The 135,738-nt window shown below is 50.2% G+C and overlaps 8 protein-coding genes, 2 long non-coding RNA genes and 1 pseudogene across 40 annotated transcripts; 6 read left to right on the top strand and 5 right to left on the bottom strand.

The window, feature by feature from the left end:
* The first annotated feature begins 10,479 nt into the window (after positions 1 to 10,479).
* ASGR2 (asialoglycoprotein receptor 2) lies at positions 10,480 to 25,943 on the top strand. Of its 4 annotated transcripts, none has more exons than XM_045375476.2 (9): positions 10,480 to 10,637; positions 10,948 to 11,067; positions 16,497 to 16,613; positions 16,827 to 16,922; positions 17,467 to 17,538; positions 19,071 to 19,157; positions 19,237 to 19,388; positions 25,070 to 25,176; positions 25,525 to 25,943. In XM_045375476.2, the coding sequence occupies exons 2-9, from the start codon at positions 11,001 to 11,003 to the stop codon at positions 25,688 to 25,690; spliced, it is 864 nt and encodes a 287-aa protein (XP_045231411.2). In that variant the 5' UTR covers positions 10,480 to 10,637; positions 10,948 to 11,000; the 3' UTR covers positions 25,691 to 25,943. The 4 variants fall into 4 exon arrangements, with proteins under 4 accessions (XP_045231411.2, XP_045231409.2, XP_073874525.1 ...); XM_045375474.2 differs by having other exon boundaries at positions 10,948 to 11,124; XM_074018424.1 differs by having other exon boundaries at positions 10,908 to 11,067.
* A 7,532-nt stretch (positions 25,944 to 33,475) lies between these two features.
* CLEC10A (C-type lectin domain containing 10A) lies at positions 33,476 to 50,773 on the top strand. 5 transcript variants are annotated; one of them, XM_074018425.1, is made up of 10 exons: positions 33,476 to 33,608; positions 44,580 to 44,761; positions 45,975 to 46,072; positions 46,729 to 46,845; positions 48,638 to 48,733; positions 48,821 to 48,892; positions 49,543 to 49,629; positions 49,724 to 49,878; positions 50,141 to 50,247; positions 50,386 to 50,767. In XM_074018425.1, exons 3-10 carry the CDS (start codon positions 46,012 to 46,014, stop codon positions 50,552 to 50,554), a joined length of 864 nt encoding a protein of 287 aa, XP_073874526.1. In that variant the 5' UTR covers positions 33,476 to 33,608; positions 44,580 to 44,761; positions 45,975 to 46,011; the 3' UTR covers positions 50,555 to 50,767. The 5 variants fall into 5 exon arrangements, with proteins under 5 accessions (XP_073874526.1, XP_073874527.1, XP_015293036.3 ...); XM_074018426.1 differs by lacking the exons at positions 33,476 to 33,608; positions 45,975 to 46,072 and adding an exon at positions 46,122 to 46,379 and having other exon boundaries at positions 44,530 to 44,761; positions 50,386 to 50,773; XM_015437550.4 differs by lacking the exon at positions 33,476 to 33,608 and having other exon boundaries at positions 44,530 to 44,761; positions 50,386 to 50,768.
* Positions 50,774 to 72,876: 22,103 nt separating this feature from the next.
* LOC123569386 (peptidyl-prolyl cis-trans isomerase FKBP3 pseudogene) lies at positions 72,877 to 73,839 on the top strand (annotated as a pseudogene).
* Positions 73,840 to 80,342: 6,503 nt separating this feature from the next.
* SLC16A11 (solute carrier family 16 member 11) lies at positions 80,343 to 82,638 on the top strand. Of its 4 annotated transcripts, none has more exons than XM_065532648.1 (5): positions 80,343 to 80,480; positions 80,743 to 80,950; positions 81,189 to 81,332; positions 81,496 to 82,263; positions 82,351 to 82,638. In XM_065532648.1, exons 2-5 carry the CDS (start codon positions 80,749 to 80,751, stop codon positions 82,578 to 82,580), a joined length of 1,344 nt encoding a protein of 447 aa, XP_065388720.1. In that variant the 5' UTR covers positions 80,343 to 80,480; positions 80,743 to 80,748; the 3' UTR covers positions 82,581 to 82,638. The 4 variants fall into 4 exon arrangements, with proteins under 4 accessions (XP_065388720.1, XP_045231414.2, XP_065388721.1 ...); XM_045375479.2 differs by having other exon boundaries at positions 80,343 to 80,485; XM_065532649.1 differs by having other exon boundaries at positions 80,343 to 80,499; positions 80,588 to 80,950.
* A 901-nt stretch (positions 82,639 to 83,539) lies between these two features.
* On the bottom strand, positions 83,540 to 87,834 carry SLC16A13 (solute carrier family 16 member 13). The gene is made up of 4 exons (XM_005582696.5): positions 87,160 to 87,834; positions 86,870 to 87,013; positions 85,212 to 85,949; positions 83,540 to 84,507 (listed from the first exon to the last, which is right to left on the bottom strand). The coding sequence occupies exons 1-4, from the start codon at positions 87,356 to 87,358 to the stop codon at positions 84,305 to 84,307; spliced, it is 1,284 nt and encodes a 427-aa protein (XP_005582753.3). The 5' UTR covers positions 87,359 to 87,834; the 3' UTR covers positions 83,540 to 84,304.
* A 1,107-nt stretch (positions 87,835 to 88,941) lies between these two features.
* Positions 88,942 to 100,685, bottom strand: BCL6B (BCL6B transcription repressor). 3 transcript variants are annotated; one of them, XM_045375484.3, is made up of 9 exons: positions 100,637 to 100,685; positions 99,885 to 100,075; positions 99,433 to 99,654; positions 98,989 to 99,336; positions 98,537 to 98,661; positions 97,109 to 97,273; positions 96,895 to 97,025; positions 96,643 to 96,780; positions 88,942 to 89,314 (listed from the first exon to the last, which is right to left on the bottom strand). In XM_045375484.3, exons 2-9 carry the CDS (start codon positions 100,061 to 100,063, stop codon positions 89,231 to 89,233), a joined length of 1,392 nt encoding a protein of 463 aa, XP_045231419.1. In that variant the 5' UTR covers positions 100,064 to 100,075; positions 100,637 to 100,685; the 3' UTR covers positions 88,942 to 89,230. The 3 variants fall into 3 exon arrangements, with proteins under 3 accessions (XP_045231419.1, XP_005582751.1, XP_045231420.1); XM_005582694.5 differs by lacking the exon at positions 88,942 to 89,314 and adding an exon at positions 94,104 to 96,223; XM_045375485.3 differs by lacking the exon at positions 88,942 to 89,314 and adding an exon at positions 94,104 to 94,258.
* Positions 100,686 to 104,072: 3,387 nt separating this feature from the next.
* On the top strand, positions 104,073 to 107,916 carry LOC141408750 (uncharacterized). Its single transcript, XR_012425193.1, has 3 exons — positions 104,073 to 104,359; positions 106,350 to 106,669; positions 107,720 to 107,916. It is a non-coding gene; the product is annotated as an uncharacterized lncRNA (long non-coding RNA).
* On the bottom strand, positions 106,218 to 108,941 carry BACC1 (BPTF associated chromatin complex component 1). Of its 10 annotated transcripts, none has more exons than XM_074018416.1 (6): positions 108,861 to 108,941; positions 108,461 to 108,677; positions 107,859 to 107,960; positions 107,047 to 107,237; positions 106,724 to 106,828; positions 106,218 to 106,481 (listed from the first exon to the last, which is right to left on the bottom strand). In XM_074018416.1, the coding sequence occupies exons 3-6, from the start codon at positions 107,930 to 107,932 to the stop codon at positions 106,417 to 106,419; spliced, it is 435 nt and encodes a 144-aa protein (XP_073874517.1). In that variant the 5' UTR covers positions 107,933 to 107,960; positions 108,461 to 108,677; positions 108,861 to 108,941; the 3' UTR covers positions 106,218 to 106,416. The 10 variants fall into 10 exon arrangements, with proteins under 10 accessions (XP_073874517.1, XP_073874519.1, XP_045231421.1 ...); XM_074018418.1 differs by having other exon boundaries at positions 106,218 to 106,477; XM_045375486.2 differs by having other exon boundaries at positions 108,583 to 108,677.
* Positions 108,942 to 109,205: 264 nt separating this feature from the next.
* Positions 109,206 to 111,095, bottom strand: RNASEK (ribonuclease K). Its single transcript, XM_065532646.1, has 3 exons — positions 110,971 to 111,095; positions 109,993 to 110,069; positions 109,206 to 109,595 (listed from the first exon to the last, which is right to left on the bottom strand). Exons 1-3 carry the CDS (start codon positions 111,046 to 111,048, stop codon positions 109,454 to 109,456), a joined length of 297 nt encoding a protein of 98 aa, XP_065388718.1. The 5' UTR covers positions 111,049 to 111,095; the 3' UTR covers positions 109,206 to 109,453.
* A 302-nt stretch (positions 111,096 to 111,397) lies between these two features.
* LOC102135865 (uncharacterized) lies at positions 111,398 to 132,661 on the top strand. Of its 6 annotated transcripts, none has more exons than XR_012425192.1 (5): positions 111,398 to 111,536; positions 113,554 to 113,634; positions 113,804 to 113,897; positions 129,293 to 129,414; positions 132,204 to 132,661. It is a non-coding gene; the product is annotated as an uncharacterized lncRNA (long non-coding RNA). The 6 variants fall into 6 exon arrangements; XR_012425190.1 differs by lacking the exon at positions 129,293 to 129,414 and adding an exon at positions 120,763 to 120,899; XR_012425191.1 differs by lacking the exons at positions 129,293 to 129,414; positions 132,204 to 132,661 and adding exons at positions 124,517 to 124,613; positions 124,813 to 125,813.
* ALOX12 (arachidonate 12-lipoxygenase, 12S type) lies at positions 112,956 to 127,077 on the bottom strand. Of its 5 annotated transcripts, XM_005582691.5 has the most exons (14): positions 126,835 to 127,077; positions 126,032 to 126,233; positions 124,787 to 124,868; positions 124,553 to 124,675; positions 124,334 to 124,437; positions 123,924 to 124,084; positions 122,907 to 123,050; positions 121,572 to 121,781; positions 117,953 to 118,039; positions 117,281 to 117,450; positions 116,713 to 116,834; positions 113,846 to 113,946; positions 113,567 to 113,737; positions 112,956 to 113,465 (listed from the first exon to the last, which is right to left on the bottom strand). In XM_005582691.5, the coding sequence occupies exons 1-14, from the start codon at positions 126,967 to 126,969 to the stop codon at positions 113,286 to 113,288; spliced, it is 1,992 nt and encodes a 663-aa protein (XP_005582748.3). In that variant the 5' UTR covers positions 126,970 to 127,077; the 3' UTR covers positions 112,956 to 113,285. The 5 variants fall into 5 exon arrangements, 4 of the variants coding, with proteins under 4 accessions (XP_005582748.3, XP_073874513.1, XP_073874514.1 ...); XR_012425186.1 differs by lacking the exon at positions 116,713 to 116,834; XM_074018412.1 differs by lacking the exons at positions 124,334 to 124,437; positions 126,835 to 127,077 and having other exon boundaries at positions 126,032 to 126,172.
* Positions 132,662 to 135,738: the final 3,077 nt, after the last annotated feature.

Raw genomic sequence — 135,738 nt, 5'->3', positions numbered from 1 at the left:
GCCAGGCTGGTCTCAAACTCCTGACCTCAGGTGATCCGCCCACCTCAACCTTCCAAAGTGTTGGGATTACAGGCGTGAGCCACGGCGCCCAGCCTGTTCTCTGGATTTATGTGGCAACATAGAGGAAGCTGGGACAGCGACTTGTCCTCTATGACGTGTTGCTCTTGTGGTTTGCAGCCAAGCTTGCAGCTCTTCTGCCTCCTTTAGGGCCAGTGTGCCCTGCTAAGGGGAGTCACAGTACTGCAGAGGCCTCAGCTGACTAGGGACCCGGCATCTGAGGCACTTCTTGCCGACCTCAATACCATTGAACCTGGCACTCCAAATAGCCCTGCCCCCCGCTCATGCCACCTGAACAGGGTAGGGATACTTGTGGCATTCCCTGGGGCTCCTTCTGCCTCCCTCCACACCAGAGTCCTGGGCTGCTCTGCCCTTCACTCACGCTTATCCACACCACACCTTGCAGAGATGCATCAGAGTTTGTGGCATGTGAGGGAAATCTTTTCTTAATTTCCAATAGTTATATGAATATTTTCTCTATTGAATTATTACTACTGTCACTTCAGTAGGGAACATACTGGGAAGTTGTGTGGAGAGAATGTATTAGTCAGGGTTCTCTAGAGGGACATACTAATAGGATAGATGTATATATGAAAGGGAGTTTATTAAGGAGCATTGACTCACACTAACACAAAGAGAAGTCCACAATAGGCTATCTGCAAGCTGAGGAGCAAGGAAGCCAGTCCGAGTCCCCAAATCTCCAAAGCAGGGAAGCCAACAGGGCAGCCTTCAGTCTTTGGCCGAAGGCCTGAAAGCCTCTGGCAAACCACTGGTCCAAGAGTCCAAAAGCTGAAGACATTGGAGTCCGATGTTCCAGGGGAGGAAGCGTCCAGCACGGGGGAAAGATGGAGGCCGGAAGACTCGGGCAGTTTAGTGCTTCCACGTTCCTCTGCCTGCATTATCCTAGCTGAGATGGGAGCTGATTACATGGTGCTCACCCGGGTTGAGGGCGGGCCTGCCTCTCCCAGTCCACTGACTCAGATGTTAATCTCCTTTGGCAACACCCTCACAGACACACCCAGAAACAATACTTTGCATCGTTCAATCCCAATCAAGTTGACACTCAATAGTAGCCATCACAGAGGAATACAGAGGCTCAGGTATTCATCCTGGACTGGACGCTTCCCTCCTTGTCTTCCTTCTGCCTGTCTGGCTGCACCTTCCCCTTCTCCTTTCCAGGTCCCTGTGGGTGTTTTTCAGGCTCTGTTCTAGACCCTTCTCTCTGCTTCCCTGGCTTTGATTGCCTTTGATGGTTCGCAGTCTCCAGCCCCCAAGTGTCTGATTCATCTGTGTCCAACTGCCTTCTAGCCAGCTCCACCCGAATGCACCACCAGCACAAGAAACCCATGTCCCAAACAAAACTCGGTGACTCCTTGTCCTGCTGGCAACCAGCCCTCCCACGGGCTCCTTGTGTGATGAGTGGCTTCACCAGCCACCTGCTTGTTTCAACCCGAAAACTGGCTCTCCCGAATTCCCCTCTCCTCTGCTTCCCGCAGCCGATGTTTACAATGGTTGCTGCTAAGTCTGTGCCTCTGCTGTAGTTGGGCTTCCTAGGGTTCTTGCTAACATCCTTTAGAATACAGGGATGGAGCTGAGTGCAGTGGCTCACACCTGTAATCCCAGAATTTTGGGGGCGGAGGCAGGTGGATCACCTGAGGTCAAGAGTTCTAGACCAGCCTGGCCAATGTGGTGAAACCCTCTCTCTACGAAAAATACAAAAATTAGCCAGGTGTGGTGGCAGGTGCCTGTAGCCCCAGCTACTTGGGAGGCTGAGGCAGGAGAATCGCTTGAATCTGGGAGGCGGAGGTTGCAGTCACCTGAGATCCTGCCACTGCACGCCAGCCTGGGCGACAGAGCGAGACTCCATCTCAAAAAAAAAAAAAAATAAATACGAAATAATAATAATACAAGGGCAGGAAAGTACAATTACTGGTCAGCTTTCCTCAGACTAGATCCCTCCCAGTGCCAGGTGACCACTGCACAAAGTGGAGAGGGGATTTATTAATAGTCTACTGCTTATTTCCTGAGATGAGGATTAGCTCTTATGCCACTGCTGTCTTCCAAATGCAGTTATATCAGCATCTTTAGTTGAAAAACAAAAATGAAGCATGCACATGACATGTCTATGTAAATGTTACGTCCTGCAGAACCTAGTACTCTACTGTGATAACATTCCTCTTCTTGCATAGTTTCTTTTGCTTTTACTGGAGATATGCCAGTTATTCTAATCTTGCAATGTTTTCCTTAGGACAGTTTTCTGTTTCTTAAAATAAAAACTCTAAAATAAGATTCTTCTTTCTCAGGAGGACTTCCGTTGTGGCATTCTTAGCCACAGTCAGTGTCTTGAGTGTTAACTTAATTCGAATTATTTGCTGTTATCCTAGCAGACTCACAACTCCTGGTTATTCCATCACGCCCACAGGAGAAGAGGGAAGGGCCAGTGCCCCTCTTCTGATTTTGAAACCGGCCCTATAGTTCCATAGACAGTTTTGGATAAACATGGAACTTGACCCTTCTGCTGCTAAAGCTTGAAACTCACATATATATATTATATACACATAATGTGTGCATATATGTGTATATATATGTGTATGTATATATACACACATAAATATATTTATTTATTTATTTTTTGAAATGGAGTCTTGCTCTGTTGCCCAGGCTGCAGTGGCGTGGCGTGACCTTGGCTCACTGCAACCTCCGCCTCCCGGGTTCAAGCGATTCTCCTGCCTCAGCCTCCTAAATAGCTGGGATTACAGGTGTCTGCCACCATGCCCGGCTAATTTTTGTATTTTTAGTAGAGACGGGGTTTCACCCTGTTGGTCAGGCTGGTCTTGAACTCCTGACCTCATGATCCACCCACCTTGGCCTCCCAAAGTGCTGGGATTACAGGCATGAGCCACCGCGCCCAAACGAAACTTATATTTGTTTGATCTGAGTTCCTTCCCCAGGAAAGTACCTTCAGTCCTCTCAAAAATGTAGAGGAGGTCAGGAGTTCAAGACCAGCCTGATCAACAAGGTAAAACCCCGTCTCTACTAAAAATACAAAAATTACCCAGGCATGGTGGCGGGCACCTGTAATCCCAGCTACTCAGGAGGCTGAGGCAGGAGAATTGCTTGAACCCAGGAGGCAGAGGTTGTGGTGAGCTGAGATCGCGCCACTGCACTCCAGCCTGGGTGACAGAGTGAGACTCCTTAAAAAAAAGTATGAAAGAACTGAAACTGACCAGATCATGCACCAAACACCTCTTTGCACCTCCCTAGTTCTTGTTTTCTTACACACTGTTAAATTTCTTCCCTGCTATATAACCCCTCGTTTTAGTCACTCCTGGAGAGGGATTTGAGAGAGTTCCCATTTCTTTGGCTGCAGCACCTGATTTAAAGCCTTCTTCCTTGGCACTACTCATTATCTCAGTGATGGGCTTTCTTTGTGCAGCACAAGCCACAGGACTTTGACTGAACTCCTGATGTTTCGCTAACAATTTTTTTTTTTTTTTTTTAGACCAAGTTTCGCTCTTCTTGCCCAAGCTGGAGTACAGTGGTGCAATCTTGGCTCACCGCAATCTCCTCCTCCAGGGTTCAAGTGATTCTCCTGGCTCAACTTCCTTAGTAGCTGGGATTATAGACACCCACCACCACACCCGGCTAATTTTGTAGTTTTAATAGAGACAGGGTTTCTCCCTGTTGGTCAGGCTGATCTTGAACACCCCACCTCAGGTGATCTGCCCACCTTGGCCTCCCAAAGTGCTGGGATTACAGGCGAGAGCCACCGTGCCCAGACCTTAAACCCATGTTCTTTATGGTGACTTGCATTTCCAAGGCCAGGTTCTGGAATTTCACCAGTTGGCATTATAAGAAAGAAAGTCAGCCTGTAGGCAAAAAATACAGAAAGAACTGACTAAGATTTTCTTTCCTAATAATGGAAAAGGCTTACACTGAGATGTTCTTCTATATGTATTGCTTTTGGATTATTTCCTCGCTTCCTGTGGTAATTCCTGACATGGGAGTAGGAGATAAATAGTCTGAGAACTGGAGTTTCTGACCGTTCTGTAGCCTACCTTCTCATACCATTGATCATTTGAGTCTTCAATTCTAGGTTGAAAAAAATTTTCCTTGGAAATTTGAAGGCATCATCCTGTTGTCTCTTCGTATTCAATGTAACAGCTGAAAAGTGAAATCCATTCTGATTCTTGTTTCTTTGTAGGTGATTTACTCCCACCCCTGGTAGTTTTTAGAGTTTTCTTTTTATCTCTGGTATTCTGAAATTTCGTGGTGACATGCTTTGGGTCATTTTTGAATGAATGTGCTTGGCTGGGCTATTACTAGAATACCTAAATCTGGAGACTTATCCTTTTTAATTCTAAGTACCATCCTTGTATTCTTTCTCTGATCTTTTTCTTCTTTTCTTCCTCTTATTTATCTTCTAGAGCTTCTATTAGTTGAATGCTGGCTCTTTAAACGTATTGTTTGTGTTATTTGCGGAGGTTTTATGGGGCTAATAAAAAAAGAACCCTTTCTTTTACTCTCAATTTGAAATCAATTGAGAACCAAGACACAGTAGACAGATGAGGGGATATCAAGATGTCAGCATAATTACTGATCAGCAACAAGGAGGATTTGACTTCAAACCTTAGATCAAAAAACCTTGTAATTAGTTAATCCAAGAATTAAGCAGATGTATCCACCCAGTCACAGGCAGAGGAGGGCAAAGCAGGTGCAGCTCTGTGCTGCCTGGCAGAGAGGAGAATACAAGGTGTGCTTCTTGTGGGCAGGAAGATACCAAAGGGAGCCCCCAAGGGGCGGAGCCAAGCATGCCAATCAGTCAGTTTCCTCCCCTGCGGAGGCGTGGGTTAAGAAGGGGAGTCTGGGCCCCGCGCGGTGGCTCTTGCCTGTAATCCCAGCACTTTGGGAGGCTGAGGCGGGTGGATCACCTGAGGTCAGGAGTTCGAGACTAGCCTGGCCAACATGGTGAAACCCCATCTCTGCTAAAAATACAAAAATTAGCTGGGTGTGGTGGTGAGTGCCTGTAATCCCAGCTACTCGGGAGGCTGAGGCAGGAGAATCACTTGAACCCGGGAGGCGGAGGTTGCAGTGAGCCAAGATTGTGCCACTGCACTCCAGCCTGGGCAACAAGGAGACTCTGTCTCAAAAAAAAAAAAAAAAAAAAAAAAAAAAAAAAAAAAAAAAAGAAATAAAAGAAAAGAAAGAAAGAAAGGGCGTCTGGACATTGTCTAGTTTGCCTAGTGGGAAATACATTCAGTAGCATGAGACCAGAGAAAAAATAATTTCTCCCAATTTAACTGTTTTATCATTAAAACAAACAAAAAAAACCCTCTATGTCTTTTTTTTTTTCCTGGAAGATTTTCTAAGTTTTATATTTCAGAGCGTCTATTAAATTTTTTGGAGTTAACAATATGCATATTTTTCTATTTTCAAAAGGTCTTTTTTTTCTGAACAAGTAGAACTTACAGGAAATTCTGGCTTATCAACAAAGTGAATTCAGGAAAGCCAACAGAAAAACAGATAAAGGATATGAAAAGGCAGTGCATGCAAGAGGAAACCCAAATGATTAATAAATCGATGAAGAAATGTTCAAACTCACTGTTAGCCAGAAATGCAAAATAAAAGAACAAGGATATGGCATCAGCTTGGCAACAATTGGGATGTTAATAATATCAAGCGACAAAGCCAAAAAGAGAATCCTCATATACTGCTGGTGGGAGTGTGAACTGGCAGAGCCATTCTGGAAAACAGTCTGGCAGTCCTGAGTGGAGTTAGGTATGGCAATACTCTGTGACTGAGCAATGCCATTCTGGGATATAGTTTCCTTCCTCCCTCCCTTCCTTCCCTCCCTCCCTCCTCCCTTCCTTCTTTCCTTCCTTCCTTCCTTCCTTCCTTCCTTCCTTCCTTCCTTCCTTCCTTCCCTCCCTCCCTCCTCCCTTCCCCTTCCCCTTCTCCTTCCTTCCATCCCTCCCTCCTCCCTTCCCCTTCCCCTTCTCCTTCCTTCCTCCCTCCCTTCCTTCCCTCCCTCCTCCCTTCCCCTTCCTTCCTTCCTCCCTTCCTTCCCTCCCTCCTCCCTTCCCCTTCCTTCCTTCCTCCCTTCCTTCCCTCCCTCCTCCCTTCCCCTTCTCCTCCCTTCCTACCTTCCTTCCCTCCCTCCTCCCTTACCCTTCCCCTTCTCCCTCCTTCCTTCCTTCCTTCCCTCCCTCCTCTCTTCCCCTTCCCCTTCTCCTTCCTTCCTCCCTCCCTTCCTTCCCTCCCTCCTCTCTTCCCTCCCTCCTCCCTTCCCCTTCTCCTTCCTTCCTTCCTTCCTCCCTCCCTTCCTTCCCTCCCTCCTACCTTCCCCTTCCCCTTCCTTCCTTCCTTCCTTCCTTCCTCCCTCCCTCCCTTCCTTCCCTCCCTCCTCTCTTCCCCTTCCCCTTCCTCTTCTCCTTCCTTCCTTCCTTCCCCTTCCCCTTTTCTTTCCTTCCTTCCTTCCTCCCTCCCTTCCTTCCCTCCCTCCTCCCTTCCCCTTCCCCTTCTCCTTCCTTCCTTCCTTCCCTCCTTCCCTCCCTCCTCCCTTCCCCTTCCCCTTCTCCTTTTCCTTCCTTCCTTCCTTCCTTCCTTCCTTCCTTCCTTCCTTCCTCCCTCCCTCCCTCCCTCCCTCCCTCTTTCCCTCTCTCCCTTACTCCTTTCCTTCCTCTTTTCTTTTCTTTTTTCTTTCATTCCTTTTTTTTTTTTTTTTTTTTGAGAAAGGGTCTGGCTGTTGCCCAGACTGGATTCTGTGGTGTGGTCATGGTTCACTGCAGCCTTGAACTCCTGGCCTCAAGTGATCCTCCCAACTCCAGCTTCCCAAAGTGTTGGGATTACAGGTGTGAGCTGCCACACCTGGCCTGGATACAGTTTCAAGAGAAATTCTCACCTAGGTCCACAGGGGAACAGGATGAGGATATCAGTCATCATGTTAATTGTGAGAGTTAGTTGTTGGCAACAACCTGGGTTCATTATTAGGGGAAATAAACTGTGATAGATACACACCATTGAATACTGTGCAGCAATTCATAGCAACAAACCAGATATACAAATAGCAATGTAACAATACATTGTAACAAATAGCAATACAAATAGCTCTTAAAAATTTATTGTTGAGTGAGAAAGATCAGAAACAAATGAGATATATGAAAGTTCCATTAATGTAAATACAGAATAGATAGACATGCAAACTCCATCACGTATTTTATAAGGGTACCTACACATTTAGTAATACGTATTGTTTCAGCTATCTACCGATGCATAATAAACCACCCCAAAACTCCAGTGGCTTAAACCAAACTGTTTTTTCTTAAGATTCTCTGGGTCAGAAATTTGGGCAGGGCTAGGCTGGGCGGTCCACGGGGTATTGGCTGGAGTGAAACACTTAGTTACAATCAGCTGGTGACTGGGCTGCACTGGAAACTCCCAGAAGGCTTTGCTTACGTCTGGGGCCTCAGTGCTCCTCTGTGTGGCCTTTTTCTCTCTCCATGTGCTGTCTTATCCCCCAGGACTCTCTCTGGCAGGATGGCTGGACTTCTCATAGCATGGTGGCTGACTTCCAAGATTGAAAACTGAAGCTACCAGGTTTCTTGAGGTCTAGGCCCAGAACCGGCAGAGTGTCATTTCTAGTGCTTTCTGTTGGTCAAGGCAAGTCACACGGCCAGCCCAGACTCAAGGGGAGGGGAAACAGACTCTACCCCTGGATGGGTGGTGTGACTTGCACCTGTGGTGAGGGGAGAAATTGATGGGCACCATCTTTGGGGACTGTCACACAGGGCACTCAGCCTTCTGGCTGCCTATAGAGGGTACAGAGTATAGAACTGGTGAGGGGAAATAGGATGGGGGCTAGGGAGGAATGAAACCGGACAAAGGTTTAGCTCAGACCCCTGAGGAAGACCTACTGTCAAGAAGTAAGGAATATGACCAATCTAACCTTTGTGTCTGAGGTATGAAGAAACCCCAAATCAAAATCAACCAAGTAAGACCAGGCACGGTGGCTCACGCCTATAATCCCAACACTTTGGGAGTCCGAGATGGGTGGATCACATGAGGTCAGGAATTCAAGACCAGCCTGGCCAACATGGTGAAAATACAAAAAATTAGCCGGGCATGGTGGTGCATGCTTGTAATCCCAGCTACTCAGGGGGCTGAAGCAGGAGAATCACTTGATCCCGGGAGATGGAGGTTGCAGTGACCTGAGATCACACCGTTGTATTCCAGCCTAGGTGACAAGAGTGAAACTCTGTCTCAAAAAAAAAAAAAAAAAAAAAAAACAAATAAAATAGGATTCCATAACCCAAAACAGAAAACCCCTCCAACAACAAAGTAAGAAGACCATATGGAAACTTTAGAAATAGTCCAAGTACATGTTAACTTCTAAGTTAAAATGATTTTCAAATAGGGAGAAAGAGAAGGACACAGAGGACGAGTCTGGCTTTCTCTGTCCCTTCCCTCCCTGTAGTGCCGTGAGTGGGGGTGTAAGTGACAAGCCCTGAAATGTGGAATCGGTTCAGTCAAGAGGGGCGGCCAATGAGAATGGCCCCATCCCTGGTTGACAGGTGGCAAAGCTTGACATGTAGTAGACAATCCATCGGTTAAGCTCTTACCTGTATCTGAAGACTAAATCCACATACCCCTCAAGATGGGGGCTTCACAGCACTGTTGTTCAAACTTTGAGTTGTGACCCATTAATGAATTGGAAAACTCAACAGAAGGCAAGTAGTAAGGTACACGTTGCCATATCAAACTTTAGTGTCAACCGTGCATTTCCAAATGCATTATTTTATTCACTCATTCAGTAGATACTTGTTAAGCAGCTGCTATGTGGCAGGCACTGGGGATCCAGGAGAAAGTAACACACACAAATGTGCATGTGTGTGTGGGTGCTTGTGTGTGTACGTTCTGGATCGTAGCATGAAACTCGTCTCTCACTGTGGGTTGCAGTTGAAGGGCTGCCACTGCCTGGTGGCTGGGTGGGAATGTCAGGGTACTGGGGTGTGGCTACTTCCTATGTGGGTCAGAAAGTTCCAAGAACAGAAAAGGCCTCTGTTTGAATTCCTTTTCGGCACCTGGGGACACATGGGCAGCTTCATAAGAGAAACCCTGCCTGTAGCCAGCAGCCCAAGTTTGGTGAGGGTCAGAATATCATGCACAAAAACTGTGTTTTCTTTCCCGAGCTATTGTTAGCACAAGTGCAGACAGTTAGTGAATCACGCTCCTTGGTTCATGGAAGCCAGTCTTCCTCGTAGGACCATGAAGACTCTCCTTTTTTTTTCTTTTCTTCTTTCTTTTTTTTTTTCTTTCTTTTCTTTTTTTTTGTTTTTTTTTTGAGGTGGAGTTTCTTGTTGCGCAGGCTGGAGTGCAGTGGCGTGATCTCGGCTCACTGCAACCTCCACCTCCCAGGTTCAATCGATTCTCCTGCCTCAGCTTCCTGAGTAGCTGGGATTACAGGCACCCGCCATCACGCCCAGCTAATTTTTGTATTTTAGTAGAGACAGGGGTTTCACCATGTTGGCTAGGATGGTCTCAAACTCCTGACCTCAGGTGATCCACCCGTCTCGGCCTCCCAAAATGCTGGGATTACAGGTGTGAGCCACCGTGCCCGGCCAGAGCTTTTGTTATATGTTATTTTCCCCTCTTTACTCCATTTTGCTTTCCCAGTTTCTCTACTCACCTGGGCCTCCACCTAGAGCAAGTTGCCTCGTCTCTCCGAGGCTCCGCTTCCTCCCTGTGCAATGGGAATAGCAGAAGTCCTGCCTCGTAGCAGGTGTTGTGCTGTGATAAATGAGGAAACACCTTGGAGAATTTAGGGCAGTGGCTGGGCCTAAGGACAGTGTCTGTGTTGCCTGGGCCGGGGCGGGGTCTGGGCCGGGCGGGGTTCTCTGAGGTTGGATTCCTCCTGCAAGGAGAGCTGTTTTTCTGCAAAGCCCCTTCCTCCTCCTGCTGCAGTTTCTGGATTTGAGGGACTTTACTCCCCAGGAGAGTGAAGCAAGTAGGGCCAGAGCTGAGAGTCCGGGGGCTGAGCCCACAGGAAGCTGGGGTCTGTGGCTCAGCCGCCGGATTGGGCAAGAGTAGAGAACCGGTCCCTCTGATCCTGGTCAGGGATATTTGGAGACACCCACAGTTCTGGGAAATTCAGAGGCAGGAAGTGAAAGGGGGAGGAAGAGAGGGAAACGGCAAACTGCACCCCAGCCGCTCCTGGCCTGGCACCCCTTCCAAATGGTGCAATGAATGGGGTGAGTGGCATGTGGAGTTGAGGGCAGCCCAAGGGATGCCCCGTCTCTGGGAATAAGAACAGAGATGGCCCCGTCCCCTGCCCCCACCCCACCAATGAATTACAGCTCTGTTTCCTCTTCTGTTTACTGTCCAAAGTCCCAGGCCAGGAGGTGCCAGGTTAGAACTTGGACACTCAGACCCTCTGGTGCAGGCCTTGCCTGGACCAGCTCCTCCTCCACTCGCCTCTCCTCTATGAGCTCCACCTGCCCCAGTTCTCCTGGCTTTAACCCCTCCTTGGCCAAGGCCGAGATTGCCTGCGGGAGCTGGGTGTCCGAGCTCCACACCTCTCACAGGTGACTGAGGCTGGGGAGGCAACTGGGACGAGGATGTTTGGGAACAAGGAGGCCTTGGTTCAGGGATGGGGAGGACCCCGTGGGAAACTGTGGGGTGGTCTGGTCCATGAGCGTGGAGAGGGGTCTCCTGGCCAGGTAAAGGCCCAAGAGGTCTCCTGAGAAGGGACAGGACCCAGTGGGATTTCAAACCTCAGTCCAAACCCCCTGCCAACCTCAGATCCAACGCAGGCCACCACCCCGACCCCCTCTGACCCTGCATCCACCCCGTAGTCAGCCTCCGCGTGAATCTGCACCTCTGCCCCCGCCCCAGCCCTCAGAGCAACCTCAGCCCAGCCCAGCTCCAGCTCCAGTCCGGGCCCCATCATGGCCAAGGACTTTCAAGATATCCAGCAGCTGAGCTCGGAGGAAAATGACCATCCCTTCCACCGAGGTGAGGGGCCAGGGCCTCGCGGGCTGAATCTCAGGAGAGGAAATCCATCTTTGAAAGGCAAGTGTGCAGTGTCTGTGGCTTCGCTCCCCTCCGTCTCAGCTCGCGATCGCTTTGTCTCTTTGAGGTGTCTGCCGCACCCACTCTGTGAACAGGGACTGAGGAGGGCCGGGCACCCCCGCTTGTCCCCTCACCTCACCTTCCTGTCTACCCCAGGACCTCAGGAAAGGCATGTGCCCAGAGGTGTGGGGAGATCTGGACAATAACTTCCTGCCCTTCTCCCAACCCAAGAACACGTGTGCCCCGTGTGTGCATGTGCATGTATGTGCATATGAGGAATGCAGATTCAGCTGGGACTCGTGTGTGTGTGACTGTTGTGTGTGTGAGTGTGTGTATGCGCGTGAGAGCATGCATATGTTGTGTGATGTGAGCATGTGTATGTTGTGTATGTGAGTGTGTGTATGTTGTGTGTGAGAGCGTGTGTGTTGTGTGTGTATGTTGTGTATGTTGTGCGTGTATGTTGTGTGTATGTTGTGTGAGTGCATGTATGTTGTGTGTGTGTTGTGTGTGTGTTGTGTGTGTATGTTGTGTGAGTGTGTGTGTATGTTGTGCATATGAGTGTGTGCATGTTTGTGTGTGTGTGAGTGTATGTGTGCACGTGTATGTAGAGGTGGGGTGAGTTGGGGTGGGTGGGGGACATGAACACAGAGAGATCCTGGATAGGGAGATCCTCCCCCTATCTCCCAAGACCCTTCCCTGGATCCTTCTCTAATAAATCTTGACTGAAGGATCCAAGTTTTTTGGAAATTTGTTTTTTAGAGACAGGAGTGTAGTGGCAGGATCATAGCTCATTGCAACCTCGAACTCCTAGGCTCAAGCCATCCTCCCACCTCAGCCTCCCACGTAGTTAGGGCTTATAGGTGTGCACTGCTGTGCCCGGCAAATTAAAAAATTTTTTTGAGAGATGGGGTCTTGCTATGTTGCCCAGGCTGGTGGGAAAAGATTTTAAGGCGAGAGAGATCTGAGCAATTCTAGGCAGCAGGGCAAGAGCCAGGGATGGAGGAGTGTCAGGTGTGTGGGTGCTGGTGGTGGAGCCGGGTTCCATGGAGGCAGGGGGGCAGGGGGGCAGGGGCTTGGAGCTTAGGAAGGGGATTGGTTAGTTGGGCTGGGAGGAGGGACTCCTCCTTCCTGAGGCTGGCTAGCCGAGGGAGGGCTGGTGCTGGGCAGGGCAAGGCATGGCACAGGAGGGACAAGTGGGCCCTCCGGGGAGCACTCAGGAACACCCGTAGCGTCTCCTCTCCCTGTAGTAGGCTGGCTGGACTTCTCAACAGGCGGTGGCCCCACAGGCAGAGGCCCTGTCTGCCTCACTCTCCTCTGCAACTCCAGTGCCCACACGGCGCGCGGCACATAGTGAACACTCAGAAAGAATATTGAATGCTGCTGAATCTTCTGAGGGTGAGAGAATTTAGAGTTTGAGCAGGAGGCTTGGAGAGAGGCCAGGATTTCTGAAATTAATGGGAGAGCGAGCTCACTTGAATGGACTGAGGGACACCAGTGAGGGGCCGTCTGAAGGGATGCAACCAAGTCACTGCGTTTCTCTCCAGCCGCCTGGGTGGTGGGGGCTGGGGCAGTGTCATCATGTGAGCTGACACTGATCGGTGGCTCGCCAGGGCGCATCTTCCACTCCTCCCAGCACTTGATTTTTTTCTGTTACCCCTTTTTCTTTTAAAGACTTCAATTATACATGTAGGAATGGTCCCGCAGCTCACCCATGCTCTATTTTTTTATTATTTTTTTCTCCCAGTGTTTCGTTTTATAGAGTTATAGATGTTCTTCAAGTTAACTAAATTTTCCCCTTCCCCTTCCCTTCCCGCTGCCCCTCCCCTCCCCCTACCCCTTTTCCCCTCTTCTCCCCTTCCCTCCCCTCCTCTCCTCTCCTTTGCGTTTTCTTCCTTCCCTCCTCTCTCTCTCTCTCTCTCTCTCTCTCTCTCTCTCTCTCTCATCTCACTCTGTTGCCCAGGCTAGAGTGCAGCTGCTCGATCACAACTCACTGTGGCCTCGACTCCTGGGCTCAAACGATCCTTGCACTTCAGCCTCCCATGTAGCATGTGGGTTTCATGTGCCACCACACCTGGCTAATTGAAAAATTTTTTTTGTAGAGACGGTTTCGCCACATAAAGGGATTTTGCCATGCTGCCCAGACTAGTCTTGAACTCCTGGGCTCAACTGATCCCCCCGCCTCGACCTCCCAAAGTGCTGGGATTACAGATGTGATCCACAGTGCCTGGCCCTAAATTTTTCTTACGCATTTCTCATCTTCCATTATTTCTGTCCAGTGTGTTTTTTCTTTTCTTTTTTTTTTTTTTTTTTGAGATGGAGTCTCGTTCTGTCACCAGGCTGGAGTACAGTGGCGTGATCTCGGCTCACTGCAAGCTCCGCCTCCCGGGTTCACGCCATTCTTCTGCCTCAGCCTCCCGAGTAGCTGGGACTACAGGCACCCACCACCACGCCCGGCTAGTTTTTTGTATTTTTAGTAGAGACAGGGTTTCACCGTGTTAGCCAGGATGGTCTCGATCTCCTGACCTTGGGATTCGCCTGCCTTGGCCTCCCAAAGTGCTGGAATTCCAGGCGTGAGCCACCGCGCCCGGCCAGTGTGTGTTTTCATTTCAGACATTGTAGTTTTCATCTCTAGAAATTCACCTGGGGACTTTTAAATATCCTCCACAATTCTTCTTAATTTTTTGAACATAATGGGGTATGGCTATAATACCTGTTTTACCATCCTTGTCTGCTAATTCTAGCATCCGTGTCAGTTCTGGATCTCTTTTGAAATTTACGAACATCCTCCTTATGCCTTGTGTTTTCCGGTTTCATTGTATGCCTTGAAATCTTTTATTGACTATCCAACATTGTCAATTTCACCTTGTTGGGTGCTGGATATTTGTGTATTCCTCTAAATGTTCTTGGGCTTTGTTCTGGGATGCGGTTAAGTAACTTAGAGTTAGTTTGATCGTCTAAACTCTTGTTTTGGTCTCCTCAGACTCTCAGCTCCGTCTCCTCAACATGGGGAGTCTCTTGGGCTCTGCCTGAATTCCCTTTCCTGGCCTGTAACCTGCAGACTCTCTCCAAGCAATAAGCTGGGGTGATCGGAGGGCTCATCTCGTTCGCTTCTTATCCCTCAGGGATCTTTACTCCTCCTTGCCTGATATCCAGAGTCTTGAAAGCTGTCATGTTCTATAGTTGTCTGTTTTTGTTTTGATTGTCTCTGGGGAGAGAAGAAATCTTCCCATCTTGGGCAGACCCCGTCTGTTAAGTTCAAACTTGCCTAAGAAGCACGTTACATATATATATATATATATATATATTTTTTTTTTTTTTGAGATGGAGTCTCGCTCTGTCGCCCAGGCTGGGATGCAACGGCCGGATCTCAGCTCACTGCAAGCTCCGCCTCCCGGGTTCACGCCATTCTCCTGCCTCAGCCTCCCAAGTAGCTGGGACTACAGGCGCCCGCCACCTCGCTCGGCTAGTTTTTTGTATTTTTTAGTAGAGACGGGGTTTCACTGCATTAGCCAGGATGGTCTCGATCTCCTGACCTCGTGATCTGCCCGTCTTGGCCTCCCAAAGTGGGATTACAGGCTTGAGCCACCGCGCCCAGCCCATGTTACGTATTTTAACTCATCTAATTATCCGAGCAATCCAATTGGGTAGCTAGGACTGTGATCTCCATTTTACACATGAGACAGTGGAAGCACGGAGAAACTGAATGCTCGTGCGTGATCTCAGAGCTACCTGGAGGCACAGCTGGGCTGCCTGTGGGCATTCCAGTTTCAGCGTGGATGTACAGACACGTTGCTGGGCTGACCCAGCGTTACCCAGGGAGTTGGTAAGTCTGACTGGGAAGCAGGACAGGACCCTCTGAGTGGAGGGTGCTGAAAACAACAGTCAGGGACTCATCCGTGGAGGGTCAGCTTGGTGGGGAACACCGTGGTCCCGGGGCGCTTCTGGATGGAGAGGAATGCGAAGGCCTCGGAGGAAGCGATGGCGGCAGTGAGAGGGCGGGTGGGGCTGTGCTCAGAGCGGGAGTGGGCAGTGGAGGTGTCAGAGGCCTCCCTGGGTCGAATGGGGTCCTGAGTGTGGCTGCAGTCGGGGGAAGGTAGAAGTCACTGGTGTGCAAAAGATGAAGAGTTATGGAGAGTCACTTACAGGGGCAGTGTCTGACTCAGGACAGTGGCAGGAAGTGACCTGGGGAGGAAGATCTGGGCCCCTGCCTGAGCCTCCCCAGGCTGTGGTCGTGCTGGGTGAGGGATGATAAGAATGAGAAGACAGGGAAGTCCACAGAGTCAGGGTCCAAGGCCAAGAAGGTGTTCTGTTTGCAGGTGGATGCTGCAAAGATGGGAGCTCAGGGCTGGGACAACTGGCGCTGCTCTGGGCCTGGAGGCAGCAGAGGGGGAGCCCAGCTCTGTGTGCAGGAAGACGTGGGTGTGTGAGTGTACGTGATGGGTGTGTCAGAAGGTGTTGGTGTGTGTATGTGTGTGGGAGGGTGTATGAATGTGTGCATTAGCATGTGCGTGCACATGTGAGAGTGGGTACAGCAGAGCATGGTCGTGAGTGTGTGCAAATGTGTGTTTTTGAGTGACGTGAGCAATGTGTGAGAGTGTGTGAGTGTGTGAGAGTTTGTGAGGGCATGTGAATGTATGTGTCAGTGCTGTCAGGGTGCAGATGGATCAAGGGGCGGGAGGGCTACCTGTGAGATGACCTCAGGCTGAGGGGAGCAAATTTAGTGTGGAATGAGCTTTCTAGGGGAGCGAGGGCGGAGGGCGCTGGGGAGGAGGCCTTGTGTGGTGGGGGATGAGGACAACAGGTGGGACCTGGAGGGTTGTGCTTGGAGAGTGGGCTATAGTGGAATGACCCAGACTTAAGGATCTCAATGGAATTTTGGAAGGGGAAGGATTGTTCCAGTATGGATTTTAGGAATAACACAGGGCCCAGCTGCTGGAGTCTCCAATCTGAGGGGACAGGGGCCTTAGAAGAGCTGAGACTAAGGTCCGAGATGATCTGGAGGCCTCTGCCACTGGCTGGATGGGAGGAAAACCATTCACAGGTCCCCCGTCTCAGGATGTGTGCCTAGGCAGGGCCGGGTCTGTCCCCCAGCCCCCTCTGTGTCTCCTGGTCCCCTAGCTCCAGGATCCGGGCTTTGCACACAGCTGATGTGAATATCCTGAGTCGTGTGCATGGGTGTGTGTGCACCAGGGTAGCTGCGTGTGTATATTTGTACATGGTAATATGGGTGCAAATGTGTAATGCTCAAATGCTGGGGTCAAAGCCTGCGATGACTCCCCCACGGCCCCAACCAATCCCTCCATCCAGGTTATGCCTCCTCAGGCTTCAGCACCCTGCCTTTACCCTCTGGCTCCTATGCCCCTCTCCCACAGGGCCACCTCCTGCCCAGCCCCTGGCACAGCGTCTCTGCTCCATGGTCCGCTTCAGTCTGCTTGCCCTGAGCTTCAACATCCTGCTGCTCGTGGCCATCTGTGTGATCGGGTCCCAAAGTAAGGGTCACAGGGGCCAGCAGGGATGGGCAAGGGGTGGGGAAAGAGACACGGGCAGTGGCGGGCAGTGACGGGGTGACGGGAGGGGAAGGGATGGAGGCGGGACGGAGCACAAGCTGGGGCAAATGCGGGGCCATTGAGGGGCCGGTCACACAGACGGTGATGGGGACACAGCCCCTCCACCTCATCCTGTCCCCACTGCCTCCTGACAAGGTGCACAGCTGCAAGCAGAGATGCGGAGCCTGAAGGAAGCTTTCAGCAACTTCTCCTCGAGCACGCTGATGGAGGTCCATGCTCTCGGCACCCACGGTGAGGCGCTGGATGGCTGGGCTCTCGTTTATCCACACAGGTTTGCTGGGCTCAATGCTGAGTCTGCAACAGGGCTTTGTGGGGGTGCAGGCTGGGCAAGGCGTCCAGGAGCCCTGGGGGATATATAGGAGGGAGGCAGGTGGGGACGGAGGAGGCTCGTGCCAGGTGGAGAGGTTGGATCTGCTACACCCGGAGGCGAGGAAGTCACCATGTCTTGGGCCTGTGAGCAAATCGAGTGTGGCAGGAGCCCATCGGAGCGGGAGGCCGATAAGGGTGGCCAGAGAGGTGGGGAGGGGCCGGGCCACGCAGGCGAGCCGTGCTGACAGAGCGAGGCTTTATTTTGAGAAAACGGGGACCGATTGGAGGGATTGAAGCAGGAGAGTGGCCTGAGCCACTGTGGCAGTGCAGGGAGCCTGGGTGGGGTCAAGGAGGCCAGCAGGTGGACGCCTGCAACGCCCAGGACAAGGCACTGGCCCCCTGGTGCCCCAGCAGCATGAAGATGGAGGGAGGCTCAGCACGGAAACAGCTGGCTTTCGGCTTTCAGGAGGCAGCGTGGGTGACAAGATCACATCCCTAGGAGACAAGTTGGAGAAACAGCAGCAGGACCTGAAAGCAGGTCAGAGAGCCTCCGGGGTGTCTGCGCATGTGCGTGCATGTGTATGTGTGTGGTGTGTGTGTAGTGTGCACATATGTGTGTGTGCGTGTGTGCGCCTGTAAGTGTGTGTATCTGTCTCTCTCCGTATGTGTGGTGTGGTATGTCATGGATCTGTGTGTGGTGTGTAGTGTGGTGTATATGTGTGTGTTGTGTGTGTACGTGTGTGGTGGTGTGTGTGATGGGTCTGTGTGTGATATGTAGTGTGTATATATGTGTGTGTATGTGTGTGGTGGTGTGTGTGATGGGTCTGTGTGTGGTGTGTAGTGTGGTGTATATGTGTGTGTGTTGTGTGTACATGTGTGGTGTTGTGTGTGATGGGTCTGTGTGTGGTATGGTGTATGTGTGTATATATGTGATGTGTGATTGTCACTTGGTGTGTTTGTGTGTGTGATGGGTCTGCGTGTGGTGTGGTGTATGTGTGTATTTGTGTGTGTCTGTATATGTGTGTGTGATGGGTCTGTGTGTTGTAGTATCTGTAGTGTGTGTGTGGCGTATCTCTATGTGGGGGTGTGTGTTGGTATGGTGTGTCTGTGTGCGTGTGGTGTGTGGTGTGGTATATATGTGTATGTATGTATGTGGTCTGGGTGGCATGTCTGAGTGTGTGTGTGACGGGTCTGTGTGTGTGGTCTATGTGTGGTATACATGTCTGTAGTATGTGGGTGTGTTTGTGGTATGGTGTGTGGTGTGGTCTATGTGTCTGGTGTGTGTGTGTGTATGTGGTCTGTGTGGTATACATGTCTGGTGTATGTGTGGTATGGTGTGTGGTGTGGTGTGTGTGTGTGATGTGTTTAGTGTGGTCTATGTGTTGTGTTGTGTGTGTGGTGTGTGTGGTGTGGTCTGTGCATGGTATACATGTCTGTGGTGTGTGTTTGTATGGTATGGTGTGTGGTGTGGTCTATGTCTGTGGTATGTGTGTGGTGTGTGTGGTGTGGTCTATGTGTGGTATACATCTGTGGTGTGTGTGTGGTGTGGTGTGTGGTGTGGTCTATGTGTCTGTGGTATGTGTATGGTGTGGTCTATATGTGGTATACATGTCTGTGGTGTGTGTGTATGGTATGGTGTGTGGTGTGATCTGTCTGTGGTATGTGTATATGTGTGTGGTGTGGTGTGGTCTATGCATAGTATACATGTTTGTGGGGTGGGTGTGTGTGGTGTGGTCTATGTGTGTGTGGTATGAGTGTGCATGTGTGTGGTGTAGTGTATGGTGTGGTCTATACGTGGTGTACGTGTCTGTGGCGTGTGTTTGTGGGGTATGGTGTGTGGTGTGGTCTATGTGTCTGTAGTGTATGTGTGTGTGTGGTGTAGTGTGTGGTGTGTGGTGTGGTCTATGTGTGGTATGTGTCTGTGGTGTGTGTGTGTGTGTGGTATGCTGTGTGGTGTGGTCTATGCATGGTGTACGTGTCTGTGGGTGTATGTACTTCCCCAGCCACAGGCTGGAGCCTGGCAGGTGGGGACTGTGCCTGCCGGCCACACTTTCAGCCTATCTGTCCTAGATCATGACATCCTGCTCCTCCATCTGAAGCACTTCCCCGTGGACCTGCGCTTCGTGGCCTGCCAGATGGAGCTCCTCCACAGCAACGGTAGGGGTGGGGCCGTCTCCAGGCCCAGTGTGCCTGCCCCTCCGGCTGGATCTCATCCCCCTGCCCCCTGCCCCCTCAGGCTCCGAAAGGACCTGCTGCCCTGTCAACTGGGTGGAGCACCAAGGCAGCTGCTACTGGTTCTCTCGCTCCGGGAAGGCCTGGGCCGAGGCGGAGAAGTACTGCCAGCTGGAGAACTCACACCTGGTGGTCATCAACTCCTGGGAGGAGCAGGTGAGGCCACGCTTCCCACAGGCAGGAGGAAGCCCTTGGAAGGCAGGCTCTGGGAGGCTGGATCAGGCTTATTTTATCCTTTTTTTTTTTTTTTTTTGAGATGGAGTCTCACTCTGTCACCCAAACTGGAGTGCAGTGGTGCGATCTTGGCTCACTGCAACCTCTGCCTCCTGGATTCACACCATTCTTCTGCCTCAGCCTCCCAAGTAGCTGGGACTACAGGCGCCCGCCACCACACCCAGCTAATTTTTTGTATTTTTAGTAGAGACGGGGTTTCACCGTGTTAGCCAGGCTGGTCTCAATCTCCTGACCTCGTGATCCGTCCACCTTGGCCTCCCAAAGTGCTGGGATTACAGGCGTGAGCCACCGCGCCCGGCCTGTCCTTTGAATCTGAAAAAAGAGTCCAGAAGCAGAAGGAGAATTGTGGTGGAGCTCTGGCAGGTTCAGTGAAACAGCCATTGAATCTTTTTTTTTTTTTTTTAAATATGTTCAGCTTTCTGATCTAAAGCAGCCGTCGATTTTAAGAGGTGGGAGTTTGCAGCCTGGAGCTTGACAAAGAGACAGGAGCCAGGCAACCAGGTGATGTGGAGCAGGTCAGGAGACAGAATGTGAGACAGGATGACCGAAGGGGCCAGGACAGGGCGGAGAACACAGGGAAGGCAGTAAGAGTCCCTTCTTGCTATGCTGGCCTTCGGAGTGCTGGTCACGTGGATGAAGGGAACCCAGCAGGCAGGAACCCCGTGACTCACCTGCAGAGGGTGACCGGTTCCCTCCAAGGTGCTCTGTCTCCCCTTCCCATGGCTGCTGCCAGACAGCAAAGTTCCTGGAGAAGAATCAGCCCATTAGAATAGACAGGACAGTTTTGGAAAAGGAGGGTAATAATGGTAACATTTACTGAGCACTTACTATGTGCTTTCATCCTTTCACTTCTTCAAATGCCACCATCCCAGGGCACAGGCGCTCATATTTCTCCCAGTATGAGGGAAGGGAGGATGTCAGCACTAAAGGGACAGAGACGTTAAGTAACTTGTCACACAGCTAGCGAGAGATGGGGCCACAATTGAGACCCACACAGCTTCTTTAGCCAGTGTTTTCAACTGCTACGTGCTGCCTTGGTACTGTGGGGTCTATGAGGGCCTTGTTCTGTATGAACTTGGAAGTTTTTTTTTGAGACGGAGTTTCACTCTTGTTGCCCGGGCTGGAGTGCAATGGCGCCATCTCAGCTCATTGCAACCTCCGCCTCCTGGGTTTAAGTGATACTCCTGCCTCAGCCTCCTGAGTAGCTGGGATTACAGGTTCATGCCACCGTGCCCAGCTAATTTTTGTATGTTTAGTAGAGACAGGGTTTCACCATTTTGGCCAGGCTGGTCTTGAACTCCTGACCTCAAGTGATCGGCCCACCTGAGTCTCCTAAAGTGCTGGGATTCCAGGCGTGAGCTACTGTGCTTGGCGTGAACTTGGAAGTATTTTAATGCCACAGTAGTTAAGCCATGTGATACAGGGGCCAGAATATATGTATTGTTTGCATGACATCAGGCTCTGTTAGTGCTTCACAGCATAGAGTGAGTACAAACATATTTTGCTTTACTGGTCAGGTTGAACTTGCCAGCATTTAATCAGGTTTGACCTATAAAAATGTCAGTTTCATGCAGTTCAACCTAAGATCTCAGTGCTCTGTGATTTGGCACACAGTAAGCTCATGGTCACTACAACTTCGTGGCGGATGATGCTTTCGTCATTATGAAGCCACCATGTGGCCTACTTAATGCTTTTTGCCTTGAATTTATCTGATATATAAATACCACAGTCCTTGATTTTTTTTCACTTGCACTTGCTTGCTGTATCTCTGTCCATCCTTTCGTTTCTTACCTTTTCGAATCTCTGTTTTAAATTAATGATTCTCAGTCTTGACTGTACATTGTAATTTCTTCAAGAGTTAAAAAAAATATCGACTCCTGGATCTCGCCCTTAAAAATGCTGATTTAGGCCGGGTGCAGTGGATCACGCCTGTAATCCCAGCACTTTGGGAGGCCGAGGCAGGCGGATCATGAAGTCAGGAGTTCGAGACCAGCTTGGCCAAAATGATGAAACCCCGTCTCTACTAAATATACAAAAATTAGCTGGGCATGGTGGTGGGTGCCTGTAATCCCAGCTACTTGGGAGGCTGAGGCAGGAGAATCACTTGAACCCGGGAGGCAGAGGTTGCAGTGAGCTGAGATTGCGCCATTATACTCCAGCCCGGGCGACAGTGTGAGACTCAGACTCAAAAAAAAAAAAAAAAAAAAAAGCTGATTTAAATTAATCTTGGCTTCATCCTGGATCATTCCCTGAAGGGTACCATGGGGCAGCTAAGCTTAAGGTATTTCTCCTGTATAGGTTTTTTTGTTCTGTTTGTTTTTGAGACAAGATCTGGCTCTGTTGCCCAGGTTGGAGTGCAGTGACATGATCTCAGCTCACTGTAACCTGTGCCTCCCAGGCTCAAGGGATTCTCCCACCTCAGCCTCCTGAGTAGCTGGGACTGCAGGTGCACACCACCACACCTGGGTAGTTATTTGTATTTTTAGTGGAGACGGTGTTTCGCCATGTTGCCCAGGCTGGTTTTGAACCCCTGGCCTCAAGCGATTCGCCTGCCTGGGCCTCCCAAAGTGTTGGGATTACAGGTGTCTGAGCCACTGTAATCCAAAAACTGTGCCTGGCAGGTTTTGTTTTTGATGTTTAAAATCTAATAAGTACCTTTTCTTTCAATAGGTGAATGTCTCATTTATATTTTAATAGCTATGTTTAATTCTAGTCCTTTCTTTTTTCTGCTTTACATGCTTTTTAATTTCTTACAATTGCTGTGTGAGAGGTGTTCTTTTTGTTTTCTCCTTTATGGTATTTTGGAAGCTATGTAGTTTATTTAGAGTTATTCCAGTGATTGCTTGTATAACTTTAATAGGCTGAAAATTATTGGCTTTGAAAACTAAAAGTTTGTATAACTTCCATAGGAAAGGTGAGGAGACCAGGACACCTCTTATTCCCATGTGTCTGTGTCTTTCCTTTCCTAGGTTGCTTAAGTGTTTTATCTGAAAAAAATTTCTTTTTTTTTTTTTTTTTTTTTTGAGACTGAGTCTTGCTCTCTCGCCCAGGCTGGAGTGCAATGGTGCAATCTTGGCTTACTGCAACCTCCGCCTCCCAGGTTCAAGCAGTTCTCCTGCCTCAGCCTCCCAAGTAGCTGGGGTTACAGGCATGCGCCGACACACCTGGCTAATTTTGTATTTTTAGTAGAAATGGGTTTTCTCCATGTTGGTCAGACTGGTCTCAATTCCCGACCTCAGGTGATTCACCTGCCTCTGCCTCCCAAAGTGCTGGGATTACAGGCGTGAGCCACCATGCCTGGGCTTTTTTATTTTTTAATGTAGCTCAAACTTTTCAGTTCCTTTCCTTATCATGTTCTCTCTCTCTCTCTTTTTTTTTTTTGATATCTTCTTTCATGTTTTATGTCATTCTTTTTTTTTCTTTGAGATGGAGTCTCGCTCTGTTGCCCAGGCTGGAGTGCAGTGGCCAGATCTCAGCTCACTGCAAGCTCCGCCTCCCGGGTTTACACCATTCTCCTGCCTCAGCCTCCCGAGTAGCTGGGACTACAGGCGCCCGCCACCGCGCCCGGCTAGTTTTTTGTATTTTTTAGTAGAGGCGGGATTTCACCGTGTTAGCCAGGATGGTCTCGATCTCCTGACCTCGTGATCCGCCCGTCTCGGCCTCCCAAAGTGCTGGGATTACAGGCTTGAGCCACCACGCCCGGCCTTATGTCATTGTTTTTAAAATTTTTCGAGTATGTAAAGAAACTGTTCTCCAACATCCCCTCATATTCTGAAACAAGGCTTCTTTTCAAAGTCTATTTTTCACCTCTCTTTTTGATATCACAATTCTTTTTTCCTCTACCTCATCTTCCTCTTTCTTTTTGGGGGCATAAGTTTCGTGTTGATTTTCTCTGTTACTTTTATGAATGGGCACAATGCTTTCTTTCCTATGGTTCACCCAGGAAAAGGGGAATGAATTATCCTGGACCGTCTTCTCTGATCATCTGGCACGATCTGATTCCTTCTCTCAGTCTTTAACACAGAGGGACGAGTGCTGCTAATTTGTAATCTCTGCTCAGTTGTTCCGTTACTTTTTTTTTTTGAGATGGAGTCTCGCTCTGTCACCAGGCTGGAGTGCAGTGACACCATCTCCGCTCACTGCAAGCTCCGCCTCCCGGATTCACGCCATTCTCCTGCCTCAGCCTCCCGAGTAGCTGGGACTACAGGCGCCCGCCACCTCGCCCGGATAATTTTTTGTATTTTTAGTAGAGATGGGGTTTCACCGTGTTAACCAGGATGGTCTCGATCTCCTGACCTCATGATCCGCCCGCCTCGGCCTCCCAAAGTGCTGGGATTCCAGGCGTGAGCCACCGTGTCAGGCCAGTTGTTCCGTTGCTGGTGGTGATGGGAGGGAGGGCTGGCAGCAGGTAGCAGCACATAGTGTGTCTCCAGGCACTTTCTCTCCAACTCCGTTGAGTCCTCTGAATTTGGGGAGCAGCCTCACCTGCCTCAGGACTGCCCCTTCACGCATGGGACACTGTCCTGTTTGTGGGATTCCAGGATTTAGGGATGCCACAGTTTCTGGTGCTCAATCAGATGAGTGAATAACTGCAACCTTAGTTGTTTTTCTAGAGGGTGGGAGTAGAATTAGGCAATTGTCCTTCCAATACTACTGGGGCCCCTTCACAGGCTGTCAGAGGGAATTGTTAACTGTGCACATTGCTCAACGGATCCATCCCTCCGCTTCCTCCACAAAATCAGGTGACCACACCTTCCCCTCCTACCCTACTGAACCGCAGGACTTAGGTCCCCAGGAACAGCTGTATGTGTAAGAGAAAGCCAGTTGGAGGGGCTGCCATGCTGGGAGTGTGGGTGTGTGTGAGTCCCGGGGAGCTGTCTGCAGGCTCGAAGGCCACGTTCACCCAAGCCCCTGTCAACTGGCTGACTGGGCTGCTTCCTCACACCCCAGGCGTCTCCCTATTTTCCCCCATTGTCAGACTCCGTGTAGCTAGATCATAATGGGGTCTGAGCTTAGAAGCTCCTGGGCCTGACACATCTCATAGAAGCTACCATAGAAGTGAGAGCTGCCAGGGGCCGAGGTACTTGAGAGGCGAGTGAAGCTGAGCTCTTTAGTGGGTCTGGGGTCTGGGGGGCAGTAAGAGCAGGGACCAGGTCGGGATCCCAGGAGTTCGAAGCTGTGGGCAGAAGACAGGGAGAGAACTGGAGCTTGGGTAGAGCCATAAGCCGGGAATGAAGGGGGACACTGGGCCAGGGCTGTGAACAGGGGACGGTGGCCACTAACTCAGGTACAGGATTGGCTCTCTGTCTCTGCAACTCCCTGCAAAGTGTGGTCACTGCAGTGCCCATCTTAGAGGGCTTCGAAGGATTAAATGAGATCGTCTTTGCACAGACAGCACAACGTCTAGCCCAGCAAATGTGCACTGAACAATAGCTAGAGTGACAGAAGGAAAAGCTAGGAAGCAGCCTTGTTGGGAGCTGATGCTTCAGCCTGGGGGCAGATCAGGCTGGGGAAGGCTGAGGGGGGGCCACAGTTCCATGCCTGCGTGGAGGGAGGATAAAGGCCGAAGAGACTGTAAACATCCTTCTTGCCTGTGTTTCCAGAAATTCATTGTACAACACACGAACCCCTTCAATACCTGGATAGGTCTCACGGACAGTGATGGCTCCTGGAAATGGGTGGACGGCACAGACTATAGGCACAACTACAAGTAAGTGGCTTCTTCCCTCATCTCCTTGTTAGATTTCTCTGGGGACAGCCCCCTTGGCCTTTTATGCCAAGCCACCCTGACTCATCCCTCAGGTACCAAATTCCCCAGTCCTCTCCTCCCCAGACTCCCAACCCCTCCAAAGCTGCGCTTTTCTGGGCTGGGGGTGAGGGTTGCTGGGACTGGGGATAGGAAGCATCTTTCTCTGCGGTTGGGTTCTCCTCAGACTGGGTCGCAGAGCACACCCCAGCTTCACTCTCAGCCTTCAAGGAGAATGGTCGTGAAGAGGATGATGGGTAAGTCGCTTTCTTACCACTGTGGCAGAGTCTGAGTTTTCTCTTGCCTCCTTAGGAACTGGGCTGTCACTCAGCCAGATGATTGGCACGGGCATGAGCTGGGCGGAAGTGAAGACTGTGTTGAAGTCCGGCCGGATGGCCGCTGGAACGATGATTTCTGCCTGCAGGTGCACCGCTGGGTGTGTGAGAAGAGGCGGAATGCCACCGGCGAGGCAGCCTGACCCCAGCACACCTCTGTCTAACCCATACCCCACACCTGCCCAGCTCTGGCTTCTCTGTTGAGGATTTTGAGGAAAGGAAGAAACATTAAGACAGGGGTATGGGGAAGAGCTGAGTAAAGAGAGAAAGGAGGTAGTTTAAGAGTCCCTGACCCTGGAGGGCTGAGATCCCACCTCCTTCTGTAATTCATTGTAATTATTATAATTGTCAGCCTCTTCAATGGAGTAGGAAAGAAGAAACAAATGCTTGAATCTCTTTGTGGCCTGGTTATTGGGAACTGAGAAACACAGCATGCAAAGAGGAGGGAGAGGGGAGAGTATGGAAGAGGCAAGGTGTGCGTCCCAGACAGCTGCCCCTTGGTCCCTAATCCCGAGGGACATTGGTCAGGGAAACGGGAAAGGGGCTTGGAACAGATGGGCTTAGTGGCTGGCACCGGTGGGAAAGGGGTCAGCTGGGCTGTGGCTGGAGGGTCCGCCTGGCTCCCAGGGCTCCCAAAGGAAGCATCTTTCTCTGCCGTTGGGTTCTCCCCAGACTGGGTCGCAGGGCACACCCCAGCTCCACTCTCAGCCTTCAAGGAAGATGGTCATGAAGAGGAGGATGGGTAAGTCGCTTTCTTACCACCACAGCTCTCTCTTTTTTTCCCCAAGCAGATCTAGACATATCTCCAACACAGGGTGTCCCCAACAGTCTCCACAGTGGACAAAATTCCCGCTCCAAGAACATTCTGAAACTGACCTTAAAAAGATTGTTCATCCTTTATTAATTAATTAATTATGGAGTCTTGCTCTGTTGCCCAGACTGGAATGCAGTGGTGCGGTCGCCGCTCACTGCAACCTCCACCTCCCGGGTTCAGGTGATTGTTCTGCCTCAGCCTCCCTAGTAGCTGGGATTACAGGCGTGCGCCACCATGCCCAGCTAATTTTTGTATTTTTAGTAGAAACAGGGTTTCGCTATGTTGGCCAGGCTGATCTCGAACTCCTGACCTCAGGTGATCTGCCCGCCTCTGCCTCCCAAAGTGCTGAGATTACAGGCATGAGCCACCGGGCCTGGCCCCATATTTTTTAATTTTTAAATTATAGAAGTAATACATTCTATTAGTAAAAAATGTTTTAAATCACACACACACACACACACACACACACACACACACACACACGAGTGTCCTCTCAGTCCTCCCTCATCTCCCCAGAGTCAGCTCTTTCCTATGTCCCCTGCCAGAGCCCTTCCTGTGTGCATGAGTAGATGCAATATTATGTCACTACATAGTGCCTGTTGCGCTTCGCAGTGTCTGGTGGACATTAATCTAATCTATGCCATTACCTGGCAGGTTTTACCTCCTTGGATTTAGCAGCTGTAGAGAATTCCAAGTAGGGATGTAGGATACATTATGTCATCATTCCCTGCGGGGGCAAGTAGTTACCACTTTTGTTTCTTTGTTTTCACATAGAATGTTTCCAAGTAATTTTTTGCTCATAACCTTGTGATAGGTCAAGTTTTCAGTTGCAACATTTTCTAGGATTGCCCCTTCAAAATGTACAGGATTGGGATTAAATTTAAAAAATCGTAGGCCGGGTGTGGTGGCTCATGCCTGTAATCCCAGCACTTTGGGAGGCGGAGGCGGGCGGATCATGAGGTCAGAAGATCAAGACCACGGTGAAACCCCGTCTCTACTAAAAATACAAAAAATTAGCCTGGCATGGTGGCAGGCGCCTGCAGTCCCAGCTACTCGGGAGGCTGAGGCAGCAGAATGGTGTGGACCCGGGAGGCGGAGCTTGCAGTGAGCCAAGATCGCGCCCCTTCACTCCAGCCTGGGCGACGGAGCGAGACTCTGCCTCAAAAAAAAAAAAAAAAAAAAAAATCGTAAAAATAGGCTGGGCGCAGTGGCTCACGCCTGTAATCTTAGCATTTTGAGAGGCTGAGGTGGTGGATCGCCTGAGCGCGTGCGCACACACACACACACACACACACACACCCCAGCTGGAGGTGGTGGTTCATGCCTGCAGTCCCAGCTGCTTGGGAGGCTGAGATGGGGGGATAGTTTGAGCCCGGGAAATTGAAGTTGCAGTGAGATATGACTGCGCCACTACACTGCAGCCTGGGTAAGAGAGCGAGATCCTTTCTCAAAAAATAAATTATGGAAGTAATAAAACTCTAAAGTTTTCTAGGACTAGAATTTTTATAGAAAATTAGAAGTTTTATAAAATCTATAAAACTATAAGTATAAAGTCTGTAAGACTAGAAGTTTTATAGGGCTATAGGTTACTTGACCTGCCCCCTTTAGCTCCTCTTACTGCCTGGAGAAACTGCTTTCAGTGGTTCTAGCTGTTTCTTTAGTACTGACATCTGCAGTTCTAAGTAAGACACACGAACTGATATTTCATCTTTGTATCAATTGTAGACATTATTTAGTCGCCATCATGTAAACGAGGTAAAATCTTCCCAGGTAGTCTACAGTTTGTATTTAAATACTACTTTAAAATTTGTATCAGTTGTATCTGTGTCAATATTGTTACTGCTGAATCAACTACTATAATCTGATTACATTTCCTTTCTTGCACAACTCTCCTTTCTTCTGAAATTTATCAGTGTTCCATTTAAAAAATTTGCCTCATATTCTTTGAACTTATTGCTGAGTCTTCCTGAACTATAAAAAGCTTCACAATATGATTTTTCCAGATGTGCAAACCAGTCATATAATCAGTATTTTAGTTGTATTTGATGTACTTTTTCCTAGAGCCAGAGAAGTGATTCCAAGTTTTATGGGGCCTGAGGTGTACACAATTTTGGGGAGCCCTCTGTAAGAACAATTACAAAATTATGCATATAAAATTAAGCATAAAAATTACCATTTATTTAAATTTAAACAATCACAAATTTCAAAAGCAGAAAGCTACCAGAAACATCACAGAATCTAGAAAATGCTATTTTATATATACATATATATAAATTGTGTATGTACATATACATATATATGTGTATAAACGCACACACATCTATACATATATTTTTGAGACAAAGTCTCGCTCTGTCGCCCAGGCTGGAGTGCAGTGGCATGATCATGGCTCTTCGCAGCCTCAAACACCTGGGCTCAAGTGATCCTTCCACTTCAGCCTCCCAAGTAGCTGGGACTATAGGTGCATCCCACCACGCCTGGCTAGTTTTTACATTTTTTTATAATGACAAGGTCTCACTAAACTGGGTTCAAGACCAGAAGGCCTTCTGGTTCAAGACCAGTTTGAGCCTCCTGGTCTCAAACTCCTGCGCTCAAGTGATCCACCTGCCTCAGCCTCCCAAAGTGCTGGGTTTCCAGGTGTTGTTACAGGTAGATAGGCATGAGCAGGCAGGAGGGGGCTTTCCCACCCACTAGGAATGTTGGGTGATGGTTCGGCAATGATCACATCGCCTCTCTAAAAGTGATAAATTGGTAGCTGGTGTCAGGGAGAGGCCATTTCCTGAGGGACAACACCTGTTGCACTGAAGTGTCGACTGAATGCAGATTCCAGGGAGAAGCAACTTCCCGGGCACCCACATTAAGAGACAAAATGAGCTGGGCGCGGTGGCTCACGCCTGTAATCCCAGCACTTTGGGAGGCCAAGGCAGGCGGATCACGAGGTTAGGAGTTCGAGACCAGCCTGGTCAATATGGGGAAAACCCCTGTCTCTACTAAAAATAAAAAAATTAGGCCGGGCGCGGTGGCTCACGCCTGTAATCCCAGGATTTTCGGAGGCTGAGGCAGGCGGATCACAAGGTCAGGAGATTGAGACCATCCTGGCTAACATGGTGAAATCCCGTCTTTACTAAAAATACAAAAATTAGCCAGGCGTGGTGGCGGGCGCCTGTAGTCCCAGCTACTCAGGAGGCTGAGGCAGGACAATGGCGTGAACCCGGGAGGCGGAGCTTGCAGTGAGCCAAGATCACACCACTGCACTCCAGCCTGGGCAACAGAGTGAGACTCCATCTCAAAAAAAAAAAAAAAAAAAAAAAAAAAAAATTTAGCCAGGTGTGGTGGGTGCCTGTAGTCCCAGCTACTCGGGAGTCTGAGGCAGGAGACTTGCTTGAACCTGGGAGGCGGAGGTTGCAGTGAGCTGAGATGGCACCACTGCACTCCAGCCTGGGCGACAGAGCGAGACTGTCTCAAAAAAAGAAAAAAAGGAAAATAAAAGAAACAAAATGGCAGAGTATGACCTTCTGGGGGCACGCCACTGGAAAAGGGAGGAAAGCCTCAGATGGGTGTATGTACAATTTCCTAGACTCGCTGCACATGCTCACCTCCCAAGGGTAAGGTGGGCAGCCAGCCTGTGGGAAGAATCATGGGAAAGGGGCCAGCCTGGAGTCCTCGGATCAAGGTTAAACGTCGAGCTTGTCCTTCAAGTAGCCTGCTTGGGTCTCTTCCAAATGTACTTTCCTTTCCTTTCTTTCTTGTTCTAGGGCCTTTTAAAATAAACTTCCACTCCTTCTCTGAAACTTGCCTTGGTCTCTCCTTCTGCCTTATGCCCCTCAGTCAAATTCTTTCTTCTGAGGAGGCAAGAAATGAGGTTGCTACAGACCTGTAAGGATCACCACCGGTAACTCGGATACTTTCCATAGGTGACAGTGTGAGCCACTGCGCCAGTCCTATAATATTTTAATAATTAATCTTTCAAAATTCCTGTAAAACGCATTTTTGCCTCTTTTTTTTCCTGCATACTCACTGTTTACTTCTGCATATTACAAAGTCGTTTGCTTTTTCTTTTCTTTTCTTTCTTTTCTTTTTTCCTTTTTTTTTTAAGACAGACTCTTACCCTGTTGCCCAGACTGGAGTGCAATGGTGTGATCTCGGCTCACTGCAACCTCTGCCTCCTGAGTTCAAGTGATTCTCCTGCCTCAGCTTCCTGAGTAGCTGGGATTACAGGCGCCCACTACCATGCCTGGCCAATTTTGTATTTTTAGTAGAGACAGAGTTTCACCATGTTGCCCAGGCTGGCCTCAAACTCCTCACCTCAGGTGATCTGCCTGCCTCGGCCTCCCAAAGTGCTGGGATTGCAGGCATGAGCCACGATGCCCGGCCTGGAATTGGCTTTTTTTTTTAGACAGGGAGTCTCGCTCTGTCGCCAGGCTTGAGTACAGTGGCACTCTCTCTGCTCACTGCAACCTCCGCCTCCCGGGTTCAAGCAATTTTCTGCCTCAGCCTCCTGAATAGCTGGGATTACAGGCACCCACCACCACACCCAGCTAATTTTTGTATTTTTAGTAGAGACGGGGTTTCACTATCTTGCCCAGGCTGGTCTTGAACTCCTGAGCTCGTGATCCACCTGCCTCGGCCTCCCAAAGTGCTGGGATTACAGGCGTGAGCCACCATGCCTGGCCATGGAATTGACTTTTTAAACTCAACGTAATTCCCCGGAGATTCTTACAAGTTGTTGCACGTGTCAATGGTTCGTTTCTTTCTGTTGCTGAGCGCTGTTCTGTGGTATCGATGGATGTGCCACAGTTCGTTTAGCCATTTACTCATTGAAGGACATCTGGGCTGTTTCCGGTCTTTGGCTGTTGCAAATACGGCTGCTGTGAATATTCACGTGAAGTTTTTGTGTGAACACACATTTTTATTTCTCTGAGAGAAATGCCCAAGAGTGCAATTTCTGGGTCATGTAGTGGGTGCATGTTTACTTTTAAAAGAAACTGCCAAACTGTTTTCACAGAGCGGTTGTACCATTTGATATTCCCACCAGCAATGTATAAATGATCCGGTGTGCCCACTTCCTCACCTGCATCTGGTTGTCAGTATTTGAAAGTTTTGGCTCTTTGGATAGATATAAAGCGATACGTTACTGTGGTTCTAATTTGCGTTTCTGTGGCAGCTAATGAGGTGGTACCTTCATTCATGTGCTTATTTTCCATCTGCATATCCTCTTTGGTAAAATGTCTCTTCATGTCTTCTGTCCATTTTCTTTTCTTTTCTTTTCTTTTTCTTTTTGGGAGAAAGTCTTGCTTTGTCACCCAGGCTGGAGTGCAGTGGTGCGATCTCAGCTACCACAACCTCCACCTCCCAGGGTCAAGTGATTCTCCTGCCTCAGCCTCCTGAGTAGCTGGGATTACAGGTGCCTGCCACCATGCCCGGCTCATTTTTGTATTTTAGTACAGACAGGGTTTTGCTATGTTGGCCAGGCTGGTCTTGAACTCCTGACCTCAGGTGATCCGCCTGCCTTGACCTCCCAAAGTGCTGGGATTACAGGAGTGAGTCACTGTGCCCAGCTTTCTGCCCATTTTCTAATTGAGATTGTTTGTTTTTTTACTGTCAAGTTTTGATAATTCATTATATATTCTAGGTACTAACCCTCTGTTGGATATGTGGTTTGCAAATATTTTCTCCAAGTCTGTAGCTTGTCATGTTATCCTCTTAACAAAAACCCATTTCCAAAAAGACTAATATGGTAAATAATATCTTGGCAAGCCCAATTAAGGAACCGAGAAAAGTGACATGACCACAAGAAATAGGGAGGTTAAATGACACTTTTCCTGTTTTTATAGAAATGTGGCTAGATTCCCAAAGCCAAGAGTGATTGCTGGTAAGTGGCCATTTAAAACAGAGATAAGCTGGATGCATCGAGGCAGGACTAATTAAGAGACGCAAGATAATCACCACCACTCTTCCCAGGCTATGAAAAGATGAATGGGGATTTAAGGAGATTGTTTCAAGGGAATTCATTTTTTTTAACTTTTGTTTGTTTTGTGAGACGGAGTCTTGCTCTGTCACCCAGGCTGGAGTACAGTAGCGTGATCTCAGCTCACTGCAACCTCCACCTCTCAAGTTCAAGTGATTCTCCTGCCTCAGTCTCCCAGGTAGCTGGGATTACAGGCACCCGCCATCACGCCTGGCTCCTTTTTGTGTTTTTAGTAGAGACAGGGTTTCACCATGTTGGCCTGGCTGATCTCAAACTCCTGACCTCAAGTGATCCACCCGCCTCAGCCTCCCAAAGTGCTGGGATTACAGGCGTGAGCCACTGTGCCGGGCTTCAAGGGAATTCTTCGATGTAGCCAGGGAATCAACAGTTTTTCCCTCCACAGGAAGGGGAATGCTTCTTTATACCTTTATCAGTGAGATAATAGAGTCCCAAGGGAACTGTTTGTAGAGATAGTGGTTGTCTCCCAGGGGATAAGACGAGCATCTCCCTACCAGGCCTGATGGTAGCCTTATAAGATGCAGACACCACTGGGACCACTGTGGAATGCTATCTGAGAGGGGCAAGAAGAGTTTTAGTGGAGGCTATGGCTGTGTCCTCAGGAGTTTTGTGGCAGTTGTGAAGGAAGAGACTCATCTCTGCTTCTTGACAGGAGAAGTCTGAAGGCAAATACCTGGGCTGGAGCCGCCCCGTCCACCAGTTGATCAGGCTACACTTGGTAGTCGGCAGCATAAGAACGTCAGAGAACCTGTGAGCCGAGGCAACTCCATGGATGTCAGGCTTGAGCCAACTAGGAAGGACCCTGCCCAAAAGGACTGCATGGCAGAGCGAGGCTGAAAGAGGTGGTGGGTGTACAGTTTTCATCTGGGCAGGAACTGGTGGTGAACGGCTGTGTCACAGAAGATCTGTCGGGGGCCTCTGGGCACCCCCGATAGACCTCATGAAAGGCCAGTGTTGGATGCTTGCTGTGAAGACCTCCTTGACTGCTACACTAGCACAGATGACAGGCCTGGTTTCCTTGCATTCTTCTCTCCCTTGCCCCAGCCCTTAAGGAGTACTGAGAAGAGGAAAAGAAAGAGAAAGGAGGAACAGAACAGCCCGAGACTCCAGTCCTGGCTTCTCTTGGGCAGTCCCCGAGATGATTCTTGTGAAAGCGATTCATTAGAAAGTGATCTTAGGAGAACCGGACAGGAGAACGGGGAAGCAGCAAGAGGAAGGGAAGGAAGGCAAGCGTGCCTGCCATAGAAGCTCGCTGTGAGAGGTGGGTTCTTGTGAAAGGAATTAATCAGGAAGTGCTTGAAGGCAAGTCTTGCCTTGGTGGTGGTGGTGGTGGTGGTGTAACTATGCCTCAATCCCGCTGGGGAGCATTGGAAACAGTGTAGGTCACATCTCAGAGCCGCCCCCATTAGGAACGGGGAGCTGTAGTGCTCGCACCTCAGGCAACAGTCACAGGCTGACATCGGTTCCGAGACTTCCTGCCTCTGTAGCTGCATGAGGGCGGCCCTCCGACAGACAGACAGCGGTGCTGAGTGTTAAGAATAAAATCAGCCGGGCACAGTGACTCACGCCTCTAATCCCAGCACTTTGGGAGGTCGAGGCAGGCAGATCACGAGGTCAGGAGATCGAGACCATCCTGGCTAACACGGTGAAACCCCGTCTCTACTGAAAATACAAAAATATTAGCCGGGCATGGTGGCAGGTGCCTGTAGTCCCAGCTACTCGGGAGGCTGAAGCAGGAGAATGGCGTGAACCCGGGAGGTGGAGCTTGCAGTGAACCGAGATCGTGCCACTGCACTCCAGCCTGGGCGACAGAGTGAGGCTCCGTCTCAAAAAAAAAAAAAAAAGTTTGCTTTAGTCTGGGCTGGATTTTTGAGACCTGAAATTAAAACTGTTTTCAATAGCTGAATGTATAGGAAGAAAAATCCAAAAAAAAGTCTATTGAATAACAATGAATGATATATTAGTACATGATGCCCTTTATCAGATTGGGGAACTTTCCTTCTATTCCTAGTGTACTAAGAGTATTTTAAAAAATCAAAAATGGGTATTGAATTTTGTCTAATGCCTTCTCTGCATGAGTTGATACAATTTTATGACTTTTCTTCTTAGATTGTTAATATGCTGGATTACATTATTGATTTCTGAATATTGAACCAGCCTTTCAGGCCTTAGATAAGCCCTACTTAATTATAGTGTATTATCCTTTTATGTATTGCTAGGTTCCAATTGCTAATATTTTGTTGAGACTTTTATGTCTATGTTCATGACAGATATTGGTCTGTAGTTTTCTTTTCTTTTATTACCTTTGTCTGCTTTCAGGATCAGAGCAAATGTGAGCCTAATCAAATGAGTTAGGAAGTGGTCCCTCTTCTATTTTCTGGAAGAGATTGCATAGAATTGGTGTTACTTCATCTTTAAATGTGTGGTAGAATTCGCTAGTTAAGCCATCTGGGCTGGTGATTTCTGTTTTGGAAGGTTTTAAACTATGGATTCAATTTCTTTCCTTTTTTTTTTTTTTTTTTGTGAGACAGTGCCTCTGTCACCTCGACTGGAGGTCAGTGGTGCAATGATGGCTCACTGCAGCCTCGACTTTCTGCAGTGAGTGTACAGCTGGTGGGTGTACAGCTGTGGTCACCTTCCCACCTCAGCCTCCAGAGTAGCTGGGCCCACAGGTGCACCCCGCCACACCTGGCTAATTTTTGTATTTTCTTTTTTTGTAGTGATGGAGTTTTGCCATGTTGCCCAGACTGGTCTCAAACTCCTGAGTTCAAGTGATCCTCCTGCCTGGGCCTCCCAAAGTGCTGGGATTACAGGTGTGAGCCATTGTGCCTGGCTAAAATCAATTTCTTTATAGTTCTAGAACTGTTCAGTTTATTTACTTATTTATTTATTTTTTATTTGAGATGGAGTCTAGCTCTGTTGCCCAGGCTGGAGTGCAGTGGCACAATCTCGGCTCACTGCAACCTCCGCCTCTCGGGTTCAAGCGATTCCCCTGCCTCAGCCTCCTGAGTTGCTGGGATTACAGGTGCCCACCACCATGCCCAGCTAATTTTTTTGTATTTTTAGTAGAGATGAGGTTTTACCATATTAGCCAGGATGGTCTCGATCTCCAGACCTTGTGATCCTCCCACCTTGCCCTCCCAAAGTGCTGGGATTACAGGCATGAGCCACCGTGCTCAGCCCTATTCAGTATATTTATTTAATCGTGGGTAAATTTTGGTAGTTAGTGGTTTTTGAGGCATTGTTCCATTTTGTTTAAACTATTGAAATTTTGTGCATAATCATAATGGTCCTTTATTATCCTTGTAATCTCTTCAGGGTCTGTAGTGAAATCCCCTTTTTTATTCTTGATAATAGTATTTTGTGGTGTCTGCTTTTTTCCCTCTTCATCAGTTTTGCTAGAGGTTTATCCATTGTATTGATTTTTCAAGTAACCAGATTTTGGTTTCATTGATTTTCTTTTTTTTTTTTTTTTTTTTTTTTTTGAGACGGAGTCTCGCTCTGTAGCCCAGGCTGGAGTGCAGTGGCCGGATCTCAGCTCACTGCAAGCTCCGCCTCCCGGGTTCACGCCATTCTCCGGCCTCAGCCTCCAGAGTAGCTGGGACTACAGGCGCCCGCCACCTCGCCCGGCTAGTTTTTTGTATTTCTTTAGTAGAGACGGGGTTTCACCGTGTTCGCCAGGATGGTCTCGATCTCCTGACCTCGTGATCCGCCCGTCTCGGCCTCCCAAAGTGCTGGGATTACAGGCTTGAGCCACCGCGCCCGGCGGTTTCATTGATTTTCTCTACCGTTTTTCTGTTTTCAGCTTCATTGATATCTGCTCTGATCTTTGCTATTTCCTTTCTTTTGCTTGTTTGGAGTTTGTTGTGTGTTTCTTTTTCTTTTTCTTTCTTTTTTTTTTTTTTTTGAGACGGAGTCTCACACTGTATTCTAGCCTGGGTGACTAAGTAAGACAGTCTCAGAAAAAAAAAAAAAATCGTTTCTTATTGGGCAACAGGTCCCTGAGGCTCTACTATTTTTTTTCCTATTTTTTTTTTCTCTCTCTGTTGCTCAGCTTGGGTAATGTCTATTGATATAGCCTCAAATTCACTGACTCCTTTGTTATTCCATTCTGCTCTAGGTTCAACCATTGAGTTTTTTGTTTCAATTATTGTACCTTTCAATTTCAACATTTTTATTTTTTAATTTTTAAAATTCTATTTATTTAATTTTTTTGAGACAGGGTCTTGCTATGTTGCACAGGCTAGAGTACAGTGGTGTGATCATGGCTCACTGCAGCCTTGACCTCCTGGCCTCAAGCAATACTCCCACTATAGCCTTCTCGATAGCTGGGACTACAGGTGCATGTCATCATGCCCAGCTAATTTTTAATTTTTTTTTTTTTTTGTAGAGACAGTCTCACTATGTTGCCCAGGCTGGTCTTGAACTCATGGGCTCAAGTGACTCTCCTGCCTTGGGCTCCAAAAGTGCTGGGATTACAGGCATGAGCCACTGCACCTGGACAGTTTTAATATTTTTATTTGGTTCTTCTTTGTAGTCTCCATTTCTTTACCAAGGCTTTCTATTTTAACATTTGTTTCAAGAGTGTTATCAATTGCTCACTCAAGCATTCTTATAATAACTGATTTAAAGTCTGTCAGAGAATTTCCACATCGTTGTCATCTTGGCATTGCCTTTTACCATCAGGTCAAACTTTTAGTTGTTCTTTATATATCAAATGATTTTGGATTGTATTCCGGACATTTTATTTTATTTTATTTTTCAGATAGAGTCTTGCCCTGTCACCCAGGCTGGAGTGCAATGGTGTGATCTTGGCTCATTGCAACCTTGATTATAGGCACATGCCACCATGCTCAGCTAATTTTTGTGTTTTTAGTAGAGATGAGGGTTTCACCATGCTGGCCAGGCTGGTCTTGAACTCCTGACCTCAGGTGATCCACCCACCTCAGCCTCTCAAAGTGCTGGGATTACAGGCATGAACCACTGGGCCCGGCCTATTCTGAACATTTTAAATGTTAAGTTATGATGTTCTAGGTCTTGTTTAAATTCTGTAGAGACTGTTGATATTTTTGTTTAGCAGGCAATTGACCTGGTTAGGTTGAGGCTGTATGTTCCAACACACCTCTGTAGGGTATGGTTCCAACGTCAGTTCAGTTCTAAAGCCTTTTGATATCTTATGTTCTCTTCTGTTTTTTTTTTTTTAGAACTCTTTAGGTCTGTCATGGCTGTGTGCCACTCAGTAGTTAGTGTGTGGCATAAGCTGTAGTTAATTCATTAGTTTAGATCTCAAAGTCTTCAGGATGCTAATTAGGATGAGATCCTTACAGGCACGGCTCAGTGGTCAGCCCTAGAGCTCATCAACAGCTTGATGGTGTAGCTTTCCCAAGCATACATATCTTCATGATCTCCCTGGTACCCTCTGGTTTCCTGCAGTTCTTCTTTTTGGCTCTACCGTGAGAAACTCAAAGGTCTAAATGGAGGAAGGGCACAGAGGAAAAACAAACAATAACAGTACAAAGGCATTCTCAGTTTATTAGAACTGCAGCTCCCTTAGACAGAGAGGAAGGTTCTTCTCCCTTAGAATTTTGGCCTCTGCTGGCCCTAGTTTTCCCACTGCTGCCATTGCTGCCATGAGATTGACCATGGACATGGGCACAAGAAAAGAAAGGGGGAGGCCGGGCGCGGTGGCTCACACCTGTAATCCCAATACTTTGGGAGGCCGAGGTGGGCGGATCACAAGGTCAGGAGATCCAGACCATCCTGGCCAACATGGTGAAACTCTGTCTCTACTAAAAATAGAAAAATTAGCCAGTGTGGTGGCGGGCGCCTGTAGTCCCAGCTACTCAGGAGGCTGAGGCAGGAGAATCGCTTGAACCTGGGAGGAGGGGGTTGCAGTGAGCCAAGACCCTGCCACTGCACTTGAGCCTGGACAGAGCAAGACTCTGTCTCAAAAAAAAAAAAAAAAAGAAAGAAAGAAAAAGAAAAGAAAGGGGTGGAAAAACCCCAAAGGAGATTTCTGTATTTCCTGTGAGTGTTAGGAGTTCCTCAGGCCAGGCCTAGAATGGGTTTCCTGGAGCTCCCTCTATCCATGCCTCAGTGTTCATTTCCAGAATTTTGGCCATGCTGAACTCAGGTTGGGGAACCATAGAAGAAAAAATGGTAAACTCGCTGCCAATTCAGTGGTACTTCAAATTCTGGTGTTTTTCTGCAACAGACATGTTACAATTCAGTTTTCAGTGTTTTCAATAAGCTGATGCATACGTTCTACCCACATTTTAGAGTTGTGTTCAATGGGAGAGAAAGGATGGAATGTGTTTCCGTCATTTTACCTGGAACTGGAAGCCCTCGATAAATGTTTAAAGCTCAAAATAATACATTTTCTATGATCAAAATGGAATTAAATATTAAATATATTAAATCAATAACAAAAAAGTGGAAAAAAATTCCAAATATTTTGGAATTAAACAATACACCTCTAAATCACCTGTGGATCAAAAAAGAAACCATAAGGTAAATTAGAAAATATTTTTGGCCAGGCGCGGTGGCTCACGCCTGTAATCCCAGCACTTTGGGAGGCCAAGGCGGGCAGATCACGAGGTCAGGAGATCGAGACCATCCTGGCTAACACGGTGAAACCCCGTCTCTACTAAAAATACAAAAAATTAGCCGGGCCTGGTGGCGGGCGCCTGTAGTCCCACCTACTTGGGAGGCTGAGGCAGGAGAATGGCGTAAACCCGGGAGGCGGAGCTTGCAGTGAGCAGAGGTCGTGCCACTGCACTCCAGCCTGGGCGACAGAGCAAGACTCCATCTCAAAAAAAAAAAAAAAAAAAGAAAATAAAATATTTTCAACTGAGTGAAAATGAGAAGATGCTACATCCAAACAGGGCTTAGATGAAATTGTACAACATTCAATGCTTAAACTAGAAAAAGAAAAAGGGTCAAAAATCAAAGAATCTGAGCTTTTACCTGAAGAGACCACGAAAAGATGTTTATATCCAACGTACAAAAATGAAGAAAATAAGAGCAGAAGTCAATGAAATAAACAAACAAACAAAAATAAGGAAAATTAATGATACCAGAAACTGTTTCTGAAAAGATCGATAAAATTGATAAAATTGATAGAAAAAAGTGTGAAGACATAAGTTGCCAGTGTTGGCCGGACACAGTGCTCATGCCTGTAATCTCAGCACTTTGGGAGGCCAAGGTGGGCAGATCACTTAAAGTTGGGAGTTTGAGACCAGCCTGGCCAACATAGTAAAACCCCATTTCTACTAAAAATACGAAAATTAGCTGGGCAGGGTGGCGCACGCCTGTAATCCCAGCTACTTGGAAGGCTGAGGCACAAGAATCTCTTGAATCTGGTAGGCAGAGGCTGCATGAACCGAGATCATGTCACTGCACTCCAGCCTGGGCAACAGAGTGAGACTCTGTCTCAAAAACAAAGAAACAAACCCCCAAATTGCCAGTGTTAGGAATTAAAGAAAATATAAATACATATCCTACATACATCAAAAGGATAATATGAACAAGTTTTTGCCAACAAATTTGCCCATAAATAGAATAAAATGGACAAATTACTTGAAAGATACACATTATCAAAACTAAAAACGCATTAGGAAATCTGAACACTTACCTGAATTCAAATAAATTCACAATTTAAAATCTTTCAACAAAGAAAATATCCAGTTTCAGATGACTTCTCTGATGAATTCTATCAACTATATAGGTAGAAATAGTTAATTAAATGGAGAAAAGTATTTTCAATAAGTGGTGCTGGAATAACTGTATATATATGAAAAAATATAATTCTTAATGATCATAGACACACATCAAAGCTGAAACTATAAAAATTATCAAAGAAAACACAGGCTGGGCATGATGGCTCACACCTGTAATCCCAGCACCTTGGGAGGCTGAGGTGGGAGGATTGCTTGAGGCCAGGAGTTTGAGACCAGGCTGGGTAACAATCGTGAGGTCTGTTCTCTACACAATAAAATATTTAACTGGTGTGGTGGTGCATGCCTGTAGTCCTATCTACTCAGGAGGCTGAGGTGGGAGAATCGCTTGAATCCAGGAGGGGCTGATTCTCTTAGATTTTTAAAGTAGACAATCATGTCATTTACCAATAATGACAGTTTTCTTTTGCTTTCAACCTTCACATGTTCCAATCACTTGTCTTTCTGTATGGTCTGGAAGAATCTCATGGAGAACTGGTGGCACGAGCGTGCTTTCTCTTGTTCCTAGCTTGAAAAAAAAATAAAAATAAAAAAAAAAAATTCCTGACCAGTAGAGGTTCTAGGAGAGGGTAAGAAATCACAGAAAATGTGGTGGAAGAGGGAAATGATTATTGTCAACTGTGAAAGGGGTCTCAGGAACAGAAGCGTTTAGGAAAAGACAAGAAGATTGCTTGCCAGGACCTGACAAAGAAATCCAAACTAAGACCACAACAGGCATTGGAAGGGAATTTCTGCAAGATTACCTTTGCAAGCAAGTTTTTATCAGTCAAAACCCAGTGCTTTTCTCACATGATTTTCATACGCACAAAAGGTCATGACATACTGCAAACATCAGGGATAGACTTGTTTTTCCTAGGGAGTCAGCAATTTATAGAAAATGCTCAATGTTTAATTTATTTTGGGGACTAGGAGAACTATTTTTTTCATGAAACCCGCAAGCAATTTATCGGCGAAGTTCTGTCTGCTCCACCTTCACCATATATCCAGAATCACAACACTTTTGACCACCTCATTTCTCACCTGGATATGACAGCAGCTTCTTACCTAGCCCCCCTTTTCCAGCTTGTTCTTCTTCATATCAAATTCATAACACAAAAGACACACTGTTACAGTTAACATATAGGTCAAGTTATGTCATTCCTCTGCTCCAACCCCTTCAAAGTCTGCATCTCTGACTCAGAGTAAAAACAAATCCTTAATAACAGCCAACAAGGCCCACATTTTCCCCCATCGCTTGTCTACTCTTCTCCTCCCTGACTCACTTCTCTATAAAATCTCTGGCAACTCTGTCAAATGGATGATCCTCATATGCACCAGACGTTCTCCTACCTCAGGGCCTTTACACCTGCTCTGCCCTCTCCCTGGATCACTCTTCCTGCCAGAGCCCCTTGTGACTTGCTTCTTTGCCTCCTTCAAACTTTGCTCAGATATTGCCTTCCCAGTGAGGCCTTTCTTGACACTCTGGTGTGGTTTGGATCTGTGTCCCTGCCCAAATCTCATCTTGAATTGTGATCCCCAGTGTTGGAGGTGGGGCCTGGTAGGAGGTAATTGGATTACGGGGTGGATTTCTCATGAATGGTTTAGCATCATCTCCTTGGTGCTGTTCTCATGACAGTGAGGGAGTTCTCGCGAGATCTGGTCATTTAAAATCTGATCCCCTGGCTTTCTCTTGCTCCTGTTCTTACCATGTGAGGCACCTGCTCCCCCTTCACCTTCCACCATAATCGTCAAGTTTCCTGAGTACTCCCCAGAAACTGAGCAGAGGCTTCCTGCACAGCCTGCAGAACTACGAGGCAATTAATCCCCTTTCCTTGATAAATTACCAAGTCTCAGGTATTTATTTAGAGCAATGTGAGAATGGCCCTATTCTTGAGGGACATTAAAAATTGACCCTATCTCATATCCCTGCTCTTTTCCCACAAAGCACTGTTGCCATGTGACATACGGGTATTTTACTCATTTATTTTGTTGATTGGTCACCCACTAGAAGGCACACTCTATGAAGGCAGGCCGTGTTTGTCTGCTCACTTTTAAACTCCTGAACTCTGCCTCTTAGGAAGGAAAGTGCTTGGCGTACCATAGACTCTCAATAAGTACTCAAATGGATGAATACATACATGTAAGAGTGAATGGACATGTGTTTATTGCAGCACTGTTTACAATAGTAAAGACTTGGAACCAACTCAAATGCCCATCAATGATAGCCTGGATAAGGAAATTGTGGCACATGTACACCTTGGAATACTATGCAGCCATAAAAAAGAATGAGTTCATGTCCTTTGTAGGGACATGGATGAAGCTGGAAACCATCATTCTCAGCAAACTAACACTGGAACAGAAAACCAAATACCGCATGTTCTCACTCATAGTGGGAGTTGAACAATGAGAACACATGGACACAAGGAGGGGAACATCACACACCGGGGCCTGTTGGGGGGTCGGAGGAAAGGGGAGGGAGAGCATTAGGACAAATGCCTAATGCATGTGGGCCTTAAAATCTAGGTGATGGGTTGATAGGTGCAGCAAACCACCATGGCACATGTATATCTGTGTAACAAACCTGCACGTTCAGCCATGTATCCCAGAACTTAAAAAAAAAAAAAAAAAAAAGCTTCAAACCCGCTGACCCAGACTGAAAAAAAAAGTGAGTGAATGGAGAAATATCATAATACCACGTTTTTTTCATGGAAGATTCATCTATGTCAAAATGTTGATTATCTCCAAATTAATACGTGAATACACTGCAAGACTGTGGTAAACACACAGAGAGCTACCCAGGTCCCCCTTCTAGGAAGGATGTGGTGACCCACCGTGGGGAGTGTAACCTGCAGACAGCTGCTTCCCGAGGTCACACCCATGTCAGGGTTGACTGCCAGTGACTGAAGAAGGTGGTGCTCTACAGGACCCTGTGGCAGTCCAATGCTGGACAGCTCCCAGGGCTGGCATTGTTTGAACCCAGAGCTCCCTGTTGGTTTGGTTGAAACACCCCAAAGTGCTGTGCTTCTCCCTCTGCCCAGCACCGTTTCATCCACTTTCCTGTTCGAAGTGCTAATCCCTCATAAATAGCTCGCACCCCAAATTCAGCCTCAACCTTGGCTTCCAAAAACATAACCTGCAACATATACTAATTAAAATACCAAATACAAAATAAAAGCAAAACCAGAAACAACCTGGTCGGGTGTGGTGGCTCACGCCTGAAATCCCAGCACTTTGGGAGGCTGAGGTGGGCGGGTCATCTGAGATCAGGTGTTAGAGACCAGCCTGGCCAACATGGTGAAACGCCATCTCTACTAAAAATACAAAAATTAGCTGAGTATGGTGGTGGACACCTGTAATCTCGGCTACTCAGGAGGCTGAGGCAGAAGAATCGCTTGAACCCAGGAGATGATGGAGGTTGCAGTGAGCCGAGATTGTGCCACTGCACTCCAGCCTGGGTGACAGAGTGAGACTCTGTCTCAAAGAAAAAAAAAAAAAAAAAAAAAAAGAAAGAAAAGAAAAGAAAAAGACACAATTTAAATTTCTGGTTTCTGTCAATAGAGAAATGCTAAATAAATAAATTATGATGCCTATGATGAAATGAGGTGCAGGTAGATCAAGTACATTTTATAAACTGATGTGGAGAAATGTTCCTCATAGATTGTTAACTCCAAAAAAAAAAAAAAAAGCACATAGCAGAACACAACCCCACGTACATAGAAAATATAACCTAAAATGTATTTCTTCTCCTCCTTCTCCACCTTGTAAGATACTCAGTTTCCTTCCTACTCAAAGGGATGTGTGCATGGACTCAGGGCAGCTCCCTTAGGGGCTGGGCAGGGATCATGGGATGAAATGGAATCCTGTTCATGAAGACAGCGCCTGTGCTGAGAGCCAGAGCAGGGTGCCAAACTTTCTCCTTACAAGCTGTGTGTGATCTTGGGCTCTGAGCCTTAGCCCGTCATCCAAAATGCCTCCCCCGGTGCTTGCGGGGAATGTCTGTGGAAGGTAAGTGTCTGGCATAATCCCATCACAGATTAGATACTCAATAAAAGTTTGCTGTTTTCCTTGGCTTCTCCCTTCCTATTCTGGCCAAGAAGTTCTATTCTCTGTCACCCCCTTCCCTCCTTCCGAGTGGAGTGAGACGAGTGAGGCCAGAGCTGAGCCGCTGAATGACTGGGACCTAGAGGATGCTGATGCCAGGGACTCAGGCCAGCATTGAGCCAAAGCACAGACTGGGCTTCTCTAGGATCAGAGGTGCGATGATGGAGACCCAGCAATTCTGGGAAATGTAGAGGCAGGAAGTGAAAGGAAGTGTAGGGTAGAGGAGCAACAGCAGATTGTGTACCTCTATCCAGTCCTGCTACCAGATGGTAAAAATGAGGAAACTCCAAAAAGAGAAAAGGAAGTAGGCATGGCCTGGAGGAGGAGAGCAGAGCTGGCTTCAGACCCAACTCTCTCCACCCACACACGGTCTCTGTGTGTTCCAATCCCCGTTCATTCTCATTTACTGTCGAAAGTTGAGGAGATGGGGTGTCCCAGATGATAGGGCTCCTGGGATTTCAGACTGAAGACCAGCAGGACTCCAGTCACCTCTACCCCAGCTCTCCAGGACACAGCGCTTCCAACTCTGAGTGACGTCCCAACTCTGGTCCTTGCTTCACAACCAACGTGAGAATCACACCCTCCAGACCTCCCACAGGTAATGGTGCTGTGGGTGCCGGTGAGACCCAGGGGACAGGGGATGTCAGAGGAAGCAGGGCGAGGGGGACTTTGGGTCTTGGGTGGGACTAAATGAAAATAGATATAAGGTGGCAGTGTGGGATTTAATTACTATGTGAAGATTTGAGACTCTACGCCCTTCACTGGATTCTAGATTGGGTTACAGCAGCCACAATCCCCTGTCATAAACTACGACTCTGGGAGGCTGAGGTGGGAGAATCGCGTGAACCCGGAGGCGAGGATGCAGTGAGCCGAGACGGCCTCATTGCACTTTAGCCTGGGTGACAAGAGTGAAATTCTGTCTCAATAAATAAATAAATAAAAATAAAATTAAACTAAGACTCAAACTCAGCCTCATGGCGGGCCAATTTCAAGCTTTATCTTCAGCCCCAGCCCAGCCATGCCCTAACCCCAATACAAACACTGGCTCCTACTTTATTATTATTATTTTTTGAGACTGAGTCTTACTGTGTCGCCCAGGCTGGAGTGCAGTGGCACTATCTCCGCTCACTGCAACCTCAGCCTCCTGGATTCAAGCAATTCTCCTGCCTCAGCCTCCCGAGTAGCTGGGATTACAGGTGTGCACCACACACCCGGCTCATTTTTGTGTTTTTAGTAGAGATGGGGTTTCACCATGTTGGCCAGGCTGGTCTCAAACTCCTGACCTAAAGTAATGTGTCTGCCTTGGTCTCACAAAGTGCTGGGATTACAGGCATGAGCCACCACACCTGTTGCCCCCGACCCAGCTCCTACTTTAACCCCAACTCCATATTCAACTTGAATCTTAACACCAACCCAAAGCCAAAATTGAACCTCAATTCTATTCTATTTCCAAATTCAGCACCAAACTTAACCCCAATTCCATCCATGGCTCCAACTTGCGTACCGATCCCAATCCTAGCATGAGACACAATCGCCAGTCCTGCCTGATTACTGGCCCACTGGGCAGTCCTAGCAATGCATTTAGCTCCAACGTTACCCTCCAGTTTCACTCCCAAACTCATCTCGACCCCAATTCTATCTCAACTGCAAACCCAGGCCCATTTCCGTCTTAGCCTTAACCCTGGGCCCATTCTCAACCTGAACCTCATCTCCCAACTCAACTTCAGCCCTGCCCTTGGCTCCAACCTAGTCCCAACCTCCTATGCCCCAGCTCTGCCCCAGCCTGGGCACCGGCCCTGCCTCCGTTTCAGGTGACAACCTCAGAGCCGTGCTGGCCCAAGCTTGACAATGACATATGAAAACTTCCAAGACTTGGAGAGTGAGGAGAAAGTCCAAGGGGTTAGAAATGGTAAGAGGAAAGGGGAAACTCTCCTAAAATGCTCTCTTTATACGTTTAGAAGGATTTCTCCTGTCATTTCTGTACCTCCACCACGTGCGCGGATGGGTCCCCACTCTGAGGAGGTCAGGCCCCAGCCTCCGATGGGCCTAGTGTGAAGTGGATGCAACGTCCCCAGAAAGACTGGGACAGGGAGGATCACAGTGGACCCAGCTTCTGATGCCCTGTGGGGTGGGGACGAGAGCTGCACATTGGTGGAGGGGAAGATAAGTAGTTGGGTTTGGAAGGAAACTCATTTGTGAACCTGACTGTCCAGCAGGTAGGTGAGCACAAGCCCATGAAGGGCCTGGCTGCCCCCAGCTCTCCCTGTGTCCTCCTGCCCTTGCCCCCAGCTCTGACCATGGGACCCCTCATATCGCCATTGTCCCCCATCTGTGTGTGTGCACGTGGGTCCCCACGGGTGTGAGGGGCCTGTGTGACTGAGGACTTGTGCTGGTCCCTGAAGTCAAAGGCCTGGGAATCCCCCATCCGAAAATCCTCCTTGTCCAACCCTCCCCTGGTGTCCCTTGTGCCCAGCCCTCCTCACTAGACAGCTCCCTGGGCCCTCTCCTTCTCCCATCTCCGTCATGTCTGGACCCTCCTCATCCTGACACCCTCTCCTCTTGCAGGGCTGCCTCCTCCCCAGTCCCTCCTGCAGCGTCTCCGCTCTGGGCCCGGCCTCCTCCTGCTGTCCCTGGGCCTTGGTCTCCTGCTGCTGGTCATCATCTGTGTGGTTGGATCCCAAAGTGAGGGTCACAGGGGTGGACAGGGAAGAGATAAATAATGGGGTAGAATATAAATAATGGGGTGCTACAGTAGGGCAGAGGTGAGGCCTGCAGTAAGAGCAATGCAGGACACAGTGTTGGGGGCAGCTGTGGAGATGACAATGGGGCATGGTGAGGACAATGCTACCAACTGTCATGGGGGTCACAACAGGGCCACTGAAGCACTGATGGGGGCACTGATGGAGTGATTGATGGGAACGGTGGGGGACACTGATGGAATGATTGATGGGAATGGTTGGGGGGCACTGATGGAGTGATTGATGGGAATGGTGGGGGGCACTGATGGAGTGATTGATGGGAATGGTGGCGGCACTGATGGAATGATTGATGGGAATGGTGGGGGCACTGATGGAATGATTGATGGGAATGGTGGTGGAGGCACTGATGGAGTGATTGATGGGAATGGTGGAGGGCACTGATGGAATGATTGATGGGAATGGTGGCGGCACTGATGGAATGATTGATGGGAATGGTGGGGGCACTGATGGAGTGATTGATGGGAATGGTGGTGGAGGCACTGATGGAGTGATTGATGGGAATGGTGGGGGCACTGATGGAATGATTGATGGGAATTGTTGGGGGGCACTGATGGAGTGATTGATGGGAATGGTGGGGGGCACTGATGGAATGATTGATGGGAATGGTGGGGGCACTGATGGAGTGATTGATGGGAATGGTGGTGGAGGCACTGATGGAGTGATTGATGGGAATGGTGGAGGGCACTGATGGAATGATTGATGGGAATGGTGGTGGAGACACTGATGGAGTGATTGATGGGAATGGTGGTGGGGGGCACTGATGCAGTGATTGATGGGAGCGGTCATGGGGGCACTGATGTAGTGACTGATGGGAAGGTCAGGGGCACTGATGTAGTGACTGATGGGAATGGTGATGGGGGCACTGATGGAGTGATTGATGGGAATGGTGGGGGCACTGATGGAGTGATTGATGGGAATGGTGGTGGAGGCACTGATGGAGTGATTGATGGGAATGGTGGAGGGCACTGATGGAATGATTGATGGGAATGGTGGTGGAGACACTGATGGAGTGATTGATGGGAATGGTGGTGGGGGGCACTGATGCAGTGATTGATGGGAGCGGTCATGGGGGCACTGATGTAGTGACTGATGGGAAGGTCAGGGGCACTGATGTAGTGACTGATGGGAATGGTGATGGGGGCACTGATGGAGTGATTGATGGGAATGGTGGGGGCACTGATGGAGTGATTGATGGGAATGGTGGTGGGGGGCACTGATGCAGTGATTGATGGGAACGGTCATGGGGGCACTGATGGGGTGACTGATGGGAAGGTCCGGGGCACTGATGTAGTGACTGATGGGAATGGTGATGGGGGCACTGATGGAGTGATTGATGGGAATGGTTGGGGGGCACTGATGGAGTGATTGATGGGAATGGTGGTGGAGGCACTGATGGAATGATTGATGGGAATGGTGGTGGAGGCACTGATGGAGTGATTGACGGGAACAGTGGTGAGGGCACTGATGAAGAGAGTTGATGGACCCATAAATAGGATGGCTGCTGGCTCTGTCACTGATTAGTTGGGTTATGTACTCAAATTACTTCACCTCTCTGAGTCTTAGTTTCCTCATTGGCAATATTGGACAATAATAGTGCCTGCCCCACTGGATTGCCGTGAGGACCTAATGAGGCAATGCTTATGGAGGGCCCGGGGCGGTGCTGGCACAGAGGACCCGATGAATCCCAGCTCTGACCTTCCCATCCACCTGTTTAGATTCCAAATTTCAGAGGGACCTGGTGACCCTGAGAACAGATTTTAGCAACTTCACCTCAAACACTGTGGCTGAGATCCAGGCACTGACTTCCCAGGGTGAGCCTGGCTTGGATGGGGCTCTGGGCTGGGGCCAGGCCAGGGAGGAGGAAGTTGACCCCTAAGTGAAGTCTCCATGCCCTCCAGGCAGCAGCGTGGAAGAAATGATAGCGTCTCTGAAAGCTGAGGTGGAGGTTATCAAGCAGGAACAGCAGGCAGGTGAGAGACCCTCCAAGTATGGGTCTGGGAGGCTAGGCTCTCAGACGCAGGTGGGGGTGGGAACAGGCTCCTGGTGCTGACCTGCCCTCCCCTTCACCAGCAGCTTGAAAGGCAGCATGCAGGCCGGGTGTGGTGGCTCACGCCTGTAATCCCAGCACTTTGGGAGGCTGAGGTTTTCGGATCACGAGGTCAGGAGTTCGAGACCAGCCTGATCAACATGGTGAAACCCCATCTGTACTAAAAAAAAATACAAAAAAATAGCTGGGTGTGGTGGTGGGCACCTGTAATCCCAGCTACTCGGGAGGTTGAGGCAGGAGAATTGCTTGAAACTGGGAGATGGAGGTTGTGGTGAGCCGAGATTGCGTCATTGCCCTCCAGGCTGGGCAACAAGAATGAAACTCCATCTCAAAAAAAAAAAAAAAAAAAGTGGCATGCTTTCTCTGGAGAGCAGGCTGGAGAAACAGGAGTGGAGGAATCCAAAGCAGATTTGTATCTGATGGCTGTATCTGGCCATGATATAGGGGGTGGGTGGGGACAGGAAGGAAAGTTCCTGGGCTTGGCCCTGTGCAGGGACATCTGAGCTCCAGGAACACACTAAGCAGAAGCACACCTAGGCCACTGTCCCCACTGCCCATCTGTGTGTGTCCCAGTTCATTCTGAAATGCTCCTGCGAGTCCAGCGGCTGATGCAAGACCTGAATAAACTGACCTGTCAGGTGGCTACTCTCAAGAACAATGGTGAGGAAGGTGTGGGGAGTACCCGGCCCTGCTTTTCTGCCCACGGCCCAATGGGCAGAGCCTCGACCTCTCCACTCTATTTCTTCCCACTCAGCCTCTACTGAAAGGACCTGCTGCCCCGTCAACTGGGTGGAGCACCAAGACAGCTGCTACTGGTTCTCTCGCTCTGGGATGCCCTGGGCCGAGGCTGAGAAGCACTGCCAGCTGGAGAACGCCCACCTGGTGGTCATCAACTCCAGGGAGGAGCAGGTGAGGGATTCTGGTACTCAGTTCCTAAGACAAGTCCCATTTAGGGAAATAGTTCTTAATCTTGGCCTCACATTAGAATCATCTGGGAGCTTCCAGAATGACTGTCATCTGTGCCACACCCTCAGCGATTTAATAGGCCTGAGCATCCAGAGAAACATCCCCAAACTCCTCAGCTGATTTAACGAAGAGCTAAAGTTGAGAATCTGCTTTAAGGAGTTGGCTGGGATGGGGAGAAGTCACCACTGCCCTTCTGTCAACCCAGAATTTTGTCCAGGAACATCTAAGCTTCGCATACACCTGGATGGGCCTCAGTGACCGTGAAGGAGCCTGGAAGTGGGTGGATGGAACAGACTATGAGACCGGCTTCCAGTGAGTGCACTCTGGCTTTCTGTGCCAATGTCCTTCATCAGCGCTGCCCCCCAGGGATTTGACTGCCAGCCTCTCCTCCCCTAAACTGAATTCCACTCCACCTACCCTTCCTAGCTTGCTGTTGTCTTCTCCTCTCAGGAACTGGAAGCCAGGCCAGCCAGACGACTGGCAGGGGCATGGGCTGGGCGGAGGCGAGGACTGTGCCCACTTCCACCCAGACGGCAGGTGGAATGACGACGTCTGCCAGAGGCCCTACTACTGGGTCTGCGAGGCTGGTCTGACCCAGGCCAGCCAGGAGAGTCACTGAGCTGCCTTTGGTGGGACCACCTGGCCGCAGAAATGGCGGTGGGGAGGAGAACTCTACCCAGCACCTCCTCTCAATACCGCTCTGGCAGAGGAATAAGCCCTGGGAGATTGGGAGCACTGCCAACATTTTGAATGTTTTTTCTCCTTAACTTTAAAAAGATGGTATAGAGTTCTTAAACTTTTATTTTTTTTCCAACTTTTGAAAGTCAACTTCGGCCGGGCGCGGTGGCTCAAGCCTGTAATCCCAGCACTTTGGGAGGCCGAGACGGGCGGATCACGAGGTCGGGAGATCGAGACCATCCTGGCAAACACGGTGAAACCCCGTCTCTACTAAAAAAAAATACAAAAAACTAGCCGGGCGAGGTGGCGGGCGCCTGTAGTCCCAGCTACTCGGGAGGCTGAGGCAGGAGAATGGCGGGAACCCGGGAGGCGGAGCTTGCAGTGAGCTGAGATCCGGCCACTGCACACCAGCCTGGGAGACAGAGCGAGACTCCGTCTCAAAAAAAAAAAAAAAAAAAAAAAAAGTCAACTTCATGAAGGTATAATTTTTACATAATAAAAATGCACTCATTTAAAGAGTAGAGATGACTTTGACAAATATGCATGCCTAGGTGACTACTGCTCCGATCGCAATAGATAACACTGCCATCGCCCCCACCCTCATGCCTCTAGGCAGTCCAACCACTTCCCTGTTTCCAGGCAACTAGTGGTCTACTTTTTTTCCACTATTAACTGGCCTTGCCTCTTCTAGAGCTTCTAGAACTTCATATAAGTGAAATCATACACTCTCATGTATATACTTCATATAAGTGAATACATACTCTTGTGAGAACTTACTTACGTACTTTGTGTTGCTTGATTTTTGGCAATTTAAAAATGGCAGAGTGGAGAAGCCAGGTGAAGCCTTCGAAAGTCCTATGCAATTGAGAAAATAGCATTTTTTTCTCATATAGATTTGAGTTCAAATATTTTCTGTCACTTAAAGACGGTATAAACGTAGGATGATTAGGAAAAGCCATTGTTTAATTTCTCTGAAGATCCCAGAGTTATTGGGAGAGGTAGATAAGATCCCCAGGTGTATTGGTTAGCAGTTGGTGTATAACAAACCACCCCAAAGCTCAGGGCTTATGCAATAAGCATTGATTATAGCTCATGAGGCTATAGGTCCAGTCTGGTCAGGTTTGGGTCATCTTGGCTGGGCTTGTTCATGCGTCTGTGGTCAGCTGGTGGGTTGGCTTGGGGTTGGCTGGTCTAGGGTAGCCTTGCTCCCATGTCTCATATTTGGCTGGCTCTGGGCTGGGACAATGGGGATGACTGGGTCACATTAGCCTAGCCTGGCCTTGTTCACAGAATGGCTGGGTAGGGGTCCAAGAGAGAAATTGGAAGAGTGCAAGGACTTCAGAGCCTTGTTTGGAACTGAACCATCACTTCTTCTGCATCCTATTGGCCAAAGCAGATTCTAAGGCTGCTCAGGTTCAAGTATCAGAGAAATAGGTCCCACCTTTTAGTGGGGGGTGGGGAGGATCTACAAAATCATTCATATTGTATAGAGAATGGATATAGAGAGGGGTGGAGATTTCTATTTTTTCAATCAATCCGGCATATACCAGGGGAAGCATCTCAGCTATTTTAATTTTTTTCTTTTTCTCTCTTTTTTTTTTTGAGACAGAATTTCCCTCTTGTTGCCCAGGCTGGAGTGCAATGGTGTGATCTCAGCTCACCGCAACCTCCGCCTCCTGGGTTCAAGCGATTCTCCTGCCTCAGCCTCCCGAGTAGCCGGGGTTACGGGAGCCCGCCACCATGCCCGGCTACTTTTGTGCTTTTAGTAGAGACGGGGTTTCTCCATGTTGATGAGGCTGGTCTCAAACTTCCGATCTCAGGTGATAGGCCCGTCTCGGCCTCCCGAAGTGCTGGGATTACAGGCGTGAGCCACTGCACCTGGCTGCATCTCAGCTGTTAAGAACCAACTTTTTAAGTTCATTAAGCGAGGGCAGGACCCATTCATTGCTGTATTACTGTACCCAGAAATCTCCCTGATATATGGGAATGTCTCAGTTAGCTGTCAGGATTTTCTGATGGGTTGTCTGAGGGGTTTGGGAGAATGAGAAAGTCAAGGATAATTCCAGGTTTGGGGCTTGAAAACCTAGAAGGATGGAGTCCCAGTTAATTAAGATGGGGAAGACTGTGTGAGAAGCTGGTTTTGTGGGTGGGATGAGGAGATAAGAAGCTTTGTTTTGAACATGTTGAGTTTGAGGAGGCTGTTAGACTTCCAAATGGAGTTTATTCTTTTTTATTTTTCTGTGTACCATAGTAGACATTTACAATTTTATTCAAATGTTTTTTAAAATCAGTTCCAGCAAGATACAGGTGTCAAAACCAAAGGATTTCTTTCTCTTTCTCTCTGTCTACATATGTATAGAGAGATAGGTTCTCCTGTCACCCCGGCTAGAATGCAGTGGTGCGATCAGAGCTCGCTGCAGCCTTAAACTCCTGGGTTTAAGCAATCCTCTCTGCTCAGCCTCCTGAGTAGCTGGGACTATAAGTGTGTGTCCCCATGCCTGGCTAAGTTTATTTTTTTGTAGAGATAGTCTCACTATGTTGCCCAGGGTGGTTTTGAACTCCTGGGCTCAAGCGATTGTCCTGCCTAGGCCTCCCAAACTGCTGGGATTACAGGTATGAGCCGCAGTGCTTGGCCACAAGAGGGTTTATTGAAAAGAGTTTAATGACATTTACAGAGTGTGAGCAGGGTTCAGGAAGCCAACAAAAGTTGAAGTCCCTGTGGCTAAGAACAGCAGAGGCATCACCACTCTGAGGCCTGAAGGCACAGATCACCCACCCAAGCAGCTGTGTGCCTCTCTCCTCGGGTCTGAAAGATTTTGGATCATGGAAGAGAAGCCACCCCGCAGGAGCGTTAGATCCCAGTTCTACCAGTGCCACAGAATGCAGAGGGCAGCAGGAGAACCAATACAAGGCAGTTCCCTCCAGAATTTCCTGACCTGGTAACTGTGCTAGATAAGAAAAGCCAACAGTTCCATTCTCTAGTTTTATACAGGTAACTGGACTGGGGAGGCAGGGAGGGCATTAGGGAAAATACGGAGAGGACGACTTTGTGTTATAGGTGGAAATAACTGGGAAGATGGATCACAGATTGAACTAGTCATTGGAGGAGATTGAAACGATCTCTCCACTGACTTCCAGATTGGGTTGGACAGCCCCAAACCAAACCAATCCCAGTTCTAGCCCCAATTTCAGTCCCAATGTCAGCTCTAAATTCATCCCTAAATTCAATCTCTGTCCCCACTGCAGCTCCAGCCTAGCTGTACTACACCCCCACGCTGTGCCCCACGTGTTTCCAATCTTAGCCCCAAACTCAGACCCAACCCCAGAGGAAACTTGTCTATAATCTTAGCCTGAGACCCAATCTGATTTTTAGCCCCAAGTACATCAATGCCATCCTCACCCCAGATACAACCCCAATTGTGATCCCTGTTTCAACCTCACCTGCAAACCCAGCCCCATCCACACTCCTAGTCCTCACGCCTGGCTCAGCCTCTATCAGATCCTCCTTTCCTACCTCGAAACCAGCTCCACACCCACTTTCAGCCCTTATTTCAGGCTCCCCCTTGCAGTACTTTCTCTGCCTCCGTCTCAGCTCCCACAGCCACAGAGACCACTTGGGCCAAGATATCAATGAAGTGTGAAGACCTCAAGTGCTTAGAGAGTGAGAAGGAACATGATCTTAGAAAAGGTAAGACAGGCCAGGTGTGGTGGCTCATGCTTGTAATCCCAGCACTTTGGGAAGCCAAGGTGGGTGGATCACCTGAGGTCAGGAGTTCGAGACCAGCCTGGCAAACATGGCGAAACCCCGTCTCTACTACAAATACAAAATTGGGCTGGGTGCAGTGGCTCACGCCTGTAATCCCAGCACTTTGAGTGGCCGAGGCGGGTGGATCACGAAGTCAAGAGATCAAGACCATCCTGGTCAACATGGTGAAACCCTGTCTCTACTTAAAAATACAAAAATTAGCCGGGGTGATGGTACTCGCCTGTAGTCCCAGCTACTCATTAGGCTGAGGCAGGAGAATCGCTTGAACCCGGGAGGCAGAGGTTGCAGTGAGCTGAGATCACGCCACTACACTCCAGTCTGGCAATAGAGTGAGACTCTGTCTCAAGAAAAAAAAAGAAAAAGAAAAGGTAAGACAAACAGAAGCCCCCAGAGACAGGCCCGCCCCTCAAAGTTTGCAGAGGCCTGGACTAGTTCCTCTTGAGCCAACTTCCCTTTGCTCCCCTCCCCCAGCTCAGTCTTGCACCTTGAGGAGCCTGGGGGACACGTGAGGACACCTTCAGCATGGTCCACACCCTCCATTCACCCCCAAACCCCTGCTCATGGCTACCGCTTGGGCCTCAGGGTGTGCACACCAGCAGCAGGGTCTGCCACCCAGGGGACGGGCCCAGGGAAGACAGGTATACAGCTGCCTGGGTGGATGATATGGGCTCCCAGGTACCCAGGGAATGGCCTAGAAGGGCAGGCATGGCTTGGGGTGAGCACATCACCTTGGCCCTGGAGATTCCCCATCCCACAGGGAGGGATGGAGTCAGAGGAGGGCCAGTGAGGGCCCTCTAACGTGTGAAGCCCAGGAGGTCTGTAGTCCAAGGATGGTTCCTCTCAGACAGTGCCCCTTTCTCCATTTCTCCCTTTCTCCCTTTCTCCCTTTCTCCCTTTCTCCCTTTCTCCCTTCCTCCCTTCCTCCCTTCCTCCCTTCCTCCCTTCCTCCCTTCCTCCCTTCCTCCCTTCCTCCCTTCCTCCCTTCCTCCCTCCCTTCCTCCCTTTCTCCCTTCCTCTTCCTTTCTCTCCTTTTCTTTTTTTGAGATGGAGTTTTTCTCTTGTTGCCCAGGCTGGAATGCAATGGCATGATCTCGGCTCACTGCAGCCTCCACCTCCTGGGTTCAAGTGATTCTCCTGCCTCAGCCTCCTGAGTAGCTGAGATTACAGGTATGCACCACCATGCCTGGCTAATTTTATATTTTTGGTAGAGACAGGGTTTCTCCATGTTGGTCAGGCTGGTCTCAAACTCCCAACCTCAGGTGATCCACCTGCCTCAGTCTCCCACAGTGCAGGGATTACAGGCGTGAGCCACCGCGCCCGGCCAACAGCGCCTCTTTCTATCTGCAAGGAGGGGTTCTCATGTCTCCCCTGTGCTGTAGCTCCAGGGCTCCTGGTTCTGGTCATTTCTGTGACTCCAGTATGGACTGTGCAGATCCCCCTCTCTGAGGGTTCAGGGCCTGGCCTCTGTGGTCCTCGTCTTCAGGGGAGTTAGGGTCCTCAGTGGCACAGGGACAGGGAGCAGGAAAAACATGGGTTATTTAGGAAAGGAGATCATAATTTAACCTGCTTTCACAGATGAGCATGAGCCTATGAAGGGCCTGGCTGCCCCCAGTTCTCCCTGTGTCCTTATGCCCCTTCCCCCAGCTCTGACCATGGGACCTCACATATCACCATTATCCCCCCAGCTGTGAGGGGCCTGTGTGACTGAGGACTTGTGCTGGTCCCTGAGGTCAAAGGCCTGGCCATCCCCCACCCTGAAATCCTTCCCATCCCGCCCTTTCCTGGTGTCCCCTATGCTCAGCCCTCCTCTCTAGACAGCTCCCTGGACCCTCTCCTCTTCCCATCTCTGTCATGTCCTGGACCCTCCTCATCCTGACACCCCCTCCTCTTGAGGGCCGCCTCCTCCCCAGTCCGTCCTGCAGCATCTCCACTCTGGGCCCTGCCTCCTCCTACTGTCCCTGGACTTCGGCTTCCTACTTCTGTTTGTCATCTGTGTGGTCAGATCCCAAAATGAGGGTCACAGGTGGACAGAGAAGACAGAAATAAGGGGGTGCAGTGGTGTGGTGGTAATGGTGAGGTACAGGTTTAGTAATGGATGGTCAGAGAAAAAGTCTTTTTTTTTTTTGCAAGAAAAAAATCTTGCAAAAGTGTTGGAGCAATGGTGGGGCAGTGATGTTGTTTGAATCTATCCCTGCTCAAACCTCATGTTCAGTTGCAATCCCCAATGCTGGAGGCCTGCTGGGAGGTAACTGGATCATGGGAGCAGTTTCTCATGGTTTAACACCATCCCCCTTGGTACTTCTGTCATGGTAGTGAGTTCACGTGAGATCTAGTTGTCTAAAACTATGTAGCACCTCCCTGCTCTCTTTTCCTCCTGCTTTGGCCATGTAAGATGCCATACTTCCCCTTTACCTTCTGCCGTGATTGTAAGTTTCCTGAGGTCTCTCGAGAAGCCAAGCAGATGCCACCATCCTCACTGTATAGCCCGCAGAACTGTGAACCAATTAAACCTCTTTTCTGTATAAATTACCCAGTCTCAGGTATTTCTTTATAGTAGTGTGAGAACAAACTAATAAAGAAGATTGGTACCAAGACGTGGGGCATTGCCATAAAGATACCTGAAAATGTGGAAGCGACTTTGGAACTTGGTAATGGGCAGAGGTTAGAAAAGTGTGGAGGGCTCAGAAGAAGACAGGAAGATGAGGGGAAGTTTGGAACTTTTTAGAGACTTGTTGAATGGTTGTGACCCAAATGATGGTAGTGATATGGACAGAGATGGCCAGACCGATGAGATCTCAGATGGAGATGAGAAACTTATTGTGAACAGGAGCAAAGGTACTTTTTTTATACCTCGGCAAAAATTTTGGTTGGATTGTGCCCATGCCCTAGGGATCTATGGAACTTCGAACTTGCGAGAGATGATTTAAGGTATCTGGTAGAAGAAATTTCTAGGCAGCAGTGTTGACGATGTGACCTGGGTGCTTCTAACAGCACATATTCATATGCATGAGCAAAGAAATGATCTAAAACTAGCACTTACATTTAAAAGGGAAGCAGAGCATAAAAGTTTGGAAAATTTGCAGCTCTGCCACGTTGTAGAAAAGAAAAGCCCATTTTCAGAGGACGAATTCAAGCAGGTCACAGAAATTTGCATAACTGAAAGGAAGGCAAGTGCTAATAGTGAAGACAATGGGGAAAAACCTCGAAGGCATTTTAGAGACCTTCATGGCAGCCCATCCTATCACACGTCTGGAGGCCTAGGAGGGAAGAATGGTTTCCTGGGCCAGGCCCAGGGCCCTACTGTCTTGCACAGCCTTGAGACAATGGTCTCTGCATCTAGCTTCAGATGTGGGTAAAAGGGGCCCAGGTACAGCTTGGGCTACTGCTTCAGAGGGTGAAAGTCATAAGTCTTGGTGGCTTCCATGTGGTGTTAAGCTTGCAGGTGCACAGAATACAAGAGTTCAGGCTAGGGAGTCTCCACCTAGATTTCAGAGAATATATGGAAAACCTTGGATGTTCAGGTAGAAGCCTGCTGCAGGGGTGGAGCCCTTATAGAGAACTTCTCCTAGAGCAGTGCAGAGGGGAAAAGTGGGGCTGAAACCCCCACACAAAGTCCCCACTGGGCCGCTGCCTAGTAAAGCTGTGAGAAGAGGGCCACCATCCTCCAGACTCCAGAATGGTAGCTCCACTAGCAGCTTGCACCCTGTGCCTGGAAAAGCTACAGGCACTCAACACCAGCCCATGAGAGTGGTTGCAGGGGCTGAACCCTGCAAAGCCACAGGGGTGGAACTGCCCAAGACCTTGGGAGGCCACCCCTCACAGCAGTGTGCCCTGGATGTGAGGCATGGAGTCAAAGGAGATTACTGTGAAGCTTTAAGATTTAATGATTGCCCTGCTGGGTTTCAGACTTGCATGCATCCTATAGCCCCTTTATTTTGGCTGATTTCTCCCTTTTGGAATGGGAATATTTATCCAATGCATATATCCCCATTGTATCTTGGGAATAACTAACTTGTTTTTGATTTTTGCAGGCTCACAGGTGTAAGGTACTAGCCTTGTCTCAGATCTGAGATTTTGGGCTGTGGACTTTTGAGTTAGTATTGGAATGAGTTAAGACTTTGGAGGACTATTGGGAAAGCATGCTTATATTTTGAAATGTGAGAAGGACATGAGATTGGGAGGGGCCAGGGGTGGAATAATATGGTTTGGATTTATGTCCCCACCCAAATCTCATATTCGATTGTAATTCCCAGTGTTGGAGGTGAGGCCTAGTGGGAGGTGATTGGATCATGGAGGCAGTTTCTCATGGTTTAACACCATTCTCCTTGGTGCTGCTGTCATGATAGTGTGTGAACCAATTAAACCTCTTTCCTGTATAAAAGTGCATAGTACCTCCCCCTACTTTTTCTTTTCTTTTCTTTTTTTTTTTTCAAGACGGAGTCTTGTCCTGTTACCCAGGCTGGAGTGCAATGGTGTGATCTTGGCTGACTGTAACCTTTGCCTCCAAGGTTCAAGCGACTCTCCTGCCTCAGCCTCCCAAGTAGCTGGGATTACAGGTGCTTACCACCGTGCCCAGCTAACTTTTTTGTATCTTTAGTAGAGACAAGGTTTCACCATGTTGGCCAGGCTGGTCTGGAACTCCTGACCTCGTGATCCACCTGCCTCGGCCTCCCAAAGTGCTGGGATTACAGGCGTGAGCCATTGCACCTGGCCAGTACCTCCCCCCAGTTTCTTTCTCCTGCTTCAGCCATGTAAGATGCCTTCCTTTCCCTTTGCCTTCTGCCATGATTGTGAGTTTCCTGAGGCCTCCCAGAAGCTAAGCAGGTGCCACCATGCTTCCTGTACAGCCTGCAGAACCATGAGCCAATTAAACCTCTTTTCTTTATAAATTGCCCAGTCTTAGGTATTTCTTTATAGCAGTTCAAGAATGAACTAATACAGGCAATTATGGCAGAGTGTTTGGGGACAGTGACGAGGGCAGCTTTGGGTCAGTTGTGTGGCAACTGTGGGACAGACATGAGGGAAGTGTTGGACTGTGATGATGACGGTGATGGATCCATGAGGAGGCACTAGGTGTTTTGTAGTCAAACACACCAGAGCCTTGAATCCCAGCTCTTTCTTACTAGTTGTACAACATGGACAGATCATGTTACCTCTCTGAGCCTTAGTTTCATCCTCTATAACATCAGGACTATGATAGTGCCTGCCCCACTGGGTGACTGTGAGGACTGAAGGAGACACTGTGTGTGAGTGCCCTGCTCAGTGCTGGCACAGAGGCCACCTGATGAGTCTCAGCTCTGATCACCCCAAACACATTCCCACCTGATCAGGTTCTCCACATAGCTGGACCTGAAGGCCCTGAAAACTTTTCAGCCCTTTCACGTTAAGCAATGTGGGTGAGGTTCTTCCACTGAATTCCCAGGGTGAGCCTGGCTTGGAGTGAGGCTGGTGGGGAGTGGGGGGAACTGACTCTTGGGGACTGAGTTCCCCTATCTTTCAGGTGGAAGCTTGCGAAAAAAGGTTGACTGCTCTGGAAGTCAAGGTACAGAAACATGATCGGGAACAGCAAGCAGGTGAGAGACCCCCAAGGAGTGTGGCTGGAAGTGTCTGTTGGGCTCTCAGGACAAAGGCAGGGGTGGGAGCAACCTTGCCAGTACTGAGCCACCCTTCCCTCCAGCCTGCAATGTGAGTGACACTACATGGTACAGTGTGGAAAACAAGCTGGAGAAGCAGGCACAGGAACTCAGCAGGTTTGAGACCACCCTGTGATGTTGTGTGTGGAGGGTTTGAGAGCTGCTAGGGCCAGGCCAGGGCACTGTTGAAGGGATTAGGGGTGTCTGACCTCCTGGGACTTTTGCTGTCCCTCGCTGCCTACTGTGTATGTCCCCAGGATGGATGACCATGTTCCCCCAAGTCCCGCAGCTGGTGACTGACCTGTAATGTCCTGATCTGTAACATGGCTGCCCTTGAGAGCCCCAGTAAGGAGGGCTCCATGCCCAGCCTTCATCCTGCCATGTTGCCCTCCCCTATGGGATCCTGACCTCTGTCCATCAGGCTCCATGGGAACCTGCTGCCCCAGGAGCTGGTTAGAGCCCAAAGACAGCTGCCACCAGCCATCCCACTTTTAGGCATTTTGGCCCGAGGCTGAGAACACTCCACCAGCTGGAGAACCCCCACCTGATTGCTGTCCACTCCAGGAAGAGCTGATGAGGTTCCCAGCCTAGGAGCACCTACATCTGGGGTGGAGGGAAGTCAACACTGCCCACGTGTGTCTCAGGTATTTGTCCAGACCTTCAAAGGCAGCATATATGTCAGGATGGGCCTCCGTGAACATGTGGGAGCTTGGGAATGAGGGACAGCTCAGATGATGGGACACATTTCGGGTGACTGCATCATCCTCCCGTGGCTGGCACTGTCTGCTCGGCTCTGCCTTCATGGTCCGCGTTCGTCCCCTCTGTCCCTGACCTGTATGCTGCTCCACTGGCCTTCATGATCATCTTGGTAGTCCTCATCTTCCCCCGGTTTAGAATCTACTCATCCTTCAAATGAGCGAGGCACAGAAAGACAAACACCTCATGATCTTACTTATATGTGGAATCTAGAAAAGTCAAATTTGGCCTGTTGTGGTGGCTCAAGCCTGTAATCCCAACACTTTGGGAGGCTGAGGTGGGCGGATCACGAGGTCAGGAGTTCGAGACCAGCCTGTCCAACATGGTGAGACCCTGTCTCTACTAAAAATACGAAAATTAGCCAGGTGTGGTGGCGTGTGCCTGTAGTCCCAGCTACTCAGGAGGCTGAGGCAGAAGAATTGCTTGAATCTGGGAGGCGGAGGTTGTAGTGAGCTGAGATCGTGCCAGTGCATTCCAGCCTCTGGGCAACAGAGCGAGACTCTATCTAAAAAAAAAAAAAAAAAAGTCAAATTCATAGAAATCGAGAGTAGAATGGTGGTTACCAGAGGCTAGGGGCAAGCAGGCAAGCAAGGGAGTGAGAGTGGGAGACACACGTCAAAGGGTACAAGGTTCCAGTTAGACAGGAGGAATAAGCTTTCCAGATTGATTATGTAGCATGGTGACTAAAGTTAGTAACAATGATGTAAATTTCAAAACTGCTAAGAGAATAGATTTTAAATATTTGCACCACCACAAAAAAATGTATCTGAGGTGATGGATATGTTAATTCGCTTTATTTAATCATCCCATAACTACACATATATTAAAACATCACACTGTACCTCACAAATACATAAATAATTATTTGCCAATTTAAAAAATAAAAGGTCTGGGCGTGGTAGCTCACGCCTGTAATCCCAGCACTCTGGGAGGCTGAGGCGGGCGGATCACGAGGTCTGGAGTTTGAGACCAGGCTGACCAACATGGTGAAACCCCGTCTCTACTAAAAATTCAAAAATTAGCTGGGCATGGTGGTGCACGCCTGTAATCTCAAGCTACTCAGGAGGCAGAGGCAGAAGAATCGCTTGAAACCGAGAGGCGGAGGTTGCAGTGAGCAGAGATCGCATCATTGCACTCCAGCCTGGGCGGGCGACAGAGCGAGATTCCGTCTCAAAAAAATAAATAAATAAAATAAAAGAATTAAATGGCCAGGCATGGTGGCTTATGCCTGTAATCCCAGCACTTTGGGGAGCTGAGGTGGAAAGATCAGTTAAGCTCAAGACCAGCCTGGGCAACATAGTGAGACCCCATCTCTATTTCTACTTAAAATAAATAAATAATACAATTAAATGTTTAAAAAGGTAAAAATCTCTTCATCCTTCAGATCTCAGTTTAAACATTACTTCTTTCATGGCCAGGCACAGTGGCTCATGTCTGTACTTCCAGCACCTTGGGAGGTCGAGGTGGGCAAATTGCTTGGGCCCAAGAGTTCGAGACCAGCCTTGGGCAATATGGCGAAACTCCATCTGTACAAAAAATACAAAAACTAGCCAGGTGTGGTGGCTCATGACTGTAGTCCCAGCTACTTGGGAGGCTGAGGTGGGAGGATCGCTTGAGCTCTGGAGGTGGAGGTTGCAGTGAGCCAAGACTGGGCCATTGCACTCCAGCCTGGATGACATAGCAAGACGCTGTTCCAAACAAAACAGAACAGAATGACATCTTTCAGGGTGGGCTGCTCCATTCCCTGTAGAAAAAGGAACTTCCTGCAGTTCTAAGTCCCTCTGTAACTCTGGACTCCTTCCTCTGTGCTCCCATCCCCTGGCCATCACTAGTCCAGATGTCTGTCCTACCTTATGGACAGAGCCCAGGATGGGGAACCATAGCTGCCCCTCCACTGATGCAATCTCAGCTCCTGGTGCTGGGAGGTGGGTGGAGGGAAGGAGGTTCCCAAGGAGCAGACAAGGTGTTCCACAGCCCCAGGGCTCACACGGGAATTTTGCTTAGTTCTCTCTACCAGACCCTGGCAATGCTGTGGTGCACACGTTATCACCAACAGCAGAAAACCACGTGGCCGACTCTGAATCACCAGTCACTGCTAGATTTCCTGTCCTTTTTGGCCTCCATCGATTCTGGATTCTTTCCCTTCCCTTTTCTCCCTGCTTTTCTTGGGGATGGTGTATCTCTTTGGAGTGGGGCCTTCTCCTCACAGGGTCTGCTTCTCCTTCTCTCTCTTCCTCCCCTGAGCTGTCCACACTTCTTTCTGTTCTGCAGGCTCCTGGTAGCACAGGTCACCCTGCATGCCCCCTGCCCCATGGACCATGCCTCTGTGTCTGCTGGCTCAACCTTACCTCTTCCACAAACCTCTGAGGATGCAGGAATCTTTAGATAACTCTCTTGCTGCTCTTTGGGGTGATGGGAGATGCAGAGTTTTTCTTCGGCTCCCTTTGCCCACACACCAGCTGTCATCCCTGCCTTCTGTCACCGGTGCCTGCTGCTGCAAGGGCGTCTCCCTGATGTCTTTTGCCTGCCCTTCACCTGAGAAGCAAAGCACAACCCTTTCTGCTCTGTTCAACCCCAACCCCATGCACATTCAATCATCCTTGTTCCCAGAAGTTCGACCCTATCAGTGGGCAGAGCTCTGATCCCTTTTACAATGAACCACGCCAATGACTCACTTTCTGGTCCTCCTGTCTCTTTCCCCCGTGGAACTGTATCTCATTCTGCAATGCAGTGAGGCTAGCCCTGGATTATTGTCTCGTCTCTGGACTCAGCCTTAGGCAGTCACCTCTATGATCTGCATCCTGGAAACGTTGGCTGTTGGTGTTGAAAGTCAAACCTTCGAAATTCAAAAAATCTTTTCTCTCCTCTATGGCCTGACTCTTGCCATCTAGAATCACATTTTGGCTTTCAGAAGTTCGCTTTTGTTAGAGGTTTGAAAATCCATTCAGAAATGCAGCTGACTTATATTGTCTATTGTTCATACCCACCCCCAGTTTAGGGCTATGACTAAGGAGAGCTGTCACTGAGGCCCGAGTGGTGGGGCAGGATAATGGTTACACAGGGGTTTGATGCTGGTGACAAGGAGGCCTCATTGGCTGCTCCAAATATTATCTACTGCAGGCCTTTCATTTCATGTCTTTCTGCACTGCTTGGATTTTCTACCTGCATAAATTGTATGATTTAAATTAAAAGCCAACAAATGAATGAGTTAAGATCATGCTATAATGGTCACCCCCACAGTGAAAACAGAACCAAACAATTCAGCCTGGTTGGGAGAGGAGGATGTCAGGCGGGTTGCAGGCACCAGGAAGGGGCAGAAAGGGGAGGCTGTCACAGCTCTGAGAAGCTGGAATGCTTGGAGTGGGATTAGGTTAAATTAGGGCATTCAGGTGGTGACAGGCTCCATACATTAAGCATACTCAGAAAGTGGGGCAGGGACCGGGAGGAAGTTCAGCTGATCGGGCACAGCTGATGCAACAAAACAGTATTATTTTATTTTTATTTGTTTTGAGACAGAGTTCTGCTCTTGTTGCCCAGGCTGGAGTGCAATGGCATGATCTTGGCTCACCGCAACCTCTGCCTCCCGGGTTCAATAGGTTCTCCTGCTTTAACCTACCAAGTATATTTTATTTTTTTGAGATGGAGTATGGCTCTGTCACCCAGGCCGGAGTGCAGTGGCACAGTCTTGGTTCACCGCAACCGCTGCCTCCTGGGTTCAAGTGATTCTCCTGCCTCAGCCTCCCGAGTAGCTGAGATTACAGGTGCCCGCCACCATACCCAGCTAATTTTTGTATTTTTAGTAGAGACAGGGTTTCACCATGTTGGCCAGGCTGGTCTCGAACTCCTGACCTCAAGTGATTGGCCCGCCTTGGCCTCCCAAAGTGCTGGGATTATGGGTGTGAACCACCGTGCCTGGCCAAAATAGTGTTGTTTAAAAGCTACATTTTCACATATTAAAACAACTACCACCACCCTGAATGTTCCTCTGTCTGGCAAGAACATGTTTTTTTCCCTTTGAGACAGGCTCTCCTCACTCTGTCACCTAGGCTGGAGTGCAGTGGCACTGTCACAGCTCACTGTGGCCTTGAACTCCTGGGTTCAAGGGATCCTCCTGCCTCAGCCTCCCGAGTAGCGAGGACCACAAGTGTCTACCAGCATGCCCAGATAATTTTAAAAAATTTTTGTAGAGATGGGGTCTTGCTATGTTGTCCAGGCGGATGGCAAGGATGCATTTTGAAAGAAGACTGTTCTTTAATTTTGGGAAACTTCTCATGCTGGCTCTTGGATTATGCAAACACATTTCTGTTATTCAAAGTTATACAAGACCCTCTTCTGAAAAAGGACTTTGGTTAGAAGGAGATAAAACTGCTCTTTGGTGATGATATACATTTTCTAGGTTGCTCCTGGAGACAAGGAGTTTTAGGTAAGGAGGGGATGAGACTGTGGAAGAGATGTGTGATGCTTGTTTGTTTGGACTGGTTTGAACTCCTATAATAGCAGAGTCCTATATCAGAAGGACTTTTGGGACCGGGTGCATGGCTCACGCCTGTAATCCCAGCATTTTGGGAGGCCGAGACGGGAGGATCACTTGAGGTCAGGAGTTGAAGACTAGCCTGGCCAACATGGTAAAACCCCGTCTCTACTAAAAATACAAAAATTAGCTGAGTGTGGTGGCGTGCACCTGTAAACCCAGCTACTCAGGAGGCTGAGGCAGGAGAATTGCTTGAACCCGGGAGGCAGAAGTTGCAGTGAGCCGAGATCGCACCATTGTGCTCCAGCCTGGGTGACAGAGCGAGACACTGTCTCAAAAAAAAAAAAAAAAAAAAAGAAAAAAAAAAAAGGACTTTTGGGTCATAAACTACAGAAAATCTTTGGATTTAGGTAATGCAGAGACTATTTATTATACAAGGGCGTCTCACACCACCTGTTATGTGTTGAATTGTGTCCTCCAAAAGAAAGGTTGAAGTTCTAACCCCCGGTATCCCAGAAGGTGGTCTTACTTGGAAATAGGGTTGTTACAGATGTAAGATTAGGTCATGTCAGAGTAGGGCATGTCCTTAATCCAATATGGCTGGTGTCCTTACAAGAAGAGAAAAGACACAGACACACAATGTAAGAAAGCCATGGGCCGGGCATGGTGACTCACACCTGTAATCCCAGCACTTTGGGAGGCCGAGGCAGGTGGATCGCTTGAGGTCAGGAGTTCGAGACCAGCCTGGCCAACATGGTGAAACCCTGCCTCTACTAAAAATAAAAAATTTGCCAGGCATGGGTTAGCGGGCTAACTAACTTTTGTACTAAAAATACAAAAATTAGCGGGTGCCTGTAATCTCGGCTACTCGGGAGGCTGAGGCAGGAGAATCACTTGAACCCAGGAGGCGGAGGTTGCAGTGAGCTGAGTTCACGCCATTGCACTCCAGTCTCTGTGATAGAGTGAGACTCCTTCTCAAAAAAAAAAAAAAAAAAAAAAAGGGCTGTAGAAGAGGAGCTGTGCTTGTTACCTTCCTGTCGTGGGTGTTTCCTTGTGAGGGCAGGAGATTTGGAACAGTGGCAGCTGTCTCATGACTCTGAAGGGAAAGCTGAGTCAAGTCTGTTTAGCGGCTGTAGCAAGGTGAACGTGAACATGGTGTGACCCTTGGGGGAAGGCAGAAGGCTGGGAGTTTAACTGTCCACGTAGTGGGTCCACCACAAGCTTAATGCCTGGCACAGAGTAAACTGACCTGCACGTCCTGCCTGTCATTTGGAATGAAAAGATACACTTATCTTACAGTTAACCTACTTCCAGGTTTGGGAAAAAAAGAATGGCAAGGGTTAACAGAATCTGAAGCGAATGCATGAATCATGCTGGAAAGGTAGACAGATGCTTCTAGTAGTGCCCCTGGAATTCTTAGGCTTTGAAATGTCAGAATGAGTCATAACTGGTCATGTTTTATAAGTGGAAAAGCAATCTCATTGTGTATTATTCGTGTGGTACATGATTACTTCATGGGGGTGGACAGAAACAGTCTATTGCCATTTGATAGAATGGTTTCAGAATGAGAAAAGAAAACCGTGAAATAAATCGGAATGAGCAGTGAGCACCGCTCCCGTCAGTTTTCCACAGGCTGATTTGCACCATCTAAGAATGAGAGAGCAAGATAGCTATACCTTCTATACACTCAGGCATAGCTACTACCACCTAAAATCAGCCAATTCAGAAGTTCACACATATGGCCGGGTGCGGTGGCTCACGTCTGTAATCCCAGCACTTTGGGAGGCTGAGGTGGGTGCATCACCTGAGGTCAAGAGTTCGAGACCAGCCTGACCAACATGGTGGAACTCCGTCTCTACTAAAAAGTACACCAAAAAAAAAAAAAAAAAAAAAATTAGCCAGGCGTGGTGGCAGGCACCTGTAATCCCAACTACTCTGGAGGCTAAGGCAGGAGAATCGCCTGAATGCGGGAGGCGGAGGTTGCAGTGAGCCAAGATTGTGCCATTGTACTCCAGCCTGGGTGACAAGAGTGAAACTCCATCTCAAAATAAATAAATAAATAAAGTAAAATAAAGAAGTTAACACATAAAACTCTCCACTTTTTTTTTTTTTTGAGATGGAGTCTCGCTGTGTTGCCCAGGCTGTAGTGCAGTGGCGCGATCTCAGCTCACTGCAAGCACCGCCTCCCAGGTTCACGCCATTCTCCTGCCTCAGCCTCCCAAGTAGCTGGGACTACAGGCACCCGCCACCACGCCCGGCTAATTTTTTGTATTTTTAATAGAGACGGGGTTTCACTGTATTAGTCAGAATGGTCTTGATCTCCTGACCTTGTGATCCACCCGCCTCGGCCTCCCAAAGTGCTGGGATTACAGGCGTGAGCCACCGTACCCGACCAGCCCTCTACTTTTATACCTTGACCGTGATGAACTGAGACTAGGAATGGAGTAATTCTGTTCTGAAAGCTCACAAGGAACAGAATGAGGCGAGACTGGCTTGGATGTCTGTAGAAAAACTGTATAGATGGCAGTTGCAAAAACCATAAAGCCATTGTTCCCATACATCAGCAAAACTGTTTGTTGAGCTACCATCCTCAGTGGGTTCTGTTGCTCTATCAGAGGGACGTGAGTGAATAGGAAGTAACTTCATTTGCCATTATACTCTCCTGCCCTCTGACCACTCACATTAACCCAGAGATCTTTACCAGTTCCAAACATCCAATCAGAGCCAATACTGAGGCAGAGGCAGGTCTCTACTTCTCGACGTAAGGAACTGGAATCACCCCTTTCTTGCCTTTGCTGTCCTCTGTGTTCCATGACTGCTCTTCAGGCTTTTATAGATTCTCAGGATATCCCCCTTCTTAAAGGGAAAATCTTCTCCGTCACTCTCGTTAAAGGCAAAGAGGGATTGAGTCATACGTACTCTGCCTCCTCCTGCCTGAGAATCAGCCCCGTTTCCTCCTTGCCGAAACTAGAAGCCGGTTCTGTCAACACTGTGGGATCCACACTGAGCAGGAAGACCAGTTAGAATGGAGCAGTAGTCATCGAGGCTGGTGAAGAGAGACACACGTTCATTCGTTGCTGCTACACCGATGCCCGTGCCAGATATGATAGAATGCCAGGTTCTTCACACACAGTGTAGGTGTTTCTTCTTGCTCCTTGGGCGGTATATGTTTAGTGGGGGAGGGAGGAATTGGTGGTAAAAATCAGAACAAATCATATTACTAGTAATAAACAGAAAAACCTCACCAGATTCCCAAGAAGAGTCCCCTTCAGAGTAATCTTTGGTTTTACAACCTCCCCAAGTCCCTTCAGGCACCAACAGGCAGTTCTAGATGGTTTAGTCAACACTCTTGGGCAGGGCGCGGTGGTTCACGCCTGTAATCCCAGCACTTTGGGAGGTCAAGGAGGGTGGATCACCTGAGGTCAGGAGTTCGAGACTCCTGTGCACTTTTTCATATCCCTAGCATTTCTGTAAGGACGGGGAATGCTTTCAGCCCTGAGCCCTACAACCTGCATACTCAGGGAATAAATATACTCTCCTCAAGGAGAACAGGGAAATAAACCCAGAAACCACACGCCATGCAAGAACAGGGGGGCTTTATGAGTCATGGAGCTCAGGTCTCAGCCCACCCTGCTGCTCACCGTGTTCAGCACTCACTGGCCACTGTCCTGAAACATCAACTACTGGGGCTGTGGCATCAACTTCCTATCTCCCAGATCCCTGGGCCCATGGAAGGGGGGAAGCTGATGACCCATGAATCAGGGTGCTCGTTGGGCGCGGTGGCTCATGCCTGTAATCCCAGCACTTTGGGAGGCTGAGGCAGGTGGATCACCTGAGCTCAGGAGTTCACGACCAGCCTGGGCAACAAGGGGAAACCCCGTCTCTACTAAAATACAAAAAATTAGCCGGGCATGGCGGCATGTGCCTGTAATCCCAGCTACTCGGGAGGCTCAGGCAGGAGAATCGCTTGAACCCGGGAGGCGGAGGTTGCAGTGCATGGAGATTGCGCCACCGCACTCCAGCCTGGGTGACAGAAGGAGACTCCATCTCAAAAAAATAAATAAATAAAAAAATAAGGGTGCTCTTTCTATGCACCCAGTTGATGAGATGCCTGAGGCCCCGTCTCACCTCTCTGTAGGCCTGTGCAGGTATGAATTCCCTCCAGGTGAGACCCTGACACCCTCCCTCACAAATGCATTTTAAACCGGAATCGGTCTCATTGCAAGGGACTCCTGACTATGAACAGAGGAGAGAGAGATAGGATGAAAGCTTGAGATGGAGGTAGACAAAGCTGGGTACAGCTCTTTGAATGGGATAGAGGGAAGGAACCCTAAGGAAGAGAGGCTGCCCAGCACTTAAAATGTTTGGACAGTAGGGGAGAGGCAGGAGAAGGCTCTGCAGAGGAAATGGCATGGAGACGTGGACAGGGGCAAAGGAGATTCATGGCCAACAAGAGGTACAGAAAGGAGCACACTGGGAGGGACAAGATCCACCCTGTGCAAGGACAGGAAGAGGTTTGTGTGGCATCCACTGCAGCCAGTCGCAGCCTCTTCAGTGTCTGGGCCCTCCTATGGCTTTGGGACTTTCTCAGGACTTAGCCCCCGCGCAACTCCTCCCAGTGTTCACAAAGGCATTTCTGCCTTGAGCCAAGAAAACAGGCACCATTTGCTTTCTTGGCCCCCAAAACTCCGCCTTGCAAATGTTAGATTCTCCAAGATGTGTAATTTACATCCCTGCAGAAAACCTGTTATCTGACTTCCTGTCCCCTCCCGCCTTGGCTTCTGGTCCTGGTTGACATTCCCTGGGGAGGTAGCGACTCTGGCCAGGCAGGGCTGCTGCAGCCCTAAGGGCTGATGTGGGCGTTGTTATCATGTCCACTAAGAGCCTGTGTCCTTCAAGTCAGATGCCCAGGTCTCAGGTTGGGGCTGGGAAGGCAGACAAAGGGAGCTACTCAGCTACTCAGGTAGCTGAGAGGTTGGTATAGCAGCAGGGAGATGACAAATATCACCCTGTGGCCCCTTCTGGTCTGACTGCCCCTCACAAATCCAGACAGGAGGGGCACAGTGACTTGGAGTAGAATTGGACTGGCGTAGAGATGAAGGGGTGGCTACCCGTGGCTAGAAGATGTGATGAAATGAAATGGACGGGAACCTACATTTGTAGGATGCCTGCCCTGTGCCTGGAGTGGTGCTGGGTCCTTTCCAAGCTTTAATTCACTGAAATCTCACCAACCATCCTTTGAAGCATTGCCCCCTTTTTATAGATGCCTGGAAATGGTGGGAGTTGGAACTCAGGAACTGTGCTTTTAATAACTCACCAGGTCTAGCCTGGCGCGGTGGCTCATGCCTGTAATCCCAGCACTTTGGGAGGCCGAGTTGAGGGGATGAGGTGAGGAGTTCAAGACCAGCCTGGCCAACATGGTGAAACCTCGTTTTTACTAAAAATACAAAAATTAGCCGGGCGTGGTGGCTGGCACCTGTAATCCCAGCTACTCAGGAGGCTGAGGCAGGAGAATTGCTTGAACCTGGGAGGTGGAGGTTGCAGTGAGCCGAGATGGCGCCACTGTACTCCAGCCTGGGCAACAGAGGAGACTCCGTCTCAGAAAAAAAAGAAAAAAAGTCACCAGGTCTAACTGTAATCTCATTCCTATTCTAATAATTCATTGTAGTTGGGCTTACACAGTTTTTTCTTTTTTTCTTTTTTTTTTTTGAGACGGAGTCTCGTTTAGTCGCCCAGGCTGGAGTGCAGTGGCATGATCTCGGCTCACTGCAAGCTCCGCCTCCCGGGTTCGTGCCATTCTCCTGCCTCGGCCTCCCAAGTAGCTGGGACTACAGGTGCCCACCGCCACGTCCAGCTAATTTTTTGCATTTTTAGTAGAGATGGGGTTTCACTGTGTTAGCCAGGATGGTCTTGATCTCCTGACCTCGTGATCCACCCACCTTGGCCTCCCAAAGTGCTGGGATTACAGGCATGAGCCACTGCGCCCAGCCGGGCTTACACAGTTTTAAGATATTTTTGGCCCTCTTGCATCTGAAGCCTTTCCTTTCAGAAATTTTCCACCTTATTATTAATTTTTTTTTTTGTTTTTTTTTTTTGAGATGGAGTCTCACTCTATCATCCAGGCTGGAGTGCAGTGGTACCATCTTAGCTCACTGCAACCTCTGCCTCCCTGGTTCAAGCGATTCTCCCACCTCAGTCTCCCCAAGTAGCTGGGATTACAGGTGCATGCCACCACATCCGGATAATTTTTATATTTTTAGTAGAGACGGGGTTTTGCCATGTTGGCCAGGCTGGTCTCAAACTCCTGACCTCAGGTGATCCACCTGCCTCGGCCTCCCAAAGTGCTGGGATTACAGGTGTGAGCCACTGTGCCTGGGCCCACCTTATTATTTTTGAAGGGAGGCAGAATCCATCTGCCTGTAGACACTGACAGCACCAGGTTCTCACTCTTCCTGCCACCCCTTCTAGCTAGGATGAGAGCATGTGGCCTAGGTTCTGGTGGTCAGGATCACTGGATGTGGATTTGAGGGCACAGAAGCAGAGAAAATTTCTGAGGCTCCGCAGAGGTTTCCAGGCCCAGTGGTCACAGAGGGCTGCCAGCAGCGACATCTAGTGTCCTGTGGTGACAACAGTGGCTTTGGCAACCCATTTAGGCTTGTGGCCGTCTGTGCTCCTGCCAATCTTGGCTCCGTAGGTTTCTTGGTGATTTTGTGAACTATGCAGTATCCTGTAATAAATCATTTCTTTCTGTAAATAAGTCAGAGTTAGTGCCCATGGCTTACGACTCACAACTTTGATATAGATGTTGGCCAAAGTCCCAGACGGTTTTTTTTTTTTTTTTTTTTTTTTGAGACAGAGTCTCACTCTGTCGCCCAGGCTGGAGTGCAGTGGCGCGATCTCGGCTCACTGCAAGCTCCGCCTCCCAGGTTCATGCTATTCTCCTGGCTCAGCCTCCCCAGCAGCTCGGACTGCAGGCACCCACCACCATGCCCGGCTAATTTTTTTGTATTTTTTTTTTGTTTGTTTTTTTGCTTTTTTTTTTTTTTTTTGAGACGAAGTCTCGCTCTATTGCCCAGGCTGGAATGCAGTGGCTGGATCTCAGCTCACTGCAAGCTCCGCCTCCTGGGTTCAAGCCATTCTCCTGCCTCAGCCTCCCGAGTAGCTAGGACTACAGGCGCCCGCCACCTCTCCTGGCTAGCTTTTTGTATTTTTTTTTAGTAGAGACGGGGTATCACTGTGTTAGCCAGGATGGTCTCGATCTCCTGACCTTGTGATCCGCCCGTCTCGGCCTCCCAAAGTGCTGGAATTACAGGCTTAAGCCACCGCGCCCGGCCTAATTTTTTTTGTATTTTTAGTAGAGATAAGGTTTCACCGTGTTAGCCAGGATGGTCTCGATCTCCTGACCTTGTGATCCGCCCGTCTCGGCCTCCCAAAGTGCTGGGATTATAGGCGTGAGCCACCATGCCTGGCCTAGACTGTTAATAGAATATGCCAGGTAAGACACATTTAGGCCGGGTGCGGTGGCTCACGCCTGTAATCCCAGCACTTTGGGAGGCTGAGGTGGGAGGACCACCTGAGGTCAGGAGTTCGAGACCAGCCTGGCCAACATGGTGAAACCCCGTCTCTACTAAAAGTACAAAAATTAGCCAGGCATGGTGCACAGTGAGCAGCTGCCCAAGAAGGATATTATCAAGTTTCTGCAGGAACACGGTTCAGATTCGTTTCTTGCAGAACATAAATTATTAGGAAACATTAAACATGTGGCCGAGACAACTAACAAGGACCACTTGGTTACAGCCTATAACCATCTTTTTGAAACTAAGCATTTTAAGGGTACTGAAAGTATAAGTAAAGTGAGCAAGTTAAAAAATGTGAAGCTTAATGAAGATAAACCCAAAGAAACCAAGTCTGAAGAGACGCTGGATAAGGGTCCACCAAAATATACTAAATCTGTTCTGAAAAAGGGAGATAAAACCAACTTTCCCAAAAGGGGAGATGTTGTTCACTGCTGGTATACAGGAACACTACAAGATGGGACTGTTTTTGATACTAATATTCAAACAAGTGCAAAGAACAAGAAAAATGCCAAGCCTTTAAGTTTTAAGGTCAGAGTAGGCAAAGTTGTCAGAGGATGGGGTGGAGCCCTCTTGACTATGAGTAAAGGAGAAAAGGCTGGACTGGAGATTGAACCAGAATGGGCTTATGGAAAGAAAGGACAGCCTGATGCCAAAATTCCACCAAATGCAAAACCCATTTTTGAAGTGGAATTAGTGGATATTGATTGAAATAGTTCAGCTCTAACGATATTAGTAACTATGATAAAACTTGGCCTTGAAGAAACTTACATAATAGAACTTGTTACTATTGTAAAGGAAGAGTCAACTGGAAAATTCGAGGAGTTAATAAAATTTGTTGACTTGATCCCAGCTTTTGAGAGATGGAACCCCTTATGAATCCGTGAAGTCTAAACTACTTTCCTACAGCTGTGTAAAATACTGGTCAAGGAGAACTTTTTCCTTTTACCTCATGTTGTAAACTAAGTGGCTCAATAAAAATTTATCCACTGTCAAAAATAAAAAATAAAAAAAAATAAAATAAAATAGGCCAGGCACGGTGGCTCACGCCTGTAATCCCAGCACTTTAGGAGGCTGAGGCGGGCGGATCATGAGGTCAGGAGATCGAGACCATCCTGGCTAACACGGTGAAACCCCGTCTCTACTAAAAATACAAAAAATTAGCCGGGCGTGGTTGTGGGGGCCTGTAGTCCCAGCTACTTGAGAGACTGAGGCAGGAGAACGGCGTGAACCCGGGAGGTGGAGGTTGTAGTGAGCCGAGATCGTGCCACTGTACTCGGCGACAGAGTGAGACTCTGTCTTAAAAAAAAGAAAAAGTAGAATGAAAAATTCTACATGAATTTTTAACATAAAACAAGATATTTCCAAGAAATTTCCCACATGCAAAAGGCAAACTGTCCTTGCCCCTCTGATTGTGGCATGACTCGCCTCTCCTCTGTATTCAGTTTCCATTATTAGTGAGTGCTACTTCAGTGGACATTTTGGAGTAGTATCAGCCTCTGGAGGAATATCTGAATTCCTTAGCCTGGACTTCAAGGCCTTTCAGACGGGGCCCGCTGCCCAGCAGCGTAATCCTACATTATCCTCCTACACATGCTCGGTTCTCCACACAGCAGCTATTTATAGCTCCCCAAACAATAAACAATGTGCCAAGTTGGTTCATGCCTTTGTGATTTTCCACAAGCCGCTCCCTTTGCCTGGAATGCCCCTGCCCACAGATCCATCTGGCAAACTCCTACTCATCCTTCAAGACCCAGCACAAGGGGCTTCTCTTCTGTGAAGTCTCCCAGCAGTCCTAAGAGGAATGAGTCAGTTTTTCCCATGCACCACTCTACGGTGTATGTGTCCCTGTCCTCGTGCTGAGAATTCTTTTCTTCATACGATGATCCTCCGATCTGATTGTGGGACTGGGAGGGGAGAGACTCTATCTTATTCACATTTGTATCCCAAACGCTAAGCATGGCACCTGGCACATGGTAGCTGTCTATAAATATTTTGTATGAAGGACTGAATGACTAAAACTTATTCTGACTTTTTCTTTTCTTTTGTTTTTATTTATTTATTATTCTTATTTATTTATTTTATTATTTTTATTTTTTATTTTTGAGACAGAGTTTCACTCTTGTTGCCCAGGCTGGAGTGCAATGGCGCAATCTCGGCTCACGGCAACCTCTGCCTCCCAGGTTCAAGCAGTTCTCCTGCCTCAACCTCCCAAGTAGCTGGGATTACAGGTGCCCGCCACCACGCCTGGCTCATTTTTGATTTTTAGTAGAGACAGGGTTTCTCCATGTTGGTCAGGCTGGTCTTGAACTCCTGACCTCAGGTAATCCACCTGCCTTGGCCTCCCAAAGTGCTGGGATTACAGGTGTGAGACATCGCGCCTGGCCTTATTTAATTTTTTTGAGACGGATTCTTGCTCTTGTTGCCCAGGCTGGAGTGCAGTGGCATGATCTCAGCTCACTGCAACCTCCCCTCCTGTGTTCAAGTGATTCTCCTGCCTCAGCCTCCCAAGTAGCTGGGATTATAGGCATGCGCCACCACATCCGGCTAATTTTTATATTTTTAGTATAGACAGAGTTTCACCATGTTGGTTGGCTAGGCTGGTTTCAAACTCCTTACCTCAAGTAATCCATTTGCCTGGGCCTCCCAAAGTGTTGGGATTATGGGTGTGAGCCACTGCACCTGGCCTTCTCTTTTGTTTTTAGAGTTAAGACAGGGAGACCACCATTTTTGCACAAACTTTGGAAAATGCTAAGGGAAAAGAAAGGAAAAAAAAAAAAAGAAAAGCAGAAATTTCCACTGAATCTCTTTATAGCCATTCACATTTTATAACCCATGTGGCGCTACTGAGAACTTACCAGGGCAATGTGCTGCATTGACCTTGAGGCATTAGCAGGAGTAGCCAGGTGGGGAAGGGCTGCGGTGCTGTTGGGTCCAGCCAGGTTCCTCAACTCACAGCAATAGCGGCAATGGAGGCCGGGTGCAGTGGCTCATACCTGTAATTCCAGCACTTTGGGAGGCCAAGGTGAGTGGATTACTTAAGATCAGGAGATCAAAACCAGCCTGGCAAACATAGTGGAACCCCGTCTCTACTAAAAATACAAAAAAGTTAGCTGAATGTGGTGGCGGGCACCTGTAATCTCAGCTACTTGGGAGGCTGAGGCTGGAGAATCACTTGAACCTGGGAGGCAGAGGTTGCAGTGAGCCTAGATTGTGCTACTGCATTCCAGCCTGGGCAACAGAGTGAGACTCTGTCTCAAAAAAAAAAAAAAAGAGGCCAGGCGTGGTGGCTCATGCCTGTAATCCCAGCACTTTGGAAGGCTGAGGCGGGCAGATCACAAGGTCAGGAGATCAAGACCATCCTGGCTAACATGGTGAAACCCCGTCTCTACTAAAAAAATACAAAAAATTAGCTGGGCATGGTGGTGGGCGCCTGTAGTCCCAGCTACTTGGGAGGCTGAGGCAGGAGAATGGCATGAACCCGAGAGGCAGAGCTTGCAGTGAGCAGAAATCAGGCCACTGCACTCCAGCTTGGGTGACAGAGCAAGACTCCATCTCAAAAAAAAAAAAAAAAGAAAAAAGAAAATAGCGGCAATGAGCTCTAACACATGTCATATTTGGGCACCGTTCTACATTACTTACTTATATATGTATTCACAGTGACTCATTTAATTCTTATAACAACCCATCAGGTAGCTACTGTTATTATCCCAATTGTAGAAATGAGGAAACTGAGGCACAGAGAGATTGAGTCACACTTGCTCATGATCATATGGTTACTAAGTAGTAGAATGTGGGCGAAAGATTACCTAGGTGCTGAGGCAAAAGACTGAAGGCACAAACTGTTTCAATATAATAAAGAAAATAGTTAGAATAAAAAGTCATAATACAAATTAGATATAGAGATGATCATGGACAATTATCAGTCATTATTATAAACATTATTAATCATTAGCTTTTAATATTACTCTTTGTTGCATTACTAATATAACCTAGGAATAACCGGCGGGTGTAGGGTCAGGTGCTAAAGGGACATTGTGAGAAGTGACCTAGAAGGCAAGAGGTGAGCCTTCTGTCACGCCCACATAAGGGCCGCTTGAGGGCTCCTTGGTCAAGCAGAGACGCCAGTGCCTGGGAAGACACCCATTACTTAGCAGACGGCGAAAGGGAGTCTCCTTTCCTTGCAGGAGTCAGAGAACACTCTGCTCCACCAGCTTCTTGTGGAAGGCTGGATATTATCCAGGCCTGCCCGCAGTCATCCGGAGGCCTAAACCCCTCCCTGTGGTGCTGTGCTTCAATGGTCACCGCTCCTTGTCCGCTTTCATGTTCCTCCTGTACTCCTGGTTCCTCTTTGAAGTTCGTAGTAGATAGAGGTAGAAATAGTGAAAGTCTTAAAGTCTTTGATCTTTCTTATCAGTGCATAGAAGAAAACGCTGACGTATGTTGCCTTCTCCATCTCTACTTCAGCTACCTAAAAGGGAAGGGACCCTTGTCCTGTGATCATGTGACTTGCTTCACCTTGTCAATCACTTAGAAGATCCATGCCCCTTACCCTGCTCCCTTATCTTGTATGCAATAAATATCAGCACGCCCAGCCGGTCTGGGTCACTACTGATCTCCATGTCTTGATGGTAGTGGTCCCCAGGGCCCAGCTGTCTTTTCTTCTATCTCTTTGTCTTGTGTATTTATTACAGTCTCATCTCCGCACACGGGGAGAACACCCCCTAAGCCCCGTAGGGCTGGATCCTACAGTAGAACTGGAATTCAACCCCAGGAAATCTAACTTGGGAGTCTATTCTCCTAATCTCTGTGCTATTTTATTCCGTCAGCAAAAGATGACAAGTTTTGCTAAGAATATAGGGAGCCTGAGGTAGAAGAGGAATGTACCCTTGCACAGCCCCAGTCCCAGGCTCTAGGATACCCTTCTGGCTTCGTAAGCATCCTGCGAAGGTGCTCAGCATCACTTAGCACAACTCCCAGACGCAGAGGGCCCGGTCTTCGCTCTGAGTGCCCTGCATTTCTGCCTCACCATGGGGAGACGGTGATTCGTTTAGCTTGGAGCAGAGTCTTCAGCAGCCTTCTCAGGAGGCAGGATCCCTGCCCTCCCCGGTGGCTGAGGACCTGCTTTCACAACAGCACTCCGGGCTGGGAAACCGGTGGGGCCACTTTCCTAAGGTGTGTCTGTCACCTTAGACCTTCATGAACAGGACGTTTCAAGCAGAGAGCATGACATTTGCAAAAATTGAGGAGTGAGGAAAAGCTAGGCATGTCCACGGAGCAGAGAAGATAGTGGCTGATGGGAGGCTGCAAAAGGGAGGGAGGAGAGACGGTTTGGAACGGTAACCTAGGTCTACCTTTGATTCTTGTAAAAGGCCTGTACAGAGTACAGAAATGTAATTTTTTCCCTCTTTAGGCAGTGGAGAGCCGTTGAAGGTCATGCTGTGTTTTTCATGTTTACAGTTGCGCTCCTTAAGAAGCGTTTTTCTTGTCTTTACAGGCAGATTCTTTCCCAACAATTAGGAAACACTGCCATCATGTGGCTCGGTGGATGCATGATCCCAACTTAGGTTGCTGAATGTTCTATCGTATGTTTAATAATTAAACCAAAGAACACACCTGGGAATTCAAACAGCTGAGGTAAAGAATGTCAACCTGTCAAAAAGGACATTTTCTATAAAGTGTTTCAAAAAATCAATACCTGGGTTCCATGACCTGATTTCTTACTTTGCTTTCAAAATTCTAACCTGGCCAGGCATGGTAGACTGTAATCTCAGCACTTTGGGAGACCAAGGTGGAAGGATTGCTGAAGTCCAGGAGCTTGAGACCAGCCTGTGCAACATACTGTGACCCCCTCTCTACAAAAAATGAACAAATTTAGCCAGGCATGGTGGCGTGGAGCCTGTAGTCCCAGCTACTCGGGAGGCTGAGTTGGAGGATCGCTTGAGCCTGGGAGGTCGAGGCTGCAGGGAGCCATAACGGCACCACTACACTTCAGCCTGGACCAGACCCTGTCTCTGTAAATACATACATACATACATACATACATACATACATACATACGTAAAAAATAAAATTCTAACCTAAGTGTTTAGAGATTCTGATCTCAAGAATCCTTTCTATTCCCAGTGACCCCTTATTTTAGAATCCTGTGTTTTCTGTCCCTGCAATGGTTCCGCCCTTTCCAGGGCAGTTTGCATCAAGCTGTATCCAGGATATTTCTCTTAACTGTGCCAGATTTTGTTTCAGTTCCAGGATTGTTCTCCCTGTAGGTCCCACAGTTGGACAGACCTAAATTCAAATATTCACACCATTTTTTCCCTGTGAGCTTCAGTTACTGCATCTATAAAAGAGGCACGACACCAGCCGGGCGCGGTGGCTGACTCCTGTAATCCTAGCACTTTGGGAGGCCAAGGTGGTGGATCACCTGAGGTCATGAGTTCCAGACCAGTCTGGCCATGGCGAAACCCCATCTCTACTAAAAAATACAAAAATTAGCCAGGAGTGGTGGCATGTGCCTGTAATCCCAGCTTCTTGGGAGGCTGAGGCAGGAGAATCGCTTGAACCCAGGAGGCAGAGGTTGTGGTGAGCCAAGATCTCGCCACTGCACTCCAGCCTAGGCTACAGAGTGAGACTCCATCTAAAAAAAAATAAATGAATAAAAGAGAGCAACAACTTCTTCATAGGGTTATTATAAGATGAAATGATAGCATGTGTAAACAGTGCCTGGCACATCACAGGTCTTCACTTTGAGAGAGTCCTGTTTCACCCTCTATCCTTGGGGGCCTGTTATTTTATTTATTTATTTATTCATTTATTTTTGAGACAGACTCTTGCTCTGTTGCCCAGGCTGGAGTGCAGTGGCATGATCTTGGCTTACTGCAACTTCTGCCTCCTGGGTTCAAGAGATTCCCCTGCCTCAGCCTCCAGAGTAGCTAGGAATACAGGCTCGTGCCACCATGCCTGGCCAATTTCTTTGTTTTTTTAGTAGAGATGGTGTTTCGCCACGTTGGCCAGGCTGGTCTCGAACTCCTGACCTCAGGTGACCCACCCATATCGGCCTTCCAAAGTGCTGGTATTATAGGCGTGCACCGTGCCCGGCCTGGGGGTCTGCTATTCTAAGCACAGCTCTGGCACTCAGTGGAAGTCTGTGATCTGATATCCGAGGTCTACCTGGTCCTAAGCAATGTTCCTGAAAACAAAACTACTCATCCCCTCAGGCTTTTGGGACCATCCATATTTCCCCGCGTTGGCGGTGGACCCCGGGCTCGGGCTCGCTGGGGTTTGCAATCCACGTGTCTCCCCTGCGCGCAGCAGGCAGCAGGTGCATGGGTGTGAGCAGGGCAGGGCCCCTCGGCATTCATTCCTCTCCACTCCCTCCCCGGGGCTGGGGGTTGTGTGTGTACATAATTCAATCCCCGTGGGACTGGTGTCTGGCCTCACCCGCGGCTTGGCTGATTGGTTGTTTCAGCTCGCCCCCGCCCTCCGTACCCCCGGCGTCCCAGGTGGCTTGGGCCCCTGTGGTGATCTCTGTTTACCGAGAGAGCTTGTCCAAGTTGGGCTCCATCGCTGCTCTCGCTCCCCTTCGGGGCCCCCGCCCGCCTGGGAAGCGGAGAGAAAGCCGGGCCCAGCCCTTCCTCGCCCTTCCCCTCCCCGCACAGCCCGGAGAGGTCGGGTAAGGGGGAAGGAGTGTACGTGGGACGGGGAGCCCCGGGCCTGGGGGATCTGGCTGTCCCCGTCCCGGTACCTCGCGCGGACCCGGGAGTTCCAGCCCTAGGCCTGGCTCCGGCTCCCTCTGCTCTGCGCCATCGCGCTCGGGGTGACCCGCCCACCCCGGGGGAGCAGCCGGAGGCTGGATCTCAGGGATGCCAGCTCCCCAGCGGAAGCACAGGCGTGGAGGCTTCTCTCACAGGTGTTTGCCCACCCCCGCAGACGGCGATGACCCCCCAGCCCGCCGGACCCCCGGACGGGGGCTGGGGCTGGGTGGTGGCGGCCGCAGCCTTCGCAGTGAACGGGCTGTCCTACGGGCTGCTGCGCTCGCTGGGCCTTGCCTTCCCTGACCTTGCCGAGCACTTTGACCGAAGCGCCCAGGACACTGCGTGGATCAGCGCCCTGGCCCTGGCGGTGCAGCAGGCAGCCAGTGAGGCGGGCTCTGAGGCGAGAGACGGGAACGGGGAGGAGGGGCTGTGAGTGGAGGGATGGGAGACCCCCCTGATTACCCGACAACCTGAGAAAGGACGACCGGCTCTAGAAAAGAGTGCATCTTAAGGTCAAGGAGAGGAACCATTAGTTCGAGGGAGGTAAACAGCCAATGAGAGGTGTTGGAGAGAGTTTGGGGGCCCGGGGGCGTGTCTTTTATTGACTCCGCCCCCTTCCAGGCCCGGTGGGCAGCGCCCTGAGCACGCGCTGGGGAGCCCGCCCGGTGGTGATGGTTGGGGGTGTCCTCGCCTCGCTGGGCTTCGTCTTCTCGGCTTTCGCCCGCAGTCTGCTGCACCTCTACCTCGGCCTGGGCCTCCTCGCTGGTGAGGGAAGGGGGATGCCCGGGTCATTCAGGGTGAACTGGGGACAGGAGCTTATGGGACTGGGGTAGCGAACGAGGCGAGGGCCTGGTGCGGAGAGCAGGACTGGGAATGCTGGCGAGGGCGTCCCCAGTGCCGGCCCACATCCCCTCCCATTCATTCGCAGGCTCTGGTTGGGCCCTGGTGTTCGCCCCTGCCCTAGGCACCCTCTCGCGTTACTTCTCCCGCCGTCGAGTCTTGGCGGTGGGGCTGGCGCTCACTGGCAACGGGGCCTCCTCGCTGCTCCTGGCGCCTGCCTTGCAGCTTCTCCTCGATACTTTCGGCTGGCGGGGCGCTCTGCTCCTTCTCGGCGCGATCACCCTCCACCTCACCCCTTGTGGTGCCCTGCTGCTACCCCTGGCCCTTCCTGGCGACCCCCCAGCCCCACCGCGTAGTCCCTTAGCTGCCCTCGGCCTGGGACTCTTCACACGCCGGGCCTTCTCGATCTTTGCTCTAGGCACAGCCCTGGTTGGGGGCGGGTACTTCGTTCCTTACGTGCACTTGGCCCCCCACGCTTTAGACCGGGGCCTGGGGGGATACGGGGCAGCGCTGGTGGTGGCCGTGGCTGCGGTGGGTGATGCGGGCGCCCGGCTGGTCTGCGGGTGGCTGGCAGACCAAGGCTGGGTGCCTCTCCCGCGGCTGCTGGCCGTATTCGGGGCTCTGACTGGGCTGGGGCTGTGGGTAGTGGGACTGGTGCCCGTGGTGGGGGGCGAAGAGAGTTGGGGGGGTCCCCTGCTGGCCGCGGCTGTGGCCTATGGGCTGAGCGCGGGCAGTTACGCCCCGCTGGTTTTCGGTGTGCTCCCCGGGCTGGTGGGCATCGGAAGTGTGGTGCAGGCCACGGGACTGGTGATGATGCTGATGAGCCTCGGAGGGCTCCTGGGCCCTCCCCTATCAGGTAAGGACCTGAGCTCGCAGATCTGCCTACAACTATCCTCTGCCCCTGGGGTTAGGGTCTTCTAAATTCCCTTACCCATCTCCTCAGGCTTCCTAAGGGATGAGACAGGAGACTTCACCACCTCTTTCCTCGTGTCTGGCTCTTTGATCCTCTCCGGCAGCTTCATCTACATAGGGTTGCCCAAGGCGCTGCCCTCCTGTGGTCCAGCCTCCCCTCCAGCCACGCCTCCCCCAGAGAGGGGGGAGCTGCTTCCCGCTCCCCAGGCAGTCTTGCTGTCCCCAGGAGGCCCTCGCTCCACTCTGGACACCACTTGTTGATTATTTTCCTGTTTGAGCCCCTCCCCCAATAAAGAATTTTTATTGGGTTTTCCTGAAACCTCCAACTGTTCACCCATCTAGGACCCTGAAAATATTCTACTTAAGACAGCCAGAAAGGCTGGTTCAAAGGAACAGGATCCCAGGAGGCCCTGGGTATGAAGAAGGGCGACTGTCTGTCCAGGCAACCCATTTCTCTTTGCCCAAGTCCTGGCCGGAACAGGGAATCTTTGCAAAGTTGTCTGGCAGCCGGTTTCAGTGTGTTGCTGGGGTTGGAGGTGGGTTGCTCGTGGGTGCTATCTGCCCCATCTTCATGTCCCTTACCCTAGTCCCCCCAGACCTCCCAGACTAACTCTTCCCTGCATTTCAATCTCCTTCTATGACCCTGAGGGAAATACAAGAATCCTAGGCTCAGACTTCAGTTCTACCAAAGCTATCCACACATCTATAACCTGTGCCCTCAGCATTCTCTCAATTTCTTTTCTTTCTCTTTCTTTTTTTTTTTTTTTTTGAGACAGAGTCTCGCTCTGTCACCCAGGCTAGAGTGCAGTGGTGCAATTTTGGTTCACAGCAACCTCCGCCTCCCGGGTTCAAGCAATTATCCTGCCTCAGCCTCCCCAGTAGCTGCGATTATAGGCACATGCCTCCATGCCCGGCTAATTTTTGTATTTAGTAAAGACGGGGTTTCACCATGTTGGCCAGGCTGGTCTCAAACTCCTGACCTCGTGATCCACCCGCCTCGGCCTTCCAAAGTGTTGAGATTACAGGTGTGAGCCACTGCGTCCGGCCCTCAATTTCTTTTCTAAGCCACAGGGATAATGGGCAAGAGGGAGGTATGTGGTGGCGGCCTGGAGAGCAGAGTCCAGGGTTAAAATGCCTTGGGTCATCAGAGCTCCTGGACATCCTCCTCCACTTCCAGGCATGACACCATTCGGCCAACCCAAGCATACGGGCCCCAGCTCATTCTGAGGTTGTGATTATTATCTATTTTTCTTACTTGATTTTATCTCAAAGAGACAGTCATGTTTCCCAAACATATATCTTCAGAGAAGAAACTTGGGAGGCAACACTAGAGATGGTATATAAAACATGGTAAGTCTCTTGGCCTTTGATTTTCACAGTTGATTCACACTCAGTGAAGCAGGAACTCCCGGATCCTTTAAAACTCCTGGGTCCTTTAGAAAAGGTTAGGAAAGGCTGGGTGCGGTGGCTCATGCCTGTAATCCCAGCACTCTGGAAGGCTGAGGAGGGTGGATCACAAGGTCAGGAGTTCGAGACCATCCTGGCCAACATGACGAAACCCCGTCTCTACCAAAAATACAAAAAAAAAAAAAAAAAAAAGGCAAATAGCCAGGAGCGGTGGCTCCCACCTGTAATCCCAGCTACTTGGGAGGCTGAGGCAGGAGAATTACTTGAACCCGGGATGCGGAGGTTGCAGTGAGCCAAGATCATGTCACTGCACTCCAGCCTGGGCAACAGAGCAAGACTCCATCTCGGGAAAAAGAAAAAAAAGAAAATGTTAGGACAGTAAAGGAGGATAAATAAGAGTCCTCAACAAAATACAAAAATACAAAGGGTTGGCACACACATTGCAGGAGCCCCAGGCCTGCTCTAGGGGGAGGCAGATGGAGAATCTTAAGGCACTGTGGTTCTGTGGAGACCAAGACGTGGCAAGAGAAGACCTGGAGCTGTCAAGCTCTGGCTTTCCGGGCCTGACTCTGTGAAGTTCAGTCCTCTTCCAGCCCCTCCTTCGGTAGGGAAACTTTAATATCCGGTGCTTCTGTTACAAGGTCCTGGGGCCTGGAGGTAGTAGTTGAGAAGCAGGAGAAGAAGTGGGGCAGGGTGAGGAGAATTCCACTCCCTGAAATAAGGAAGGCCCCAGCCACCACAAAAGAAGCCGTGTAGTTGCCTGTCACATCCCGGAGGTAGCCTAGGTCCAAGAGAGAAAAACAATACACATGAGTGATCTATTTACTGGGGCTGATGTCTCAGATACATTTTTGGGTGGAGGGAAGACTTATCATCTCAGAGGAGTTAGAACTCCCATGGAGTTGGATAAACTTGAGAACTCTGGTTTCCCAAAAGGGCCTCAAAAGTTAATTTCAACCACCTCCCCGCCTTCAGAAAGGACCTCCAAACCAGCCTGCAGGGATCTGGAGATCCAGATTGAGTGAGGCATACTTGTGCCTTTCTTTCTGGCAACTGTAGCCTTTCCAAAGCTTCAATTAATGGGTAAGAGGAGATAAAGGTCTGAAACTTCTGGCAACCTGAGCCAGCAGAACTTTGACCAGGTGCCTCAGATACCTGGTTTGGGGCCCAGTGGGCCAAAGGAAAGGGTGGACAGTGGAATGCTACGTCTGTGTCTGGCCAGGTTCTGCCAGGTCCTCTGAAAACCCGAGCTGTAGGCGCCCTGCCAAAGGTTCCACTTAGCTTCTCTGTCTTTCCGCTCAGACTTTCCCAGCCCCAAGTTCTTTGCCCCATGGACCCATTTCAGAGATGCTATGGTTGGCCACACAGGCTGTGTACTGTACTACACCAGAGGGCAATATTCACATACACTGGAATGAGAATAGTACCCTCCCCTAGTTGTGCAACATGGCAGCCCTCACCCCCTGGGAACCCCATTCCACTTACCTGACAGAGGAGGCCCCAGCAGTCCCCCGATGCTCTCTATCATCTGCAATAGTCCCAGGCCACAGTAAATCCTTTTAGTCCCTACTAGTTCAGGTAGTACGGAGAAGGCCAGTGGGGCCAGAGCCCCTGATGTGAAGCCGTAGGCCACAGCCAGAGCCACCAGGGCTGTGGGAGCCCGAGCTACAGGGAACAGGGCTAGTGACACCCCAGTCAAGGTGGTCCAGAGCATCAGGAGTCGTGTCACAGGCCCTGGGACTGCATCTCCCAGCCATCCAGAGACCACGCGCCCCACGAGGTCAGAAATAGCAGCAACTGAGAGTAGGAAGGCAGCAGGTAGTGGATCCCAATCCAGGTCCTGGAGATGGGCCACCAGGTGGAGGTAGGGAATGAAGTAGCCAGTGTTGATCAGGGTGAGGGCAACAGTGTAACGGAGGAAGGGGCCATGATGGAGGAGGGAGGTGAGTTGGGCCCTGGGACCACCCACAGCAGGGTCCTCAGCTAGGGAAGGTGGGCGGAGGAGAGCACCACAGGCCACCAGGTGGAGGGAGAGGGCAGACACCAGCAGTAGGGACCCTCTCCAGGCGTAGTGGCTGAGGAGCCACTGGAAAAAGGGGGCAAATGCGAAGGAGGAGAGGCCCACGCCTGTCAGGGCGAGCCCGGTGGCCAGGGATCGACGGCGAGAGAAATAACAGGACAGGCAGGCCAGGGTCGGAGCAAAGGTCAAAGCCCAGCCAGAGCCTGTCAAAAAGGAAGAAGTGGGGTTAGGAACTCTTAGGGAGCTCAAGGCACCCAGTAATCCCCGCATTGCCCAGCAGCAGAATGTAGCACTTGCTGTGGAGTCCAACAGACCTGGGATACAATCTTGGCTTGGATACTTTCTAGCTGTGTAACCTTGTGTGTTTTAACACTCCCAGCCTCAACCTTCTCAACTGCAAAATGTAATAATACACTTTTTGGGATTGTGGAAGATTAGAGACAAAGTTTGTAAGGTAATTAGCACAGAACTTTGGAGTTAGACCTGGGCTCTACCATTTCTGGCTGTGTGACCTTCATTTGCCAAGTTGTATAAGCTTTAGAGCTTTTCCTTAGCTGTAAATAGAATAATGATATCGATTTCACAGTCACAGTACCTAGCACCTTTTTTTCTTTCTTTCTTTCTTTTTTTTTTTGAGATGGAGTTTCGCTCTGTTGCCCAGGCTGAAGTGCAGTGGTGCGATCTCAGCTCACTGCAAGCTCCACCTCCTGGGTTCACGACATTTTCGTGCCTCAGCCTCCCCAGTAGCTGGGACTACAGGCGCCTGTCACCACGCCCGGCTATTTTTTGTATTTTTTTTTTTTTTTTGTAGAGACGGGGTTTCACCATGTTGGCCAGGATGGTCTCGATCTCCTGACCTCGTGATCCACCCGCCTCGGCCTCCCAAAGTGTTGGGATTACATGCGTGAGCCACGGCGCCAGGCCAGGTTGCATCATCCTTGAATTTCCTAATTCCTCATCATGTTTGTCGGTTTAGTCATTCCTATTAAGAATTCCCTTCTGGGTACAGGTGCTAGCTAAACTTTCCCTCAGCTTCTCCCCGAACCCTTTGCAAGGAGCAGGAAGGAGGTGAACATTCAACGATCTAAGCATTTGACTCTCCTGCCCTTGTGCAGGCTCTCACCTGACAGCAACCCAATACTCAGGTATAGGTGGGTCAACGAAGTAGCGAAAGAGGCGAGCAGCATCCCCAGCGCAGCCAAGATGCCTCCGGTCATCACTACGGGCCTGGGCCCGAACTTCGTGCTCAGGGCACTGCCTACCGGGCCTGAGGAAGTGGAAGGGGCGCTGCGAGAAGATCTCAGGCGTCTCCCCGCCTAGCATCTCCCGCCCCTCGCCCTTCTCCTTCCCAGTCCCCGCATTCCCTCTCCCTTCCGAGGGTCGCAGTCCGCCAGATGCAGGCGCCGCACTCACTCCCAAACTGCTGCACCGCGATTCCTATGGAGGCGATCCAGGAGACGCGCGCTGCCTGCTCCCCAAACGCCGCCACAAACTCCACGAAGAAGACCCCAAAGGAGCGGAGCACCCCGAACACCAGCGCCGACTGGAAGAACGCTGAGAGCACCACCACCCATCCCCAGCCCCCGTCGGGGGGCTCGGTCCTGCGCGCCATCTAAGCCGTAACAGGGCTGCTGCCACCCCGAGCCTCTGCGGGAGCCGGGTTCTGGACGCTGCACCTCTGCACACCCACCCCCGCTGCTGGGTGGCTCGGGGCCGAGAGGGGTTGCAGAGGCAGGTAGAGAGGACGGTCCCGACGAGGCGGCGAGAGGCCCCTGCACCTTTTCCCAAGCGGGGGCGATATAGGACTGAAGACCAGGCCCGCGCCGGCCGGGCCAGAGTCTCCCGGAGGCGTGGTTCCGCGAGCTCGCAGCTGAGCTAGTTCAAGCCGCCGCCAGATCGATCCCGGTTCGGTGTTGGGCTGGGAGCCAGAGGGCGGAACTGCGATTTGAGCCACACCCCTGGAGCGCGCTAGTTTCCTCGTGGATGGTCCATTTTATCACTGGGGTGTCCGCGCCGGGCCACCCTGGCCAACATCCACGTCCAGAGCTCGCCAATGAGGATGCGGGGCTCCCGGGCAGGGGCGGAACCAGAAGGGCAGGGCGGGATTCAGGCATAGATGGGGACCCGGCAGTGAATGGGCGCATGCGTAAGGAGGGGCCTTAGGAGGCCGACTAGGTAGAGCCCCACGTGACGCGGGGACTGCCTGGAAGCTTCCGGGGTGCTTCTGTCTCCTGTTCACCTGGCGGCCAACTCCTCCCCATTTCAGCACCCAGAGCCACACGGAAGGGTTACTGGTGGGTAAACTGGTTCTGCAGAGGAAAAGACTGTCTTGCTTTAACGAGGGGTCCAGGAATTGCAAGGCCCTACTGGGGATAGGGGAGGGGTTAGGAGATGAGACTCAAAGGAAGTGTCTGGCGCAGCGCCTGAAGCCACTAACACGCAGTCTTAGAGGCCTGGATCCCTGAGAAGTTCAAAGGCTAAGGGAAGAGAGAAGGGGAATGAGTTGGACTCCCGGCGTTCATTTCTATAGTGGGAACTCGTTCCTGTCACTTCTGTTCCCACTAACAGGAAACCTACAGGTCACAGAGACCAAAAATAACTGAGGAGAGGAAGGGCGGCTGTAAGCTCACACAGGGCCGGGCCCCACCACCACCACCTGCCTCTTCCTCACTGGGGCTGGAACCTTTTCCTCTGCCCTCTAGTAACAACCACTTCCTAACCACCTTTTTTGCTCTGATGGTGGGGTAGACTAAAGAGAGAAACTATGACCGCGGCCACTGGAGCAGTCAGCCCCCTCTTACCCAACTAGTCCTCAGGCCCCTAGCAAACACTCCCCAGTCCTTCCCAGTCTCCATAACACCAACGGCTTGGATTTCCTGTTCCTTCATTATAAGCCATACTTCCCAGACCCTGACCTGGAAACTGTGGACTCAAGGTTCACTCCCAGATTACTGGGGAAAGCAGCAAACAAGAAGCGGAGGTAGGGAGGGAGGCTGTGTAGTCTTAAAAAACATATTGAGCCTTAAATAATTTTATATGTGGGAAATAAAAGTAATCATCAATAATACACACATATACTTTCTAAGAGTCAAAATGTCAGCTGGTGGGGAATATGCCAAAGATGCAGAAATTGGTGTGGCTGTATTCCATAGTGATTAAGAACTCGGTCTTTAGAATCAGATCACAGTTCCAGTCTTTTATTTATTTATTTATTTTGAGACGGAGTCTTGCTCTGTGGCCCAGGCTGGAGTGCAGTGGCATGATCTCAGCTCACTGCAACCTCCGCCTCCCAGGTTCAAGTGATTTTCCTGCCGCAGCCTCCTGAGTTTCTGGTATTACAGGCTCCCATCACAACCGCCCAGTTAATTTTTGTATTTTTAGTAGAGACATGGTCTCACCATGTTGGCCAGGTTGATCTCGAACTCCTGACCTCAAGTGATCCACCAGCCTTGGCCTCCCAAAGTGCTGGGATTACAGGTGTGTGTCACCGTGCCCGGCCCACAGTTCCGATCTTGGCTTCATTGCTTAACTCCATCAAGATGCTGAATCTCTCAGTGGGTTTCCCCATCTGTAAATTGGAGTTAATAGTACCTACTATTAAGGGTTGCCCGTGGGGTTCAGTTAGAAAATCCATGCACTGAAATGCTTAGTTTATGTCCTGACATGCAGCAGGAGCCAAGTAATGTTAGCTTAGCTGGTCTTATTGGTCTTATTTTCAACAGGGGATAAGCTGCTGTAGTGGGAGGTGAAGGAAGGTTTTAGTTTAGTGTTTTTTTTTTTTCTGAGATGGAGTTTTGCTCTTGTCGCCCAGGCTGGAGTGCAATGGCATGATTTCAACTCACTGCACCCTCCACCTCCTGGGTTCAAGCGATTCTCCTGCCTCAGCCTCCCGAATAACTGGGACTACAGGTGTTTGCCACTACGCCCGGCTAAATTTTTTGTATTTTTAGTAGAGACGGGCTTTCATCATTTTGGTCAGGCTGGTCTCGAACTCCTGACCTCAGATGATCTGCCTGCTTTGGCCTCCCAAAGTGCTGGGATTACAGGCGTGAGCCACCACGCCTGGCCTAGTTTTTGTTTTTTGATTAAAAAAAAAAAAAAAAATCAAATCCAGGTCATGGGTTTAAAAAGATTGAGAAAGAACCACTGCGATGGTTTGAATGTTACCTCCAAAAACTCATATTGAAACTTAATCCCCAACATGGCAGTACTGAGAGGTGGAACCTTTAAAAGGGGATTGGATGGGATTAATGGATTAATGAATCCCCATGAATTAGCCCACCATAGTGGATTAATAGGTTAACAGACTAACCCCATCATAAAGGACTAATAGGTTAATAGATTAATGGGTTATCATGGGAGAGGAATTGCTGGCTTTTTCAGAGAGATCTGACCTAGAACATTAGCATGCCCAGCCCTCTTTGCCATGTGACACCCTGTACCACAGAGAGCCCATATCAGCAAGGAAACCCTCACTCGAGGGTGAGGCCCCTGGACCTTGGATTTCTCAGCCTCCACACTGTAAGAAATAAATTCATTTTCTTTACAAATTACCCAGTTTCAGATAATCTGTTGTAAGCAACAGAAAATGAACCGGATGAGACAGAAAATTGGTACCCAGAAGTGGGGTATTGCTGCTAATGAATACCTGAAAATGATGAAGTGGCTTTGGAAGTGGGTGATGGACAGAGGCTGGAAGCATTTGGAGGAGTAGGCTAGAAAAAGCCTAGATTCTGGTGAGAGCTTAGAAGACAAGAAGACTATGAAAAGCTTGGAATTCTTTAGAGATTGGTTAAGTGTTTGGGACTAGAATGTTGATAGAAATATGGAAGCAGCTGGGCGTAGTGGCTCACGCCTGTAATCCCAGCACTTTGGAAGGCTGAGGCAGGCAGATCATGAGGTCAGGAGATTGAGACCATCCTGGCCAACATGGTGAAACTCGTCTGTACTAAAAATACAAAAATTAGCTGGGCATGGTAGCACGCGCCTGTAACCCCAGCTACTCGGGAGGGTGAGGCAGGAGAATTGCTTAAACCGGGGAGTCGGAGGTTGCAGTGAGCTGAGATAGTGCCACTGCACTCCAGCCTGGGCGAAAGAGCGAGACTTCATCAAAAAAAAAAAAAAAAAAAAAAAAAAAAAGAAATATGGAAGCAAAAGCCATTCTGGTGAGCTTTCAGATGGAACAGAGGAGCAAGGTATTGAAAACTGGAGTAAAGGCCATCCTTGTTACGAACTGGCAAAGAGCTTGGCTGAACTGTGTCCATGCCCAAGGGCTTTGTGGAAGGCTGAACTTGAGGGTGATGAACTAGGGTATCTGGCAGCCAGAAGAAATTTCTAAGCAGCAAAATGCTGAGGCTGCTGTGTGGTTTCTTCTAACTGCTTATGATGATCTCACAGAGAAAAGGGAAACAGAGTGGAAAAATTTGGAAAATTCTCAGCCTGGCCATGTGGTAGAGAATGAAAGAGCGTTTTCAGGAGATGAATCCAAGGGTGTGGCCAAGCCACTGCTTGCTAAAAAGATTAACATGGCTAAAAGGGAGCCAGGTGCTATTCCTCAAGAAAATGGAAGAAAGTCCCTGAAGTCATTTCAGAGGTCTTTGAGGCTGCCCCTTCCCATCACAGGCCCAGAGGCCTTGGAGGACAGAGGGTTTCAGGGGAAACCTGCGTGTTCTCCATGGGCTCACTGCCCAGGGCAACCTCAGGACTCTACACCCCACACCCCAATGTAGCACTCTGTGGCCCCCCCCAGCCTGGTGGTAGCTTAGGTAGCCCCAGGTGTTGCTTTTTTGTGTGTGTTTATGTGTGTGTGTGTATGTTGCTTGTGTTGAAGCTCCAGAAGGTGCAAATCATAGACCTTTACTGCATCCTTGTGGTGCTAATTCTGCAGTCTTGCAGAAAGTAAGAGCTGTGAAGGCTTGGCAGCCTCCACACGGATTTCAAAGGACGTTGTTGAAAGCCTAGGGGCCGGGGCAGAGACTTGTCATGGGGCAGAGCCACCGCAGAGAACCCCCACCAGAGCAATGCCCAGCAGAAATGTGATGTTGAAGTTGCCTCAGAGAGTGCCTGCCAGGACAGTGCCTGTTGGAATTGTGGAAGCGAGGCCACTGCAGGGTCCCCCCCTGGGGTAGTCCTTGGTGGAGCCATAGGAACAAGGCCAATGCAGAGAGTCCCCAGGAGGGCAATGCCTAGTACAGCCGTGGAAGCAGGACCACCACCAGGCCCCCAGAACTTTGGAGTCACAGGCAGCAGGCAGTGCCCCACCCCGCTCCCAGGAAACTTCAGGCACCAGACTCCAACCCACCCACCAAAGCTATAGGGGCTGGGTTGCCTGAAGCCTTGGGGAGCCAACTCCCACCCTGTGTTCAGGAGGCTCCGCATGTAGTCAAAAAAGATTATCCTCTACCTTTGAGATGTAATGTTGGCCAGGCGCGGTGGCTCACACTTGTAATCCCAGCACTTTGGGAGGCCGAGGCGGGCAGATCACAAAGTCAGGAGTTCGAGACCAGCCTGGCCAACACAGTGAAACCTCATCACTACTAAAAATACAAAAATTAGCTGGGTGTGGTGGTGGGCACCTGTAATCCCAGCTACTTGGGAGGCTGAGGCAGAAGAATCGCTTGAACCCAGGAGGCAGAAGTTGCAGTGAGCCGAGATTGTACCACTGCACTCCACCCTGGGCGACAGAGCTAGACTGTGTCTCAAAAAAGAAAAAAATAGAAAAGGTGTAATGTTGGCCCTGCTGGGTTTCAGACTTTCTTGGGGCCTGTTTCACCTGTTTCTTCTTGCCAATTTCTCCCTTTTGGAATGGGAAAGTGTACGCTGTGCTTGTTCCCACCATTATATCTTGGAAGTAGATAACTTGTTTCATAACTTGGAAATAGATAACTAGCTCACAGGTGAGTCTTTGATGCTGCAATGAGTGAAGACTTTGGGATTACGGGAATGGAATGAATGTATTTGTATGTGAGAAGCACATGAGTTTTGGGGACCCAGGGACAGAATGCTATGGTTTGCATGTCTCCTCCAAAAATTCATATGGAAACTTTCGGTCCTCAACATGACAGTATTGAGAGCTGAGGCTTTAAAGAGATGATCAGGTGCCGGGCACGGTGGCTCACGCCTGTAATCCCAGCACTGTGGGAGGCCGAGGTGGGTGGATCACGAGGTCAGGAGATCGAGACCATCTTGGCTAACACGGTGAAACCCATCCCTACTAAAAATACAAAAATTAGCTGGGTGTGGTGGCGGGTGCCTGTAATCCCAGCTACTCAGAAGGCTGAGGCAGGAGAATGGTGTGAACCCAGAAGGCGGAGCTTGCAGTGAGCTGAGATCACGCCACTGCACTCCAGCCTGGGAGACAGAGCGAGACTCCATCTCACAACAACAACAACAAAAACAAACAACAACAACAAAGAGATGATTGGATCCTGGGGTCTCTGCCATTCTTGGATTATGGGTTATCATGAGAGGGGAACTGGTGGCTTTATAAGAAAAGGAAGAGAGGCCTGAGCTGGCCATGTTTGCACACTTGCTACCCCTCAGCTGATACCCTGCGCTGCAGAGAGCCCCCTCCAACCAGAAGAGCATCACCAGATGTGGCCACTTGACCTTGGGCAAAATTTTCGGTGTCCGTAACTGTAAGAAATAAATTCCTGTTCTTTAGAAATTGCCCAGATTCAGGTATTCTATAATAAGCAACAGAAAACGGACTAAGACAACTACAAACTTTCAATGTGGGAGGCAGCTGCAGAGATCGTGGTAACTGACTTTTCCACAGACGAGGAATTTAAGGCCCAGAGGGAGGTGACATCAAAATTAGTGATCTCCGCACCCAGCACACATACAGGACAGGGGAAAGGGTGAGAGAGATGCATGCACTGGACCCTGGATAGATTCAAGATACCCTTGCTGGGGGAGGGTGGGCTGGCACGTTAGTTCCAACTCAGTCTTCTCAGTGCCACCGCCAGCCCCTGTGGTCCTTAGGGAACCAAAATCCTATCCATTTTCCTTGGTGATGGAGGCATGTCCCGAGCATTAAGATCCCTAGCACAGATGCACGCCCCAGCCTCTTGATATTATTAGTGGCTTCCCGGTTTCTCCCTGCCGCCTCCACACCTCAGGCAGGAAGTGACTTCAGAGCAGCAGGATGCAGGTGGCTCCGGAGAAACTTCATGAAGTCACTGGTTCCTACACAATGAGCAGGAAGGCAAGGGCAGGGAAAGGGACAACGAGGACCGTTTAAAAGGTCTGGTGGGAAGGGACAGCAGAATGGTACAGAATCCCAGATGTTGTCCAGGAGGAAGAGCTCTGTTCCTCGCTCCCCAAGACCCGAAGGCAAGAACCCAGGACACAGCAGGCAGCACAGACAGGCTTCTTTATTCCAAGGATCTCATCTTGCAAGATCTAACATTTCTATCCCCAGGCATTCTCCACCTGCCCATCCAATCTGCTAAATATAAATCATGGTTCCTTCTTACAGACTCCTCCACCTTCCCTTCTTTCTTCTTTAATTCTGCAATGGGGTCATGGGGAGAAAGAGGGAAGAAGGACAAGAGTAGCTTTCTCACTAGTCCCCAGGTGACAGCCACTAAAACTGACTTATCCTTGAAGTTCTACCCCATAAATTCAAAAGTGCTTCTTACTTTCTACCCTTGTCCCATAATCAAATAGGCCCCAGGGCAACAAGGGGCAGAACTACAAATCAAGGCTTCAGGACATCTTCTAACATTTCAGAGCCTCCACCCAGCCAAGAGGCAACCCCATTCCTAACTTTCTACCTACCCGGCCTACACCAGAAACGGCACCCCTCAACCAACCTCTTAATCCTACTTGAAACTTGGTCAACTAGAACAGGCCTTTGGCCTATCAGCTAGCCAATCTTTTCTGTAATGCCAGCAATAATCCCAACCAAACTACAGCAAACCCAGAATAGAACTCAGCCCCTTTTCTTTTCCTATGGAAGGTTCTAACGCATTCACTGGTTCCAGACAGGAATGCAGTGATGGGAAGACCAGGTCACAGACCCAGCTTTTATAAGGTAAGGTTACCAAGCACCATCACTTCTAGAGGCAAAGAAGGTTCTGGCATCTGGACACTTGCCAGAAGATATCCAAAACCTATTAAAGAAGGGCTCAACTCAATAGAGAGAGCCCCAAGTAACATTCAAACCCAGATGCCTCTAGTAAAGGATGGGTTAACACTCTTCACCATCTAATCAAGCCAAAGAGTTTCATGATTCTTCCCTAGGTCATAACATTCACAGAGACTGGGCAGAGTCAGAGAAAGTCACATCATCTCTGATAAGGAATGTCTGATCTCTCCCCCATGGAGCGATGAACTCAGTGCTAAGAACAGGCCCCCGTGGGAGGACGATGGACTCAACTTGAGCCCTGGTGGGTCTCTGCCATTATAGATGAATACAGTAGAGCCAAATCCAAGTGACCAGATTAATGGGTCATTTTAGATTCTGGACCATGTTGCAGAAAAAGCTGCCAGCCTCCACTTGGAGTGATACAGAATCTAGATACAGAATCCCCTGCACCCACAGCTTCCAGGAGGCATTTATTATTACCTCCATTTTGGGCTCAATATAATGGTTCCTATCACCCTTGAAGAACAGAGAAAGTCTGCATCCATTGCTAGACTGCTAGAGAACCTACAACATCCAGAATACCAGAGAGGGTTTCTGACCCAATTCCACAATCCCGCATGTTCCCAGAGCTGCCCTAGAACAAATAAAGGTTCCAGACCTAGAATTACAGGGGCAGGACACAGAGAACCCCTTTTTCCATTTTAAACAAACTAACAAGCAAACAAGAACAAGTCTAAGGATAAAAGTTATGACAGAATTAATATAAAATACCCAAGCCAAAGGAGAGAGCCCAGGCTAGTAATCTCTGCCAGCAGAGCTGTGATCTCACCTTCTGTGTTTCTGGTCACTTTCAATCACACTTGTGGAAGAGGGGAGTGGGAAATGCAATTGAATGAAGGCCCTGATGCCACCCAAAGGCCTCAATAAATTATATTTACAGATAAACTGAATGCAATGGGGGCCACAGGTGGAGGGCTATTCCCTTGGGGAGACCAGGACTCCAATCTCTCCCCTTTCCCAGCCCCTAGCTAGCTCTCTCCTCAGAAACAATCTGGCTTGTGGGGAAGAGGTTTTGACCAGCAAAACAGAGGCAGATCTAGCCGGGATCTGCCACCCCCTGCTCTCCCCAGCGAGAAATTAAGATGGTGGCAATTTCTGATACCAAAGTGGCCTTGCACACCCCTATGCCCAAGCCTGATAGGGAAGCAAGGCCTGGGCCTGCAGCTTTCCCACCCACAGGAAGCAAGTGGGGTCTGGGCCTGCGCTCAGCTAGGGCCCCCCCAGAATGTGGTAGTGCACTTTGGTGTTGGTAGCAGCTCCGTGTTTCTGGCGCAGATGCAGCCGCAGTTGACTCTTGTGCCGGAAATGCAGGCCACAGGGGTCGCACTGTGGGAGGACAGCTGGGTCAGGTCCTGCCTCATCCACAATCACCTTTTAGGTGTTGAGCCGGGGCAGAGGGGGGGCCTGTCCAGTTCGCCCAAGAGGGAACTGTCCAGCGGAAGATCAGCTCTTTGACTCTCACATCCAAATCCTCAGGGGTGGCTGACGGGATAGACCCTGCCTTATTTAGCAAAGGTTCTCCCGCTTGTAGCTCCTCTCTGAGAAAACAGCGCTCAGCCCAGAGGCATCACTTCTATACCCGCCCATCCCTACTCCCAGCCTCCATCCCTTATTTGCTTGGACTCTTCCGGCCACCACTCATTTCTAAGGATCCAGGGACAGCCAGGCCTGCACCTCTCAGAACCCACCCCTCGGCAAAGCAGAGGTAATTCTAAGGCACTGGGCAGGCCAGGTTGGGTACCCACGTGGTAAGGCTTCTCTCCGGTGTGGATGCGAACGTGGCTTTTGAGGGTCTGCAGGTGGCGGAAGCGGGTTCCGCAGGTAGGGCAAGGATAGGGCTTCTCCCCCGTGTGGATCAGCACGTGCGCCCGCAGATGTGCCACCTGGGAGGGAGGAGACTTCAAGTCCTGTCTCTGAGAGGGACAGATCCCTCCCTATTGGCCCACCCCACCTCTTGTGGGTTTGCCTTGGAAGCCACTTGGAGGCTGGCTCCGTACCTGTACAAAGCGTGAGCCGCACGTCTCACACTTATAGGGCTTCTCTCCTGAATGGATGCGGCTGTGCGTTTTCAGGTTTGCTGGCCGGTTAAAACGGGCTCCGCAGATTGAGCAGTGGTAAGGCTTTTCCCCTGGAGGCAGGGAAGATGGGGGGTCAGGGACTCTGCCCTAGGACAGCTGTGGGCTGGACGGCCAGGGCCCTCTCCTCCCCTACCTGTGTGCACTGTGCGGTGACTGGCCAGGTTGCCCTTGTAGCGGAATGAAGACCGGCACAGCTGACACTTATAGGGCTTGTCTTCATCCCCAGGAACCAAGGGGTCCAGCCCCGATGAGCACCCAGCCACAGCCTCACAGTTCTGGCAGCTGAAAAATTCACTTCCTGGGAAGGGGAGTGGGTAAGGGCAACCATAGTTACTAATGAGGGCTATCTAGGTACTACTGAAACCTCAAATCACGCAGTAGCGGGCTTTCTTTTTCCCAATTTATTGTTAAGACTTCTGGGGCTGGTTCGCCTTGCTCAAGGCCAAGTAAGGAGATAGTAAGATGAGCCAGATCTGACTCCACATCCTTCTGACTTGAGTACTCAGCTAATCTCCTCTTCAATAGTAGTGGTGGTGGCCAGGCGCGGAGGCTCACGCCTGTCATCCCAGCACTTTGGGAGTCCATGGCGGTCGGATCACAAGGTCAAGAGATGGAGACCATCCTGGCCAACACGGTGAAACCCGTCTCTACTAAAAATACAAAAATTAGCCGGGCGTGGTGGTGGCGCACGCCTGTAGTCCCAGCTGCTCGGGAAGCTGAGGCAGGAGAATCGCTTGAACCTGGGACATGGAGGTTGCAGTGAGCCAAGATCACAGCACTGCGCTCCAGCCTGGCGATAGAGTGAGACTCCATCTCAAAAAAAAAAAAAAAAAAAAGCAGTGGTAGGTGGAGGCCCCTGCTAGTGGGAGGAGTTTTCAGTTTCTCCTCCTTTTTTTCTTTTGTTTTTGTTTTTTTTGTTTTTTGAGATAGGGTCTCGCTGTGTTGCCTATGTTCGAGTACAGTGGTGTGATATCGGCTCACTGCAGTCTCCACCTCCCAGGTTCAAGCGATCCTTCCACTTTAGCCTCCTGAGTAGCTGGGACTACAGGTGCGCACCACCATGCCTGGCTAATTTTTATTTTTATTTTTTGTAGAGACCAGGTCTGACTATGTTGCCCAGGCTGGCCTTGAGCTCCTGGGTTCAAGTGATCCTCCTGCGTTGGCCTCCCAAAGTGCTGGCATTACAGGCATGAGCCACCGTGCCTGGCTAAAATCTCCTCCTCACCGGCACCACTCTGAATGACAGCCTGCCAGAGAGGCCCTGACAAGCTTTGGGCTGATCATTCAGCTCCGAAAGAGGATAGGCCAGAAATTCTCAAACTTTGCTGCTCATTGGAAGCACTTGGAGAGCTTTAGAAAAATACTGATGACTCGTTCCCAGGTCCAGATATTTCAGTCTATGGAGTGTGACCTGGGCGGTGAGAGTTTAAAAGCTTCCTAGGTGATTCTAATTTGTAATAAAGTTTAGGAACCATTGGAATAGGCCTTTCTGGGGGGCTTTTTTGGCACAAACTTGCCTGGAGCAGTCATGGGAGAAAAGCCAGGAAAGAGGGTCTCTTACCCGGTAGTGGTCGAGCCCGCTCAGAGGGTGATCCAGAGGTGTCTTGAGCCTGGGATGTGAGGAGGTGGGGGGTACTGGCCGGAGCCCCACATTTGAACTGCACAGTGGCAGCAGTTGGAGAGAGCCTAGGCAGATGGCAAGGCCCAGGGGAAAGGGTTAAAAGAGATTGTATGGATGGGGGATGGGGGTTCTCTCCTGGGAAATTTGGAGCCAAAGGCCTGCCCTCTGGAGGTGAGCCAATATTGTTGACCAATGAGCCACATCCATCGTACTGCCCAAGTGCCACCCTGCTGAATAAACCTGGTCTCTGGCCAGCTTCTTAAGGTGAGCTAGTGTCTCTGAAATGCACCCCCTATTTCCCTTCATCCTTCCTCCTGACCACGAAGGCCCAATGATTCTGTCTTCTAGCTGAGGTCAGCTCTGACAAATTCTTGAGGTTCTAGACTCTGTACCTGCTCTGGGGACCAGGAATGGGTCCTTCTTCACTGCTGCTGCTGCTGGAGGCCTCATCTCCACTGGGGAGCCTGGCTTGGGGGCAAGGTTGACCAGAACTCCTCTCCCCGACTAGGCTCCCTGCTTGGGAGGTCTGAGAGTTTAGCACGATGTACTTGTACTTTTTCCAGTTGCAGGCCTTGGGGTCGGGGCTGGCTGGACTGGGGGGGCCTTGACTGCAGCTTCGAGATTCAGTAGGTGGGTCTGGGTGTCCTTCGGAGCGCCTGGGACTGCCTGGTGGAGGGGCCGTTGGGGGTGTTGGGGGTTCTGCTTCCAGGGGCCGCAGGGAGATGCCCAGAGGTTCATAGCTGGGGAAAGTGTGATGAACGTTAGTGCCATTGCCTAATCTCTGCCTCTGCCCTTAATACCTCACCCACAGAGAACGCTGAGCCGGGGTCCCTCACCTGGCCTGGATGAAGCGGTGGCATGCCTGGACCACGTGCTCCATCTGCAAATAGGTGGCGGCCGCAAGGACTGCAGGTGCAGTGGCCGGAGAGAGGCGCAGGCGGGAAGTGTACATGAAGTCCAGTAGGGGGGCGAAGCCTCTCGCTTCGGGACCCCCGGGCAGAGAGAGCACGTCCACCCCGACTCCCGCACGGCCCCGGAAAATTGAGTAAAAGAAGCCACTGGAGAGAGAGCAGATAGGTCCCTTAGGAGCTGGGGAACCAAGGGAGACACGCGCCGCTTTAGGAAGCCCCGCCCCCTGAAAAGTCCCGCCTCCTCACTATCACCCCGCCCCCAATTCTCGGACGCTCCTCCTCCTGCTTCTGAAAGACTTGGCTTCGGATTCCCTTTCAAAGGCCCTGTGGTCCCACCCCTTTCCCATTTGGCCCCGCCCCTGCCCCACCCCTCGAACCTGCAGGCTATGAGAACTGCCTTGTGTGCCCTGAGGGGTTGCCCGCCAACCAGCAGCGTGACGTCAGTGAGGATCCCGCGCAGGCGCAGCTCGTTGAGGTTGCCCAGCACGTCGGAGGAGTGGCGAGTGAACTCGCGGACGTAGCCCAGCGCTCCCTCCGGGGCGGCGGGGGAACCCATAGCGACGCAGGCCTGTAGAGGCCGTGGAAAGTGCTCTGGATCCAGGCAGTTCTAAGACGCCTTCCCTCCTCTGTTTGCCTTTTCCTTCCGTGGTGCAGCTAGAGCCAGGGCCTCCAGCCCCTAGCCCCGGCACACGCAGCCTCCCTCCTAATTCTTCTTGTTCATTATACCCTCTACGACACCCTCGCTCCCTTGCCTCTTCCAGATCCCACAGCGCTTGGAGCCAGCTGAAGGTTCCACACCGCTGCGTCGTTGGCGAGCGTGGGGAATCCCGCGCCCATCGCCCTGGGTTCGACTCCCAGTGCCCCTCCAGCACCGCCACTCCCTTCTGCCCGCCTGTGTCTCAGGTGTCCGACCCTGCCTAGAGATCTGACGGCCTGACGTCCACACACCTCCAAACCCCAGCCGAGGCTCTCTCCCCCGAACTACGGAATTCTGCGACTCCTATCTAGTCCCCAGATCCCTAGCTTAGCCCAGTTTCTGGGGCTCAGGCTTGCTGATGGCAAGCTCCACACGAGCTCCAACCCTCTTGGGGGACCCAGGAGTCTGGCTCCCTCAATCTCTTGTTCTTACCCCCGTCCTGCAGGGGCCCGTCTTCTCTTCTTAAGGGGGGCGGGGTCTCTCTCCCCTCTTGGCCTGGGCTCCTTTATCTGGCCGGGATGTCGGGGGCGGGGGTGGAGGTGGGGTGAACGCCTGGGTCTGTATCCTTCCTTCCTCCCTCGCTCTCCAGATGGCGAGCCCAGGGCGGGGTCTCCGTCTCGAGGGCGGGACCTCAGAAACAAGGGGTGGTCGTAACGTAGGGGGTCTTGGGTCACTGCAAGTGGACACGAGGACGGGGATATTGGAATTGGGGAGGAGGTTAGGGATATCGAGGTTGGAAATACGGGAGTCTGAGTCGTCGGAAGGCCTGGGCCAGTGAAAATTGGTGTTTTGGCTTTTGGGAGGGTTTGCCAGGAGCAAAGTGCATACGGCACCCCCTCTCCCCTTCTTGTACTGTGTTAAGGGAGAAAAGGGGGATCCCAACGAGAAAGCAGGTTTGGGCAGACGACAGTGGGCTCCTGTGGGGTCTCAGACGGGGGAGGGTGTGGTGTGAATGACAGGCTCCTGTACCCGGGCCTACAAAAAGGGGGGCTCTGGCCGGGCGGGGTAGGGAGAGGGCGGATATGATTTCTAGTCGGTTTCCTTCCATTGTCCTGCGACCGGACGGCTCCGCCAGCTGCTTCCCCTCGAGGAGGTGGGGAAAGCCCCGAGGTGGGGGTGGAGGGGCGAGAGACGCTCGGGAGACCCAGGCGTCCGGCCTATCTTGCTCCCGACTCTCTTCTGAGTCCTTGTAGGGATCCAGAGAGACGGACTCCCGCCCAAAGCCCGCTCGCTTTCCCCCAATCCCAGCTCAGGAGGGCCTCGGGCACCCGCCCGTCGGCTACGCTTGAAGGCTGGCGGGACGCCGGGGTCCAGCGCGGCAAGTAGGCAAGGCTCTGCAATGTGCGGCTCCTTCCACGAGGGGGCGGCCGAGCACTGGCCTCGCCTCGCCCCTCGTCTCCACCCGGCCGGGGGTGCGCTCAGACCCGGGCGCAGGATCCATTCGGTCTGGGCGGCTGAAACCTTTAGCCTCCTCCCGTTTGCGCGGGTTTATTTTGCACCTCTGTCTCCTAGGAGGGGACTAGGGTTGGGCGGAGGGAGCTAGAGTTAGGGGACCGAGGGGACTTTCTCCTCAGGCTGGGGTTCCTACCTGAGGTGAGAAATCGTGGGCTTTAGGAGCCAGGGGAATGGGTGCGACAAGAAGGGGGACCTGAGCCTGGGAACTCCGGGTTTCTTTTCGAATTAAGCTAGACACTGCTACCCAGATGTCTTTGGAGGTGACTTTTAATTGCACATTAATATTAAAATTGGGTGGGGTAAACAAGAGAAGGGAAAACGAGGAGAAGGGAGAGAGGGCAGGAGGGGGCTTAACAACCCTAATTTGAAGTCCCTGATCTGAGAGATGGGCATGGATCACACCCTCATATTTTGTTTCGGGAGACATTGCGGGGAGGCAAGGCAAAGCTCATTTGGAGAAGGGGTGCTAGAGCTGAATCCAGCTGCAAGGCAGAAGCTCCCCGGATTTGGGCTGGGAAGAGTGTACAGTCGGCCAGGATTGACCGGCCATGGTCCATGAGGCTAGATATCAGGCCGGGGGCCCTCGCCTTCAGACCGGAGTGTGTCTTTATTTGAATGCATGAAAGAACAGCTGAGAAACCGGGAATTGGGAAATTCAGGACGATGAGGTGACGATGAGGTGGCTTTGACATGTGAGGGTTATTTAGGTCTCTGCCCAGCCTGGAGATGAGAATTAGACTAAGGGCTCCCTCTGGCATCAGGATGGAGTATTATTTGGTCAGTTGTGGGGTGCCTGTTTATTATGGGGTGTTGATTTGATTGTGAGCACCGGTGGCTGCATTCAGCCTTTGAGGCCTATATGGTAAGTTTCAGGTATGGGGCTGACTTTGAAGCTACATTAGTTCTGTGGGTTCTGACACCCACAATTTGGAGATTGTGCTCATCTGTGTCATTTTGGACTATCAGCAGAACCAAAGTACTCATGCCGATTTGGGGGTGCAGTCTATTTTGGGGTGCCATCTACGTTTCAAGGCTCAGATTAGATTTGGGGGATAAGAAGTTCAATTTGGAATTTTAAAAATTAGTTTGAGGTGGAACATTATAGGAAGCTGGGAGCAAGTTCGAGGCTATCTGTGATTGGGCGTCTGGGGAGGGGGGAGCAAACTTTTGTATTTGAGTCTTGTGGAAACTCATGTTCCACAAAGTGGAAAGACGTGGGGTATTCCAGTGTATCTATGGATACCCAAGAAGCTTTTTCCCTGGGGGAGAAACAAGGTGAGGGCCGCGAGGACAGGAGACTAAAGTTCTGGGGTGTCCTTATTTTGGGGGTGTTTTGTCACTCTGGATGCTTTTGGTGAAGCTAAGGGATAATCATAAGGTGAGACTGATTTGGGGGTTCACGTAATTGGGACCCTGGTTTGGGATGTCTTTTGCTTATAGTACCCTCTCACCCCAGATTCGAGAAGTTTCTTTAGTGAACCCCCAAATAAGCCCAGGATTTGAAGGGAGAAACTTGGAAAGGGTGTGGTATCTCCTTTTATTATTATGTGGCTTGAGGGAGAAGTGAGGGAGAAAAGGCGGTTTCAGGCTCTGAATCCCAATTTCTTAAGGGAGCACCCCTTAGTTTGGGGGAAGTTGGAGGAAAACGGGGTGTCCCTTCACAAAGTGGACACCCCTGACGAGGGCAGTGCTGTTGGAAGCGTGGCAAGGAGGGGTGCTGGTGGGGTACAAGGAGGTGATTCTTGTACCCTGATTTTCTAGGATGAGCCCCAAACAGAAAGCAGACAGAGGACTGAGAGTGTGGGTGAGATGGGGGGGAGGGGTTCCCCACGGCAGCCGGGGCTACAGGGTAAGCCAGGCCAGCTCTTCGCGCCTGGGTCCCTTCTCTCTTCGGCTCTCCTCCCCTCTCTCCCTCCCACCGCCCACCCCCCCAACCCAAGAAAAAAAAACTGCCTGTGCAACAGCAATGGCAGATTCCAATCCTCCAGGCTTTCCTAAACCACCACGGAGACCAGCCAGGGGGGAGGGGAAGGGAGGAACGGGCTTTCCTGCTTCCTTAAGACAGGGGCAATGAGCTTGACCTCCTGGCCCCTAGCCCTTTGAGGAGTGCTTCCCCCCGGTCTGGAAGCCAGGTGTCCTGGACCCTAGCCCCCGAGCGGTGGGGGGGGCCTGGAGAGACGGGGAGGAGGAAGGAGGGAGTGACTTCCAAAATTGGCATCGGGACAGAGCAGGGCTGGCGGGAGGCAGGCAAAAGACGGAATTTTCCTGAAAAAACGGGGGTATCTGAGGACCCCAAATTTGGGGAGCTAGTCCAGGACCGTTCTCCCAACATCCTAGATTTTTTTGGGATTTTTTGGGGACCCTGGGACCCCTCTAGATGGGGTGAGGAATGTAGTGTTGGGTGAATCTGACTGGGGCATTGCAGCTGCCTCTCCCGCCGAGTTGGAGACGGATGGGCTGGGACGGGTTTTGGGGGGGTGTCCCCAATTCTGACTGGGAGTGGAGGAACCCCTCCTGAGCTCTCTTGTGGGGGTGCCCCCTCCCCAGGGCACTCCCCAGTCCCTGAGCCAGCCGAGAGGAAGGAGGCCAGCGATGCGACTGGGGCGGTTCCTTTCTCCTGCACCCCAAATGTGAGGGATGCACCCTAAATTTTGCTCTTTTCAAAATAGGGGACCAGGATCTCAGGGGAGAGTAGCTGAGGTAAGTGGGGAGGGAAGTGTCCTCTGTTTTCAGGAGAGACGTGGCGGTTGGGGGGGAGGTTTGGAGGTGCGTGCTGGGGTGGGGTTGGCTTTGTCAGTCTTGGAATTGGGGGGATGATTGGAGAGGCTTTCTCTTACACCCCTAAACTGCAGCCCCCCAGACGGAAACCAAAGGCTGAGACCAGAGAGCCCCCCAACATCCCCAGCCGTTAGGATAGTGTTTAATTTCTCTTTCACCCCCCACAAAGGCTCTGCCGAGGTGGGAGCTGGGGGCAACTGTTAGCTTGGGGGCTATGGAGGGTGGTGGAGGAGCAGGCGGCCTTGGCAAGATTTGATGGAGGACAGATAGGGGTGTCCGGGAGGGCTCTGGCATCTTCGGGGGCCTAAAAAGACTGCTTACATACACCACCTTAGATCTTTCAGATTGCTAAGAGTTTTGGGGGGTGTGTCGGAAGAGGGGGTGGTAAAAGATGCGATGGGATATGAGAAGATAACTTCTGGATTTTAGAGGGTCATATTTTGATTTGCAGAAGGGATTTTGGTCCTTGGATTTTGCTTTCCGAGGGGTATTTTTAAAAAATCAAGTCTTGGACAGGAGGAAAGGGCTGAGGGAAGGCCTGGAGTTGGGGGTGGGGAGAGCCATGTTTGTCTCAGCTTAAACGTGGCTCCCTGGGGTGGGCCCGCCTGCCCTGGCCTGGTGGATGGACTGATGGATGTGGCTGTGGGGGCCAGCTCGGGTCCTGGGGGGCCCTGGGGAGTGGGAACAGCACTGGGGGTTGAATACCTGGCCCCCCAGGTCCAGATGGCCCTCTTCCTGGGCTCTGCTGCTCCCCTTCCCCCTGGTCTCCATTTCCTGCCTTTGGCCTCCATCTTGTGGCAGGCCCAGGGCCCAGGGCGACTTCCGGCCCCCCTCTCCCAGCCATGTTCCGGCCCCACCACCTCTGGACTGCCAACTCCCAACCCTGCTGGCCTTGGCCCTCTGTCTCTCCTTGCTTTTCTCTTGGGTTCTGACCCCGGGAGAGGAAGGACGGACACAGGAAACCTTGGGTCCCTGCCCTTGCTGAGACAGGAGGCAGTGTATTGGTCCCCCCAGTCATTGCCTATTTCTTTTGCCTCTGACCCCACCCTAGGGATCCCCTGAGCTGAGTTCCTACAAAGGGAAGATGGTCCAGTCTTCCTATACTATGAGCTCATCCCTGTGGTCCATCACCTTCCAGTTGCCTGCTCAGTCCGTCCCTGGTTCCTCCCAAACGTTTTTGGGGGCCATGTTTGCCTTTTAAGGCTTCTCTATCCCCCCGCTCCTGGAGGCGGTGCTGGGGTCTTCCCGGCACTGCTGTGTGCTCTCTTCCTCTCAGCCCACCCCGGTCCTGCTCCCGCCCCAGCAGCACACTGTGGTTTGTACGGCACTGTGGCCACGTCCAAACCACACTGTGGTGTTAGAGCGAGGGTGGGGGAGGCACCGCCGAGGCTTGGCCCTGGGAGGCCATCCTGGAGAAGTGACACAAAAAAACATCTGGGGCCTTGTGACAAACTTCTTGCCAGGTGGGGAAGGAGAGGGTGGGGTATGTAAGCACCCCTCTAAAATCTCCAGGAGAGTTTCAAGAATACTGACGGCCAGAGACCCTGGGAGCACGTTCTGCCTCAAGAGAACAAAGTGGGGTCTTTGTTACCCACACCCAGCTTCCCTGGCTCTAGCAGCACAGAAATATTGGCACAGGGAAGCAAGTCTGCCAATATTGGCTGTGCTGCTCCAGGCAGGGTGGTGAAAACTACCGAGGAGGGGCTGAGCCCCCACGGGCCGAGGAGAGAAGAGGGAACAGCCCTCTCCTGCTAATAATGTTAAGCAGACAGCACGAAGCTGAGAGGGAAATCTTTATTGTTTTCTGTATAAAAATGTCCATCAGATGAAGGTCAAGGGGGTCGGGGGCAGATGCTTATGCGGGCACAGCGAGGTGGCAGCCCCAGCAGCCTTTCAGCCCTCTCTCGTGCAGGCCTTGCTCGGAGTCCCAGGAGATCCACAGGTCCAGCGTGAACAGTGAGAGGTCAGAGGTGGAAGGCTCAGCAGGAGAGGAGAGGAGGATCAGCAGAGGTCATGAGAAGGCCAGAATCCAGGGTCAGGCTGTCTGGAACAGGAAGTAAAATGGGCCGAGATGGAGCGAGCCCCCAGTGTGCTTCCGAGGCCACTCCCAGCTCCCTGAAACACCCTGCTACGTACTGACCCAATGCCCTGCGCTGTGTATGAGAGCACCTTCTCTTCCGAAACCCCTGTACGAGGGAGGGGCCCCTGCGGAGACCGTGCCCTGCCATCCAGGTGAGCCCTTTCTCCCCCACCCTGTCAGCTGTGTGGGAGGAGGAGGACTCCTACCCTGGTCGAAGTTGAGTTTCTTAGCTGGAGGAGTTTCTCCTAGCCCTTCAATATCCACCAGGTCACTGTTGGCGTCGGAGTCGTTCAGAGCACTGAGTGTCACATCTGGGAAGGGGGCATAAGCTAGGTTCTAGGTTCCCCTGACGGCCTCTCCCCCAGCCCCGAGCTTCCCAAAGCTTCGTGCCTCCCCTCCCCTCTGCCCCTCTCTGGGAACCTCCACAGGGACAGGAAGAGAGCTTGACCCTTCTTTGACCCAGGCCCAATTCTCTCACTGAACCTCAGATGGACTTTTAACCCCTAGGTAGCAAGTCCACAGCCCTCACCGGCCTTCTGTTTCTTTATGGGGGGACCCCCGGCCTCGGGGACACTGGAGCTGCTGGGAGGAGGGGCAGCTGGAGGAGGTGATAAGACACCAGATGCCACCTTCTTGGGCCCTTTCTTGGGTGACTCAGCTGGAAGGGGGATGCCAGAATCTTCATATACCTTGCGTTTCACAGTGGCCTTTATCTGAGCCCTGAAGAAAAGAGAGAAGAGGTTAGGAAAGGAGTCATCAGAGAGACTAACAGAAGAAGGGAGGGGAGGTGAAGGGGTTCTGGGAGTCCCTTGAAAAGAATCCAGGTCGGGGCCCCAGCCCATTGGGAGGGTTCTCACTTTCCCAAAGTTTTACACTCACTCAGGGTGGGTGGAATGTGGAGAGTGGAGTCCCTGAGATGAGTAGTGGGAAAGGCCCATCTCCTCATTCTCTTCCGGGAGAGACATCGGGTAAGGCTTGGTGATTTACAGGTGGATTGGGATTTACTGATCAACTAGTTCAGGATCACCATATCCCTGGAAACACTGCAGTGGAGTCCCCCAAAATTTATATAAATAACCAGGGGACTTCCATCATCAAATACAATAACTGAGCATCTCAGGCAACCTAAATTCACATTCTTGGAAGGACTACCACAGCATTTTAGGAACTTCTGACCAACTGTGACAATTCTGTTCTTTCAGTTCTCAAGGGCATTCTAAAAAACTAGTGACAAAGTAGGGAAGCAGCTGAGCTGGAAAGGAGTTCTGAGGACGATGGAACCTTGGGTAAGGAGGAAGAAGGCTGCCCACCCGCCCTTTTCTGGCAGCCACCCTCCCTCACACTGTCCGTTCCTTGATGACACAGCTGATGTGATTAAGATCGTCCCCAAATCGCTTCACAGCAGCCCTCAGCATCTCTATTTCCGTCTCCGTCCACTTCGCACTGTCAGAAGGGGAGAGGGGGGATAGCAAAAATGGGAGGGGGGGTGTGGAGCCAGCCCACAGGCTATGCATCCCACAGTCAACCAGCCGCCTCCTTCCGACTTCTGGGACCCCTTCCACGGATGCATAAAGAGGTCCTCCATAGGGGCGGGGGACGGGCGGGAAGCTCTTGAGGGCCCTGCGGGAACCTGGAGGACCCCAATCACAAGAAATCACAACCACCTCCACCTTAGACACCCCTTTCCACCATGAACGTTAAACGGCTGCTGTACACAGCACACTGAAACCAACTCGCCAAGAAGGGCTTTTCAAACAGACCCACCAACAGCCTGCAGCCGTCTGGGGGAATTCCATGAACTGGGGTGGTTGGGAGTGGCGGTGGTTTGTGGTCGACCCGTTCGCAGCAGGGAGAACTGTGAAATAGGAGTCTGGGCCATAGGCCTGTCTGTATTTTTATCTGTCATTCATTCCCTCATCCAACGATCATTTATTAACACCTACTCTGTGCTGTGCCAGGCACAAAGGGAAACTAACGTCTGTCCCTGTGCTAGAGAGGGTCCGTGTCTGTGACCGAGTCCAAGCGCCCGCTCTCAGCGTCCACGTCCCAGTCCGGGCTCACGTACCCCGCAGGGGAAGAGTCGGCCACAGGATGCAGCTGCATCGTCAGCTCCCCGAGCTTCGTGAAGGCGGCGCCGGCCGCCGAGAAGATCTCTCCGACCTGGGGGCGGGGCAGCGTCACGGGGGGCCGGCGCCCGCCCTCCCCGTCCCGCCTGGAGCCCCTAGCCCCACCCCAGGCTCGGCTCCCGCCCGCCCCCCGCCCGGGGCGGAAGAGCCGCGAGCCAAGTGGGGGGCCCGCCCTCCCGTGGCCGCCAGGGAGCGCTGTCCGCGGGGGAGGTCGAACCTTTGTGGACGCTGACGTCATGGCCCCGCGCGCCTCCTCACGGAGACGCCGCCGCCGCCGCTACACGCGAGCCGGGACCACGGAGAGCAGGGAGACGGAGCGGCTCAGGCCCCCGCGCAGGAAGTCCCGCCCTTCCCGCAGCGGATAGGCTCAACCCTGTGGCTCCCCGCCCCATCAGATGCAGTCGCTTCGACAGCTTGGCGCGCCCAGGCCAAGGGGGAAGCCTTCGCCTCACTTCCGCACCACTTCACTCCACTTCCGCTCAGGGGTCGGGACTCCCCAGGCAGAGGCCGACCTCCAGCCTCAGCCCCGTGCTCGCCCCCACTGAAGCACAGACACAGGGCATAAGAGAGCAGATTCTCTTTATTGAGATACGGGACACAGCGAAGGGTGGAGAGACGGAACAGCCCCCCAGCCTCAGCCCTCTCCACGGGGGCCGGATGCCAGAGATGGGAGAAGAAGAGATTCAGTCTCTCGCCCGGGAAACTCAGTCCCGCAGAGGGTGCCGGCAAGGGTGGGACGCGACCCGGGTGACGCGGTGCAGGGAGTCTTTAAATAGAGGAGGGGCTGGAGCGGGGAAGGGCCCCCGGGCCCTAGCGCACCATGTATTCCTTGCGCTTATTGAGCCGAACTTGGCAGAAAGAGAAGCCTCCGAGGAGGAGGTAAAGGCCCGCGGCGATGAAACAGTTGTAGCTGACTTGCTCGTAAAGGTTGTATATGTTCTGGGGGCCATTCCTGGGGGTGGGAATGAAGCAAAGGTGTCAAACGTTAATAGCAGCCAACGTTTGCTGAGCAGTATGTGCCCAGCACCTGTCTAGGCGCTGTTACGTGTATTACTTTATTCAATCTTCTTGACAATCCTATGGGGTGAGATCTGTCATAGCAGCCATTTTGCAGAGGTGGACTGAGAGGCACAGAAAAGTAAAATACGTAAAGAGGCCACACCTAAAGTGGTGGGTTTGGAATGGCCGCTGAGGTCTGACTCCCTAGCTCCTAACCACATTCTCAAGAAAGCAGCTGTCCTCTCCCTGTTCCCTAACCTAGGGGCCCCAAGCACCCGACCTCCCAGACGTAATCTGACCTCGCCACCTCCCACCTGATCCCAGCCCGCCTCCCCCACCCGAATACTTACTCAAAATCTTTCTCCGTGAAGGGAACGTCCTCAATCAACACAGCGGAATGGACATTGAAAAATATTCCGAGCATTATCTGGAAAAGGGGAATGGGTAGGTTGTTGAATTCAGGCACCTGACCTCAAGTTCACTTCGTAAACCCCTCCCATTTCTAATGTTGCTACCACACCCGTGCCTAAGATGAACCAAAACGAGGTGGTGGTTACTGGATTCGGACTCAGCCACCTGGAACAGGGCGTGAGGTGGTGACATTGAGACAAGTGGCCGAGGCAAGGGTAGGAATAGTGACCAAGCCTTCTCTCCCAGGAACCCAGATTATCGTCCTCCCTGGAGGCGTCATCATCACGGGACAGTGCGCAAGAGGGGAGGGAGAATCGGCACTTCTTCGTATCATTTCTTCTTGAAGTGGCGGTGGGTGGATTACTGGGAAAACAAGGCCCAGCTACCCATTTCTGGAACAAGCACTCTTTCCCCCCATGTCCTCCATTCAACTCAAGCATCTCTCAGGAACCCCGCTCTTGTTTATCCTACCTTGAAGGGTCTCCACATTTACCAGCCCCAGCTCCTCCCACTCCAGGGCCCTTTGCTCCAGTTCCCTTTTTTCTTTTTCTTTTGGGACGGAGTCTCGCTCTGTCGCCCAGGCTGGAGTGCAGTGGCGCGATCTCGGCTCACTGCACCCTCCGCCTCCCGGGTTCAAGCGATTCTCCTGCCTCAACCTCCTTTAGTGGCGGGGATTACAGGCGCGCGCCACCACGCCGGCTAATTTTTGTATTTTTAGTAGAGACGGGGTTTCACCATGTTGGTCAGGCTGGTCTCGAACAGTTCCCATTTTTCAATTTCAGTCTGTCTCCTTCTTCGGGGCCTGTAGATCCCCGGCCCCTCCGGCCTGCCTGCGGCCCAGAGTTTCCTTGCCTCCCAACCCTCCTAGCCCGGAGCCCCTCAGGCCCTCTCCGATCCTTGCTGGGGAGTCCCCTCACCAACATGATCACTCCCCAGGCGCTAAGGACGATGCCGCAGGCGGCCAGCTTCGGCCCACAGCACAGGAGCGACGCCATGAAGAAGGGAGTCGGGGATCGCCGAGGTGCAAGCGGGCGAGGAAAGCGGTGGGAGAAAGCCCAGGATGCCCTCGGAGGGGTGCAGAGGGGGCGTGGCCCCGGCCTCAACCATCCCGCCCGGGGGCGGCAGGAGGACAAGGCTGGACTCTTCTCAGGACTTTCGCGGGAAACGGCGCCGTCCGAAACCGAAACAGCTCCTGGGGAAGCCCTTCTTGACCTCTGTAGCTAGGGCGTGAGTATTGGAAGAGCGAGGGTCTCCGGTTGCTTGGTCCCCCTCCCCCCGCAGACGGGAATGGAAGGAGCTGGCATGTCATGTGACCAAATCTGTGAAGTCACGTGACGAGGAACTATCTGTAACCAGGCGTTGGGCAAAAAAGTCAAACTGGCGGAGCTCTTGGGAACTGGGGCGATGGTCTCTTAGGATCGGAGGATTGGAACCATCCGATTTTTACCTGAAATTCCTTAGTCTCTCCTGTGTTGGGGAAATGGTAAGTAAGACAGATTATCACCAACAGAGAGCGTTTCTATCTCTACTCCTCCCTTTTAAAATTGAGATTCTGACAGTATAAAGGAGTTAGGACCCCCTTTTGGGGGTCAGGCATGGTTTTGTGGCTAGAACGCTTTAAAATTGCTTAAGGTTCTTGGCATTGGAACTGCTTCTCCTAAGTAACATTTTTTCATCACACTTGAAATACTGTAACTCTCGATGCCAAATTCAGGAAAAATGGGCAGTTAGGAGAAGTCCAGGGAAGGCCGACTGAGCAGGTTGTAAAGGTAAGCAGTCCTGTTAAATGTACATAAAAATGTCACTTTGCTTCTCTACTTTAAACTAGGAAAACTGATAGGTCTTTTGAATAAGGTAGGATATAAGATTTAAAAATACAAATAGGTCATCCTCTCCAAAAAAGCCGTTTGTATGCTTAACTGATGAGTGACAGATCTGTAATAATTATTTAGAAATATGAATGTCGGGGCAGGCGGATCACCTGAGGTCGGGAGTTCCAGACCAGCCTGGTCAACATGGCGAAACCCCGTCTCTACTAAAAATTACAAAAATTAGCCGGGCGTGGTGGCACGAGCTTGTGATCTCAGCTACTCAGGAGGCTGAGGCGGGATTATCGCTTGAACCTGGGAGGCAAAGGTTGCAGTGAGCCAAGATGGCGCCACTGCATTCCAGCCTGGGCGTCAGAGGGAGACTACGACTCAGAAAAAAAAGAAATAGGAATGTTTGAAGAGCACAATTTTGCACTGAGCAAGTTGTACCCACTCTAGTGAGGACAATGACCTCAGAATAATTGAGAGGGATCATTTGACCTTGAGGCCCCAGGACCTAACAAATAAACACTGTCATTGGCTAGAATAACTTTGTAGTTCTTGTCCATTTATTTTGTGCATATTGTTCTTAAAAGGCTTGTGAAAGATAACTTGGAATGTGACAAACACATAGATCCCAGAGTATTAAAGGGGTTGGGAAAGTAGCTTTGAGACATGAAGTATGTGCCTGTCATCTGGGACTGTTTGGAGAAAGAAGCGATTTTGGGGCAGTGGTTTTTATTCTGCCCCCAAAGCATCATTCTTATTCAGGGACTTTTGGGGTACATGGGTGAACAGGAGAAATATGGGTGGAAGGAAATTGCCAAAGAACCGAGTCAGGAATTTATACATCGGCCACCCGGCATGAAGGTTAGTTCCCGGGAATGGAGAGTTAGCTGGGGTAAGTTGATTTTTCTAAGAAATCCCCCTGCTCCATGATCTTGGATGTTTTGGAAGTAGGGTCAGGGCCTTAGGCTAGTGCAGAGTTTAAGGGCCAAATCCAGTCTGTAGCCTGGCTGTGTGTGTCTCAAAGCACATTTGTTTGTGGATTTTTTTTGCATTTTAAATAGTTGAATAAAAACCAAAAGAGACTATTTTGTGATGTAACGTTCATATCTGTGTCCATAAAGTTTTATTGGAACATAGTCACACTCATTTCCATGTTGTCTGTGGCTGCCTTCATGCTGTAGCAGGAGAGCTGAGTAGTTGAGACAGTGACTACGGGGCCTGCAAAGCGTAAAAAAGGATCTAGTCTTTGCAGAGAAAGTTTACTGCTCCCCTGGGCTAGTGGGATACTAATGTAGTTTCACTGGGGGAGGAAATAGAGCCTTAGCAGCAGAGACTTTAGTAAAGCATGAAATTCAAGATAGAAATGTCAGTCTTAAAGCGGATGTGAAATCTTGCAGGTGGAGTCACTCTAGGGCTCAGATGGTGACACTGTTCTCTATGCAGCTGGGCTTCAGGTATTCATAGGGCCAGTCAAGTTGCTCATTCCGGGCTGTAATCTCCTTTTCCAGGTTTTCCAAATCTGTTCGGAATTGGTTTAGCACCGCTTTGGGCTTGGGGCCTGAGAAATATTTTTCTTTGTGATGCCCCAGAGGCACCTGAGACAGAACAAAGGATCTGTCAGTTTCTAAGAGCCCAGCCCCCACTCTAATATTTCCTTTCCAACTGTCATTTCCCTCTCCCGAGAGTCCCCTCTCACCATGTCTGGCTGGCGGCGACCCAGATGCCATGAGATGGCCATTTGAAGACAGGCCTGCTGGACATCAGGTAGTGATCCCATCACTGTGGCCATTGTCACGTCTTCCTTGGTGGTGGGTGGAGGCATCCGCATTGTGCATGGGGCATTAGGGACCCAGGCATACCAGTCCAGCTGGAGGAAGAAACTGTAACCCTAGAACCCTGGTGCTTAGGGTTTGAACTCCCATCTCTCCCTCAGGTCACCTTGCCTTCAGGGACCTGGGCTTTCAGCTGTCCATACCTGGCCCTGGTTGATGGCGGCATGCTGGGCAGTGCACGTGAAGACGCACATGGTGAGGAAATGGCAGAGTTGACTCTGGGACTGGAAGGAGACAGGGAAACCTGAGCAGGAAAGGAATAGAGGAACAAAGGCTATTGTTTTGGGATGCCCGTATTTTAGAATTGATGAGTATTTGTTCATTTTATTTAGACATATTTGCATCAGACATGGGTTTGAGTCCTGGCTCAGTCACTTACACTTAGTTACCATAGGCCAGCTTAACCTCTTTGAACCTCAGTTTTTTCACCTGTAAAATATGGATGATACCTTCATTATAAATGAGATGGTGTATCAAAATCACCTGGTCGGTAATAAATGCTCAATAAGTAATAATTATTGTTATGGAAGCATTGGGGGCTGAAAAGTTCTGAGTGACCAAATATCCCTTGCCTCAAAAAGTGGTTAAGAATTGAGGGATGCATGGTCGGTGACTCATGCCTGTAATCCCAGCACTTTGGGAGGCCAAGGCAGGAGGATTGCTGGTGTCAGGTGACAGAGCAAGAGCCTGTCTCTATTTAAAAATTAAAAAATAAATAAATAATTTAGGAATGCTTACTCCTATACCCAGATAGAATTACACGTGTCTGTGTTATAAGGTGGGGAATAAGTCATGGATGTCCAGTGTCACAGTGAGGGGGGCTCCCACAAAGGTTATCTCAGGCCACTCATCTTACAGTGGATATGGGGGCTCAGAGACCCAATAACCTTTTTTTTGTTTGTTTGAGACGGAGTCTTGCTCTGTTGCCCAGGCTGGAGTGCAGTGGCACAATCTCGGCTCAGTGTAACCACCGCCTCCTCTCGGGTTCAAGTGATTCTCCTGCCTCAGCCTCCCAAGTAGCTGGGATTACAGGCGCCCACCACCATGCCCGGCTAATTTTTGTATTTTTAGTAGAGATGGGGTTTCACTGTGTTGGCCAGGCTGGTCTCGAACTCCTGACCTCAGGTGATCTGCTGACCTCGGCCTCCCAAAGTGCTGGGAGACCCGATAATCTTATCAGTTAAGTGGAATAAATATAATTACTTTCATTTCATAGGTAAGAAAATCAAAGCCCATAGAGAATACACTGTCAGGACTGCATAGTTGGGAAAAGGCAGAGGCTGACCTTGAACTCAGGTTCCTGACTGCTAATCCCACAGCATTTTTAATTTTAGCCTCTAAAATGCCTGTTGGGAAAACTAGACAGAGGTGAGCTATGAGAACTGAAAGAGAACAAGGGGGAGGGCAGTTAGTGGAGGTTAAATTAACGTGTGTCATGAACTGAGTATCTTTGGCTCTGAAAAGTTTTTATATTGAAATCTAATTCCATTGTGATGGTATTTGGAGGTGGAGCCCCACAAGATAATTAGGGCATGAGGATACAGCCCTCCTGAATAGGCAGAGGACAGAGTAGATAGCTAGCTAGCTTGCTATCTTTCTGCTATGTGAGGATACAGGGAAAAATCGACTGTGGGCAGCCTGGAAGAGGGCGCTCGCCAGAACCTGATCTTGAACTTCCAGCCTCTGGAACTGTGAGGAATACATTTCTGTTGTTTGTAAGCCACCCAGTCTATGGTGTGTGGTTTTGTTTTTGTTTTTAAGACAGAGTTTTACTCTGTTGCCCAGGCTGGAGTGCAATGAAGTGATCTCGGCTCACTGCAACCTCCGCCTCTCAAGTTCAAGCAATTCTCCTGCCTCAGCCTCCTGGGTAGCTGGATTACAGGTGTGTGCCACCACGCCTGGCTCATTTTTGTATTTTTAGTAGAGACAGGATTTCACTATGTTGGCCAGGCTGGTCTCGAACTCCTGACCTCGTGATCCACCGACCTCAGCCTCCCAAAGTGCTGGGATTACAGGTGTGAGCCACCGCGCCTGGCCAGTGTTTTGTTGTAGTAGCCCAAACTGCTAGGAGTCTAAGGGACTGTACTGAGAAGAACTAGAGACAGTTTGTTCCTGGAAGGGCGGGGTGGTGCAGCTTCGCCAGGGAGAGGCTCCCTCCAGGGTAAGGATGTTTGCCACATTCCCAGGATTGGCCATAAGGGCTCCCCAGTAAACGTCTGTAGTTGTCCCACAGAGGCAGAGGATGGTATTCAAGGCCTAGATCTGAAGTGTGAAGGGGAGGGGCCAAAGGATGAGTGACAGCAGTCCAGGCTGGGGCCTGTGTGATTAAACCTAAGATCTCAGCAAAGGCTTTTTCTTCCTCAGAGGTTCAAATATGGTAGTGGCTAGATTCTGGCCAAGGGGTGGTTTGGGTGGGAGGGTTGGATTAGCCAAAGAAACCTGAGCCCCAAGGATCAGGGTGCTGAGTTTGGGTTTGAGGCAAAGCATGTATAGGATTGAGCTTGCATCAAGAGCTGACCTTGCACTGTAGCAAGCGTGCAGTATTCCTGGACCCTCTGGGTGTGCTGGACAGTGGCAGGCAGGAAGAGAGGGACGGAAAGCCAGGGTGGGTCCTTATGGGTTTTGGAGGGAAAATCTTCCCATTTACGTCCTCAGTTAGGAAAACGGAACCATCAGGGGAGAATATGAGCCCAGCAGGGACTGTGCAGACCCCTCTCAGCTGTGGCTCTGGCCTGGTGGGCCCCAGGATATGGCAGTTCAGGGGCATCTGTGACGGGGGTGGGGTGGGACTAGGGGTTGATGGCCAGGGAATCTGAGGAGGACAGTCCTTGGGTCTCTAGAATTGTCCTGAGTTTGAGGAGGTGGGAATGGGATACGTATGCTTTCCTGTGTGGAGGGAGAAAGGGAGGTGTGATGAGAGGCTGGGGTCCTGTCCCCAGAAGGGCAGGGCTGGGAAGGGGCCCTAGCAGAGTCTCCCAGGAGCTGCTTCTCTCTCTGGAATGAATCTTACCTCGGTCCTGGGCCTGGCACAGCCCCACCTCTGTGATCTCCCGACACCAGGCCTGCAGCTCAGGGTCCCCCCTCACTACGTCATCCCTTTGGTAGAAGAGGTGGACGATCCCCTCCACATACCTGCCCAGGAGGAAAAGGCACTTGAGAGCAGAAGGCCCTGGCCTCTGACCTCCATTCCTCTTTCTGTGGCATCTGCCCAATGCTTCCACAGTATCTGGGAAGAGACCTTGCCTTTGGGACATCCTCAGCCCTCTAAACACACTGGCATCTCATGGGAGATGTGGGTCCTTAGTTCTAGGAATTCACATGGTTGCTGTCACACATCCTCAGAAATCCTGATTTTTTCCAGACACTTCCCCCAGTCTCCCCCAACAGCTCCCCTCACCTCCTCTCTCTGCCCCATCCCAGTCTCCACATTTTCAGAGCCACCCCCTGTGTCTTCACTCTTCCTCATCTCTCCCCAGGATTGAGTTCTCTGCTTCTCCTGTCTGGACCTTCTTGCTTTTGCCCCATGCTGGCCTCAGGCCAGAGCCCTCCTCCTCCCCCATTCGTCAGCTCATCCTTACCTGGCAATGATCTCCCAGAGCCGTAAAGCATCACGGGCGTAGAGAGCACCTGGGAGTCCCAGCAGGCCCCGGTCAGCCAGGTCGTCAGGAGGACAGAGGGAGCAGTAGGTCAGCTGAGCCGTCGCCCGACGAAGCAACTGCACATGGCCCCCTCCACCTGTGCTCACCGCCTGGGACAGGAGATCACAAGTCTTAGCAGGGGAAACAGGGCTGGAGAACCATCGCATCTTCCATAAAGCGGGGCAGATGTGAGATTTTCAGATATTAAGACATGGGTATACAGCACGTTGGGAGGCCGAGGCGGGTGGATCATGAGGTCAGGAGTTCGAGACCAGTCTGGCCAACACAGTGAAACCCCATCTCTACTAAAAATATAAAAATCAGCTGGGCGTGGTGGCGGGCGCCTGTAATCCCAGCTACTTGAGGCTGAGGCAGGAGAATCGCTTGAACCCAGGAGGCGGAGGTGGCAGTGAGCTGAGATGACGCTGCTGCACTCCAGCCTGGGTGACAGAGCGACTGTGTCTCAGAAAAAAAAAAAAAAGACATGGGTATAAAAGGGACAGGTTCATAGGTTAAGAGTGGGGACATTCACACATAGTTGGTCTTGGATCCCGAAAGGGGTAGCTCATGGAGAGATGGATGAGGCAGTCCCATGCCCCGTACCCTTCTCACCTTATCAAAAATTCCTCCATCTGAGATGAGTTGGGTCCGGGCCCGGGTGTTGATTTCCATGGTGTAGCGGATATGGGGGATCAGGAGCTGGAGAGGAGGGGATTGGAGGGTGTGACTGGTGGAGGCCATGCTTGGGGTCCTTCCTTGTAGGGCGTGGCACCCAGCATGGCGCCTTCTCCTCTTGATGCTTTGCTTGACAGGCTGGTCTCCTGCTGCTCTGATCACTCACCCTCGTGCTCCCCAACTTCCCTGTGAGTTGGGCCCTGGAGCCAGACTGACCAGGATTTTAACCTACACTTTACTCCTCATTTTGAGACTTGGCCAAGTTAATAACCCTCGAATCTGCAATCTCTTCATTTGTCAACAGGGGGCAGTAATAGACTCTCTTATCTCAGGGGCTGTGGTGCTGCTCACCTAAGGATGTTGGAGAGTGTCCAGTCCACGCAAGAGTCTTGGAATAGTAGCTGTCCGCTTCATTGTTTCCACCTTGAGTATAGGTGTCTTATGAATCAGCCCCTTCTGATTTTCTTTGCTACCTCCTCTGTCATTCACATTCTCTTAAACTAGCCTCCCTGCTTATTATCAGAGCTGCATCTCCATCTTTTAGTTGTTTCACGGTTGGGTTTCTTCAGGGGATGGGTGGGGAGAGTACTTTCGGTCAGAACTAGAAGAGCTGTATTCAGCTACCTGTTTAAGCAAATCTTTTTCCACCTCTACTTAGGCACTGTTGGACCCCTCCTCTCCTGCTTTTCCTTGGCTATTAAAAATGGGCCACCTGGTCCTTACATGTGTTTCTTTTTATCTTAGACTGTTTGTCTTCCTTTCCACATAGTTAATATGCAGGTTTTAAGCAGTTTTGGTATTTGTCTGAATTGTTGATGCTGGATGCTGGCAGTGACCCAGGTGATACCTTGGGTGTTAAGATATCAGAGCAGCTCACGTTAATCTGAAGCTTTTCAGAAGATTCATGAAAGATGCCAAATGTCACAGAAAGGCCAAAGTTCACATGAGGAGAGAGGATGCCTAAGGATGAACAATCCCTAATAATAATAATTGCAAGAACTAGCCGGGTGTAGCGGCGTGTGCCTGCAATCCAGGTTACTTGGGAGGCTGAGGCAGAAGGATCACTTGAGCCCAGGAATTTGAGACTAGCTTGGGCCACATAGCAAAACCCTGTCTCTACAACAAATAAAAAAAATTAGCCAGGCATGGTGGTGCACACCTGTAGTCCCAGCTACTCTGAAGGCTGAGGTTAGAGGATCGCTTCAGCCCGGGAGTTTGAAGCTGCAGTGAGTTATGACTACGCCACTGCACTCCAGCCTGGGTGACAGAGTGAGAACTTGTCTCTGAAAAAAAAAAAAATTGCAAGAACTAACGTTTTTTGTAGCATTTAGCTTGTGTCACACCATTAAGTCATTTTAACCTCTAACAACCTCACGATGGAACTTATGAGGACATCTGGAAATTATTGAGGCCGGGGTTCAGGACTAAGACCCCAGCAATCCAAAGCCAGAGCCTGCATAGGCCACTGTTAAGAACAGCTGCAGGCAGGCCGGGCGTGGTGGCTCAAGCCTGTAATCCCAGCACTTTGGGAGGCCGAGGCGGGTGGATCACGAGGTCAGGAGATCGAGACCATCCTGGCTAACATGGTGAAACCCCGTCTCTACTCAAAATACAAAAAACTAGCCGGGCGAGGTGGCGGGCGCCTGTAGTCCCAGCTACTCGGAGGCTGAGGCGGGAGAATGGCGTAAACCCGGGAGGCGGAGCTTGCAGTGAGCTGAGATCCGGCCACTGCACTCCAGCCTGGGCGACAGAGCGAGACTCCGTCTCAAAAAAAAAAAAAAAAAATAGAACAGCTGCAGGTTTGACCCTTGTGTGCACCTGCCAGCAAGTCAGCTGCCTGCCGGGGGATGGCATTACTGTGGTGAGTGGAGACACGGAGAGCACTGAACTAGGAAAGGGAATTGTAAGTGCAAATAGAGGCTTCTCTTGTTCGTGTGGAGCAGAGGATGGAGAAGCAGGAGACAGCATGAGATGAAGGCAATCCAAGATTCCATTCATCAGACTGGTCTCCATCTTGTCTATGTTACTGAAGGGGTAACTCCAGAGGCAGCACAGCTGTGCTGGCCAGGCTGGAGGGGTCCGGGTGGAGGCCCCCAGCTGAAAACAATTCAGTTGTTTTTACCCAGGACTTACTTGCATATCTTGCCAATACATCAAACTCCATGTACCTGAAACCGGACACCTCATTTTTGCCAACTCTGGTTTCTCCTAACTTTACTGTTTCTGACAATTACTCTGGTTTGTAAGCTTGTATCATTTTTGTGCTCCCTCTGCCACATTCCCTATATGTAAAGTATCATCAAGATTTTTTTTTTTTTTTTTGGGACGGAGTCTTGCTCTTTTGCCCAGGCTGGAGTGCAGTGGCACGATCTCCGCTCACTGCAAGCTCCGCCACCTCCCGGGTTCACACCATTCTCCCGCCTCAGCCTCCCGAGAAGCTGGGACTACAGGTGCCCGCCAGCACGCCTCGCTGATTTTTTTGTATTTTTAGTAGAGACGGGGTTTCACCACATTAGCCAGGATGGTCTCGATCTCCTGACCTCATGATCCGCCCACCTCAGCCTCCCAAAGTGTTGGGATTACAGGCGTGAGCCACCGCGCCTGGCCTCATCAAGATTTTAAGAACATTTTCTTAAGCAAGCACAGGTCTCATTTTGCCTTCTCCGTAGCGATATATACTGAACTCACTGTTTTATACAATTACAGTATTTCTTTCTTTCTTTCTTTTTTTTTTTTTTTTAATTTAGAGACTGGGACTTGCTGTGTTGCCCAGGCTGGTCTTGAACTCCTGGTCTTAAGCAATCATACTGCTTTGGCCACCCAAAGCACTGGGATTACAGGCATGAACTACCACACCCAGCTCTTAAAACCACAGTATTTCTAGGTCAGTATAACACACCCGCCCCATGGACTTACAGGTGTGGCAGAAGCTTGGACTTCTGGCTTTTCTCTCTCTTACACCCAGGCAAGCTGCAGCTACTGTTTCCTCCCTTCACTACATTTTAGATTCTTTCCTTTTCATTCCTGTCATTACCATGGTAACGTACATCTCTATCTACCTTACTGTTGGGCAGGTATGAGTGGCTTGCTGGCTGCTCTTCCTTGTCTTTTGATCTGTTTCTACTTAGCTGACTCCTCAGTTGGGGAGAAACATTCTTCATCAATACTAGACTGTTATAGGCTGTCCCTTGTCATTTCAAACTCTAGTACCAGATACTGTTCTCTGGTTGGTTCTTATGGGCACCACTTGCTTTTCTGGCTGAATACTAAATCTAAGGTAGGAATACGGCTTTTGTTTTACTAACAGTGTTCAAGCCTTGCTGTGAGTGCACTGCTAGACGGTCAGATCTCTGAGAATTTCAGAGGGTTCCTGTATAATGTTAAGTGACTAAACTTAATACACGTAATTAAAATCAACATCTCAAGATATCGATACAGTCTCCTCTTCACTCACATATTGCGACAAAGAGTTTTTGCTGCTGCAATATCATTTGATATTGGGCTGTTCCTCTCTCTGGGGTCTGAGGGATATGTGATTGAATAGATTAGTAAGTACCTTGAAGATGGGGTGCAGTCCTGGGAGGCACCGCATGGTGGCGACAGCGATGACCTCAGCCACCAGATGTGTGTTCAGCAGGTGGTACTGGAGCTGGTGCAGTTGGAAATCTGAATTTCGGACCCAGGACTTTGCCAGGAGCCAGGCAAGTGGGGGGTCCGAGGGCAGGAACAGTGTTGGGGTTGGAGAGCTGGGGTTGGGAGGCTGAATCTGGGACAAAGAGAAATGATTGAACTCCCATTCCGTATATGACATTCTAGTCAGCATTCTCGAGGAAACAGAGATGACTAAGTAAGATTATTGCCTTCTAGGAGGTTACAGTCCGGCAGGAGGACTGCGAACCCTCCCAGCCTGCTGCTCGCTAGCTGGAGTGCCCTGATGTCAGGTGGAGGGCAGGAGGGGCTGGAGGAAGGGGGTCCAGAAGGAGGCCCTGTTCTCTGGTTGGGCCAGATGGTGGTTGGCCCTCAGAGGGTGGTGGAATGTGAAAGAGAAGCAGGAGGTGTGAGATTATTGACAGTTCTCGTCACCTGACTGTTAGGAATAGTGAGAGAAGGCCAGGTGCGGTGGCTCACACCTGTAATCCCAGCACTTTGGGAGGCCGAGGCAGGCAGATTACTTGAGCCCAGAAGTTCAAGACCAGCCCGGGCAAGATGGCGAAACCCCATCTCTACAAAAGATACAAAAATTAGCCAGGCGTGGTGGCGCATGCCTGTGGTCCCAGCTACTGGAGGGACTGAGGTGGAGAATCGCTTGAACCCAGGAGGCGCACGTTGCAGTGAGCCAAGATCGCACCACACTGTACACCAGCCTGGGTGATACAGTGAGATTATGTCTCAAAGAAAAAAAACAACTGAGAGACAAGATATTGAAGAGACGATGAGGGTTCAGAGTCAGAGGCCACAGAGAGATTAAATAGTGATTCTCAAAGTGTAGTCCTGAACTGGTAGTGTCAGCATCACTTTGGAACTTACAAAAGCGCAAACTCTCAGTTCCCACCCCAGACATACTGAATCAGAAAGTCTGGTCATGGGATCTAGAAATCTGCATTTCAACAAGCACTTCAGGTGATTCTGATGCACACTGAAGTTTGAGGACCATTGGATACAGGATGAGAACTCCAAGAGGCCATTTTGACTCTTGAACAAGTACTTCTAGTTGGATGAGGCAGGGGAGACGAGAGCAGGGGAGACGAGAGTACAGGCAAATAGTGACATGAAGGCAAGTCTCACTGAGTGAGGATGGGGTTTGGGAGCCAAGAGCCGGGGACTGGGTCCCTGGGAGCAGAGGTTGAGGTGAACAGAGCGCAGCGTTGCGGGAGAGGCCCAGGACCCTTACCTGGATGACCATGGGCAGCAGTTTCCCATTAGGCTCCATCTTCAGCATGACGAGGGGGGCAGCCAGGTACTGCTTCTCTCCTCGGATCACGTTGGCTGGAATTCCATCCAGAAGGATGAAGTCAGCTTCAAACAGGGAACCATTCTGGGGACAGGAGGGATGTATCCATTTTGAGAGTTCAAAGTCTACCCCCAGGGGGCCAGGGCAAAGGGCAAGAGATTTAGTCTGGCTGCTTGCCGTTCTCCTGTGTCAGTACCGGAGTCCTGCTGGGAGAACTAGAGCCCCTGGTCCAGTTCCTCTCATCTTAAAGTGAAGAAACAGTCTGGTGAGGGTAGATGTCTTGTGCGTGGATGTGGTGGCAGATCTGGGTTTGGAACCAGGCCTGCTCAATCCAGTTGGCATCACAGGCATTGTAAACTGATCCCCTGTCAAATGGCCAGGCACCTTTCCGATCATTCCTGAATGGTGTGCGCTCTGGTTTTGGCTCCTATCAGCTCAGCAAATGCTCTTTCCTTCCCTATTCAAATCTCACCTCCTCTGCCACATATACCAGAGAGCTTCTCCTCGCTGCCCCTGCCACCACATACAGCACACACGTGCACACACACACATTTTGCCTGGGCTTGTCCTCAGTACAGTCCATCGCTTCCAAACCCCGCTCTCTTTGTCTAGAAAGCCGCCCAGATTCTCCGCACCTGATGGCACTTCCTCACTTTTCTCCCTGCCCGTGAACACTGGAGTCCAAAACACTGTGGCCAGGGCATGTCACTGTTCCTGCTCACATCTCCAGCCCCTCACTGTGTGCTGGGGATCCATTCTGTTTTCCCCTTCATGCTGGGAGCTCCTCATAGTTTTTTCCCCTACATATTTTATTTCTGTATTTTTCCAGCACAGGACTGCACCAAGGGGCAGTGCAGTACTGCAGCCTGCCTTCCTCTACTCAGTTTGGTTTCTCTCTGTCCGTTCTCACCACACTACTAAGGAGAGAACAGTGCCAGGCAAGGGAAGGAGAGGTACCTGAAGTTCTTTCTCCAGTTGAGCACGAAGCTCTTCCATCCCCGAGGGCAGCGCTAGCCTGGAGGGCAGAGAGGTCGAGCGTCTCAACAGCATGGGGTTGGCACCATTGACGAACTGGTAGGCGAACAGCTCATCATCCTGCCAGCACCGGTGAACCTTCTCTGTGGGGGGCGGTGGAAGGAGGATATATGTACCACAGCCTGCATATCCCTCCTCCAGGGTCAACCCCAGGGGTTCGGGTATATGACCCACCCTGAACCCAGCTTCTGAGTTTTCATTCTCAAGGCCTCTCTGAGTTGACCAGATATGATAAGGTCTCTTCTTGCAAAGAGTTACAGGGGACTGTGGAGTGTGATGAGTCATCCAGAGGGGCCATTAAAGGATTATGGAGACCTGGGGGAACCACTGACCAGCCAGGACACTCTTCTGGCCCCAGAAGATCTGATCAAAGTCTTCTAGGCAGTTCCAGGAGCTCAGGAGGGTGTAAACACGTTTGAGGGCCATCTCCAGAGCCCTAGGACAGGTATTGAGGCTTAACTCATCAGCTGATCCTTCAGTTCCTCACCATCTACCATCATTCTTGGACCTCCCAGCCCTTATTTCACTCCTAGGTCCAGCCTTTTTCTCACCCTGCCTTCAGTGTCCATTCAAAGTCCAGCCTCTTCTCCTCATGGAATCTCATATTTGGAGGTAGGTCATCCTTACGCTCTGCAGCGATGGTCAGGGGTAACCCTTCCTTCCAGGTGGCCCAGCTAGGAGTTGGGGACAAAGCTTCAGGAAGGATGTCATGGTCAGTGATGGGGGCAGGGCAGGGAAGGGGTGGGATGGTGGTGGCAGGGGGAGTTTAAGGGGTGGGTGGTCACCAGTAGATCTGCTGTCTGTCTTTCAGTTCCTTCTCTCGATGCTTCTGGAACACATCCAAGGCGTTGTCTCCTGGCAGGCGGGCTGGGGAGACATCAGGACAATTGGCCTCAGGGCTCTGTCTGGTCCTATGCCCGCCTCTTGTCCTCATCTCCCTGTGGGTAGCCGTATTCCATGTTTTCATCCATGCACTGTTGCGTTCATCTCTGGCTTTGCCTCATTTGATTATCCCCCAGACACATTTTTCCCATCTTTGCCAACTTTGCACCCCTGCTTTCTCTTATTTCAGCCCTCATCCTTCGCCTATAGATAAAAACCTCCTGTTTGCCACCATTTCTTGCTCCTTCTCTCATCTTCCCCTACCTGGCCTTACTTCATCAATATCTATGGTTGGAAAAAAATCACCTTAATTAAGGTGATGAAATCTTAGTCACCTGTACACCTACGCCTACTGTCTACTACAAATTGCTTTAATTTCACATCTTAAACCTCACCTGCCACACCTTCACCTGTGCTCAAAAGATTCTACATTTGCCTTTTTTTTTTTTTAACCTCACCTTTCTGGATTTACCATCATAGTTTATATCTATTGACTTATTCTGGCTCTTTTCTGCATTTACACTCACCTGTCTCAAAGTCATAGATTTGATGTTCCATCCCTACCACCCTCACTCATCTCTGGATTCATCTCTCTTTTACTCGTTACCAGTGGTTAAAAATTCAGTATTTGCCATCCTCATTCCTCCCTGCCTCCTGGTGGCCAGTGCGCTGCTTGTCTTTCGCGGGTGTCTTCCGTGTTATTTCAGCCAAACCAGCTCTCCAGCATCCTATGTTTGCTTCCCTTAGCTATCTGCTCTCACGGGTCACCCACCCCCTCCTGTTCCATGTGGTCCCCTCACCTGACTTCTGAGTCACCTCGACATCTCCTTCCTACGTTTACTTTGCATCTCTGTTTTCCTGGATCGCTGCAACTCCCACTTTCTGTCTTTGCCTTCTTGGAAGATGGGATCTCCAGATCACTTACTCCCTGCCTCCAGCCTGAAGTGCAGTCTCTCTTAGCCTGTGTACAACTTTGGGAATTCATAACTCCTTCCCGTTTCCTGTCCAGCACCCTGGGTTCCCTACACTTCGCTTGCGCTGGGCCCATACATCCTCTAAGTCCGCTCCGACCGTCATTAGCTCTGTCCTCCTAGCCCCGCAGCAGTTCCCGGGACCTTGCGCCTCCTTCCCCGACGCCGCCTTCTCACCGGTGCCCTCGGGCAGGCTCAGGATGTCCTCGCCCTGCACCCAGCGGTAGCACGGGAAGGCCGCCTCCGCGCAGGCTCCAGGGCCCTGCACCGTGATGCGGTCGCAGAACCATGCGTCGTCCACCAGCCAGTGGTGTTTGCGCAGCCTCACGAACTGCAGGAGCCCCAAGTCCTCTGCAACGTCACGATCAAACTCCTCCTCCTGTGCGGGCCAGACCCAGGCCAGACTTAGTAGGAGGGACCCGACCGACGCCGTTTCGAGGACGGAGCCGCTCTCCTGTGCAACCTCAGTTTCTCAGGGCCGCCAAAGACAGCATCGCCTCGTTCCCGCCCACGCAAGATCGGCTCTTTGGGTCTCAGACGTCCGGAGTCAGGTGGAGAACGAGGGCCCGCAGTGCCTGGAGCTGATGCTGGAGCAGCATCGCCCCCGTGGGTCCCATTAACTGAGCTCTCCCAGCGCCGGTGCTTGGAGGAGCTTCACGTCTGGCCCCTCGCCTTACACTTACTTTGGCTCTGGGTCAGTGGGAGAAGGAACTGGAGGCTGCCGGGACCAGGGGCGGGGAAGGGAGACGGGGTTGAGCCCAGCCCGGGATCCCAGCTCCGGACCCTGTCCCTGATCTGGCCCCACGCGTCCCAACTTCGTGGAAGTCCCAGTCCGCGAGGTCGCGCTGTCACCTCGCCCCCAGCCTCCCGCCCTCCCGCCCTCCCGCCGCAAGCCCAGCTCGGCGCGGCCCTGGGTCCCCGCTGCCCCCGCTCCCCCCGCTGCCCCTGCTGCCCCTGCTCTCCTCGCTCCCCAAGCTGACCTCTCCCCGCGCCGGCCGCAGCTGCAGCTCCAGCTCCGCCTCCCCGCGCGCCCCGACCAGCCAAAGCTGCACGCGGTTGTGCGACCCGGAGAAGAGCCAGGCCCCGGTGGCCACGCGGATGCGGTAGCGGCCCATGGCGCCCCCCAGCAGCCTAGGCGAGGGGATCCCGGTACTGCGCGATTCCCGGACCGCCCAGGGCTGCTGGCGCCTCAGGGCCAGTTCAGACCTTTAAGTGACGGGTCTGCGGCCCCGCCCTCCTCGCAAGTTTTAGGCGCTTCCAAGTCCCCGCCCCAGACTAGCCCAAACCTGCGAGCAGAGCGGTAGAGCCGGCTGCGGGGACTGGCTGTGCCTCCTGGTCGGAGCGTGGCTGCGGGATGATAAAGGGGCCCGAGCCGGGGTGAGGCCAACGGGGTGGGTGCGGCTGGCTTTCCTGGACCTCCCGGGAAGCGGGATCGGGGTGGGCAGGAGCCCCTGGGTTGGAGCGAACATGGATGAGGACACTTCCCGAGGTCTCCAGGTCTTCTAGGGAGCTAGGAGGAAGTAGGGGACGAGTCCATCTTCCAAACGGAGGGGAAGGTCTCCGCTTTTCTGGGCTGGGACCCGGGGAAGGCAGTGGGCCGGCTTCTGGAAGGTCGGCCTGGGAGGCTGTGCTGGGGTCTGGGGATGTCCCGCAGCTAGACCCGGCGCTGCCCATGTGTCTTCTAGTACCTGAGCTCTGCCGGCCTTGAACGCGGTGCTTCCGTCAACGACCAGGGGTTCCCCAGGCTACCTAGAACCTGGAAATGTAGCAGCTCAACACCTGCTCCCCACCCCGTTTCAAATATCTGGGCTTTGGGGTGCCAATGTACACCACATATCATGGGCCAGACCTTTGAGAGAGGCCTAAGGCAGGGCAGTGAAAATCTTATTTTGTCCAACCTCCATAGCGGGTACGGACAGTGTTAGGGGCCCAGGAACACCAGTCGGGTTGTTCCGGTGCGGATGGAATTTCTTAGGGACCTGGCCTACATGGGCAGTTCCCACGAGCTTTGTCCTTTCCCACGAGCTTTGTCCTTTCCAGGTGAGCGCAGCCCTTTCCGCTCCAGTAGGTTCCAGGTTAATCTTTTATCCCCAAGCTGTTTCCTGGTCCTTCATGGGTCTCAGGTCTCCTGGAAATCCAGGAACAGCAATTGGCCAACTGCTGTTTAGGGCCTTTGTAAACATTGAAGGATGATTCAGAGCTCAGGCTTTGTCTCCCGTCCAGGAATCAGTCAGATGAAGCCTGCTGCACGGGTCTCTGTCTAGATCTTGATCCAAGTGATGATATGCATTTGGCTCTCCGTGGATGTATCTGGTGGCCTGGGCTAGGTACATCTGTGTAAGGTAAATCTGCTTTCTTGAGCCAGTCCTCAAAAATGACTTGGTGCCCTAGTTGTTGGTAGAGGTAAGTGAGTGGGAGTTTCAGCCCCGCCTTCCAGCCTCCAGACCTCCCAGAAGTGTCTGCCCCTTACTGGATTCGATTCCCTTTCTTGTCTTCTAGGTCCACTCTGGCCTACATTCTCTGTACTCAGGACTGCAGGTCTGCCATTTGCTGGTCCCCAGTTCTTCCAGTTTTCTGGGGTCACCCTCTTCTGTAATATCCAAATAAAATGGCTCAAATTCCCATCCTGCCTAATAGTAGGATCTGGCCTTTCCACACACATTTTCGTGGGTTACTTTTGCCTAGAAAAGAGTTTGTCTCATACCTACTTCCAAAAGCACTGTTTCTCTGCTGTTTTGTGACTCCTTTTCTGCCCACTCCAGTGTACTCTACGGCCATGTGCAGAGAGAGGGAATGAATAATTGAGAGAACAGATTCAAGCTACTGCGCATGCTAAATAAGTGAATATGGCTAAACAGTGAGAACAGTGCGTGGCGCATAGTCCCTCTATGTATTAGCTGCTATGATTTTATTATTTACAAGCGCATGTTAGCATTGCTCCTCTACCGTTCCTCTTCCCATGCTGTTTCTCCATGTCCCTCTCTAGGCCTAGCCTCTCACTAGAGCTCTTACCACTCTAGACCCTTCCCCCTCCCCCTTTTGTTTCCCTTTTAAGCACATGTGCTGTGTTGGGAGAATATAATTAGAAGCACAATGTTCTCCCAACCCAGAAAAAACCTCTCCACGAAAGTAGTGAAGAAAGAAAACAGTTTTATTATTGAATAAACATTAAACCAGAATGTGATGCACACCACAGGCAGTTGCTAATAGACTGCAGAGGCAGAAGGAAGTCTCACTCTTATCTAGCTAAGCAGTTACGGCCCATTACATACGTGTTCTCAAGAAAAACTAATCCTTAGGAGGACTTGATAGCACCATTTGTCACATATAGTGCAGTCTAGAGGCATCTGACAATTGTGATGACCATCTATGTTAGCTAATTGGCTTAATCAGAAGAAAAACTTCTCTCTCACTTTTTTTTTTTTTTTTTTTTTTAAGATGGAGTCTCACTCTGTTGCCCAGGCTGGAGTGCAGTGGCGTGATCTCAACTCAGTGCAACCTCCACCTCCCAGGTTCAAGCGATTCTCCGGCCTCAGCTTCCTGAGTAGCTGGGATTACAGGTGTGAGCCACCAAGCCTAGCTAGTTTTTGTATTTTTAGTAGAGATGGGGTTTTGCCATGTTGGCCAGGCTACTGACCTCAAACTCCTGACCTCAGGTGATCCACCCGCCTCGGCTTCCCAAAGTGCTGGGATTACAGGCATGAGCCACCATGCCCAGCCAGCTTTTCATATTTTTATGACAGCAGATAGTTTTGCAGCTTAAGCAAAGTGTCCATCTAAGTTAGTTCTACCCTCCCACAGAAACTGGGAAATGAAGGCTCCATCTTTCTTGGTGTTTACATTTCAAGGAGATGGCTCCCAGGTCTTTGTGAAAGACATTCCTGAGTAGTAGAGCTGGCCAAGGGCTGTGTGGCTTCTGAAAAGATTTATACACATTTTGAAGAGACAGAAAATAACTTACAAGTTTTCTTGCCGGGTGTGGTGGCTCACGCCTGTGATCCCAGCACTTTGGGAGGCTGACATGGGTGGATCACCTGAGGTTGGGAGTTCGAGACCAGCCTGGCCAACATGGAGAAACCCCATCTCTACTAAAAATACAAAATTAGTCGGGCGTGGTGGCGCATGCCTGAAATCCCAGCTACTTGGGAGGCTGAGGCAGGAGAATCACTTGAACCTGGGGGGCGAAGGTTGCGGTGAGCTGAGATTGTGCCATTGCATTCCAGCCCAGGTAACAAGAGCGAAACTCTGTCTCAAAAAATAAATAAATAAATAAATAAAAAATAAAAAAAGTCTTAAAGGCTCCGTAAGGGGGCAATGATGGAAAAAAGTAGAGGAACATGGCCTGAAGCAAGAGAGACAATTCTTCCTTTGTGATAGAAAACAAATCAAAACAAATGGAATTGGCAGCAAATGAACTTGAAAATGACGTGTGGGGAAATATCCCATCTGGTGAGTTGCTTTTTCTCTGTGAAGTGGTTGACAAGGATCTGGCTTCTGAGGGTCAAGGGAGTTGTAGGGGCATTTCAGAGATAGAAGGAGAGTGGAGAAAGTCTGAATAGACTCTGAGGGCATAAGTGAGAGAGCTGCATGAGGGGCTGGGAGAGGAGTGCTTGGCATGGCTGAGACACTAGGCGAAAGTTGTTGATCATGAATTTACCTGTTTGTTCAAGGGTGTGATGTCTTTCTTTCTTTTTTTCTTTTCTTTTCTTTTCTTTCTTTTTTTTTTTTTTTGAGAGAGTTTTGAGCCCAGGCTGGAATGCAGTGGTATGATCTCGGCTCTCTGCAACCTCTACCTCCCAGGTTCAAGCGATCCTTCTGCCTCAGTCTCCCGAGTAGCTGGGATTACAGACATGTGCCACCATGCCCAGCTAATTTTGTATTTTTAGTAGAGATGGGGTTTCCCCATGTTGGTTAGGCTGGTCTCGAACTCCTGACCTCGGGTGATCTGCCCACCTCAGCCTCCCAAAGTGCTGGGATTACAGGCATGAGCCACCGCGCCCGGTCAAGGGTATGATTCCTCTAGTAGTACTCACTGCTCGATTGCTGACACTGGAAAAATAAAACATTGGACTCATCAGAACATCAAGGGGTGGAACAGGTACCCCGAGGCTTTGCCTGACGGAGGCCGACAGGAGCCCCTTCCTTGTTCTTATCTCCCCAGACATCAGTGGTGGAGCAGGGATGAACACGAGCACCATACTTATTTGTTATCAATTTGTATTTTAAGCAAACATGATGTCAAAACAGCCATCCTACACATACTGTGCGCTGAATGGCATCTCTGAACGCCTTGCATTCACTTATTCTGGAACTGGCTCTACTCGACATTTCTATTTTTTTTTTTTTTTTTTTTTTGAGACAGGGTCTCACTGTGTCACCCAGACTGGAGTGCAGTAGTGCGATCTCGGCTCACCGCAACCTCCGCCTCCCAGGCTCAAGCGATTGTTCTGCCTCAGCCTCCTGAGTAGCTGGGATTACAGGCGTTCACCACCACGCCCAGCTAATTTTTGTATTTTTAGTAGAGTTGGGATTTCACCATGTTGGCCAGGCTGGTCTCGAACTCCAGACCTTAAGTGATCCACCTGCCTCAGCCTCTCAAAGTGCTGGGATTACAGGTGTGAGCCACTGCGCCCAGCCTCTAACATTCCTGTAAAGAGGTTGGAAGGCCCATCCTGGCCCCCCACTTCAAGCCCCCACTGCTAGACTATTCCTCAGGGACCCAGCACCCAACCCTCGGACTCTCCTTTCAGGACCCAGCGGGAAGCCCGGCCAGGGTATTTTGAATTTCTCATTCTATCTGGAAAAAGCTCAGCTAAACGAACGGTTGAGCTTTAGGGTCCAACAGTGGGCACGGGGGACAGCAAAACTTTACCTCTTCTCTGGGATCCCCAGCAACACCCCGTCACTATTCCATGCTCTGTTTACTTTTCTCTTTGCTCTAAGGTTTACCTTGTAATCCTCCATTGTTCAAATCGCTCTCACTGATTTATAGAGAATTTTCATGTCTTGCCTGCTTTGTTCCACCCTGAGCTGAACCCAATTTGGCAGCTATCATCAACACAGAGCTGGTCCATGTCACAGACTTTTCCTGAAGGTTTAGAAGGGCAGGGACCAGGGTGAAGCCAGCGAGGCACTCTCCTTGAGTGCCATATTTAAGGGGGCACCAAAAACTCAGTGCTTAAAATAAATAACAATTTAATGCAATATTTAAAACACCCAAATGAATGGAAGAAATCCATAATGAACAAACTATTAGAATTTTAAATAAGGACAGGATCAGCTGTAAAGCTTGATATTAGCCATCTATCTTCCTAACATTCTTTTCTTTCTTTCTTTCTGTTTTTTTCAGAGATAGCGTCTCCCCACGTAGCCCAGGCTGGCCTTGAAATCCTAGCCTCAAGCCATCTTCCTGCCTCAGCCTCCCAAGTAGCTGGGATCACAGGGGTGTGACATCACACCTGGCTATATTCTTAACATTGTTTTGTAACCGTTCCAGCCCCCAGAAATTTCTCTCTGGCTGACTTGATCCATAGCGCCTCCATCGCCATCCCTGAGTGCCGTGTTGTGGAAAATCTTACTTTATCTCGGTTCTGTTTAGTATAATCAGGTGAAGTCTGTATTCTTTTATTATGTAAAACAACTTATCTCTCATTGTTTCTCAGTGCTCCTTTCCGAGCTCTCAGTGCTCCTTTCCGAGCACTGCGCTGTCAGCCCTCTTTCCAAAACCAAAATGTCTCTTCAAGGTTTTTCGTAAATAATAATGGGGCATCTACTTCTTAACATAAATAAATGCTTTTCCAAGGTCAAGTTCTCAGGTTTCACTGTCTTCTCCACCAGTGTCTGTAAACTGAAAAATGCAGATGGACTCTCTTAAGATTCATACATTGCCTTCCTATCCTCAAGAACAATTGGCTGCAATCAGGGCTCTGTGTGTGTGTGTGTGTGTGTGTGTGTGTGTGTGTGTGTGAATGGTTTTGATGGAAGCAAGAAAAGTAATGTGTTCAATTGAATCCTAGAAAACCCTAAGTGGTAGATATTATTTATCTGTTTAACAAATGAAGGGATAAACTTCATTTATTCCTTCTTTAGTTTCTTCATTAATGGCCTTGAAATCCTAGGCTCAACTGATCCTCCCACCTTAGCCTCACGAGTTGCTGGGACTACAGGCTCTCACCACCATGCCAGGCTAATTATTATTATTATTTTTATTTTTTGTAGAGACAAAGTCACCCTGTGTTTCTCAGGCTGGTCTTGAACTCCTGGCCTCAAGTGATCCTCCTACCTTGGCCTCCCACAGTGTTGGGATTATAGGTGTGAGCCAGTGTGCCTGGGCATATGTCTTGGTTACTGTCCACCTAGCATACATACACATGCACGTGACATTAGTCTTTGCTCCAGTCATTTGCTGAGAAGGAGTGCTTAAGAGGTACATTTTTTGACATTTGCATATTTGAAACTGTCTCTATTCAACTTAAACTTGACTGGTAATTTGCCTAAGACTAGAATCCTGGATGGGAAATAAACTTCCCTCAAAGTTTTGAATGTATGTTTGTTAGTGAAAGTATAGGCTAAGCTCTGTAACAAACCTCTCCCAAAAACAGTGACTTAAACATCTGATTAATAGTTTCTATATTGGCTGGGCATGGTGGCTCATGCCTGTAATCCCAGCACTCTGGGAGGCTGGGGTGAGTGGATCACGAGGTCAGGAGTTCAAGATCAGCCTGGCCAACATGGTGAAACCCCATCTCTACAAAAAATACAAAAATTAGCCAGGCACGGTGGCGGGCCCCTGTAATCCCAGCTACTCGGGGATGCTGAGGCAGGAGAATCATTTGAATCCAGGAGGCGGAGGTTGCAGTGAGCTGAGATGGTGCCACTGCACTCCAGCCTGGGCGACAGAAAGAGACTCAGTTAAAACAAAACAAAACAAAACAAAACAAAAACTTCTTATATTGTCATTGTCTCTTCTAATCGCCATCTCTCTTTTTTTTTTTTTTACCACTTTCTTGAAGATTTCCACCTCTTCTATTGAATTAAAACATTTTTTTGCTCTTGAACCTTTTCTGTCTTGTTCTTTGTTGCTTTCAGAAAACATCCTGCTTGTGTTTCAATGATGCTAATCTTCTCTAGTATTTCTGGACATAGTAAATATAGTCTAAAAAATCTGTTTCTTCATTATTCCTGTTCTCTCTGAGTCCCTCTTTTTAAATATCTGTTGATCCTTGACTTTTTTTGTTTTTTGTTTTTGAGACTGGCTCTGTCGCCAGGCTGGAGTGCAATGGCACGATCTTGGCTCACTGCACTTTGCCCCCTAAGTTCAAGCAATTCTCCTGCCCCAGCCCCCTAGTAGCTGGGATTACAGGCATGCGCCACCACGCCCAGCTAATTTTGTATTTTTAGTAGAGATGGGGTTTCACCATGTTGGCCAGGCTGGTCTCGAAGTCTCGAACTTCTGACCTCAAATAATCCACCCGCCTCGGCCTCCCAAAGTGCTGGGATTACAGGCATGAGCCACTGCGCCCGGCACCTGGTCCTGGACTTTGTTTAAGAGCGAGGCACCAAAAAAGATAATCAGGACTGTTTGTGGGTTTTTTCAATGTGATGAGCAGAGATCTGGTCAATTGATAATGGATACGGTTCCTCCCATGGTCAGTATTTGTAGGTCTTCTCTATTGGGATGCTTGGTGTCTTCAGAGACCAACCTTCTAATTTCCTGTTTGGGGTGTAGATGCCCAACCGTCAGCATTATTGGCAGTATTTGAAGAGGACTGGGGAGTCACCATTCAGTGTGTTGCTTTTGTTACATTTTCTTTTGTTCCATAGGGCACATTTGCCTGATGTCCCAAGTCCAGCATCCCTCTGCTATCAGATGATAAACTTCCAGTCTTCTGCAGGAGGGGAGGGGGAACTGCCCCACTGAATGGATGATAAAGGAATATGAGGCTCATTTGCTTTTTATATATACTTTCTTTTTTTTTTTTTTTTTTTTTGGGACGAAGTCTCGCTCTTGTCTCCCAGTCTGGAGTGCAATGGCATGATCTCTGCTCACTGCAACCTCTGACTCCTGGGTTCAAGCAATTCTCCTGCCTCCGCCTCCCGAGTAGCTGGGACTACAGGTGCGTACCACCACGCCCAGTTAATTTTTTGTATTTTAAGTAGAGATGGGGTTTCACCATGTTGGCCAGGCTGGTCTCAAACTCCTGACCTCAGGCGATCCACCCGCCTCGGCCTCCCAAAGTGCTGGGATTACAGGCGTGAGCGACTGCGCCTGGACTTTTATAGACTTTCAATCAATTCTACTGTGTTCAGCCTCATGTGTACCCCCACCTTCAGGAGTTACTGGTACAGTAGCCCCCCTTATCTAGTGGGGAGACCTTTCAACTTCCGAGATCCCCAGTGGATACCTGAAACCATAGACATACCAAACCTATAGATACAGTCAGCCCTCTTTATCCATGGGGGCAGAACCCATAGATCCAACCCGCCGTGTATCGAAAATATGAGAAAAAATTTGCATCTGCACTGACCACAATTCAAAATGTTTGAATTTTTCCTGTCATTATTTCCTAAGCAATATAGTATTGCAACTATTTATATAGCATTTACATTCTATTAGGTATTATAAGTAATCTAGAGATGGTTTAAAGTGTGTGGGCTGATGTGCGTAAGTTAAATGCAAATACTGCACCATTTTATATAGCATTTGAGGATTGAGCATCCAAGGATTTTGCTATAAGAGAGGGGAGACTTGTCTTAGACTATGGAACGTCCTGGAACAATCTCCCCATGGATACTGAGGGATACTATGCTATGTTTTTTCCTATATGGTACATACATCTCTATGATAAGGTTTAATATATAAATTAGGCCTAGTAAGAGATTAA

This window comes from Macaca fascicularis, chromosome 16 (genome assembly GCF_037993035.2).
Source record: "Macaca fascicularis isolate 582-1 chromosome 16, T2T-MFA8v1.1".
NCBI classification, from domain to species: Eukaryota; Metazoa; Chordata; class Mammalia; order Primates; family Cercopithecidae; genus Macaca; species Macaca fascicularis.
This window is presented reverse-complemented; position numbering and strand designations above follow the sequence as displayed.

Excerpts from the sequence above, each read along its gene's own strand:
- ASGR2 (XM_045375474.2), top strand. The coding sequence starts at position 11,001 with ATGGCCAAGGACTTTCAAGATATCCAGCAGCTGAGCTCGGAGGAAAAT. Across the intron at positions 17,539-19,070 it reads GCAGCAGGACCTGAAAGCAG|ATCATGACATCCTGCTCCTC; the intron begins GTCAGAGAGCCT and ends TATCTGTCCTAG. Across the intron at positions 25,177-25,524 it reads GACTATAGGCACAACTACAA|GAACTGGGCTGTCACTCAGC; the intron begins GTAAGTGGCTTC and ends TTGCCTCCTTAG.
- CLEC10A (XM_015437550.4), top strand. The coding sequence starts at position 46,012 with ATGACATATGAAAACTTCCAAGACTTGGAGAGTGAGGAGAAAGTCCAA. Across the intron at positions 48,734-48,820 it reads CCAGGCACTGACTTCCCAGG|GCAGCAGCGTGGAAGAAATG; the intron begins GTGAGCCTGGCT and ends CATGCCCTCCAG. Across the intron at positions 48,893-49,542 it reads CAAGCAGGAACAGCAGGCAG|TTCATTCTGAAATGCTCCTG; the intron begins GTGAGAGACCCT and ends TGTGTGTCCCAG.
- SLC16A11 (XM_065532648.1), top strand. The coding sequence starts at position 80,749 with ATGACCCCCCAGCCCGCCGGACCCCCGGACGGGGGCTGGGGCTGGGTG. Across the intron at positions 81,333-81,495 it reads CGGCCTGGGCCTCCTCGCTG|GCTCTGGTTGGGCCCTGGTG; the intron begins GTGAGGGAAGGG and ends ATTCATTCGCAG. Across the intron at positions 82,264-82,350 it reads CCTGGGCCCTCCCCTATCAG|GCTTCCTAAGGGATGAGACA; the intron begins GTAAGGACCTGA and ends CCATCTCCTCAG.
- SLC16A13 (XM_005582696.5), bottom strand. The coding sequence starts at position 87,358 with ATGGCGCGCAGGACCGAGCCCCCCGACGGGGGCTGGGGATGGGTGGTG. Across the intron at positions 85,950-86,869 it reads GAGTATTGGGTTGCTGTCAG|GCTCTGGCTGGGCTTTGACC; the intron begins GTGAGAGCCTGC and ends CCTTTTTGACAG. Across the intron at positions 84,508-85,211 it reads GCTGGGGCCTCCTCTGTCAG|GCTACCTCCGGGATGTGACA; the intron begins GTAAGTGGAATG and ends TCTTGGACCTAG.
- BCL6B (XM_005582694.5), bottom strand. The coding sequence starts at position 100,063 with ATGGGTTCCCCCGCCGCCCCGGAGGGAGCGCTGGGCTACGTCCGCGAG. Across the intron at positions 99,655-99,884 it reads GCAGTTCTCATAGCCTGCAG|TGGCTTCTTTTACTCAATTT; the intron begins GTTCGAGGGGTG and ends CTCTCTCTCCAG. Across the intron at positions 98,662-98,988 it reads ATTCCTGGTCCCCAGAGCAG|GCTCTCTCCAACTGCTGCCA; the intron begins GTACAGAGTCTA and ends CCATCTGCCTAG.
- BACC1 (XM_045375486.2), bottom strand. The coding sequence starts at position 108,881 with ATGACGTCAGCGTCCACAAAG. Across the intron at positions 108,678-108,860 it reads TGACGTCAGCGTCCACAAAG|GTCGGAGAGATCTTCTCGGC; the intron begins GTTCGACCTCCC and ends CCCCGCCCCCAG. Across the intron at positions 106,829-107,046 it reads CATAAAGAAACAGAAGGCCG|ATGTGACACTCAGTGCTCTG; the intron begins GTGAGGGCTGTG and ends CCCCCTTCCCAG.
- RNASEK (XM_065532646.1), bottom strand. The coding sequence starts at position 111,048 with ATGGCGTCGCTCCTGTGCTGTGGGCCGAAGCTGGCCGCCTGCGGCATC. Across the intron at positions 110,070-110,970 it reads CCTGGGGAGTGATCATGTTG|ATAATGCTCGGAATATTTTT; the intron begins GTGAGGGGACTC and ends CCCCTTTTCCAG. Across the intron at positions 109,596-109,992 it reads TTCACGGAGAAAGATTTTGA|GAATGGCCCCCAGAACATAT; the intron begins GTAAGTATTCGG and ends TCCCACCCCCAG.
- ALOX12 (XM_005582691.5), bottom strand. The coding sequence starts at position 126,969 with ATGGGCCGCTACCGCATCCGCGTGGCCACCGGGGCCTGGCTCTTCTCC. Across the intron at positions 117,451-117,952 it reads ATGGAGGAATTTTTGATAAG|GCGGTGAGCACAGGTGGAGG; the intron begins GTGAGAAGGGTA and ends CTCCTGTCCCAG. Across the intron at positions 116,835-117,280 it reads CTCTGGGAGATCATTGCCAG|GTATGTGGAGGGGATCGTCC; the intron begins GTAAGGATGAGC and ends CCTCCTGGGCAG.